The sequence below is a fragment of the Myodes glareolus genome, chromosome 3 (genome assembly GCF_982192425.1).
Source record: "Myodes glareolus chromosome 3, mMyoGla1.1, whole genome shotgun sequence".
NCBI lineage: Eukaryota > Metazoa > Chordata > Mammalia > Rodentia > Cricetidae > Myodes > Myodes glareolus.
Window position 1 is genome coordinate 65,751,298 of NC_142028.1, and position 140,714 is coordinate 65,892,011.

A 140,714-nucleotide genomic window follows, 5' to 3' on the forward strand; every position below is an offset into this window, starting at 1 on the left:
ACAGTCCTCCCCTATCTCTTCTGATTGGTTTTGGTTTGAAGCCTATTTTATCTGGTATTAAAATGGCTATACTGGCTTGCTTCTTAGGTCCCTTTGCTTGGAATATCTTTTTATATCCTTTTACCCCGAGGTGATGTCTCTCTTTGATGTTAAGGCGTACTTCTTGGATGCAGCCGAAGGATGGATCCTGTTTTTGAATCCAGTTCGTCATTTTGTGTCCTTTTCTTGGGGGATTGGGGCCACTGACATTGGGAGTAACCAGTGAGCAGCATTTCTTGATTCCTCTTCCTTTCATTGTGGTGGTGTGGGTCCCACCCCCATTTCTCAGTTCGCTGGTCTGATATTATTTATTCCTTGTCTTTCGTGAGTGTGGTTAGCTCCTTCGGGTTGAAGTTTTCTTTCTAGCACCTTCTGTAGTACTGAATTTGTTGAAAGTTACCGCTCCTGTTTGGTTTTATTATGGAATGTTTTTCTTCTTCCTTCTATTGCAATTGAAAGTTTTTGCTGAATATAGTAGTCTGGACTGGCATCTGTGGTCTCTTAGGGGTTCCAGTACATCTGTCCAGGTCCTTCTCACTTTTAGAGCCTCCATTGAGAGATCAAGTGTAATTCTAATAGGTTTTCCTATACCTGTTATCTGGTCTTTTTCTCTTGCAGCTTTTGATATCTTTCATTGTTCTGTAATTTAGTGTTTAGGTTTATTATGTGACATGGGAGATTCCTTTTCTGGTCCAGTCTGTTTGGTGTTCTGTATGTTCTTCACCTTGATAAGCATCTCCTTATTTAGGTTGAGGATTTCCCTCCCCCACCCTCTGTGACTTCAACGTAAGATATTTTCTGTGTCTCTGACCTGGGTTTCTTCTCCTTCCTCTATTCCTGTTATTTGTAGATTTGCTCTTTTTATAGTGCCCTAGATTTCCTAGATGTTTTGTGCCTGGATTCTTTAGATTTAACATTTTCTTTGGCCAAGATATCTATTTCTTTTATTTTGTCTTCAGTTACTGAGATTCTCTTCCATCTTTTGTATTTGGTTGGTAAGGTTTGCCTCTGAGGTTCCTGTTCAAACCTTTCCTTTTCAGTTGTCCCTCAGTCTGGGTTTTCGTTATTGATTCTGTTTCTATTTGCAAGTCTTGAACGATTCCATTCATTACCCTCCACCGTTTGTTTGTGTTTTCATGTATTTCTTTAATAGATTTCTCCATTTTATCTTTCAGGACCTCTAACATATTCATAAAGACCATTTTGAGGTATTTGACTTGTATTTCAGCCAAATTGCACTTCTCAGGACCTGCTGTGGCGAGTTCTCTGGGCTCTAGTGGAGACATATTGTCCTGGGTGTTTTTAGTTGTGTTTTTACACTGGTGTCTTGGCGTCTGGTGTAGCATGAGGGCCAGTTTGTTGGGGTTTCTGTCCCACCCAGTACCCCAACAAGCCAGCAAATCCCAAGGAAAATCACATGGAGATTTCTATAAGTTATAAAGCTGATTGGCCCATTAGGTCAGGCTTCTTGTTAACTCTTATAACTTATGTTACCCCATTATCTTTATCTACGTTAGCACATGGCTCCGTACCTTTCTCAGCTGGGCAAGTTACATGCTGCCTCTTCGGTGGTCTGCACAGGAGTGGCTGAGGGAGCTTTCTTCTCCCTAACCTTATCCTATTCTCATTGCCCCACCTCTACTTCCTGTCTGGTTGACCCGCCTATACTTCCTGCCTGGCCAATCAGCGTTTTATTAAAATATGATTGACAGAATATAGACAATTCTCTCGCATCAGTTTGGGTTTGGGATGATTCTGGTTGCTGCTGTCTTGTCTTGTCTTTGTTGGGTGGGTGTCCTTCCTTGGTTTTTGTGGCATTCTCTGGTTCTTAGGAGAATGTGGTGGCTATGAGTTGCTTGTTAGGTGTTTTATCTAGGGTTTTATTGCTGCGAAGAGACACCATGACCTCAGCAACTCTTATAAAGGAAAGCATTTAATTGGGTTGGCTTACAGTTCAGAGGGTTCGTCCATTATCGTCACGGTGGGAAGCATGGCAGCAAGCGGGTGGACATGGTGCTGGAGAGGTAGCTGAGAGTTCTACAGCCAGATCCTGTCAGATGTGGTCGCTGGGGGTTCCAGTTAGAATGTATTTCCTGGTATTGGGAGATGACGCTTAGGGTAGGGTTGGAGATGTGCTAGAGGTTGGGGTTGTGCTGAGGGGATCCACAGGAGAGACAAAAGGGTGTACCACCAGGATCTGCTTCCCTGACTTCTCTGCTTCCCTGGCTGGTGGGTTCCCATAGAGCGGCTGCAGAAGTTGGCAGCTGAGACAAAGGGATGGGGTGGTGAGGGGAGCTGCAGAAGGAAACTGCGTGGTCTGCGGGAGGTGGGGGTGGAGAGGATGGGCAGGCTGCAGCAGGGAGGCTGCAGGAGGAGAAATGCATGGTCTGCAGGAGACAGGGGAGGGGTGCAGAGAGGATGGGGAGGCTGCAGCCAGTGGCCTGCTAAGAACTGGGAATGAGACTGGGTGACTGAATTTGGAGAAGAGGAGGAGGGAGAGTTAAGGTCTGAAGACAGCCTACCTGCTTCCCTAGCTTTATAAAGTCCCATAACTGGGTAATTTATAACGACCATAAAGTGAATGGCTCACAGTTCTAGAGCATGGGAAGTCTAATATTTGTAGTCGGGTTTTTCTTTCGGTCACCAGCTCACAAATTATGACATGCCAGCTTATTATTAATTATGAAAGCTTGGCCGTTAGCTTAGGCTTGTCCCACTAGCTCTTATTACTTAAATTAACCCATATTTTATTAATCAGTACTCTACCACATGGCTCTTACCTCACTCCCATTCTGTGTGTCCATTTGTCCTGCGTCTCCATGGCATCTCCTCCATCTCTCTCTGCCAGGAAGTCCCACTGATCCCTCTGTCTAGCTATTGGCCATCCAGCTCTTTATTACGCCAATCACAGCAGCACATTTTCACACAGTGTGCAAGGATTCTGCAGTATTTTTCCCCTTATAAAAATGAAAGGTTTTTAACTCTAGCATAGCAAAAACTGTTTACAATATGAACAATTATTAAGTTAGGATTGCATTCACAATGTCCAGTCGAATTGTATTTGGCAAATTTGGAGAAATTACTCCATTATCTATTTTATCTTGATGAATCCAGTGTTTCATGCCTAAACCACTTTTGTGTTATAACTCGTATTATCATCCTAAAAAATATTCTTTTAGACCTTAAAAAGCATTTTCATAGATAAGCAACTTCAATGTAAAAGCTGTCTCTCAACCTTTATAAACTTTACATTTCTTATGTAAATGTTTTTTGGCATCCACGAGAGCATTCTTGAAGCATGATAATATGGTGAATGGCAAGAGTGTTGGGAGGGGAACTGAACTGCCTCATTTATAAAAGTCTCCCCATCACCCTCCAAGGCCCTGGCCTCATCACATCCCTAAGGTCTCACCTCTTCACACTGGTTACAGTGGCAGTTAAATTCCAACCTGAATTTTAGGGGGGACATTTGGATTATAGACCCTGATCTATGCCAGAGACATTTATTATCCACAGTTTTTAAACTATGATTCCTATTTTAACAAAGAAATAAAATCCTTTCACTAAATATACAAAACAAAACTGAATTCACCTTGAAACTGGACTTGCAGTCTCAAGGTCTGTGAAAAGTCAGCTTGAGGCTAGTGCCCGTAGCTAGACCTATTACAGTAGCCAAAGAAAAGCAAAGCACAGTGATTGGCCAGCCTTGGCTCAGGAGAACTGGATCACATAGCCAGAGCAAAAGGAGATGCTACGGACTTTCCTCCCGTAACCCATATATTGAAGTCATAAGCCCAGGTAATTATAGATAAATGAGGTCACAAGGATGGGGTCCTAATCCAAAGGACTGATGTGAGTTGGGGTGCCTCTGACTCTCTGGCCTGTTCTTGGGACCCTTTACTTCTGTCTTAGGGTTTCTATTGCCGTGAAGAGACACGATGGCCACAGCAACTCTTATCAAGAGAACCATTTAATTGGGGGGCTACATTTTCAGAGGTTCAGTCCATTGTCTTCATGGTGCAACATGATGGCGTCCAGGCAGGCATGGTCCTGGAGAGGTAGCCAAGTGTCCTACACCTTTACGTGCAGGGAACAGGAAATGGTCTGAGACACTGAGCATGGCTTGAGCATATATGAGACCTCAAAGCCCACCTCCACAGTGACACACTTCCTTCAACAAGGCCACACCTCCTAAGAGTGCCATTCCGTTTGGCCACCATTTTCTTTCAAACTACTACGTCCTCCTACTGGGTTGCCTCATCCAGCTTTGATGTGGTGGTTTGTGCCTATTCTACTGCATCTTCTTATGCCATGTTTGGTTGATATCCCTGGGATGTCTGCTCTTTTCTGAAGGGGAAAGGAGGAGCTGTGGATCTGGGGGAGAGAGCAGGTGTGTGTGTGTGGTGGGGGGGGGTGGGAACTGTGGTTGGAATGGACTGTACGAGGGATGGCTGAATAAAAAGATAAAAGGAAAAGAGAGAATGTGTATTACCCACCCCCACCCCATCTCTTGTGCACAGAGAGAATAGGAAAATGAGGAGACAATGAGACGACTCCCCCCCTAGGCTGCAGAGAGGCCTCTGTGGCCTTGATATTGGTTTCCAGCCTCCAGACCTGTGGCATGGGACACCTGCTGTCTAAGCTGCTTGGTCTATAGGGGGTTTTTTTGTTAGTAACAGCCTGAACAAATGGATATAAAAGTGGTTTTCCGAAGTGCAGGGGTCACGAGGGCAGGGTGGGGTGGAGGTGGTATAGGCATGATGGCTGGGAGAAACACTGTGAGCCAGGCAGCACTCCCCGTTTGTGACTACAGTACTATTACCAGATGCTACTAAATGCTACCAAAAGGAGATACATACAGGAATATGGGTAGGGGGAGGCAGCACCACACTCTAATGGGGGTTTGTAGGCAAAGCAGCTCTCACTTGCTTTCTCCTGCCCTGGTGCTCTACACATGGGCTCCCACAGTGACTCCACACACTTCCTCTAGGGTCCCTTAGGTCATTTGCTCACGACATCAGTGCATATACATGTACTATGTTCAGACACATACAGGGTCACATGGGAAAGCAAGGAAAGTGCTCAAAAGATTGTTGGGAGTGTGTCAAAGGGCAGAGGCGTTAACTCGAGGGGGTTTTACTGGCCAAATTAAGGACAGCTTGAAATCAAAATTAATAATGATGGGGCTTGGGAGATGGCCCAGTCAGTAAAGAAAGTCTTTGCCTCACAAGCACGAGGACCGAAGTTTGACACTCAGAATTCCCCATAAACCTGACACACAGAAAGACTGACTGTGGGGGTACGCACTTGTGATCCTAGCACCGGGAGGCCTAGACTGGCAAACCCTCGGGGTCTGATGGTCAGCCACCCTAGTGAGAGACCCTTCTCAAAAAAAGAAAGAAAGGAAGGAAGAAAGGAAACAAAAAGAGAGAGAAAGAAAGGAAGAAAGGAAATCGGAAAAGAAATAAAATAAAGAATAATATAAAAACAAAAGAAAGAAAGAAAAAAAAGGAGGCCTGAGAGATGGCTCATCAGGCAAAGGTACCTGCTGCCACCCCTGATGCCCTGCATCCCATCTTCAGAACCCGCCTGGTGGAAAGAAAGAATGATCCCTGCACACAATCCTCTAACCTCCACATGTGTACAGTGACATGCACAACCCCCAACAAAAAAAAGTGCATTTAATTTTAAACATGAACAGCATCTCAGGAAGGACACTGTGGCTGTCCTCTGATCGCCCGCCACACACACGCACATGGACACACATGCCTGAACAGACACATTCACACACACACAAATACATAATGATAGCCGTGAATTAGAAGCTACTGTAAAAAATAACCAAGGATCTATAGGGCCACACTGACAGAAAAAAGTAAATGAATGGAGGGGAAGAATCCTCTGTGGGACATTTACGAGGCTGCTGGACGGGGTGACAAGGGTGACATTAGCCTGGACTCCGTATGGAGACCCCATCTCAAAACCAATTAATTAGCAGTCAAGGTCTCAAAGCCAACCAAGGAGCAAGAAATGTTTTTCCCTTTCAAGAAAATTCCAACTGCTACATATGAAAAGCCCGAGCCAGAATGTCTCCAAAGGAGAGTAGAACTCACACAGCCTAGCATGGAACACGATGTCAGAGTGGCTCAGGCTCACTCTGTGTTACTAGCTATAGAGGGCGGCAAGGTAGCTTTAGAGAGGACTCTGCCCTCGCCAAGGGACCAAAGGAAATATGACCTATATTAGCTCAAACTCACACTATGCGCTCCCAGATAGGTGCATAGCACCATGGCTGTACCAAAGGGGGGCTGCGCTTCAGAGTCCTCTGACATCCATGTAGCCATACTGGTTCCATGGTGCTTTCTAAGATTTTAGAAAATGGTTTTATTTTGGTGAGTGTGTGTCTGTGTGTGTCTGTGTGTGTGTGTGTGTGTGTGTGTGTGTGTATGTGAGAGAGAGAGAGTATGCATGTGCTTGTGTGTGAGAGAGAAAGTGTGTGTGTGTTCTTGTATGTGTGCTTGTGTGTGTGTGTGTGTGTGTGTGATGTTTGTGAATGCTTGCACAGGTTGCCAGAGGATGTCTCGTGTCCTGCTCTACCTCTCTCCACCGTATTCCGTTGGAACAGGGTCTCCTACTAAACTTGTTGGGTTTTTAGCAATCCCAAGGTCTCCATCCTCCACAGCCCAGGGGTTACAGCCATGGGTGGCCAGGCTCAGCTTTTTATGTGGGTGCTGAGGATTCAAACTTAGGTCCCAACGTGTACACAGCAGGAGCTTTTACCCGCCGAGCCATCTCCTCACGCCTCAGATTGAAAATATGATAAAATGGACTAAAATTCATCTGCTTCCTATTGCGGGCATGCGCTGAGAATTTGGTGATGTGGCAGCCATCCTTGTAAACACTGAAGCAATTGCTTTAAACAAGCGTGCACCCAGATGTGTGGGAGCACTCGGAGCCCATCCGGTTTAGCAAGTGTTTTGGTTGTTGTTGTTTTCCTTTTGCAGTGTGGGCTGTAGGGATTGAGCCCAACACCTAGCACAAGCTAAGAAGCGCTATACTACTGAGCTATCCCCCAAGCACCACTGATAAAATTTAATTACTTATTTAGTAAATGCTGTGCTCAAAGCACAGGTGGGAGTTTAGCTTGCTATCTTTGGGCATCCCCGTAGTCCCAGCAGCTGGGGCTGATGCAAGAGTACTACAAAGTTGAGGCCAGTGTATGCTTCTTTTCATATTGAGACTCTAGTGATTTGGGATTCCCCTCTGTATGCTATGAATGTGTTTTATTACCATTGGTTAATAAAGAAGCTGCTTTAGGCCTATAACAGGGCAGAATATAGCCAGGCTGGTAGAGATACAGAGAGAAAGGTTGAGGAATCAGGGAGATACCATGTAGACACGCCCCAGAACCTTCTCGGCAAACCATGAGCCTCATTGTAAAATGTAAGATAATGGAAATGGGTTAATTTAAGATATGAGCTAGCTAGCAATACGCTTAAGTGATTTCCAAGCAGTGTTGTAATTAATACAGTTTCTGTGTGGCTATTTAGGGTCTGGGCGGCCGGGAAGCTAACGAGCAGCCTCCACCAACACTCTAGCACAAAAAAAAGTCAGGCCTTTAATCTCAGCACTTGGGAGGTAGAGGCAGATGTATCTCTGAGTTTGAAGCCAGCCTGGTCTAAAGAGTGAGTTCCTGGGTAGCCAGGGCTATATAGAGAAACCCTGTCTCAAAAAAACAAACGAAACCAAAATCAAGCAAACAAAAAAGCTTGAGGTTATGACAAGTCCCAGATTTATAGTCGACTGTGGTGACATATGCGGATTCTGAAAAGGGGCCTGTGTGGTTTTCATCTGCGTTCTAATAAACTTCAGTTGTCTTCTTCCCGCGTAAGCCAACTTGGGTGCAGTCTGTCCCCAACCCCTGTTGTATTATGTATCCCTGTGTGTAAAGAGGACGCTTGAAAATAGGCGAGGCTAGCAGAATGACGACCAGAAACTGAAAGATTCTAGTATCTGTGTGACCTGGAGCTTTTTCTCCCTCAGGTGACACTGTGGGGCTCTTGGCGGAAGCTCACTCATTCTTTTCAGTCCCGCTTCACCGATGGGAAACGCTGCAGAATACCATTGGAAGAGTGAAGAGCCTTCCGCAGACAAAAAAAGCGACAGCTCTGCATGGAACTGAGCCTGCAGCAGAGACCGGGTGTGGAAAGTTAACCTTGCCTTTGAAGTGCCGCGTCATCTGAACAGAGAGCCTTCGGCGTTTGCGGAGTTTGCTCTCTGCCAAACCAAATGGCTTTTTTTCCACCCGCCGAGCCGTCTTTTTTTTTTTTTTTTTTTCAAGTGGGAAGTTTCAGGGGAGGTCAATCAGACACAAAAATATTCGGGGTACGCTGCAATCAGCTGTGTTCACAGTTCAATAAAATGGCAAGCTTTGACGGAATTGCTCCTCGTAGGTTGGTTCCAGCAGTCTGCTGGCTCTGCACTCGATGGCAACGTGAAGGAAGTGAGCATTTGCACAGTAAGAACAATCAACCAGCAAAGAAGAGCGCTGCAGCGAAAGAAAAGGGCTAGTCTTCGGCTGTCAGAAGAAACACAGGGGAAGTCCTGATAGGCGCTGCCATCTTCATCAAGAACTGATTCTTCTTAGAGACCAGGGAGCAGTCAATACCAGCGTGCAGCCATTTTTAATGTTCTTGCAAAAGAGAAACAAAACAGATTTCTTAAATTTTTATTTACGTGTGTGTTTGTGCTCGCATGCACACGTGTACGCTGAGTTTTGAGGTCTGAGGACAACTTACAGGAGCAGGTTCTCTCCTGCAGTCCGGTGGATCCTTGAGATTGAATTCAAGGTTTTGGTGGCAAGTGCCTTTGCCCACTGAGCCATCTGGCTAGGGTTTGTGTGGGGGTGGGCAGATCAGCAGGCCTACATTCCCTTGCTTAAACTATACCAACAAAATTAAGAATCATAAATCTGAATTGGGGAAATGGCTTAGTGGGTAAACCACCTGCTGTGCAAGTGTGAGGACCTGAGTTCGAATCCCCAGAGCCCAGGTAAAGTTGTATGGAGTGGCATGTGTCTATAGACTCAGTACACTCTATGGGAGATGGGAAGGGGAGATAGGAAAATCCCCAGGAGCTTGTGGGCTGGTTCTCCTGGCAAATGCATGCGTGAATAGCAAGAAACACTGTTTCTCACAAGATCCCCAAGGCTGTCCTCCGACCTCCATGCTGTGGCTCCACGCTGTGGCTCAGCTGTGACCACACTCACACCACACTCACGCAGACAACATGCACCCATCAGAAAATTGTAAAAAAAAAAAAATCACAAATTTATTAATTTTGGGGTGTCTGTTAAAATATTTTACTTTCTGGTATTGTTACTGGAACCTCTGTGTTTCTTTTGTCTCCATTATCATTCATGTAACTTCATGAATATTTCTGAAAATGTTGGAGTTGTATAGAAGAGAGAATATATTAATATGTCCTCCGACCTGGTATTGAAGGCCCTAGAACAATCATCAAGGATGCAGCTTTCATTCAATACCCATAAAAAGTGTACAGTCTGCTCCGCTTCTGGACGCAAGGACACATCAGACAAAACAAACTGAAGGACGTTTATGAAGTAACTGGCCTGGAGAACCTTTGAAATGTCAAGTTCAAGAAAGACAGAAAAATGTCAAGCTCAAGGAAGGTGGGAGAGGCCATTACTGCTTCAGATGAAAGGGAGGGAGAGAGAGGGCTCGGGAGCAAAGGCAGACACACCATCCTGGGTTATATACGCAACAGAAAGCAAATCCCTGTCAAGGGCTTTGTTGGTGAGACTGACTGGGTCTGAATGTGGGCTGTGGCTTAAACAGCAGCCTGCAGCCTGGCTCTGCTCCCCATTTTCTGTGACTGGACTTTTGTTTCTGCTGGGAACTTTGTTCTTAGGGGACACAGTCTGAAACAGTTAGTGGAAAGTAGGCCTGATGCTTTTCTATGCATAATTTTATATGAAAAATATGTGTTTAGAGAAAACTGGAGTGAATGAGGCCAAACCTGGGGAAAAAAAAAACACTCGGGGCTTCTTATGCTAGCTTGCAACTTTTCTATAAAATCAAAATGGCCTAAATGTGAATGTTTAACTATTCCACAAGCGAAAGAAAACAAAGCAATATGAACCCTAAACAGACTGTCCTCGGTGGTGTGTGCCGCTGAGCCGCTGAGGGTTGTTATGGTTACAAGTGGGGGACAGGCTGGCTACAGAGAGTTCTGTGGTTATTCCCCAAAGATATGTTCACATCCTGCTCTCAGGACTGGGAAAAATAAGCCAACTTATTTGGTAAAAGGATCTTTGCAGATGGAATGAAGGTGATCTTCTAAAACATGTTTTATTTATTGTTAGCGTGAGTCTATATGAGCACTTGATATATAGGTGCCGGCATGTCCATGGCAGACCATGTGAGGTCAAAGGTCAGCTCTCAGGTGTTGATTCTCCTCTTCTAGCCAGAGCCTTGAACTCAGATCACCGGGCTATCAGTAAATGTTTCTACTCACTGAGTGGCCTTTCTGGCAGGGGTTCAGGAATCTTAAGACGAATTCATTTGGGTTGATATGCAGAATGGTGGTAGAGCATTTGCCTAGCTTATGCAAAGCCCTGGGTTCAATCTCTAGTACCAGAAGAAAGAAAAACAAAACAGAGCAAAAATGGTTCTAAGTTTCGCATTTGGATCCTACCCCGCTGGCCAGAGTCCCTAAGAGTGAAAAGATGGAGTAACTTCACGGGAAGACAAAGAACGTAGAGCACACGTCAGGGTTAAGGGCCGTCTTCTGGAGCCAGAGGCTGGAGATGGGCTTGTAGGTACCCGTGTTGGCCTCCTGGCCTCCTGAAGAAAGAGAATAAGTCTCCATTGTTTGAAGCCATGGCGGCTATGGTAACTTACCATTACAGCCTTCAGACGCTTAACACAGCCACCCAAAGGGAAATTTGACTGTAGCCAAAACAAGGGAGGAGGGGAAGGCCTGTGGGGTGGCTGCACCCTGGGGCAGCTGTGGCCAGGCAGGGGGAGCCTGCCTCTCCATTTGTTGTTTTAGATGGGCCCCGTGGTGTTGGGCAGCTTCAAAGGAAAAGCCAGGAAGATGGTGATGGTGACTGGGCTGGATCATGTCATGGAACCCGCTAGTCCCCACTAGAGTCATTCTGAAAGATGGAGGGTGCCATTGAGCCTCGCCCCCAAGAACGGGCCCTGTGGGTGGGCCATAAAAAAAACTTGGAAAAAGTGTTTCTCTCCACAGTGGGTGCCCAGCTAGGAGGCCTGGCCTCTCTTGGAAGTTTCAACTCCCCTTCCTGCTCCCGGGTAAGCCTCTAGTATTTCTGCATTCCTGGAAGTTTCTGTGTCACTTGGGTTTAATTGGTCAGGCCAGAGGCAGATCATCTATTTCAGCAGCAAAGCTACGCGTCCTTTGGGCCCCGACCCTTCTCTTCCCACAGCCCCAAAGTGACCATAGGGCACTCCAAATGCTGCCCTACTGGCTGCAGGTGACTAGTCCAAAGGTCGTCCATCCCCTGACTCAGGTCAGGCCAATGACAGTAGATGCCCGTCGGTGGCTGTGGCTCTGAGTTGCAGTTTTCAGGTAGCGAGAAAGAGAGAGAGAAGTTTATCTGAGTCACTGCGGTCCCGGGGAGATCAGTTCGCAGTCCGATGGGCCCATTGCTTTTGGACCACATCATGGCAGGAACTCTCAGCAGGGAAACACTTCTCACTTCATGGGCAGGTTGTGAAAAGAGAGATGGTGGGACTAAGGTCTCACTCTCCCCCCAAGAGCCCACGTCAGCCACAGAAGACCCTTTACTAGGCCCTCACCTCCCTAAGAATGCTGGATGGGACCAAGCCTCCACACATGACCGCGGGGAGGGGGGGGCATTCCGCATCTGAAACGTAACACTGAGACCCTTGCTTTCTTCACAGCCAGGCTGTTCACCTTCCTCCTCCTTCTCAGATTTCGCTTATTTCTCAGCCTAAGAGATTTCTGTCTTTTGCACCATGGAAGATGCAAAAAGATTGTGTGGGGGCAGAATAAAGCCTAGAACTGTGGCTAGTGAAGGTGGCAGCTGAAGCCTCAGTGTTGACCTCAGCTCATTCTGCAGGTCGGGGAGCTGAGGCCTAGAGCGAGGAGTGACCCACCCAGGCCACAGACATTTGCACAGGGGACCTCCAACACAGGTCCTCACTTGCCTGCTGCTCCCAATCTCTTGTTAAGAACTTTCTCTAACTCGGGGGTTTTATGTGTAACTTAGGGTGACTGGCTTTAATTTTTCTCTGCCTCAGTTTCCCTATCCTGTCCCTGTGGGCTTTCCATTCCCGGCAGAAGGGAGCCAGATGTTACCATGCAGGCTGTTTTTTAGTTCTCTGGGGGGACAAAGGCCATTATTATTTAATTACTGTGAGTGGCAATTAGACGGGAAAGTAATTGCCTGCCCTTTCATTATGGCACTTGTGCCCTTCTCCCCTCACAGCCCCAGGCCAGCAATAAAGGGAGCCAGGGAAGCTCTGCTAGGAGGGTCCCTCCAGAGGACACAGCCCAGCCCTGGAGAAAGGCTAGGAAGGCTGCTGCCAAGGGTCTCCCCTTCCGAAGGTGGTTTGTGGGTGACTCAACCTTCCTCAACCTCCCTATGTCCAGGAGTTCCTCCAATCCCCTAGGAATAGGGGGCTCTGAACATATCCAGGGCATAGGCCTAGGTACCCCCTTCTCTGGGCAAGATCCTTCTACCAAAGCCCAATAGATACCTTGCTCACAGCCGATGCTTGGCATATGGTGGCGGTTCTAATCACAACACACTGCCCTGTTGAGGAAAGATTACTGCTCCCATTTACAGACTAGAAAACTAGTGTCTCGGGGCGGGAGGGAGAGTTCTCTGGGTAGAGGCCAACATAGCGTGTCTCGACTTGCTCAGGGATTTAGCAGTGTCGGACGCGGTGCCGTGTCCTGCTCTGTCTGGATGGACTCTGGCCTGTTGCTGGCTCTGCTCTGTTGGTCTGCCTTCTCCCCTGCCATTCTTCTCAATCCCCAATCCCAGTCCTGCTGATCTCAGAGACAGGAGGATGGCTGAAATGAGGGCTTTACCTCTGCCCAAGTGAGAACTGAGCTGAACTACCGAGCTGGAGTTATGGACTCCTGGTGGCTTCTGGGCTCTCACTACAGGCTCGGGTGACAAACATCACCAACCAGTGAGAGCATTCCTCTGTTCAAGCCCAGACTCCTCGGCCTTCCAGAATTTCTCACCCGTGCCTTGGTGGAAATCCAGTAGTGGGTTCAAGATGTCTTCAGTGTTCAGTGATTCACCAAGTCCTGATCACTTCCGCACCAGCTCATCTCCCCCTGTCTTTAATCTCAGCTCAGCCTTCCCACCCCACTACCCAGTGCCAAGCCAGGCCACCGCGTGTCACCCAAACACAGTGCATGGTTCATTTTACTATTTGAGGAGACAGATGATGCTTGTAGCCCAGCAAGGCAAAGAGCAACAAGCCAAATAATGATAATAACAATACTCTCTCTTAGAGGCCATTGAGGCACAGCCACCAGGCCATCTCTTCCTCAGGGTCTCCGCTGTGCCTGGTCACCCCACCCATCAAGTCAGTGTTGGCTCACAGACTCCAGCGTATCCCTTCTGAGCCCCTTTCACCTTCACCGTTTTGATCCCTATCACAGTCTTAGGAAATGGATGCGCACAGAAGTATCGAGTCTGTGATCTGCGGGGAGGTCCAAGTGTTGGTGTTCTGAAGACAGAATTACGGCTGGAACAGTTGTGCAAGAAGAGAAGAGGCCTGTGAAGCTATGAGAGCAACCTGAAAATAAGGCCACCCCAAGGATGGTGCTATGGACCAAGTTACGGTGGGTGAGCAAGGGTTCTCTAGGTCAAGAAATTGTGGGTGTGGTCAGATGGAGCATCCATTCTGAGTGGAAGAGGGGCTGCTCGTGTAAAGCCTTGTGGTTAAAGAAAATAATAGGCTTTTCTCGGATTGGGGTGGCTGGAGGCAGAAGCCACGGCAGGAGCCAATTGTGGATGAAGACAAAGAGATCAGTATGGGCCAAAGTATGAGATTTTGGGAGGCCCATTATAAAAATCAGTGTAGATCTCTTCTTGTTCAGCTCACAGGCAACTGTGGTTTATCCCAAGTTCTGAAGGTATGTCAGATTAATAATGGGACAGAGGGGGTGGGAGATGGCTCAGTGAAGTGCCTGACACAGGCAAAGGCCAGTCTGAATTGCCAACTCAACGAGCTAGAATCACAGGAAAGAGGTTCTCAGTGAGGGAGTGGTCCCCTTGAGTTGACCCATGGACATGCCTGTGTGGGGGGGTGTCTTGATTGGCTTAAATGATGGAGGAAGGGTCCACCCTAAATGTGGGTGGCACTTTCAGTTACCCTGTTTCTGTATAAGCTGATTCCTTTGCTGACCTTAGAACCCACTTCTTCAGGCTTCCAAAGTGGACCGAAGATCAGCAGACCTCCAGGAATCTCCTAGGCCTTCGGTGCCGGGTTGAGATTGTTGAAGCAGCCAGTCTTATTGACTAAGCAACTACTGAGCTGTCTACCTCTCCCGTGTGGGACAGCTATCATTGGACCATTCAACCATACCATGGAAGCCATTGTAATAAATTCCTTCTCAATATTTACTCTGTATGTTTCTTTCCTCTAGAGAATTCCAACTAATGCACCATGATGTGTGAGGAGCTGAATTTGAATCCTCAGAATTCACATAATAAAGCCTCACATCTGATGTCTGTAATCCCAGTGTTCCTACAAGACAGGAGGTGGAGATAGGAGGATTCCTGTAGGCTTGCAGACTGGCTAGCCTGTCATATGCAGGTGGAAGTTGGGGATCTATATTTGAAATTAACCTCTGACCTCCACATGCGTCCTGTGGTACCCATACCCACTTTCACACATACCCCACATAAGATTGTTTTTAAAATAGTGAGCTAAATACTCAGTCCCCCCTTGAGAATGTGGGCTCCCTCGACAACCTCATGCTCCCCACATCTGTCAAGAACTAAATCTGAGTCTCCCCACTTCAGCCAGTGCCATCATGGTCCAAGTCATATTCTTCCTTCATGAAAAAGGCTTTGAAAGTCTGCCCACTTGGCACCCAGACCTCCCCACTTTGTCCTATTCCAGTCTGCTTGCTTCTGAGGGACCGCATGAGCCTTTTGAGAGAACTCGGACCAGAGATCATGCTTTGTGATTTCTGCTAGGGAGCTGTCCACAAATGTCTGTCCACTCCAGGTAGGGCACCAACAGCTGACTAAGGAAACAACCCCACCCAAATGACTCTAGCTTGTCAAACCAATGAGTTTATCAGGCTTACTGACAGGGTGTGGGTGAGGGGCCCACAGGTGAGCCCCAAACAGCCACATCATGGAAAAGCCCTTCTCTACCATAGGTGATGCTCTTATTTAAAGAAAAAAAAAATGCTTTATTGGAGTGCCCGCTCAGGCAGGAGTACGTGTATCTTGGAGAGGTCAGGAGGAAGTGGGTCTCCTTTATCTCAGATGGGGCTCTGGTGACTTTCCCTCACTCCTACCGATTAAGAGACGTGATCACATGTGTGTGACTACAGCTTCTGTGATTTCGAGTCCGCAACACCATGCCATGGGTTCGTGATAGACAACGTCTTTCACTGAATTGTTATGTTGCCACAAAACCTTATTTCTACAAAACTTAAACCCTAAACCCTCACCTCTCTGGGCCCACATGAAGCATCCGTCCCTCAGTATCATGTCACAGTAGCCTCATTCAGTGGCAGGTCCGCGGTCTCTTCCCTGTGACAAGCGCTTCTTTACTCTGGGCCTCCACGTGCTGTTCCCTCTCCTAGAGTCACTATTCTCTTCCTGCTTTAGCTGAAACCTCTTTTCCTCTGGAAAGTTCTCCATGATCTCTTACTCTGTTCCCAAGCACTTGGGGTCTCTCCTCTGTAGTGTGCATGGGCCCTACATATAATCAGTATGGGAATCCTTTGCTAAGCCCTGTGCCTGGGAACAGACTTTTGGAGAGTTCACTCACAGCACAAACACCTACCTCTCTTTCTCACCGGGAACTCTATCTCCCAGCCTCCATTGTGGTTAGGCAGGGCATGTGACTAGTCTTGGCCAATGGATGCTGAGCAGTGGTATGAGCCACTTCCAGGCAAGAGCAGTAGAAAACCCATGTGCACAGTCATTGAGACAGTCTTAAGTACCAGTGGGTGCTGCTCAAGGATGTCAGTGATGGGCCAGTCTAAGGTCCGAGGTGCTTAGGACAGAGGGTCCATGCGGGTATGTGCTACAAGCCAGCAGCAAACTGCTGTTGCGTTCCACACTTGAGGGTTGGAGTTCTTTGTTACTGCCACACATCCTGGCTAGTACTGTGTTCTGTCTGACTATGGATCAGGGTTTGTCCTCTGCTGCCTCTGCAGAACCTCGGTTCTGGAATGCGACACCTGAGTAGGCCCTTCGTGAAGCTGTGCACAACTATTGAAAATGTAAAGCATATTTCCTTCTTCAAACAATTTACCCTGGCCTGGTGTGAGGGTCCATACTTCGAATCCTAGCGCCCAGGAGACAGAAGCAGGCAGGTTTATATTATTTATTTATTTATTTTTCTTAAACTCACATTCAAGGAACAAATACACCTACACAGCAGGTAGAATGTAATTAGACACTACATTGTCCCAATTAGGGAAATGGGGGCCAGCCTCAGTCACAGAAGCCGTCCTAAGGGAGAGTAGGGAGACTTGCAGAATGGGAGAGGATGCGCATAGGTTTGCTGCCCCCCTCATCATCCATCCACTTGTTGAGAGAGGGTGGAGGGGACCACACATGCAAAGGTACTGGCCAGGGCGGGATGGCAGCTTATGTCGGCTGAAATAGCTTTCGAGGTGGTCAGAAAGAAGGCTGGCAGGGCAGGGAGAAGCCAGGCGGCATTACCTGCCAGACTATCCTCCACAGATCTCTTCTCGAGGACCCAGTTCAGCTGCCAGTGCCTTTAGTGTCTTGTATCCCTGATCTTTGGCCCGAATGCTGTGTGCCTTTTCTAGCGTTATTCTGTAGGTCAGTGTGATGACACCGTCACTTCTGAAGAGCCCTTGAGTGCCCAGTGCAGCGGAGAGCTGAACCTTTCAACAGTGCCATATTTAATACACTCGGGATTTAGTTTTCTTGTTAGGCTTAATATTCATTCATTCATTCATTTGAGAGAGGGTCTCACTGTGTAGCTCCGATTGGCCTGGAACTGCTATGTGGACCAGGCTGGCTTCAAACTCACAGAGATCCTCCTGTCTCTGACTCTGGAATACTGGGATTGAAGTCACGCAACACCACACCCAGTGAGACTTGACTTTTCAAGGATATTTTTATGTTTACCAGGACGTTGAGTATATAGTAGAGGATCTCCTCAACATACTCTCACGTTCTCCCCGTTAGTACCACAGTATGACTATGCGATACAACGTCCCACTATTAGTGATAGATACTCCTAGTGCCATAGTTAATAAGACTCTGCAGTCTATATGGAGATCCTCGCCTTTGTTTTAGCGCCCGTTTTTCTGCTCCAGTGCCTTACCTAGGGCAACCACATTACATTTAGGTGTCATGTCTCTTCAGGCTCTGCCAGGCTGTGACTTTCAGACTGTCCTTGGTTTTTACAGAGGATTTATTTATTTATGCACATGAGTACTCTACATGTATGCCTGCATGGCAGACGAGGGCACTGGCTCTCACTGTAGATGGTTGTGGTCATGTGGGTGCTGGGAATTGTACTCAGGTCCTCTGAAAGAGCAGCCTTAACCTCTTAACCTCTGAGCCATCTCTCCAGCCCCCCTCTTGTTTTTTCTTTGTTTTTTGTTTGTTTTTGCTTGTTTGTTTGTTTTAATGATCTTGACAGGTCTGAGAAGTAAACTGGTGTTTTGGTTCACCACTAGTGGAGTGTGTCTGACATTTTTTTCTTCATAGATAGGAATAACACAGAGGTAATGTACTCTTTTTAAAAAGATCTGTGTGTGTCTGTGTGTGCGTGTGTCTGCGTGCTAGCGCAAATGCATGTACAGGCACCCGTGGAGTAGTGCCAGAGAGGCCAGGAGAGAGTGTCAGATTCCCCCACCCCCACCCCCACCCCCGGGACTGGAGTTACAGGCAGTGGTGAGCTGCTGAACATGGGTGCCAGCATCTGAATGTTAGTCCTCCGAGAAAGCAGAAAGCCCTCTTAACCAGGAAGTCACCTCTCCAGCCCCTAGACTGTTGCTTTTAAAAAAGAATGTTTACTATTTTTAATTATGCTTACAGGCAGGGGTGGTGGTGGTTATGTGCACATATGAGTGCAGGATCTGGAGGGGTCCAGAAGAGGGCGCCAGATCCCCTGGAGCTGAAGTTACAGGCAGTTTTGAGCTACTCGATGTGGGTGGTAGAAACCAACCTGGGGTCCTTGGTGCGAGAGCAGTGTGCACTCTCAACTGCTGAGTGACCTCTCCAGCCCCAGATGGTGTTGTTTTTATCACAGGTCAAGTATCCTCACTACCAGGGTGATTCATGACTGCTGATGTGGCCTCTGTGGCTCGGCTGAGGTAGCAGTTGGCAGATTTTTCCACTCTGACGTCACGTTTTCCCTTCTCTTTCTCATACTATGCTCCTTGAAAGAAAGTCACTGTGAGACCCACACCTGTGTACCCCCCCATTACCCCCTGAGCACCCATTCTCCTGCATGGGTGATTTGTCTCATCTTTCTGGTTACTTGATAGTGTGTTTCCTCATAGAACATCTCAACCACCAGCCAGTAATTTTTTTACCCTTGTTCTGGAAGCCAGAGGCCTTCCTCTCTCCTCCACCAGGCTCACCCCATGGTCCCCATCTCTCTAGAAGAGGGGTCTTCTCTGTGTTTTAAATATCATATTTCAGCTAATTCATGTTGCATGCTTCTTGTGTCTCTGCCCAATGCCAGGAACTGTGTGTTTGAAAAAGAACATGACTTCTGTGGGTCCCACCCTCCAGCCACCTCCGAATGGTGACATCGTGGGCTAGACTGGACTCTCCAGGAGGACAGGGACTTTGCCCAGTCTTCAGAACTGTGCTCCCAGCCGACTAGCGGTGTCTAAATATTTACTTCCTAGAAGACAGGATGGTTTGTGTCCATCCTTCCCTGGGCTGCTTCCTGAGGGCAAAGGCAGCCTTGATCTTTAGGCCTGCAGGTGGATGGCAGAGAGTATTCAGAAATCTAAGCCGGTTTGGAGTCAGCAATGTCCGCCTCTTCAGGTAGAAGTGAAGTTTAGAAGTTGACACAGCCCGCGAGGCCTAATCAAGAGGACTTGGTGACTGATTGGCTGGGGAGGGTGAGGCGGGAGGAGGAGTCACGCAGATGGCTCTGAGGTCTGGAGCTGGGGGACAGCCGGTGCCACCTCTGATAGACTTTGAGAACTGCTGTCAGTCCCAGGTCGCCCCACCACTGGGGCTCAGGCCTAGAGCTAGGAAGCGGTGTCCTAGGTTGTGCAAACTTCTGCACAACCCGGCCCCCGGCCCTATGTCCTTGTTCTTCAAAAATAAATAACATTAATCTTAGTCTGGATTTTGAGCACGGCCGTTTGTCACCAGGTGTGGGGGTCAGCCTGGGGGGCCGCACCAGCCTGCGGTTTCCCAGGGAGGGACACCCCCCCCAGCCCCGGGAACAGCCTGACTCGCCAGTCCGGGTCCCCAGGCCACCGCCACCCGGGAGTGGAGTCTGGGCGGGACAATGGCCGCGGCCGCCCGGGCCCCGGGAGCCCCCGTGTTGGGGAAGGGGCTGTCCTAGGGCCGGGCGCCGGTGCCCTCCCCGCGCGGCTCGGGCGGGCGGAGGGGGGCGCGGAGTTCCTTTGTGGCTCAGCCTCCGGCGCGGCGCGGCGCGGGCAGGGGGCGCCGCGCAACTTTGCTTGGCGGCGGCGGCGGCGGAGAGAGCGAGACGAGGCCCCGGGGCCGAGCGGGGGCCCCCAGCGCGCGGCCCGTCCCCGCCCCGCCGGCCCCCTCCCCTCGCCGTCGCCAGCGCCGGGCGCTGCCCACTCGCCAGAGCCCCGGGGCCGGGCGGGCTGCGCAGCCGAGAGGCGGGGGGCCGGACGCGGCTCGCTCGCGGGGCCCAGCGCACCGGGGCCGCGCGGCTGCACACCCGGCCTCCGCCGCCGCCGCGGCGCCTGCAGAACCCAGAAGTGAACAGCAGGCGACCCGGAAGGTTTGCGCGCCGCTCCGCACCGAGCTATAGCCGCGCGCCGCTGCCGGAGCCGGGAGCCCCCAGCCCGGCCCTGCTCGGGCCGCCGGGCTCGGGGCTGCGGCCACATCCCGGAGCTCCGCCAGTACTGCCAGGTCCGTGCGGGCCCGGGGCGCGCGGGGGAGCGGGCCCGCCCGCGGGAAAGTTGCGCCGAGTTGCGGGGCGGGGGCCGGGCCGGTGCGAGCGCTGTCAGCGCGGGGCGACCGCGCTGCTAGGGCCCGGGGGTCGCCGGTGCCTCGGGCCCGGCCCGGGGCGACCGCGGTGGCGGCTGCGCGCGCGGGGTAGGCAGAGTCTCCTGCGGCGTGTCTGGGGCTAGTCTCCGAGTGTGTGCGTGTGTGTTTTCCTAAGCCGGGCTATTCAAACCTGCTGCAATTCTCCGGTAAACAATGATTCATGGGGCTTAATGCAAATAAACGGATTGCAAACGGCGCGGTTCGCGCACTTTGCAGCCGGCCCGGTGGAGCGGCCAGTGCCGGATTTCTCCGTTTTTTTGCAGATCTGCAGAATATGGCGTCCCTGTCCTGTTTTAAAAATAAGCCAGGCTGCCATTTTTGTTTTTCTTTTGTCTGAAGATTTTAATAAAACTGTCTGAGAATGTGGGAGAGGCGGCTGGAAGCAGAGGGGGCACCCGAAGGGTTGGCTTTTTTCCTTTTCTTTGGAGAGAGCCGGGAGCCTTTCGGGGAGGTGAGACACAATACAATTACACTTTAAAGGAAAATAAGGGGGAGAGAAGCTGCCGGGTGATTTTGGGGGAGGGGGCTGGGAATTTAAAGTTAACTCTGAAAGTTTTCTTTTCTTTTTTTTTTTCTTGCTTTTTTTTTAAGATTTTTTTTTCTTCCCCCGGGGGCTATGAGATACCACGAAAAGCGATGGAGGCCTATTTCTGTTTCTTTCTCCAGCTAGCCACCTATGCAGGGTTTTTGGGGAAAGTTAACTGCCGATTTCCCCAGAGCTGCGTGCGTGGGGGTGGGGAGTGTGTGGGGTGTGTGTGTGTGTGTGTGTGTGTGTGTGTGTGTGTGTGTGTGTAGGGCTGAGGTGAGAGTTTTTGGGAGGAGTCCTCTGGACTAGGCTCTCTATCAGAGTGGCATTGTAAGGAACTATACTACAACCCTAGATTTGGGGGAGGTGGCTGACACTAGGGCTTAGAGTGGGCCCAGGGTTTTTAGCTAAGGTCCTTGTCATGATGACATGGACCTTCTCTCTCACCACTCTGCCCTCCAGCAGTGTGGATCCTTTAGGAGTTATGTGTGTTGGGGGTGGAGGGAGGCTTGCCCCTTCATGGGTGGCCAGAGCCCCTTGGTGGACAGGAAGTTTTGGTAGCCCCCTCTTGGGGCAAGTCTGCTTGGTTGCAGTTGAAGACCCCCTCTCCAGGTATGGGTGGCCTTCTTGGCCTCCACAGATGACTTCTGAGGATGAATGTCCTTGGTGGTGGGTTTTTGGCCAGGTCCAGGCCTGCAGCTCCTACGGTACCAATACGCACAGGAGTAGCTGGTTGCCTGGCCTCTGTAACATGGGCCTGTCCTCTACTGTGTTCTTAGACCCCTTCTGTCACCCCGCCTGCCACTTTGAAGTCTGCTGTTTGGACATCAGTTGCGTTTCTGAAGTGTCCGACTGGACAGGTCAGAACCTGCTGGCTCTGCCGGCAGCAGAGTGATCTGAGACCAGGCCTATATAATCTGAGCCGGGTCTTTTCCCCTTTTGGGGGAATCTGTCCTAGGAGGATTCTGTGCTATGCTCGGAGTCTTTGTGCTTATCTGGCTGCCCCCCCTCCCATTTCCTGGAGGGAAAGCACTCAAGTCTCCCTTTAGGTCTGCGTCTTGGCTCCACTAGGCTGTGTGAACTCTCTCCCTAAGGACAGAGTCAGGGGTACAAGGTCTAGGAATGTCAGGCTGCAGAGTGAGGCTTGCCTGGGTCCCAGGGTTTGGAACCAATGAAGTTTCAGATGGAGAAACTGAGGCCGAGAGTCACAGTACACTGCTCAGGAAGAAGAGGGCTGCGGCTGGGATCCACTGCTGGGCTCCCGCTACTCTTCTCTGTTTTGGAGCTCTGACACCTGGATGTTTTGTTTCAGAGGGAACTGAGCAGGAATAGGACAGTGTGACCTCCTACATTTTCCCCAGACCCTGTCGTCATAATCTTTCAGGAAACTGCACTTTACAGTTTGTACGATGTCACATGTGGTTGTTGTCATGTCAGACTCTCCCCAAACCTGAGTTGAGGTTAGATGCTCAGGTGGGGACAGTTGATCCCCATTCTAAAATCTAAGAAACTGAGGCACGCAGAGGCGGGGCAGTTGCAGAGGAGGACTTTAAGTCAGGCCTGCCGACTCCCTGTGTGGGCCTTTCCTAAGTGGGCGGTGCTGTGGGCAGGACCTTTCCCAGCTTCTAGTTTGTAGTCTGAAATTCTTCTGCTGACCCCAGAGGCTGTGTAAAGATCCAGAGGCTCACCCCCACCCCAAAGAATGTCAGGGATGGAAAGGCCCTTGGAGGTCATCTGGACTCAAGAGAGAGGAAGCCACTGACTGAAAGTCTGGCCTCTGCTGGGACTGGAGCCTTGGTCTCCCGTTTCCTTTCTTCTGTGAACTGCTCTGAGGGATGGTGAAACCACTGGGCCCCGTGGAGTGGTGCACGCTGATTCAGGAGCTGCAGAATAATGGCCACACTAGATGAAGACATAGGGTTGGTCTTAGGGTTGATCCTGGGCAATGGAGGCCAGCTGATCTGAGGTGGGAAACTGGTGCATGAGTGCGCTATGGCCTGGGTCTGCAGCTAGCCGAGCTCCGACCCGTCCCAGGGCGAACATGTCTTTGCATCCCTCTCCAGTTGGTGTTCATTATCCTTTCCGTTCGTATATTCGTTCATTTGATGTTAGGCCATTCGTTTATTCTTCTGCTCTTCACTCCTTGGCTTATTGGTTAGTCATTCCAGTAGTCTCCCTGTCAGTCTGTCCGTCCGTCCGTCCATCCATCCATCCATCCATCCACCCACCCATTCATCCATCCTCCTCCCCCAGCCCAGGTTGGACAGATATGAGATGCCCTTTAGATACTCTAAAGCCAGCAAGGGAGAAAATTCGAGGCTTCAGGTGAGTCCCCAGGGATTGTGTCCTCCAAGCATAAGAGTTTCAGCGACCCTTTTCACCATGGGTCAGGGTGCTAAGAAGATGCCCCATTTGTGTCTCGGGGCTCTGAGCATGTTCTTTTCATCTGTGAGCTTCAGTCTGAGCCCCTGTAAACTGGGATGCTCCGCTTGGTCTCGCAGATAGGAGTGGAGATAATAACAGCGTCTTAGAAGTCTCCCAATCCTGGCCAGGCATGTGCTGGGTCTCTGCGTGTGTGCATTGACCGATAAGGGTTGTTACTTAACTTTTCTAGGCCCTGCCTTGACTTGTAAACCAGAGTGAGGGTTTTCAGAACACCAAGTGTCCTGGGGACCCTGACTGGTCGATCATTCCGTCTCTTTATTCCCCTGATGGGAGTTACACTGTTTCCTGAATATTGAGAAGAAAAATAAACAAGGAATCAAGACTCCTCTCTGTCTACAGAGCCTGCAGGGGCTTTCATGGTCCCAGCTTTGCCCGCTTTTCAACCTCTGCTTCCCCACTCTTGCCCTGTCCTGTCCTGCTCACCCCTTATCTTGGCACCTCTGGCCGTGCCAGCTGCTTCGTGCACCTTCCCTGGCCTGGAGTCCTTGCCTAGTGGTGGCACCACTGAACATCACCTCCTTGAGGGGGCCTTTACTGCCCGTTTGCTGTGACTAGCTTCCGCCCTGTCACACGAGCCCCTTTTTACTTTCTTTCGGGGTTCCGGGCATCTGAAACCTTCTCATCTGCGTGTTTATTTGTGTTTCTCGCTGTTTAAAGTTCTACGCAGCTTAAGCTCAACTCAAGCTTCCAGTGAGGTGTGGCTGGGGCCTCAGCCGAGGTGCGGAACAGCTGAGGGGCCAGGTGTGGTGGCAGCCCCCGGTGTCCCGGCAGTGCCTAGGAGATGAAGTTACACTGTGGTCTGTCATCTTCTCCTGGGAGTCTCGGGGGGCTGTTGTTAGGAAATAATGAGATGATTTCATTGTGGAATCTCAGAATCTTAGCCTCTCCCATCTGAGCAGCTTTCTCACTCAGAACCTTCGACGCTCTGACTGGGACCCCATCTTAGACTACTGCTGGGCACAGAGTGCTTGCTTTGTGTCTGCCTGCTTTGTCTCCAAGGCTTTGTGCGTATGAAAATATACAGTCATCCTTATTGTCCTCTTCTGCTACCTAGGAAGTGTAGGCATGGAGAAGTCAGGGAACTTATCCCTGGGGAGGTAGGTAGGGGGTGGGTGGAGGTGGGGACACCCCTGGGTCCGGAAGTCAGCACGCTGTGTGGCTGTGTGGCTGTTTCAGATTCCACAGCTTTGTGGAGAAGCCCAGCCTTACCGGACTCCTGCCCACATCCTGACTGGAGAGCCTCTGCCCTCCCCTAGGACCCCCTTCCACTGAGCTCTTTCCTCCCCAGGGCCCTTGTCACCCATGGTCAGACTTCTGTCTCTTCTAGGACACTTCTTCTTTACAAACTTAGAGTTCCCAAACCTTCCAGTGAATGACCCTGGGAAGCCACGCTTTGGTGGCTTCTTTCTCTCCACTGGGCCAGGCTTGTGGCCTTGGTGCATGGGTTAAACATATGGATGGATGGATGGATGGATGGATGGATGGATGGGTCCACTGAGACTGTTGAGAATTACCAGAGCCTCTCTTGCCTCTGTAGCATCATGCTGAGACTTGTTTGGGGGTCTCTGGACAGGTTTGATGCCCTCGGGGACAGGGGACCCACTCTCCACTCCTGTAGTGGGCATCTGATGAATGTTTTGTAGCCAGACCTCTTCTTACCCACCAGGAAAATTGCAGGGTTGGGGCGAGAAGTAGGCTGTGTCTGAGATGTGTCTCCTGAGGCTTTACCTGGTGGGCTTTCTGCTCATCACGTTCCAACAAGCCGGGGTTGGAGTAGCTGCATCCCGTCCAGTACCATCCTCTTCTCCGCCATGGGGCAACATTCCTGGTACACAGGACTTTCTGCCTGGCACCAGCTGTTGTGGGAGTTGTGGCTGTGGTTGACAGAGAGCTTTATGGACCCCAAGACTCTGACCTGGTCTGGGCAGGTGGCTGAGTAGTGTCCTTAGTCGAGCAGGCACGAGGGACAGGCTGAGGGACTTGACTCTGGGGCCTGAGGAGCCCTCAAACTGTTGGTTCCTGCCTCACCCATGTGGCCAACAAGGATGCTCCATTTTGAGCTTTGGGCAAAGGCCTTAGTCTCCTGAGACTGCAGTGGTTCTCACCCTGTGGGTCGTGACCCCTTTGGGGGGTTGAACAACACTTCCACAGGGGTTGCATATCAGATAGCCTTCATAGCAGATAGTTACATTATGATTCATAACAATAGCAAGATTTCAGTTATGAAGTAGCAATGAAAATAACTTTATAGTCGGGGGTCACCACAACATGAGGAACTGTATTAAAGGGTCGTGGCATTAGGAAGGTTGAGAACCATTGCTTTAGGGGACAGTCTAGTCAACCACGTACTGGGGTTCTGATGGGGGGACACCTGGCTGCTATAGGGAGACTCCCCATCACCCTCCAACATACGTATTCATACAAAAACGTATTTATCTATTCTACCCCCATTTCTGAGCCCTCACGTTCCCCCTTGCATTCCCGTGGCTAGATGTCCACTCCTTGCCTGGATCTGACTGAAGAAGTGGAACCACTCATCAACACGAGACGACAGTAGCCCTGAGAACCTGGGGGAGGGTGAGCAGCCAGGTGGGGTTGGGGATAGCGTGGTCCAGTCTGTAGGAAATCTTCCCTGGACTCTCCCCCGCCCACTTGGCCACTCAGTCCTTCTGCTTGGGGTCTATACTATTTGCTGGCCCTGAGCCTTGCCTACCCTGACCACAGACTGCCTGCATGGAAGGGGGAAGGAAGTACTTCATGGAGGAGCTATGGTCGCACATTGGGGTTCCCAGTTGGGGACCTGTCTGGTGTGGGGAGAAGTCAGAAGAGCCGCGGGAAGCTCCTGCAGCCCAGACACTGGAACACTAGTGAAGGCTCCCTGGACCTCAGGAGCTACCACAGGCAGGTTAGCATGGGTCGTAACTGCACATCACAGAGCCAGGCACTGTCCTGAAACCTTAAGCGTGTTAACCTGTGCCTTCCTAGCAGCCCTGTGGTAGTACCGTCAGACACCCCGCTCTCACCTGTCAGGTGACAAATGGCAGCTTTTCTCTGGGCTTTGCGGCTCTCCCAAGGCCCAAGCCTGGGCTCTCAGGCTGTCAAACCCATCCTTTCCGCCCTCCCAGGAAGGCCTAGGCCTACCCCTTCCCAACTGTGATTGACTGAGCCCCTTCACTTTTTAGTGAAATACCCGCAAACCCAGAAAGGTTTACCAGAAGTTTCTGCTCCTCCAGCCCTTATCAACTCATGAGCTTAAGTGGCTTAGTACCTACAGAGTCTCGTTCCTGACCCCAAATCAGAGAGCACCCTGAGAACCAGGAGGGCAGGGTCTGGTTAGGCAGAGCTGTAGTGAGAGGACAGCTCAGCTGTCCTGGCAGGATATGCTCTCACACATTAGCGTGATGCCCAGGTCTCTTTCAGGCATCTCTCCGTGAGTGAGCCACATTCCAACGTGTTCATAGCATCTTTCTTGTGAGGTTGAGAGGAGTTTGAATGGGAATTGCCCTGGGAAGCATCTAAAGGGACCCAGGTGGAGGAAGTGTGAGCTACTGGCATCCTTATCCACCTGGCATCCCTGGGGGAGCTGGCAGTAGAGAAAGGCCCATGCTCTGTGTCTTTAAGATGGTGATATCTCCGCCTGGAGAAGGTTCGTGGTCCTGGACATCTCTGGGTGTCTGGAGGTGGGAGTGGAGTTGTTGAGGATAAAGGGATGGAAGATCAGAGAGGGCACTGAGTGTAGACGTCAGCCCCTTTTGCCAGGATCAGCTCTCTCTACCATCACAATGGAAACAGCCCTTCCCTGGGCCTGTGGGGCTGCAAAAACCCACCCTAATTGGATCCAGGATCCTCAGCCTTGCTCCTAACTAGAAGTTCGCAGAAGCCGGTTTCTCAGGCTGGTCTGGCTGGAGTCTTAGGGGTAGGATTGGAGCAGCAGTAAGGGCTTTGGCTTCGTTGGGGAATGCAGAAGGCAGAGGGACTGTGGGAGGGACACTTTGAGCATAGGTGGGTGGGTGGGTCTCAAAGAGCCAGGTGGAAGATGACCTCAGCTCAGCCTCTGTCTTGCAAAGCCTTTCTCAGCCATCCCCCATGGCCACAAAAGGATTGGTCTGCTGGAAACCGTGCCCTTGATTGCTCAGGGCCCTCCCTCCTTGCATGAACTACTCTGGCCATTAGCCTGTGCCTTCCCTACATCCAACATGCTGCCATGGGCCCTCCTGCCTTCTGGCCTGTGCTCTTCTGGGGAGCTGTACTGGGAATGTTCCTGCACCCCCCTGCTCTTCTGGCATGGAGAGACCCCGCCTTACTGAGTTTCTCAGGGCCTTATGGAGTACTAATGTGGACTGGGCCCTGCCCAACTCTAATTGGTGGGCTCATGACTCTGCCGTGGTCCTAACCCTGAGGGTAACTCTTGGCTGCTGGGGATGCCAGTGTATTTAGCGGTATTGAGAAAGGACAGGTAGAAGATGCAAGGGTTGTAGAAGTGTGGAACTGGGTCCTGGTTCCTCTTAGGTAGGAAAAAGGTCAGGAAGAATGGCCTTGAACCTAAGACCTGTCAGTTGAGCCATGAGGCCTGACTGGGAAACAGGAAATGTTAGCATGAACCTTCAAATAAGCTGCCCTTAGCCAGCTCATAGCATACGTGGGCAACTGGATAGACAAATGACCAGACCATCCACCCATGGCAGTGTGACCTGAGCTGAGGCTTGATGCCAGGGTTCTAGTTCCAGATGTCACCTTCAGCTGGCACCAGCTGGCACAGAAGGCAGCTTGTTTGGGGCGAGAGCTGCAGGGGCTATAGGGGCGGAAAGTTGAGTGCATGGTTGGGTGATAGGGGTGCCTGTGGCCAGCAGGGCCTTGCAGAGGCCTTGGCTGACCAGCTGTGGGCTAGGACTTTCCCAAGCAATGGACTTCCAGTGGGAGAATGAGTGACAGACAGCCTGGAAACCCCGGATGTGATGGCACTTGAGTCCCTTCCTAACTGCCCTCGCACCTAGGGCACGATGGTGCTGGAGATTGCTGTGGGACCCTTGGCTTCTCTTCTGGGGAAATCTGAGCATGTGGCTCTTTGAATAGGAGGCAAGGGTGCCTTACTTTGCCAAACAAGGCTTAGTAAAGCTTTACTTTCATTTTAAAAAATATGTCCCTCAAGACAGCCACATAGCCATACTGTGGAAAAGTCATAAAAGACAGATATGAAGTACATCAACCCACAGCCCCATCTCTGCCCTGTTCCAAACCCCAAACATCCCCACTGTTAGCGTTTGGCTCCTCCTTTCTCTCAACATCTAGTCTTGGGTGCGAGTCTATCATTCGTTGTCCTCCTGGCTATGTATCATAAATATCTCCTGAGTGCCCATGGAATGTTATCAACCATGCTTTTTAGTGGGTGTGGTAGCCTGGGCCCCAGATCCCTTATAGTCTGGATCAGAACCCCACATTCGCTGCTTGGCTTTGGGCAGCTCCTTAGTCCCTCTGTGCCCCTGGTTCCTCTTAGGCCCTTGCACATGCTGAACAAGTCACAACAGTGTCACTGTGGACTGTCCCCGGGGAGATCATTTCAGAGCTGTCTCCCTATTGCTTGCAAGTTTGACCCTTTAGGTTTTTATCCTAAAAACCCATGGACACAAGCAGTGTTGTGCATGGATCTTTGGGTTATTTTCTAGGGATAGATGATCAAGCCTGGGCACACTAGGCGGAAGGACTGACTGATTTTAGAGCTCTTGACACATGGGTAGATTCTTTTCACAAATTCCCCTGGTGTGCACTCCCACTGACTGTGCCAACCTCATCACATCCTCACCCGCGTCGGGCGTTAGCATTCCCGTCGTCCCTTTCTGCTCCTTTGGCGGGAGAAGCTTATTGACTTTTCATGGCTGGCGAGGCAGAACCGTTGACTGTGTTCACTTGCTGTTTACATCTTTAGGGTTGGCGCACCTGCAGCCCCTCCTCATGTCAATCAGTGAGATCAGGTAGATATGGGCCACAGGACCGCGTGTGATACAGGGGCCACTCAGAGGGGAGGACACTTTCTTCTGTCCAGGTTGTAACGTTTTCAGTTCCTTCACTGGTCATGCATACACACTGTCCGTCCATCTGTCTGTCCATCCTCCCTCCCTCCTTCCCTCCCTCCCTCCCTTCCTTCCTCCCTCCCTCCCTCCCTCCCTCCCTCCTTCCCTCCCTCCTTCTTTCCTTCCTTCCTTCAGGCACCAGATGGCTGCTGGCTTAAAAGGCCTCCGATCCTTTCTCTTGGAGCGCCATGTCTACAGATGGCTAAGAAAACACAGGTGTGGGAAATGCCCTGTTGATGAACATGCAGAACACATAGGGAACAGAGCCCACAGGGGGTAGCAGACCCCGTATGTTAGGAAGAAGAGCCTGTGTACTGGACCCATAGGAGGAGTTGGGATCATTTCTCCCCTTCAAGGATGCCAGGAGTGGCTCTGGCATCCTTGACAGAGAGGAAGCAAGAGGGGAAGTGGACCTCTGGGCCTGTCATTCTGGCCGGTCCGTGTACAGTGGGACAAGCAGTAAGGCCAGAGGGTAGTAGGAGCTGGTCCCATATGACCTAAGTCAGTCTCGCTGTGTCTGCAGTAAGGAACCATGGAAGTTTCTGGGCAGGGCAGGACAGAGTGGAGCTTAGGGTAGGCTGAGGGTGGAGATGGAGAACCTGCTGGAGGTGGGGGTGGGGCTCCTCCAATAGCTGAGGCCAGGGCTTATGGCCTGGACCAGAGTTCTAGGTGAGGGGCAGAGACTTACTGTGCCCTGTCCCGACCTGTGGAATCTTACTCAGGGTCAAAGAGCAGATTGTGTCGCCTCTTTCCGAAAGCCCTCCTGACATTCCACTGCAGCTGGGTTTAGGATGGGGTCAAAGGCCCCCTTATGTGGTGGCTCTGCCGTGCCCCCATCAGCTGAGCTGATTTTCCCATGAGCCTCCTCGCTTTTCCCCCTTTAGGCTCCCAAGCACTTTCTTTCTTTAAATAATAAATTTATTGTTTTTATTTTAAAAGAAATTGAATGCCATGGCTGAGAATTTGGAAATCAGAGAAACAAAGACAAATCCCAAGCAGCGGAGGCTAGCACCTCCCCCTGGGCTCCCGGCCCTTGTGGGCGTGGTTCCCTGAAGCCTCCTTATAATCACAGAGTCTCCGCTGTTAGGGTCCTGCTACCCCCACTTCCCCAACCCTACCATCCCTCCGCACCCCCCCCAACCCCGTTTGCTTTGTTGGGAGCCTGCTCCCATGTGTCCATGGGGACAGGGCAGATCTCAGTTTTAATGTCTGTGGCTTTGGGGGGCGGGGCCTAAATTGTTGAACCGACAACACCCACTTCCTCCACCCTGGCAGCAGTGTCTCCCCCCACCCCCCATCCCGCTCTTTACAACCCACCTCGGGCTGTGTGTCCTCTGTGTCTCCCGGTCTGAGTCTGTGCTGTACCCATGGGGCAGAGCCTGTCACCCAGCGTGCCCTTCCCTTAGTTATCCATTCCTTCTGGAGTTTGGTAGACTAGCCTCAGAGGCTTTCTGGAAATAAAGTGACAGAAGGGATCGGCTTTGAGATCTGTACTTAGCTCCATAACCTCAGCCAGGTTGCTTAACCTCTCCGGACCTCGGTTTCTTCGTCTGTCCCATGGGTCTGTTGTTGCAGTAAGTAGTGGCTGTGAATATCCTGCTCGGTTCCCAGCCAGGTGAGATACTGGGTAGCATCCTGCCTGGGAAGAGCTCAAGGATTTTCCAACCACCGAGTTAATGGCCACCCCAGAGTGCATGTGACCCTGTAGGGCTGGGCCGGGGCTGGGTGGGCAGCCTTCCTCCCTCACTCACTTGCTGTGTGGCTGAGCAGGTTGCCTGCCGTCTCTGAGCTGTATTTTCTGTTACCTGCTCATTTCACAAAGTCGTTGGGAAGACTCAATAACTCGAATCATCATATGCTCAGCACATCGGTGTTTCAATCAACGGTAGCTGTCATTTTATTATTATTGTTATTGTTATTCCCATATACAAGGTGCTGTTGGGAACACAGAGGAAGTGACTGACTGGGGTTCAGGGAAAGCTCCGTAGAAGAGGGAACACTTGAGCTGGGTCTTGAAGGATGAGTAGAAGTTCACCAAGTGGGAAAGGACCCTCTAGGTAAGGAACCTGTGATTCTAGGCTGTGGGTCTGTGAATAAGGGGCTTGTTCTTTGGGGACCGAGGCATTGTGTTCATAAACGACCTGCGTGCCCCACACTGCTGTCCTCTGGGGGTGTTGTGGGGGGGTATGCTTGCCCTTTTAGTGTTGGTGGCTTTGGCTTCCTGTGTCCGTGGATCCATGCTGTGGCCACAAGTCTATGTCTGTTCCCTGTCTGGGTTTGGTGCTGTCTGCATGTTGTGTTGACTGTGTTTGTCTCTTGTCGGTGTCCAGAGATCTGGGTCACATTGTGGGGACAACCTATATAGTACCCTGGCTACCAGCTCCCCCAAGTAGCCAGGCCCCTTTGGTCACCCCCCTGTGGGCCAGGTGCAGCCTTAGCCTCACACCTCTAATTGGGAATTCCCCTACCACCAACTCCTGGCCTCTCTAAAACCTGCTATATCTGGTAGTCTCTTACAAATTGCCCATTCTACCCCCTCACCTGCTGCTGCTAATGTACAGACGCTGGGCCTAGGAGCTAAGGATCAACTCTGAGCAAGGCCCTGGCTGACAGTCCAGGCTCATCTCTGTGTGCCAGTCTTTAGGGGAGGCCGCACACCCCCACACCAGGGCACCTCTGCCTATGGGCATTAGCTGACACTGGCACTTCTACCCGAATGCCTGTCACATCTGTTGGCTGGCTCCCACTCACTCTAGGAAACTCAAGGCAGGCCTCATCTCCCCCTGAGTCCTCCTTGGCTCACTCCAGCCTCTAGGCAGCTTATCCCTTACCTAGAAGCCGGGCAAATGACTTGTCCAAGGACAACACGTCCAGTGAAGTGGGATCAGGATAGCCAGAGCCTGCTGTCCCCTGGGGGGAGGGAGGCTCTCATAGCCAGGACTGCTGGGGCAGCAAAGGTGGATTGGAGCGTGTCCGGACTGAAGGCCTCCCAACCCATCTCAGCTGCAGCTGGTCTGAGGCGGGAGGGTCACTGTGTGCCTGTGACCTGCTCAGAGGTGGGTAACTGGAGACGGGGCTTGCCACTGGAGAAAGTCAGGGCCAGCACTGGCTAACTGATTCAGAGCAGCTTCTGAGAGACAGCCTGAGGGAAGGACAGGGGCAGCGAGGTGGGGGGAGAGCTGGGCCTAAACTCTAGGTGAAGGCTCAGGCTTCTCGGATGGGCTAAGCTGCTGGGAATAGGGGTCCTGTTCCTCCACTAGGTGGGGGGGAGGGAGTTGTGAAAGAGATCTAAAAGGCAAGAAACCCCAAACACACAGGGACCGCCTTTGGGCCCAGGTTGCTCTGAAGGGAGTGGTCTGGTGATGTGTAGAAGGCCTCATAGGTGGAACTCTTACCTGTGAGTCTCCATCCACTGTTTTGGAAGACGAGGTACGTCGGCCTGGCCCTGGGTTCCCCAGTGCTGGTCCCTGGTTGGCCCAGTGTCTGTGAAGCAGCTCCGGGAGACATGCCATTTACCCACAGTTAACTACCTGTACCTTTTAGAACAAGAAAAACAAATGGCAGTTGTGGGTGGATTGCAAGGGCCAGGGTCAAGGTGGGCGGCTCCTGGCTCCCAGTCTAGGCTTTTGTCCAGTGCTGAAGGCCCCAGCTGACTACCAGTGTCTCTCCTCTGCCTGCCCAGCGTGGACACGCAGCCCTGGCAGGCTTGGTCCCTGCTTCCACCCCTTGACCTTAGCACCCCCTTGACCACATGGGCCCCTTGGCCCAGCAAGCTCCTTGTTGCCTTCCCACTGCTGGTGTCCCATTTCCTATCTCATTTTGGCATTCAGGGCCCAAGAGCTAGTCTGTGTCCCGTACCACTGCGGCACTGGGAAGAAGGTTCATCCTTTTCCACATTGCTGCACCCCCATCCTTCTCCATCTGTTCTGAATGCTTACCTGTTATTGCCGCTCTCCTTCCTTGGGGCAGGGCTTACCCATAAGCAACAGTGAGAGCTCCATAGACACTCAGGCCCTGTCCTGCCTCCTGCATCTGGCGTACAGTGGGTGGATACCAGGGCCAGGGTCATTGAGACTCATAACTGGAGAAGGTAGAGAAGAGAGGGTGAGAGGGCTGTGCGGAACAGACCTGGTGCCCTGGGCAAAGCTTCACTTTGATGTACCAGACTCTGCAGCTAAGGCAAGGGCTATCCCTGGCTACTCGGTGGCTTGATAAATGGTACTGTCTACTGTATCCCTGGGCAGGCCTTCAGCTCCCTAACTGGGTGGGATCTGGGAAGGTTAAACTCGGCCTTGAATCAGAGAGGAGGGAAAGGAGGAGGAGCAGCCTAGTACAGTGGACAGAGTCCTGGGACAGGACAGCATGTGTCACCCCATCTTACTGAGGAGGAAAACAGCTCATGGGGCTGCATCCAGGCCTGCCCCTACCTGCCCCTGCAGTCTGAACAGGTCTCCCTTCTAATGGCTGATGAGTCCTTCTATGGATTGGGGACAGAAGGTCTTCCCAGCTTGCCCTCCTGCTGGGCTTCTGAAGAGCACCCCAAGGGGCTATGTCACAAAGGCGCTAGCAAGCAGGTCGGCTTACCTTTCAGAGAATTCGGAATCTCAGTCTCCATTCCTTCACACACTCCACACGTGTACCTGTTCCCAAGCTACCTTTGGTTAGCTCCCCAGTCTTCCCTCCTCCCCTCCCTACCTTGTGTCCACTCATGAAGTCACAGTTATGCCACCCTAAGGCAGGACACCACCACAAGCCTACAGCTAGATGCTCTCTCCTCTCCCTGAACAGTTCAGGGGTCAGTGCATTGGACTCAGAGTCAGACTGAGGTTAATGGAGTCTCAGTGGTGTGTTCCCTTGCTGCGTAATCTTGAGCCATCTCTCTGAATGGCTACTCCTTTCTAAAAGTGGGCATGGTGAGAGTCCCTGCTCTCAGTGCCAGTGTGCCTGGTACAAAGTGGGCACTAACTGGCAGCCTCCTCTCTGGAGTCTTGCTTTGAGGTTTTTCTAGGGGAGTGACCCCAAAGGTGCGGGGGTAGTCAGGGAGCTAGGCAGGCGGAACATGGCTTTTTGTCTGTAAGAGGCTGCCATGGGGTTTGATGGGCAGAGGGAAGGTCTCCTATGCTGTGGGGACTGAAGACTGACAGCATGGGAATTGTCCTGGTTACTGCCACCCCCCAGCCTCTGCTCCTGCCTAGAGGACTGAGACCATGCACTCCCCAGGAAGGGAGTGAGGAGTGAGGCCTTCAGCAGGCTTGCCTCCTTCCGGCTACTTCTGTTCTACTGAGGACTAGAATTTACAAAGCAAATGGCCAGGGGAAGCAGTTTGGGTAATCTGACTCCCCCGTTTAACTATCACCCTGGAGGTGCTGGGCAGCCTCCACCTTCTCCCCAGGCCCTGGTTCCTTCACCTATCCCAAGAGCTAAGGCTGCCCTTTGTGCCTGTTTATCAGGTAGAGGTCACAGAGGTGACCCCTATGGATGTTCTTTCGGGGAAACACTTAAGAGTAGATTGTGTGCCTTGGTGGAGTGGGGGAGGGCTTTCTCCTCAAACTCGGCCACAATTCTAGCAGGGACTTCTCAAGTTTATTGGAGGGAGCAGAAGAGGTTTTAGGCATTTCTTTCCAGTCTAAAGCTGCAGTACCAGGTAGGGAAGAGATTTTGGAAAGATCACTCAGTCAATGTGGCCAGAAAGCAATGAGTAAATACCCCTTGCAGCCAGACCCTGGAAGTCATTTTTTAACTCAATTTAGAGTCACCAAAAGCCGATTCTCCCACACTTCCACCCCAGAGGGCAGAGCCTGTTAGCCTCAAGGGCCTGGCCTTGGTGTTGACCGGCCCTGATTGAAAAGGCTCTCAAGCCCACAGATTGCCATGGAACTTGCCAGCGGTGGAGGCCACCAGTGCCCTTGTCACACTGTGTAGACTCCTGGACTGCCCAGCCTCCTCCCCTTAAGCACAGCACTCTGTCACCCCAACTTTGCAGGTCAGACATACCTGTCCACCTGTCCGTGCCTGGATTTTCCAGAGTATACTTCTTGAGTCAAAGGGGATGCTTATTCTGGTCTGTGTAAATTCTCCTACCACCTGCCCTTCAGAGAGGCTGTATCTTTGCCCCATCTTGTGTATTCTGATAAGGATGTCTTCCCTTAGGGAGGAGACTGAAGGGCAAGGTTCCCAAATGGGTAGTTGCTTCTGCTTTGCGGCTCTTTACAAAGGTGTTCCCAGGGATCTCCAGGTTGTCTCTGGATAGGGGAGAGTTCTATGTAGGGTCCACGGGCTTGACTCTAGAACCTAGGGGAGGGAAACTGGCCTGGAAGCATGGGGGCTCGCAGGTACTGGGAGCACTCTGGTCTGAATGTGACCTTTGCCCTTTCAGGTCCTCCGAGGGAGACACTGAATTCCTGACTTGTCAACCTGGGGATGTGGGTCTCTGGGTCTGATGGGAGGCCCACTTGACTGAGGAATTTGGGTTCCAAGGGATAAGATCTCATAGTTGATAGTGAGAGCTGCTCTGTCTTCCTGCAGGATGGCCGAACCTCGATTTAACAACCCCTACTTCTGGCCCCCTCCTCCCACCATGCCCAGTCAGGTAAGACTTCCACTCCTGCTGCCCTCCGCGGTGGAGCTGCTGTGCTTTGCCTGGAGTTTGGACTATAGCTTGCAGCCCGAGGGCCCTGGAGTGCAGCCCACCCATCCCAACCTGGCTCCTCATCCTTTCTGCAGCTGGACAACCTGGTCCTGATTAACAAGATCAAAGAGCAGCTGATGGCCGAGAAGATCCGGCCACCTCACTTGCCACCCACCTCAGCCTCGTCCCAACAGCCACTGCTAGTGCCCCCCGCGCCCGCCGAGACCAGCCAGGCCGTCATGTCACTGCCCAAGCTGCAGCAGGTGCCGGGGTTGCACCCGCAGTCTGTGCCGCAGCCCGACGTGGCGCTGCATGCAAGGCCAGCCACCAGTACTGTCACAGGTAGGCTGAGTGGGTGGGGCTCTGTGGAGTGGGCGGGGCTGTCAAGATTCGTAGAGAAATGTTGGGGCAGGATCTGGTTCAGGTGGGACTTGGTGAGGGTAGGACCTGACCAGATGAGAACAGAGTGGGCAGGATCCAGGGTTGTAGGGGAAGCTTGGCAGAGGGGCTAGTGGATGCTAACCATAGCCCCCAGGCTTCCTCTGACCTTGGACTTTGAGAATTCCTTCCAATAGCTGAAAGCTCACCCAGAAAGTGAGATCCACAGATACAGGAGACCAGACAACTTGCACGGAGAAGAAAAGGAAAGGCTCAAGGCAGACTAGGGCGGTGGAGCAGGAGGATGGGAGGCCCTAGCAGAGGAGCTGTGTGTAGAAGGCCAGGTTGTTCAGCTGGGGAGGACCAGCGGATTCTGGTGAGGCAGTGACTTCGGTTAGCACCTGTGTGTGCGTAGTAACAGTCCTTCCTCCCAGCAGCCTGGTGATGGGGTTTGCCAGTGCTGGGTGGAAGAACAGTGTTTGGTCCTGAACCAGCATCTTCATGCAGTCCCACTGACTGTCTCCGTTTAGCTGAGGGGAGAACCCAGGCAGTAGGCGCTGTGTTCCACACTCAGCAATTTGGACTTTACCCTGGGGGCCCTGGGGAGCCACGGCTTTCGGAAAGCAAGTCTGGTCAGGAGGTGGAGACGGGTTCTGGGACCAGCATGGATGCAGGGAGAGCTTCTGGAGGAGATAGTGAGGCGGACCACGCGTGGCTGCGGGGATGTGGAGAAGTGGATAGATCTTATGGTGAGAAAGTGGAGAGGTGTCCGTGATGGACAGGATGTAGAGAGTGAGGAGGAGATATGTGAGAGACTGCTGGGGTGGGACTAGCTCGGTGTTACACGTTATATAGATTGAGACTGGGGTGCAGGGGAAACACCTAGGGAGGGTCCCTCTTCAGAGCCCGGGGGCAGACTTGCTCAGGAGTCCACCTAGGCCAGGTCTGTGCCCTCAGTGGCTCACCCCTGCCACCAGCCAAGTGCCCTTCTCCTGCTTCTCTTGGAGATGTCCGACAGTTGTGGGCCCTGTGAGCCTCCCTAGGCCCCAGCTGCACTCTGCACATCTCCCGTTATTATGATTTTATTAAACTTATTTTTTCATTGTAAAAGTAATATTAAAAAAGCAATATAAGCATATTAAGGGAAATTTGGAAAAAGGAGGAACTAAGAAAAAAAATGCTCATCTTGCCCAGTGCCTAACCTAACCTAACCCAGAATCTTAGAGACTCTTTCAGTGATTTTTTTCCTTTTCCATAATTTTTTTAATATGCGTGTGTTTGCTGTTTGTGGCAGGGCTGTGTCAATAATTTAACTTTTTTTTCCTATTTGCCATTCTATCTCAGACATCTTTATTGCACTTTTACTATAAAGGTAATAACATAGTCATTATTGAAAATGTAGACATTTCAGAGAACCAGGAAAGAGAACTAGCCCTAGTTCTGCTATTGTCAGACAATAGTCTGCTTTCTCTGTAATTTACTTTATTATCTTATCCTCTAATCACAGATGTTTAAAATGGGTGACATCACCAAGTAAAAGATTCAAATAATTTCAGAGCAGACAGACAAAGTATGAAAATCCCCGATGACCAAAAATTCCCCTCCCTTGTTAAGGAGAACTGGGTTAGCTGGTGGGAGCATCTGGGGTCCACCTCCATGCTGGCCCTCACGGTGTCGTGTCTGCACGTGTAGGTAGCATGTGCTTTCTGGGGTAGATGGGCTCGTGGGAGCTTGAGCAGTCCGGCACGTCTCCGTGCTCCTGGCCCTGCAGCTCTCCTGTTTCGGTGGCCGTAGAGGCCCCGTGTCCATGTCCACAGCTCCTGTTGAGGTCGAGCACTTTATATCATTGTGTGGAATCACAGTTTTGTGTGGAAAGCCCCTGCATGGAGATCTTAGTGCTCATGCACGATTGTTTCTTTATGGTGTTTTCTAGAAGTAGAATCAATCGCCTGGTTAAGGGTTATGAGCATTTAAATTTTAATATCCATTGCCCAGCTGCCCTCAGTGGAGGCTGCGCAAGTGCACATCCCTGCTGCCAGAGTGCCACAAACGAAGTTCACACCAACCATGAATGTTTTTTTTAATGCGCAGATTTTGACTTGTTTAAAAATATAGAGAGATGGATATAAAAAAAATGAGCCAGATGAGCAATACTGGCATCATATTTTATCTATTAAAGTTGCTATTATAGATGCTGGTAGCCCCTTCCTTCCTTCTCATTGTATAGTCCAGGCTGGCCTGGAACTGGCCGTGACTGTCTCAGCCTCCCAAGGGCATGTATTACGGGCAGCTATTACACCGTCCCTGCCTTCGTTTTCCAAAGCATGACTTCTCTCCTGGGCACAGTAGTTCATGTGGGTAACAGGCAAGCGGTTAGGGACTTCAAGGCCAGGCCAGCCTGGGCTACATGAGACCCTGACTCAAGAAGCAAGAATAATAAATAAAAACGGTCATTGGAGAATTTGCAAGGGTTTCGGCGGGGGTGGGGGGGGTGTTCTTTTTAAAGCCTCAGTGCTGTAGAACCAGAAAACAGTTCAACCATCCCTTTTAAAACTTGCCCTGCACCCACACCACTTTGGTGCACACCGGCTGGGCTATTTGTTTTCCTGGGCATGCATACACAGCCTTTTGAAACAAAGATAATGGGAAGTTCCGACAAGGAGGCTAACCACTGTTTACCCAGCCCTTCCCCAATTTGCATAATTCAGTTGTCTCTGAAATTTTGCTATTATAAATAACATGGAGGTGAACGTCTGTGTGCCTGGGACTTTTTCTGTGGGTGGAATTATCTCTAAAGTGCTTCTTGGTTTCTGTAGTGCTGGGGATCCAACCTAACGGCTTGTGTGGTACCGGACCAGCGCTCTACCTGTGCTAGGCCTTCAGTCCCCAAACTGGCTCCTTAATCTAATTTAACCCAGTCTTCAGCTTATCTAAGGCATCTCACACAGACGCAAGCTCTCATTTAGTTACCCTTGAGTATGAAGATAGCTCAGAAAGGCAAGAACTGGGTGGGCTGTGTTGACTGTTCTCATTCCTGCCCCCATGTGCATGTCTTCCCAGGTCTGGGGCTTTCCTCTCGGACCCCCGCTGTGAGTACGTCTGAGTCAACCCCCGGCACCGGCACAGGCACCAGTACCCCGTCCACACCTACCACCACCAGCCAGAGCCGCCTCATCGCCTCATCCCCCACCCTCATCTCAGGGATCACCAGCCCCCCACTCCTGGACTCCATCAAGACAATCCAGGGCCACGGCCTCCTTGGCCCCCCCAAGTCTGAACGCGGCCGCAAAAAGATCAAGGCAGAGAACCCAGGGGGTCCCCCTGTCCTTGTTGTCCCCTACCCCATCCTGGCCTCCGGTGAGACTGCAAAGGAGGGCAAGACATACAGGTGAGGATTGTTTTGGAGATGTATGCCTAGACCTAGAAAGTGGGACCCCAGGGGATAAGGGTAGGGAGCTAAGATTCAAAGAGCAGGATGGTGTCCCGTCAACATACCTGACCATCAGGGAGGGGGAGGAATAGCGTTAGCCCCATCAGAGGCTGAAGTGCTAAGAGTCCTGGTTCTTGCCTCAAGAGAAGTGTCTGGACCATGTTAAAACATCCAGTGACCTTTTTACTACATGTTATTGCCAGGACTGGGCCTCCAGAAGTTCTGAGGTAATTGAGTGGAGGTAGGGAGCTAGGCACCTGTCCTTGTCAAAAGATTCCAGAAGATTCTAACACACAGCCCAGTCAGAATGACTTAGCCTATGAGGACCACCTCGCTAGGACCACAGGTGTGGCTGCAGGCAAGGCCTTTCCTGGCTTTTCTGTGCTTGTGTGTGGCCCTGGTCCCCAGAAGCTGCAGATGTTCCCAGATGCCAGAGCTCCCTCCAGACTAGAAGGTGCCCACACTGGAACTTGCCTTTGTCCCTCCCGTGTGGGCCCGTGTCCTCTGGTCTCCGCAAGTAGAATCTGCCCTACGCTACGGTCTCTTTGCTAGGGAGGGTCTCCCTGGAGATGGACTGGAGTGAGTGGGGTTCTTCCCAGGCGTGAAGCTGCCTCTTGCCCGCAGGTGTAAGGTATGCCCGCTCACCTTTTTCACCAAGTCTGAGATGCAGATTCACTCCAAGTCGCACACAGAGGCCAAGCCCCACAAGTGCCCACACTGCTCCAAGTCCTTTGCCAACGCCTCCTACCTGGCCCAGCACCTGCGTATCCACCTGGGCGTCAAGCCCTACCACTGCTCCTACTGTGACAAGTCTTTCCGTCAGCTCTCCCACCTCCAGCAGCACACCAGGTAGGTGCCTCCCTCCAGCCCTCACTGCAGCCCCTCCAGCTCAGCACCTGACACCTGGTGCTGGAACTGCTGCCGGGAGGGCCAGGGACTTTCAGGTGTCTGTTGCTCCCAGGGTCAAGCCCAGGTTTCTCTGAGGAGCCCTTTAGCCCATGCCGATGAAACCCTTCCACCCCACTGAGTTCTGCTGTCACTACCACACAGCTCTTCTCAGATCTGGGTCTTTGTGCTTAACTGTGTCCTTTGCTTGAGACATCTGACCGCCTCCTCTGCACCCTTGGATTCTACTTCCTCCATCATGACTGGTTCAGGCATGGCTTCTGTGAGCCATTAGGTCCTGAGCATCCAAGGGCTGTTTGTCTCCATTGGATCAGGAGTGGGCTGTCTCATGCTTGCCTGTGTGTGTTTTTTTTTTTCTACTTCCCTCAATATTTTGGGAGCTGTGGAAAGCAAGGGCTCAGTGTCCTGCATTTCTGTATCTCCCGTGGGTGTCAACACATCTGAGTGTCTAGACATTTGTCAAGTGTTTGTGGACTAGATAGACCTAGTTTGAACAGAGACCATGATTCATCCATTTATCAGACGTTTACTGAGCCCATGTGCTGTGCCACACAGGATTCTAGGGACAAACCAGAGAAAACCTGCCTGGTGGTGCGTGTAGTCTCAGGAGATTAATGCAGTAAAAGTGTGTGCAAGGGAGGGCAGACAGTGGCTGCAGGGAGCAGAGGAGTTGAAAGAAACAACAGTTTGGAAGACTGTAGTCGGTGTGTTCCGACCAGAAGTACAGCTCGCTCATTTGACTAGTGTGTCTGAAGGTGAGCTTGGCTGTTTACTACTGTCAGCTGGACCCACGTCAGCGAAAGGACTGTTTGATTGTGGCGTCTGTGACTACCGACAGCTGAGGGTTTCCTTTCCTGTAAGGAACTAACGCTGGATAGGAAACTCTGCGTTTTATTCTTAGTGCTACTTTAAAAATGTCCTGTGGTGTTAGGAACCAAACCTGCGGCCTCGTGTGCTGGGCCAGAGTTCTACCTCTGAGCCGTATCCTCAGCCCTGGTGAATTTTGTTGTTTTGTTTTTTGTTTTGTTTTGTTGTGTTTTCTGTAGCAGGGATTAAACCCAGAGCCTTGGGCCCAGCAAGTTAGCTACCATGGAGCTACGTCCCAGTCCTTTTAAAATGCCCTTTTTCTTTTGAAATAAGAACTTGTTCTATACTCAGACCAACATTGAACTTCCCAGCTCTGCGTCCCTAGTAGCTAGAAAGTATGTGCTTTCTGGAAGAACCGGAAAAGCAGGAAGAACCGCAAAAACAGGAAGAACCGCAAAAACAGGAAAAGCAGGGGAAAAACTGTTTTCCCGGTTTTTCCTGTTTTTTCTATTTTTCCTGTTTTTCGGCTCTTCCTGTTTTTTCCGGTTTCCCCTGTTTTTCCTGCTCTTCCTGTTTTTCCAGGTTTTCCTGCTTTTCCAGTCCTTCTGGTTTTTCCCTGTTTTTCCGGTTCTTCCAGTTCTTTCGGTTCTTCCAGTTCTTCTGGTTCTACCTCCTTTTCCTCTTTATCTTCTTTCTCCTCCTCCTTCCTCTTCCTCTTCTTCTTCCTCCTCTTTCTCCTCTTCCTCCTTTTTCTTCTATCTTTCTGTTTCTCTTTCCTTACATCATTTGTGTGATTCAAGTTTGAAATGGGCAGGAAACAAAACAAAACATTAGGAGTCTGTCAACATTTCGATGATAATTACAAGTCACAGGGCACTGGCACATACAAGTAAGCCACCGTGTCTTAACCCAGTGGCAAAGAGATGGGCTTCTAATGCTCCTAAGCCCCGGGACCCCCGACAACCACCGAATCGAGGAATCAACCCTATTCCATTTTCAGAGACCATGTCCTGTCTTTCCACCCTTTGACAACCAACCAACCAGGTCGTGTAAACAATCCAGTCTGTCTTCCCAGTGTTACTGTCTGAAGGGAATCAAAGAGGGTGAATCCAAAGCAGAAGCTGTGCCGAGTTAGCAAGGGGCTGTGCCAGTCCCTTGGAGCTAAAGAAGTTGTTCTCCAGATCTCCCATCACTGTTGGGATGGTCTTATTTAATGGCTCTCAGAAGAATGTGTGTTTGAAACGGAGGCACCTGTGAAGAGCAGGTGACTCCCAGACTGTCCCACAAGCTCATATTTGGGACGATTGTCTCACCAGATGATACATACCACACACATGTATGACACATACATATCACACACATGTATCAGCACCGCAATCAGATCTCTACTATGGTCTGTTTATGGTAGACACACAGTGCTCTTATTTGACAAAAAGATACACACGCGCGAGATACCACAAGTCTGCAGGTACCAGGGTGTGAAAGCTGGGTTGGAGCTGCTTCAGGAGGAATTCGGTACAGAAGGGGGCTCCGAGTCTGTCTGTCTGTGGAGGCTAAGGCCAGACAGTGACACTACCTGTGTGTGTTTGCTTATGCCGGGTGCAAACTGTCTCTGGGGGTTGCTTTTCTTTCCCTGGCTACGTGATGTGATGTACGTATGTAATGATAACTGCAGCTGGGAGCAGTGTCATTTGACTTTCTTGAGTCTGATGACAATAATTACAATATTATGAACAGCTATTCGGCATCAAAGGGCTCCTGTATGCCTGACCCAATCCTGTTTTAACACAAGAGGGGCTCTGGGTCTGGGTTGCAGGGGATGTGTGGAGGGGGCGATAGGTAAGAGATCTGATTTTGAAGTCCCCACACGGGACTGGGGGCATTGGGGTGGGGAGCAGGCAGGACACCAGCTTCAGCTGGCTTTCCTTGTCCTGGAAGAGGGGCAGCCTGGGGTCAGTCTGGGCATCCCACCTCACAGATATGGGAGCCAAGGCCGGAAGCTCTGTGCGTGGAGAGAGGCTCGGGACAGGATTCTGGTGACCCTGGTGATGGGTGTGGCCTGAAATTCAGGGCTAGAAACTGAGAACTTTGTGGATGGTGGGAAAAGGCAGCTTTGGTCCTTTGTTCAATGACAAGTGGTCTCCTTGAGTCCCTTTCTGGGGCAACCCTGTGCTGACTTCCTCATACAGAGACAAGTTAGTGGTGAGAGGCAGGCCTTGGCCCGGAGGACCCCATTATGACCCCACTTTGGCAAAGCCTGTGTGTGTGAACCTGCCTATGAAAGAGACATGGTGAGGCAGAATATCCAGGACGAGCATTGCAAGGCTATGTGTGCTGGGGAGGGAGCAAGATACAGAAGGCAGAGACAGAGAGGAGATCTTGAAAACACCAGGCAGAATGTCAAGGAAAGCTGGGGCAAGGGCTGGGGATTCTATCCCAGACAAACAGGGAGGTAGAAGCTAGCTGAGCAGGGACACCACAAGGGCGGGCCCCAGGGATGATAACAGAGCCGAAGGCAGGAGGCTGAGAACCCAGAAGGAAGCGGGACAGTTGGCGTAGCTGGGTGGATGGAGGCCAGAGGGTAGTTTGCTGGCCAAGAGGTTTGGTGTGTCTCTCCGGAAGAACCGAAGTCCCTAGAGGACTGTATGTCAGTCAGTCGACAAACACCTTGGGCAGGAGGCTGGTTGTATGAACCTTATTTCTGATGTCTGGGGCTAACTTTAGAGATGAGGAGCCCTCTCTGTTTGCAGACTCCAGCTGTTTAGTGAGGCCTCCCTGAGCAGAGCTTGTGCCAGGCACCGGGGAGGTGGCAGTGGCTAAGACCAAGGAGGTTGTGCTTTCATGGAGAGAGCCAAGAAAGCAGAGACCCAGCCATGACAAGTAGGGTGCCAGGGATTTGAGGGCATGAGAAACTAAGCAGACTAGCTCTTGTAGGGGGCCTACACTGGACCACCAGGAAAGAGAGTGGGAGTTGGGGACATGGTGGAAGGCAGTGAAAGTCTAGTGCTGGCCACAGGAGGGCTTGGGGACTGGACCGGCTCTGGGGTGTGACTGAGCTACTGCCTCACTGGGCCTGCCCTTGCAGAATCCACACAGGCGACAGACCCTACAAGTGCCCACATCCTGGCTGTGAGAAGGCTTTCACTCAGCTCTCCAACCTCCAGGTGAGTGTCGACCTGCCTCCGGTCGCGCCCCCCCCCCCCCCCAGGTGCACAACTGTGTCCCTCACTTCCAGGGGGCCCAAGAAGGGGGCGGGGTGGGAGAGTGTCGCTGCCTCATGACCCCCTACTCTGCTCTTCGCAGTCTCATCAACGCCAGCACAACAAGGACAAGCCCTACAAATGTCCCAACTGCTACAGGGCCTACTCAGACTCCGCCTCCCTCCAGATCCACCTCTCCGCCCACGCCATCAAGCACGCTAAGGCCTACTGCTGCAGCATGTGTGGGCGGGCCTACACCTCGGTGAGTCCTGCTCTGCCCCAACTCTGCCCCAAGTTCCAGAGCCTAGAGGCAGGGCTTGTGGGCCCGGGATTCTGCTCTTCTGAGTCTGGGAATGCGGAGTACCTGCCCACTTGGGGAAGAAGCTGCTATCCCTGCCAAAGCCACCAGAGGGCACAGTGCCATAGCCAGAGCCACCCATCCTTCCTGGAAAGGTGACCAGAGATGGTTCCTGGGTGGGAAAAAGTCCTGCCTAGGAGGGCGTTGGGTAATAATTGTGTGCCAGTTTGCAGTTCTTTACCTGTCTGGCACCAGGCCCCCATAGCCAAGAGTGCTCACGGGTATCAGTCTCCTACTCTATCGAGTAGCTGACCGGAGGACCAGATAAACGTCAGGGAGCCCCTGACCACTGAGCCAGGCACAGAGGAAGCAGGGAATACCATTCAGATAGGGAAGTTAGGGACCACTGATGGAGACGGGATTAAATACATGATCACACCCAGAAGCTGTAGTTACTGCTTCAAAGCCAAACTGCTCAGTCTTTAAGGGCAATGACTCCTTTAAAAAAAAAAAATCATACCCATAATCCCTTATTCAGGGACCCTGATGTCTAATACCCAGACAGCATGGATGTATTCATTTGTCTCTTAAGCGCCACATTTTTATTTACAGACTTTGTCTTTTTAAGCGTGAGACCCAAATGAGTTCCTGTATTGCCCTGGTCAGTGTCTTAGGCCATAGCCTCCCTTACCCTTCTTGCCGTGTGCTCACTGGAGACTGACTCCTGGCTTGGCTGTTGCCAGCTGCTTTTTCTGGCTGATGTAGCACCTTGCCATCAGAGGCTCTCTCTGCCTGACTGCCCATGTTGAGGTGGGAGGCCTGGAGTGGCAGCCAGGGCCAGGGTATGTTACCTTGTTCCCGGTCAAAGCCCAGGCCACCTCACCCATCTCGTCATGATGCCTCAGGCAAGCTCAGTAGAGCCAGTGGGGAGTGGAGGTGACTCTGGTGTGGCTTCACCCCCAGAGAGGGTCAACTAGATTCCTGTTTCCAATTGGAATAAGATGTTGAGGCTGGGGCAGGAGTGGCCTCCTTGTCCCTCACTGCGTGCCGAGGCCTCTAGGTAATGCCCCTGCTTATAGAGGAGGAAACGGAGGTTAGGGAGCAGGTTGAGGGCGGTGACTTGTCCTAGTGGTAACAAATGGCAGAACTCCACTCCATCCGGGTCCTTGCCTCATCCCCACAGGAAACCCTGACCAGATACAGATGTGTCTGTATCTACAGATGTAGGATGTGTCGTTAGGCGGGGTTGGGTTCATATCTCCCTACAGCTGTTGACAAAGAGTTGCAGGGTTTGGGATGGGCGATGTTGAGGGTGATCCAGCCGAGCCCCCCCACAGTCTGCCCTCCAGTGTCCGCTTTGGGAACTTCAGCCTCTGTTGTGACACCTTCTGCATCTCCCATCTGCCCGCAGGAGACCTACCTGATGAAGCACATGTCCAAACACACAGTGGTGGAACACCTGGTGAGCCATCACTCACCCCAGAGGACCGAGTCCCCCGGCATCCCAGTGCGAATCTCTCTGATCTGAGCCCACCTGTGGCGCCGCCCCGCCCACTTGGCAGACATAGACCTAGGCAGCACCCAGCCTAACTCCCGCTGGGGCCTCCAGGAACCACCAAGCTCTCTCACGACCTTCTCACCCTGCCAGAAAGCTTGGTCCACAGAAGCCCTGCCTGGTCCGGCTCCTGGGCAGCCAGGCCAACTGCAAGATTCTGGACTGTTCTGGTGGCATCCAAAGACGATCTCAGAGCACTTTGAACCTGTCTGTTGGGTTTTCTTTTTGTTCCCCCTTCCCTCACTTGCTTCACTGTTTCTTGTTTTTAAGTTTGTCTTGGAAATAACAAAAAGGATATTTATTGGCCAGAATGTTGGTGCTGCTAAGAACGAGAAACTAAAAGGACTGGACAGATGGATACAGAGAACCAGAGGGCAGCGTGGGACCTTCTCTGGCCATTGCCTCAGGTCTTGAGGGGAGGCTCAGGCCTGGGGTTCTGGACTTCAAAGGGGACCCTCCCCCAGGTGGGAGGAAGACAGGAGACAGCTGGAGTGAGCCCTTCAGCCCCATCGCCCCACTCAAATTGCCTGAGCCTTGCCCTAGCCTTTACTGGGCAAAGGGTACAGAAGCTGCCAGGGCTGCCTGGCTTCAGGGCATGGAAACAAGAGGGGTCTGGGGAGCCGCGGGACCAAAGGGTGCAGTGATGGCTGGGTGGCATGCCCAGGGAAATAGGTTGAGGGGAGTGCCGGGTGAAACCTGGCTCTTCTCCTGCTGCCCTGAAGACCATCCCAGTCTACCTCGGTGCTGGCCAGGAAACCTATTGGCTACCTCTCCCACCACTCCAGACTGTGGGCAGGGGGATGGGGATGGAGTGGGCCTGGAGCTAAGACCTCCTTCAGAATTCCCTACAGAAGGGGACAGTGCCCAGGGAGGAGTTGTCTTTCTCGCTACAGAAGGGGACTCCCCAACCCAGACCCCAAGCCCTGCAGCAGGGATAGGATCCTCCAAAGGAGGTCCCAGGAGCAGACCCTGCCCCCAGCCCCCCTAGACATCCCAATCCGAAAGCCATGCGTGTCCGTGTATATAGGAACTATGTACAGAGCCCAGAGAAGCCCTTCCACATCCCCCCCAGAGAGGAAGAAAACTAGACAAAACTCATCTATATATTCTGTATCTGGAGTCCGTTTGAATATTAACTGTGTTATTTTTATACACTTTTTAAGCCTTAACTCGACATTGATTTACCAGTTTAACGTTTCCTGGGGTTTCTTTTCCACTGGGGGGTTCTCTGCCCCCCACCCCGACCCCTTTGTTTGACCTGTGTCGTCTGATACTCAGTATTGTAGCTTTCCGTCCGCATGTACTACCCTGTAAATACGCTGTTCCATGCTGTTAACACCCTTGGCTTTTTTTCTATGGGACCTCCAGGCCACCATATTTAGAAATAGTTACCTTATTAAAAAAGAGAAAACGGTCTGTTGGCTTCTCAGTCTGCATCTTGGTGGCAGGGAGGCAAGGGCAGGTGGCCCTCGGAGCTTCAGGAGAGAAACTTATGTTCTATTAAAGAAGGGGACGAAGCTAAACAAATCAACCATGGGGGAAGAACCCTGAAGGGGGCGAGAGTGAAAGGGAGGCCACCCTCTGCTCTTTGTATCTCTGACGTGAAGAATAAACTGCACCTACACCTGGGTGGTGGAGGCGTCCAGAGTGCTTGGTGCTGTGTTGGCGCTGGGTGGGAGAGGGGGCTGGGCCACCTTTGCGCCACTCTGCCCCGGGGTTGGGAAGGGGAGGCCAATGGCCACTTGCTGTTGGCTTCCATGCTTTGTGCTGGAATGCTCCAGGATGCCCAGCGGAAGGGGCTGCAACCCAAGAGAAGCATTTTGCCCAGTTGAGTGGCAGGGGTGTTGCCACTGTCCCCAGTGGTTCTGTTCCCCCTCCCAGTTCTGGCCATTAATGTAGGAAGCAGTTCTAGTGTTAGAAGGGGGCTTATAAAAATCCATTCACATGTTTTCCTCCATGAAGTCAGGGTGCTACTGTCTAGGAAGAACCGAAGGGAGATATCGGAATGAATCTCCCCAGGCTTATCAAGGTTGATCCTGCGAAGGTATCCTTGTCATCAGTGACTCAGCTCTGGGTCATCCCAGGAAGGAAGACATGTGTGTTAGACTCTTCATCACCAAGACACAGACCTGGGGCAGCTGCTAGGAGGACTCATTGCTTTTGACTTACAGTTTTAATCCATTGACTCTTGGCTTGAGCACTGAGGAGGGAGGGCTGTAGAGTGGGAGACGCTCACTCCGTGGCAGCCAGGAAGCAGAGACAGAGGGAGGAGTGGGACAAGGCCTGTCTTCTATTGTTTCTGGGCCTGTGTGGAGCCAAACATCCACGTGAAAGGTGTGGATGTGGGGTGGGGAGGGATGGGCAAACCCAGGAGGGATGGGCAAACCCTCTGCCTGATGTAGCGTGAGCGAGCTCCAGCTTAGCATCCAGCAGTGTGCCCGGAGAGTACAGGGTTCTGTTTTCACAGTCCTGCGCTCATGCTGATCCTCCACGCTCCCCGCAGACGCTTCCATGAGCTCTGTCCACAGCCTTCCAGGCTTCGCTGAAGCTTCCGCTAATATTTCCAAACTCTTCCACCAACCTGTTCCAAAGGTTTCAGATAGTCACGCAGAAACGACCTAGTTCTCGGACAGAAATGGTTTTGTGTTGCAGACTCTTCATCCCGTGACCCATGCCAGATGGCTTAAAGGATGCGAGACGGGCTTGGACCGACGGTTTCTGTCTGTGGCACAGCCCATGGCTGGCTGGTTCCATTGTTTCTGGGTCTGTTGTGGGTAGAACATCCCCGTGGAAGGGTGTGGAAGAGCACAGTTGCTCACCTCAGAGTGAGAAAGACAGAGAGGTGTGAGAGCTACCATGCCCTTCAAAGACCTGTTTTCTCCAACCAGGCTCCCCCTAAATATGATCACATTATGAGTCTGAATGGGTGAATCCATTGCCTGTGTCAGTGCCTTCAAGATACAGTCCAGTGTGTCTCAGGAGTTGGCTCCACCCTGAGAACCAAGCCTTTTGGGGCGCACTTTATATTGATATGATGTCAGTGTTTTACCGTTGAACCAAGAATGGATGTGGGCTCACACAGAGCCACCAGGTGTTTGGTAACCTTTCAGGCCTCTGGTCTTTCTCTAATGTTTACCTTCGTGTTCTGCTATGCTAGAAAGAGCTGGGCTCTGGCAGCCATATCGGTGCCCGGCTCTGCAGCTGCATCTGTGCCACGTTCCCCCATTATCCACGTTATCCACACCTGATTGGCCAGAGGTGACCACCTGACTTAGTGACTCTGAGTGTTCACACACACACACACACACACACACACACACACACACACACACACACAGGCAGTCAGTGGTGCGGTGGCTGCCCTGACTCATAAGAGCAGGTGTTCAGATGGTGCACACCTCTTCTGTTTACACATTCAGGGGTGTTGGTAGCCTGTAATCAACCACGACACGTTCCTGTGTCCACCGGTGTGGAGCTTGAAGGCTAACCCTGAGTGCATTCTTCAGGCTCTGTCTGCTTTCATGGTCTTGTCTTTATGAATCAGACTCTCTCCCTTCCCTGAGGCTCATTGGCGAGACTGGCTGGCCAGAAGCACAGGAATCTGCCAGTCTTTGCCTCCACAGCTCTGGAATTACTGCAGTCCACCACACTCGAATTTTTTATATGTATCCTAAGGATCAAACTCGGGTCCTCATGCTTGCACGGGAAACCCCTGACTGGCTGAGCCATCTCCTGTCTGTTTGAAGAGCCAGCTACTAAGTATTTAGCAGGAAGTCATTGCTTGGTGCTGCCTCTCTGGTCAGCATCTCCACTATAGCAGGAAGAAGTTAGGAAATGACAGTCAACTGAACTGGAAGACCCTGGAGACTGGGGTGGCTGTTTGCGGCCAGACTCACGCGGAAGACAAAGGAGGCAGAGAAGGTAGAGATGGCCAGAGACTAGAGTAGTGGTCGTCGCAGGAACTGAGACTGCCGTATTTCATTTCCCATTTGTTCTGGCCTTCAGGAATTAAAGACGCTGGCAGTGAGACACTGAGTTATGTACTTGTGACTGACTGCATCTGTGTCAAATGAGATCGGTAATAGCAGCCACTTAGTCAGTTGGATGTAAGGTGAAGTCAACTAGCATGTGTGAAATGCTTGACCCTGTACCTGGCATGTAGCATCAGTAGCCCTACATGTCAGTCTGGACCTTGCTAGCATCTGGCTTGGCCATCCTGGTCCCTAGATAGCTGGAGCTGTCTGGGAGTTTCCGGGCAGCATCTGTACAGCTGTGTGGGGTACCTGAGCCACACCTAGATTTTGTCTGTAGTGCAGATGCGCAAAGAACCGAGATTCTGATTTTCGTCTCCTCCCCTGGAAATGTGTGGGCAAGTCCTGTAGACCCAAGGACAGTGGGGGCAACCATGGAAATCTCTGTAGAAGTGAGGTTTCCTTCCTTCCTGTTCCCAAGAAGGTATCATCCTATTCCACCCTGCATCTTCTTGAATCTTCTCCCTGCTCCTCAGAGGGTCTCCCTCAGCAGCACATGGCTTCCCAGAGTATGGGTCTTGGAAATCCTCTCTTATGTCCCTTCCTCCACATATAACCTGGAATCCTCAGTTTTTGGGAGAACCCGTCACACTCCATGACCTTACTTGCAATGGGGACAGGCAGAGAGAAGGCAGGATGTCTTCTGAAGTATCATGGCACCCCACACACACTGCAAGGAAGACTCCTGGCTTCCTCACGTTTCCTGTAAACAAACTAATATCCAGCACAGGTAGGCAACTTGCACACAGCGTTCATATAAGGGAAGGTTCACAAGACATCCCTGACTCATGGCTCTCCAGTGGGGCTGAGCTTGTTAGAACTGGTGGGTGTCGCAGGGCAAGGTGGAGGGCGACTGTTGTCCCACGAGAGGAAGGACTCTGCCTGCTCATAGCCAGCACCCAGCTGCCTTTAGCTGCCTTTAGCCACACTCGGCCCATTCAGTCCCTCTTTCGGAGTCCAAGGGGCTTGGTGTGTTTATTCACCTGGTGCAGGTGGAGGACCCTGGGAAACAGAAAGGATGGATTGCTCGATACTGGAATCAATGCTAGAACTGGCTTGTAAACAGTATTAGATTGTAAAACACCATCAGGGTTGGGCAGACAAACAGTTAGAATGACTGTCCTACGTGAGAGCAATGAAGGCTGTTAAATGCAAAGCCAGGAGGTTGGGCAAATAGCTCAGTCAGTAAATTACCTTTCACATGAGTGTGTGTGCATGCATGTGCATGTGCGTGTGTGTGTGTGTGTACGCACATAAGGAGACCAGAGATTGTGTTGGGTGTCTTTCTCCATTGCTTCTCAGTTTTTGAGAAAGGGTCTCTCATTGATTCAACCAGGGTCATCCTGTCTCTGTTCTCCCCATGACAAGCATGTGCCTGCTGTGACACGTGTCCCTAGGATCCAAACTCAGATGTTCATGTTTGCGTAGCAGACATTGAATTGACTGAGCTATCTCCCAGCACCCTGTGTCCTTCTACAGAGAACGAAGCAGTAGTGCAGGCATGGATGGGAAAAGTCAGCCACCTTCTCCTCCTCCTCTCCCTTTTCTTTCTTTCTTTCTTTCTTTCTTTCTTTCTTTCTTTCTTTCTTTTTTTCTTTTCACCCTACAGTAGAAAATACTATCAGGGCCACTTTGAAATTGCTTGTTTATTATAGCATTCTTCAAATACGCACAAACTATGGTGCAGACGGGGAGACACCATGGCAGAGCCCCTGACGGGAACGCCTGCTGTGCTTTCTCAGTGGCTCATTCCTGAAGGGAGATGGACTAACCTCACGCTCCTGCTGCCGACATCCCAAGAACTCGAACACATCCTGTGTCTGGACAGTCTTAGTTTCTCCGTGTGCCCTGGTCTCTTAATCACTTCAAAAGATGCCCTCAGTAAGGTCAGAGGTGAAAGGGGCAGGGGGAAGGGGACACATCCCATCCTGGGGCCCAGGGCAGGGTTAAACAATGTCAAAAATCTCTTGAAATTACTGTCGGTGTTAATGATAAGATCTTTGAGCCCTTATCGTAAGCATTCCCTCTGATGTCCACTGCCCTGTAAATATGCAAAGTCATAGGAGAGGGGGCAACTTGACTCCCCCCTTAGCAGATGTTGGAGCCTCTCTTACCGCCCAAGCAAAGGGCTGTCGGACAAACAGCCATCCAGAGTGCCCTCATGCCCGCAGCAGCCATCTCGCACAGCCCACGGGCACCTTGAGGAGGCCACGCAACAGTCACAGCTGGTGACTGGCTCCTGAAGGCACAGCCTTTACCATGGTTATCTGAAACGGACTTTTTGCTGTCAAAGCCTTTGTGAACTCTAGAAGACTCCATAACCACGCAGAGAGGAGGTCTAGCAGAAGGGGCTGTGAGTATCGTGGAGAGGTAAGACTGGGCTTTATGGCTATAGAACTAGATGTTCAGCGGCTCTTAGTGAGCCAGGAGGGGTGGGGGTAGGGAAGACGGATCAGGCTCTCCCCTGCTACTTCCCTGATTGCACTGTGAGGTCTATAAAAGGCTTCTCTTGAACGGTCTTGCCAAGGTTTAAGGGTGAGGGCTGGTCTCGTAACATGAGGAACACGGTAGCATAGGGACAGCTTAGCAGAGGCGATAGAAGAGGCAGCAGGAGTTAGCCGAGTGGGTCAGCAGGCCAAGTGACACCAGTGACAAAGGCAGCCAACTATTCGGGAGTTGAAGGGAAGTGCTCACTGGGTCAGCCAGGCCAGCTGCAGAAGCGGAAGCCAGCAGCCTGCTTTACGGTGAAGGAAGAGGCAGTTGAACAAGAAGGACAGCAGAGGCCGAGAGGATGAAGAGCCGAGGACCAAGAGAGGAGACATGGAGGCTCTGGTCACAGGAATGGCTCTAGACAGCGGTCAAGCCTCAGATAGTGACGGCTCAGTGGCTGTCACACAAGTCACTGGCAAGGTCTGGGGAACCCTGATACCTAAGCCCACTCAGAGGCTGCAACTAAGACAGGCCTTGACCCCAAGGCCTAGGAAAAAGGTGTTTTTGTGTGTTTGTTCGTTTGCTTGCTTGCTTTTTTGAGGCAGGTTTCTCTGTGTAGCAGTCCTGGCACTGCTTTGTAGACCAGGCTGGCCTTGAACTCAGAGATCCACCTGCCTCTGCCTTCCACCTGCTGGGATGTAAATGGAGATTGCACTTTCGTGTCCCGGCCACCCATACCTGAATAATCACACAAAAACTATGTTAATTTCAACACCGTTTGACCAAGGGCTCAGGTGTATTCCTAGCTAGCTCTTATATCTCAAATCCGCCCATTTCTATTATCTCATGGCTCACCACCAGACTCCTGGTTTGTTACTTTACATCTTGCTTCTTGGGTGTCTACTGCACGGCATCTGCCTGACTCCTCCTTTCTCCCTGCATTTGGCTTAGTTTTCCCGCCTAGCTACAGTCTACCCTGCCCTAGGCCAAAGCAGCTTCTTTATTAACCAACGATAATAAAACATATTCATAGCATACAGAGGGGAATCCCACACCACTGGAATTGAAAGCAAGCACCGCCTCTTCCCTGTCCTAGGCAAAAGTTTTAACACTAGGAAGCGCCCCTTGTGATTCCCACTTCCTTATTGCCGGTGTATTGCTGCCGCCAAACACCTGGGATCCAAGAGCTACCAAAGTAGGTTCTGGGGGAAGAGCTTCCTCTCGCTTTTCCGTAACTTGTATCTGGTTAGAGCAAAGGGAGTAGCCAGCCGGCCAGCTGTTGGTACCAGGGTCTCTAGGCCCCAGGAACAGGAACCTCTTTTCAAGACCTCTGAGCTCCAAAATTCCCCTTCCAGAGGCACTATAACCGGGGAAGGCGCTATAACCGGGCTCGGCTTCATGATCTTGAAAGATGCTGCCGCACCTGGCCTGTCAGGGGAACGGGTTAGTTTCGCACCAATGCATACTCCTTGGGCTCCCAGAGCAGGCGAGGGCTGTGGATCTCTGTCCTCCAGCCAATTAGCAGGTCCCAGCAGAACTCAGGCGACAGCACCTTGGTGGGCTTGTACAGCCAGAAGAACTTGTTGAGGTGGCTCTCATCGTGCCAGATTGCCTCGACGCCACGCTCACGGTCCAGCTGCTGGCCAAGCGCACAGTGAGCCGTCAGCTTGCGCAGTGCCGCCACACTGCCCCCGAACAAGGCCGCATGGTAGTAGAAGTCGCCCTCGCCAAACGACAGGGCAGCAGCTGATCGCTTGTCCCGCTCATAGGGCAGCAGCCACCGCGGCCAGTGGTAGTGCCAGGCGTGCAGCTGCGCCACCAGATCGGCCAGTGTCTCGGGCCCGAAGTTACTGGTGAAGTGCTGGTCAACGTCCAGGCAGAATACATAGTCAGCCTCTTGTCCTAGCTGACCTCCCAGCGCCTCGTGTAGCGTGTGCATGCGCGCCATCGACACATCCTGCCAGCGGTTCTCTTGCTGCACACTTTCCACCCGCAGCAGGCGACCCTGGCCCAGCGCCATGTAGGGCACTGCTTCCGGGCGATCAGTGAACACGTAGTACGTCACGCTCTGACCCACCATGAAGTACTGCTCTGCAGAGTCCAGGAAGTGTTCCAGGTACTTCTCCAGGTACCTGCCAGGCAGTCAGGCCAGAGTCAGTCCCGCCGCCCTCCATCCGTGCCCACACCAGTGCAATCCCAAATCTCCAGCCTTGGGATGGTGAACTAAAGGGTACTGAAAGCTGTCTACCACTTCTGCCTGGAAGAGATGAGTCGCCCTTCCCTGTTCCCTTAACTATGGCCTTGCTCTGACTCCTCTGAGCCAAGAGGATACTGGCCCACCCTTGGAGAACAGGAGGTGTCTGCAGTACTCTGAGCCGGGACCAGAAGCAGGAGCGGCTATGATGCAAGGAAGCCTGTGCTGCTTAGGTTTATTTTTGTCAACTTGTCACAAGTCGGGGGCATCTGGGAAGGGGAAACTTCAATTGAGAAAAGGTCACCATCAGATTGGTCTGTAGGCAATGCTGTGGGAGGGCCTAGACGACTATGAGTGGGTCCACTCCTGGGAGGATGGGCCTGGGGTGTATAAGAAAGCAGGCTGAGCAAGTCCATGGGGAGCAAGCAAATAAGCAGTACTCCTCCATGGTTTCTGCTTCAGTTCCTGCCTCTAGTTCCCCTGAGTTTTTTCTTGGTGGACTACCGGACTGAAGTAAGATGAAATAAACCTTTTCCTCCCCAAATTGTTTTTAACCTTGATGTCTATCATAGCAATAGGAAGGTGAATTAATATAAAGCCCAAGCCAGCCATGGAGGGAGCTTATTTGGAGTGAGAGGCATTGCTGTGTCTCTAGCTTTTGGTCTCCCTGTTGAGACTCGGACATCTGACAGTGAAGAGCCCTTCCTGGGAGGTCCTGAATTCCTGACTATAGCAGTTTAGTTTAAGCCACAATGTTTGCTTACATGGACAAGCAGAATGCTCAGAAATACTGACAGTTTGCATCCCTGGTAACCTGAGACACCAACCAGAAGTCTGAAGGAACAGTGGTTAAGGCTAATAGTCTGAGCATTTGCCACGTGGCACACACTGCTAAGCCCACGTGCTGTCTTTTAAAGAGCTGTAGTCACTTGAACAAAGATACAAAGTTGCTAGGTGGTGGAGACAGGAGTTGAGCCCCGCTTGGAGTTGGGGCCAGACCCTTGACTTGCATTTCCGGTGGACCTGTGGCAATCTGGACTCACAGGTCAGCACCTCAGAGTGCAGGATTTAGGAAGGGGTCCTGAAATCTCGCTTTCAGTTTCTGGAGCCCCTGGCTCCTAAAGCATCCTGCATGGCCCCCTAATGACCACAGGCACAGAGCCTGGAGGATGGCTACAGCCTAAGTGAGCAGCTCTGTTCCCTTTGCACATGCGCACCAGCCCTTTGGCTCCACCAATCACTGTGTTGTAGTGATTCCGTTGACTTTCTCCCCTTTATGTTGGGTTTGGGACACAATTGGAGAAACCTTGAACAGTTTTCTGGGGTACCCAGTGGCCCAGAATTCTTTGCCCAGGTTTTTAGGTTTTCCTTCCTGGTTATTCTCATCTTATTTTACGGGAGGCTCACCACTGCCCAGCCTGTCCTGCACTCCACTGCTTTGTGACTTGGGGTTGTAGGTCTGACCCCATATCCAGCCAGGAATCCCCTTTGCACCCCTTTGGACGGGAGGGCAGGGCCCTGCCTTTTGTCTCTTTCGCCTGCCTAGCTTCTCTTCACCTGAGGCTCAGCCTTTGTCAGCCTCACCTGTGAAGCCCTTGTCCTCCTCAGTTGCCTGCTTCTGGGGCTACTCCCGTGACAAGGTCGCCACCGTTGTCTTGCCTCCAGAACGTCCCTGTGTCACTGTGTGAGACCCTTCTTCATTCAGCTCGCTTGCCCTGCTCTTCCACCCACCAAAGGGCCCACCTCACTCAGCTCTGTGATCCGGCAAATAACCGTCTGCCACTCTCCAGCTCCATCCACCCTCGTGGCTTTCTTTACATAGCCTGGAGTCATTCCATTGTAAATTCCTGAGCTCCCCACCCTTCTCCCTTCCTCACACGCCCCTGGCAAAGCCCCAGTACTCCCATGCTATGTCCTACACTGAGAACCTTCCTTTAGCCAGGTGCTAGCTCCCCTTCTCCTCGTTAGCCTATAAAGGTCTTTTATGCCCTCGCTACAAAGCCTGTGTCTCCATCTGTGCCAGACCTACCCTCCCCCCAGACTGGTTCCTTTTTAGAAGTAGTTCTGAGCCCCTGAGAATCCGAAACATTGGGTAAAGGCTGTAGTTGCACTAGGCGTTTCTATGGCATGAAAGAAGGCTCCATGAAACCCTCCCTGTCCGTGGACACATCCTCCTTTTCACCACCTAGAAGGGCGGTTCCCTTCCCTGCATCTTACCTGCCTACAGCAAAGACAGTCAGTCCAATGGTGAGGTTCTGCCGTCTCGCCTCTTGCTCAGCTACATGTGGGTCGAAGGTACCATCCCAAATAATTGGTGCTGCCCAAGAGGTACAGGTCAGGACTTCAGGCCGGGCCCTGGTCACGAGCAGGAGGAGTTAGGAAAGACAGTTCTGCTCACTGCTTGATCTCTGCTCATTGCCACTTGCCCATTGCTGGGCACTAGGGACCCACAGACCTGTCCCTGTGAAACCCTAGTTTAGAACCAACCAAACACAGACTGGGTGATGTCTGACCTGACAGCACCACCCCTGGCTCCCCAAAGACGGAATGCCTGGGTGTGGGTGAGAAGAGAGTGGAGACCTGGGGCAGACCTGTGCAGCTTGTGGACATTCTGGGCGGGAGAATAGTGACCGCTTACCAGTGTCGCAGGGCACCTGTGAAGTTGTCCCTCAGCAGAGGCATTGTGGCCCATGGGCAGATGCCCATGGGGAGGAAGACTTCTAACGACCTGTAGGCGCGGCAAACAGGAAGGGACATTTGGCGTGTTCCTTGTTTGGTGGGGAGAGCCCATAGGAAACTTGCGTAGGCTAAGCCAGCTACCACCTTCCTTCCCTCCAGGAGACCCTTGGAAAGATCATTTTAACCCTGGCCTTGGGGAGTACCTGAGACTACCGAGCCTGCATAGGTACAGGCCTAAGAAGCCAAGTGCTGTCAGGAGGAGATACCACAGGAGTCTCTTCTTGGCCCTGGGGTGAGAGGAGTGGGGGGGGACTTCAGTGACATCCTCCCACAGGAGAAACCATTGCCTGATTTCCCTGCTTCATTTGGCTTCTGAGTAGGAACCTATTATTCTAGTCACACAGCACAGACATTCAGGAAGGATTCAGGAGTTCGCCTGGCACAAACCCTTCTGCAGTTCTGCGTGGAGGTGATCAACGGTATCAGTGTCTCCCGCATCCTTCCAGAGATGGTCTGTTCAGAGAAGGCCCATACAGGGATTGCAGCAGGCACCCCTTCTTCCTCTGATGTCCCCACAGATGGCAGCACAGTGGACAATCTGTCCTACACCTTGCAGGTTTTGCTGACTATGGTACTTTTCTGATAATATATAACACATATTATACCTTGGAGTTTAAAGACTTACCATGCTGGGGATCAAACACAAGGCCTCACACATTAGGCAACTTACAATCACTGAGCTGCACGCCCCCGCCCACCATCTCAGTACTTAAAGAAGCTCTTTAAAGTTCACCTCCTTCCCCAGTTGCCCCAGGATCTAAGGAGTAATGAGTCTGGACCGTTGCTTTGAACAGCAGTGTGGCAGGGTATGAGTCGGACGGGCTTGGAGGACAGAACATTCAGGTTTGCTGTGCTTCCTGAGCTGGGGTGAGGCTGATCTCGTGCAGGGGCAGGGGGAGTCCAAGAGGAGAAAGGAATTTGTGGTTTGGTGGCTGCGAGTGGGGAGCACGGCCGCGGTGGCCTGTTCTCCCAGGACTGCTAGTCCTTCCACTGAGCTCTACTCCTGGCTTGGAGGGAGTGGGCCTTGGTTAGTTGTCTGCTGTAAGAGCCCCATAGTGAGAACAGATATGGAGAGCACTCTGGGAACACCATTTATTAGCACGCTGGCCCTCTGGACATCAGTCTTCATCAGTGAGACGGAATAACAGGAATAGCACCTTCAGAGACCCAACCTGAATTTGGAGTCAATATCAGCTAGATGACCGGAACTCACAGAACTTCAGCTGCTAAGGGCACTCCAGTGATAACGCTTCCTGCTAGGGCCTCTTCCTTCTGCCAGTCTCTCCTCTCCCTCTCCGCCTGTGCCTGTTACTCCCCCACTGCTTTCCAAGTTCTCTTTCAGGAAGGCCACTTCCATATCAGATTCCCTTAACTCTTGGAATGGCTCTACACCTTCTGAGCCTAGGGTTTACTCAAAGAGCCCACCTTATGCAGATGTGGGTACTAGGGTGACTTAAGCCAGAGACCTGCATGCAGCCTCACCCCTTCCTCCCCCACGCTCACCTACCTTGGGAGCGCCCAGGTTGGCGTCCCTTGGCCTCTTTGTCTCTGTCCTTCCTGTTTTCTGTAGCCTCCATGTGACCTTTGCCAGCTCAATCCCCATTCCGCCCCTAGAGCCATCTCCTAAAAGACCAACTCCCCTCAACAGTGTTTGTCAAACCAGCAGCTAAATCCTCAAAGGGAGAAAAACACATTTAGTAGGCAAATACATGGAAAAACATTCACCTTTACTAGTAGGCAAAGGCATACAAATTAGAACCCAGGACAGGTTTTAGGTTTTGTTTATAAAATGATCACAAAAAAAAACCCAAACCAAAACAAAACAAAAAGCAGGCAAGCTCAAGGAAAGCTATGATGCCAGGCTGCCAGCATACAGCGTGAGGAAGGGGCTCCTGGTTTGCTGGTGGAGTCTTGGCCTTTTGGGGAGCTACTTAGCTTTCTGTCCTTGCCCTCTGTGGGTTGCCAGCCCCAGGTCAAGTTGTTCCTTAGTGTCTGCCTGGCTATTATCTTGGCATCATACATTGGTCACAGTATGGCCAAGCTTTCTGCTAAGTTCAAGATGTCAAGGTAAGTGAGCCGGTAGGAAAGGCCTGTCTTCAGCATGGGGAGTGGGGATGATGTGGTCACAGTGAGGAATGTGGAGAGAGGACCGAGCCCTGCACAGAGAACCCTGGGAAGGACTGTGCAGGACAGCAGCCTGGAAGGGGAAGCAGGAAGCCAGGAGGCTTTCCGGGACTTCCTGGAGGAGTGGACCTAGATTTGTCAACCTGGCTTCAGAGAACTACAAGCTATTTAGACAGGGATGTGGGGAAAGGGCAGCCTCCTGGGAAACACCAGTGCATCCAGGGGACTCCCATTAAAGAAAGGTTTAATGAGAGTCCAACTTCTAAGTATGAAGTTGACGGAACTTCATACTTAGATTGAACTTTGGTCCTCGACGTGGTGACTGGGTGGCAGGGCATGACTACAGACAAGAAACCCAGTTAGGGCCCAGGAGTTATTGGGGTGTGAGGCAGAGCATTAGAGGCTGAGTGGGGAAGAGTAAGTAGTGAGGGGCTGGAAAAGGATGGGCAGAGACATCTGGATCTGGATCCAAGGGTCAAACTGTGTCTGGTTGGGGGGTAAGGCCTGGAACTCACCAGAGGGCTCTGGGGTTCACCAAAAGAGCAGGCATGCCATGGGAGAGAGCGCGGAGGTGGTGGAGGCCAGGCCAGGTGCTGGGTATGTCTGTGTTCGGTGAAGGGTGGCGGCCAATGTTAAGTGAGAGCTTGTATAAATAAAAGGGCGTGGAGGGGTATGGGCGGTTTTCCTAAAGCTGGGCTATAGACAGATGGACACTGAAGATACAAAGATTCACAGTTGACAGACACACAGTTCCCTTTGACAGCTGCCACCACACCAGACTAACACCTGGCTTTTTTTTTGTTGTTTTTTTAAAGTGGGTTCTGAGATCAAATTCAGGTCTTCATAAACTGCATTGATTTTTTAACAAAGGAATAGAGAACAGCTCCCGCTAACTGCAAGATAAAGTCCACATCTCCTCGCAGGGCTGAAGGAGCCTTCGAATCATGGCCTGTGCACTGTGGTGCACATCAGTGTCACTTCACTGCCTTCCTGTCACGGGATCTCCAGTCTACACAGCAGACAGCCCAAGAATGTTCTAGCAGGACTTGAAAAAGCACATGCTGGCTGGTGGAATGGTGGCGGTGCTTGCTGCCGTGTCGAAGGGGATGAGAGGGGACTGACTCCTCCTACGGGTGGTTCTGACCTCCACATATGCATTGTAGCACACTCATGTGCTCATACACCAAGCACACACACAATAAAAAAGAAAAAGAAAAAGGAAATATGTCTTTGTAGGGAGGAGGGGACTAAGAAGAGGAAAGATGACGAAAATTAGTGATTTTTGATGACAGGCCTGTCTGAGAGCGCCAGAGTGGAACCTGATGTTTTGTGTACTTGCTAAAAAAAACCTAAAAAACTAATAGGAAGCGGTAGGAAAAAGATATGGACATACGCTAGCCCAGCAGGGTCTGAGTGTCTGCACTGTGCGTGTCCAACAGCGGAGGTCAGTGTGGCCAGTAAGAAGTGTAAATGGGTGCACACACACTGAAACAGAGATGGAGAGGCAGGTCTCACGTCTGTGGGCGGAGCCGCTCCCCTAGTGTGTCCCCTTAAGAGCTGCATTCCTGTCTACTGGGGACTGCTGAAGAGCACAACCCCAGGATCAAACGTGATGCACGCAGGAGACTCTTATGTTTTCTCGTGGCCACATTAAAAAGGTGAAGATAAAATTTTTACCAATTACTTTGATTTATGCCAACCTATCCAAAATGTTCTTTTAATATGTAACCAGTATGAAAACTGACATATTTCCTTGCCTGTTTTGTCAAAGTCTAAGCACTCAATCAAGAGAGGTGGGGCCTTTTAAGGTTGTTTTCGACTCAGTGCCCTTCAATTGGGTCCATCCCTGAACAATAAGGCCCCAGCACTGTTGATTAGTGTATGACTTCCGTGATTGACCACACTGTATTGCCAGCCCTCTGGCTGAGCAATGGTCACAGTTATCTGGTATCCCCTAGACTGCTGTCTGCCCAGACGTCCACCACACAGTACAAACTCGCAGTATCTCAATCTGCAGTTTGCGGGTTCAGGCCCACCCCATCCCTTCTTTCCTGCTTGCTCTGTCTCCCTTTACAATGGCTCTCCTGTTTCCACGCAGAAGCTCCCCTCCCACCCACCTGCTCCATCCTCTCCATTTACATCTGGATTTGTGGAGCAACTTCCCAGTCAGGCTGCTGGGTGCCAGCCTTCAGCCCCCACCATGAAGCTTCCTGGTTTTCCCATGACTTACTGGGATTGTCACCCCAGTCTTGCCATAATACCTTCCTCACCCATCCCTCACTCGTTTTCCAGCTCCTTGACATCTGGTCCCCCCTCCTACAGCTCTACCTTCACCAAACTTCCCCTCTAGCCCTTGCCTAACCCTCATCTGCCCTAGGAACTCTTTTTTTTTTTTTTTTTTTTTTTTTGAGGTGAAACAGCAGCTTGTTTATTGTTCTGCTGGGGCTAGCTTTTATACCATGGCACCAAATGGGGAGGGGCCCTAGGAACTCTTTATTGCCCCAGTAGGCTTTAGAGTCCTGGCACCAAGACCCAGAACCTGCTTCACACTTGGCGACATTAGCAAACATTTGCCAGAAGAGAATGAAGCGATGAATCAGGGCTTTAACTCCATTTGCTCCAGAAGTTAAGTCTGTGCTTATTCATCATCCTGGGCACTGACGGGGCCGGACACTCTGCAGAGAACACCCCAGGTCTCGGTGAAGTCTGACCACAGTGCCTGGAGAGGAATCTGGATGGTTCTCATTCCATCAGTGAGGAGACACCTGGGTCTCGGGTGAAAACTATCGGCTCAGGAAGTGGCTGTAAGTGCTGGGGCTGAGCCCGCTTGATCTACCCAGTGTGACCCCAGCTCCTGTCACAAAGGTCCTTGGATCCTGAGAGCCATGTCTCCAGCTAGTGTAGTTCCTGAGAAGCCTGCTCCTTCCCACCTTGTCTGCAGCCTGCAAGGCTGGCCTTGCAGCAGGAGCAAGGAAAGGCTGGCATGGGCTTCACCGTCCCCAGTGAACGCCAGTCACCTGGTCTTACACAACGGAGTGGGAGAGCCAATGACTATGGCTCCAGGGTACCAGGCCTCAGTGTGGGCATCCAGGCAGAGCTGGCCCTGAGTGGCCCAAGTTGGACCAAAGGACTAGGTGAGGGAGGGTGCTGGGACCCAGGTTGGGGTGGGATGCCTGTAGCGATCTACCATCCTTCTCTTGGGCACCAATTTTGAGCTTTACTCTAGAAGTGCCTGCGTGACCTGACATCTCTCGGTCAGATTTTGCTGAAGGACCTGTGGGCTCCAGCTCATTGAAGAAGACAGCTCAGTAGCTCATTAAGCCCCATTCCTCTGTCCCTTTCTCTGCTTTCTGATGGGGGGGGTATAGCCTTAGGCCCTGGATTTCTGCCTCACCCAGGGGACAAAGGAAGAAGCACTCTCCTTAGCTTCCCTCTCCTTCCTCCCTCACTTTTTTCTTTTCTTTTCTACTTCCAGACAGGATTTCTCTGTGTAGAACTGGCTATCCTATAACTTGCTATGTAGACCAAGCTGGCCTTGAACTCACCGAGATCCACTTGCCTCTACCTTCCGAGTGCTGGGATTAAAGGCATGCGCCACTGTCTCTGCCACCACCAGGTCACCTACCGACTGAGCTCCTCTGGGATGAATCAGCCTGGAGCTTATACTTGTACCGATACCCGGCAGGCACTGAACCTACTCACTTGAGTCCCTTGAGAGCCATTGGGAGGAACCAGTTGTCATGAAATCTTTTCATCCCAGAGAGGTTGAAGAAATGACATACGCAGTAGAAATGACTGACAAGGTATGGGGACAAAGCAGTTCCTTCTGCCTCCTAAGTCACGTGCCAGAAGCAATCTGGGTTGTAACACCAATAAATCCAATAAACTGGAGGTATCCATGGGTAGGGTGGGGCTGGCAAGTCCCTTGGGGCCAATCATTTAGAAGGAGTGGAAGCCAGACTAACTCACAGAAGACTCAAGACCTAAGGTGTGGGTTTCTCTTTTCTCCCTTGGGTCTTGTTTCTGGGAGGGGCTAGAGTCAGGGCTCCCTGACACAGGATATTGTATTCCCACCCAGGGAAAGCTGCACCTGGCACTGTGACTTTGGGCAACTTCACTCCTTGTGGAGCCCTTTGCTCCTCCAGTAACAAGGGGTGCTCATGCCTGGCCCCAGATTAAGAGTCACATAAAATCATGGCCATGTAGCTTACACGGGCAGTATTAATTTTTCAAGTCAGGGTTTCTCTGAGTAGTCCTGGCTGTCTGGGAACTTGCTCTGTAGACCAGACTGGCATTTTACTCAGAGATCCTGCCACTGAGTGCTGGGATTAAAGACAAGCACCCTCACACCTGGCAGAAAAAGCTTTTTAAACTGTGAGTCATGAGCAAACAGTTGTGAAAGTCGATGTAGTGTCCATACCAGGAACAAATAAAAATTTAAGAATGTGGCCTTCAAATTTACAGTAGCGGCCAGGAGTGCTGCTCACCCCTCTAGCACTCAGGAGGCTGAGACTATATGAAACCTTGTCTCAAAATACAAAAGTCAGCCATGAGATGTACTAGGTCCTTTCATCTGAAGTGATGGACAACTCAGCCGACTTAGACTCACCAATTTCTCTGAGCAGCCTTGGCTTCCTATCCATCACACACTTAAAAGCAAACTTGAGTAGGACTTGGTACTTTTTTTCCCAACAAGGAAAACAGAGGTCCAAGTGGTAAGACCGGTCATCCAGGCTTTTGTACACGGCCTGCAGTACAAGGCTCTCTTGACTAGGGGACTTCCCTGTGCTCACACCACTCACGCTACTTCTCCCACAAGTTTCCCTAGCTTTCCCACTTCGGGGACACCAGGCTTTCCAGGTCTTGGTCTCCCTGGAGGACTAATCAGTGTCTCTTCCAGAGGGTAATCACATTTTAACAGGTACCCCCAGAGGCACAGAGCCAACCCCAGCTACCACCTGGCTGCCTTCCCTCAGTCTGGCCAGCTTCCATCTCATCTGTCCTTGCACGTATTACCACTGTACTATTATTTTATTATCAGACATCATCTGCTCTCTTTCCTCTTGAGAAGGCTTGCACGTCCCTTCCCCTACCTACTCCTCTACTGTATGATTAGCATGCGAGGCTTGGCGAGTGCTGAGTGAGCTAAAGCTGTCCCCAAGTCGCTGTATCTTATGTCCGTAGAGCAGCTCCATCAGACCTGCTGGAGGGAGGGGAGTCTGGGTTCTGGCTCAAGCGTTACTGATAATGTTGGCCTTCCATTTGTCTTTGGTGGGAAAAGCAGGTAGGAGGGCTCAGAGATGAAGGGGCCCTGCATTTTCACTTTGAGGGGTGTTGATTTGGGGTGAAGGCAATGAAATGATCCAGTTCTAGTCAGGCGGCTACACTGCTCAGTTCAGGCAGCCATCCCTTCCTCCCCAGGAACAAGTCAGGCATACAGGAAACTCAGGGGCACAGGCGTCCCTGGAGAGAGCCACAGAGGATGCACATTTTACACATTTATTTTTTAAAAACAAAACAAAAGGTTAAAAAAGTCCTTCATTTCCAACCCTGCCTGGGGGATGGGGAAGGGGGCAGGGCAAGCTGAGAAAGTGCCTGTCCCTCCCAGGAAGGGTCTGACTCCCCAGAGGTGGTAAGGACAGGTGAGTCAGAGGTGCCTGGTCCTTTCTTAGGCAGCTGTTACTGCTATACAAGTTTTACAAGCAAGTGTGGGAGTGGAAAGCCAAAGGCTGATTCCACAGAGCCTCCAGCCAGTCTTTAGTTACACACTCCCCCCATGTGGGGGTGGAAGGGTAGGCAGGCAGGTAGCAGGTAAAGTCACAGGAGGCTGGGCTTTGGCCCACGTAGTCTAGACCCTGCAGCTTCCTTATGTTGCTTGCCAGCCAGCAGGACACACTGCCAGTTTGGTATGAGGAGAGCTTCCCAGAAACCTCTTGCCACCTGGAGGGGACCGCTAATCTCCAACTCTTGGGGTCTGCCCTTTCTTTCTCTTCCCCAGCCTCAGGCTGAGTGGAGTCCAGGACAAAGCACTAAGTGGCTGTTTGCTACAAAACACCTGGAGATGCCAGAGGGCAGCTCATGGCCTGTCAGTCCAGGCTCCCAGTCACACAGTCATACACACAGCGTTAAGGCGTCTGTGCCAGCAGGCATGGCCAAACTGGGCCCAGCTTCTCTCTCTCCACCTGCAGAGGGTACAGGGGCAGAAGCCCTGGATGCTGTGGAAACAGGCTGAAGGGGGAGAAGCTGACAACGGAAGGTTAAACAGGCCTGGATAAGAAGGGGAAGGGGAGAGAAGGCAAAGGCTTAAAGACCTCTGTCCAGGCCTGCTGGCTGCCCTTGGAAGTCACCCAACTCAGGTTGGGGAGCCCTGACCATAAGCCCCCTGGAAAATGGGGGACAGAGAAAGGATTAGAGGGGGGCTAGAACATTGGGACTTTGGAGGAAGCCAGTGCTATCAGTATTTACAAGCGCAAAGCCCCATCTTCTGTGCCACCTACCTCTCTACCCCTCCCACAGAAATGGCCCCTGAGAGCCACTGAGAGGCACTCAGACCTCCTCACAGCTGCACTCCTAGGGAGAGCCCCTTCCCTCCAACTGGCCCTATCTTGGGCTCCTCAGGAATGTCTGTGTGGCTCTGCTCATGAGGAGGCTGTGCCCACTTGGGGCTGGAACCCTGGCTGCCCCAGGGCAGCGGGCAGGCGGCAGAGCCTCTAGGAGTCCTTGAGCATGTTGATGCGTGCATAGATCTTCAAGGCAGGCCCCAGCTTGATGTTCATGGCGCTCATCAGGTGATCCTCCTTGAGCAGCAGCAGGGCTTGCCCATCAATCTCCTGGGCACGGAACTCCTCAGCGATCTCCTGACAACCTGAGGAAAACCACAGACAACAGCAGCAGTTAGAGACAAGCCGTGGCTCAGGAAAGCCTCAGATGGTAGGTACCTCAAGGGCAGTACTGCTCTTCTTGTCTTGAAGCCTGAGAGGCTAAATGACTGAAGCAGGAAGTCAAGACGTGGCCCTCATTAGGCACACCCTCGGGCACACCTCCCCCTCCCTAACTGCTGTCCTAGGTGTTGAGCTGGTACAGACGGCAAGCTAGTGGGCACCGAGGCTTCACAGAAAGGACAGCAGCTGTTCCCTTACCCCTGCAGGTAACTTATCGAAGCAAACTGACCACCATGTCAGAATGCTCCATCAGCCCCCTCTGAAGAGATGCTGGCTCACAATAGAGGCCCGTTGTCATGTGACTGAGATCCTTGGATGAGGATGCCTCAACTGAACCACAGCTGAGCCATGGCAAATGCCTCACCCTCACAATCTGACACAATGAATGGGTCATTACTGTTTAAGACTAAGCTTTAGAGTGATTTGTCTCATAGCAATGTATCGATAACACAGACTTTGATGCCTTAGAGAGGTGAGACATTAAAAAACTTTGAACACATAGGGATGGCTAGTAATGGGGCCAGTAGCAGAAAGGACAAACAGAGTAACAGTGACTGCCTAATGTGATCTAGGATCCTGAGCAGGAGTCCCATAACCCAGGGGAAACTGCTGGAAACTTAATGGAGAGAGAGGAACTGCTACAGGGGGCTGGAGGGGTTGGGACTTAACTACATTCTGCAAGGAAGCAACAAGTTTTGCAGCACTGAACTGGGGACATGAAGTGTAACATTCCGAGTGAGCTGAGTGGCCTAAGATATTTCCAGGTGGAAGGCCGAGGGTGCTGCATGCCTTCTTGTTGGAAGGAAGAGAAAGGAAAAGGAAAGAAAAATCGGTTCTGTGTACTATGGTCAGTATCTGCTAGCTCAGGAAGCCCTTAGCCTTTCAGGTGGCCAACAGTGCCAGGATTAGAAAACAGTTTCCAGTGTGATGGTGCAGGCCTTTAAGCCCAGCACTCGGGAGGCAGAGGTAGGCAAATCTCTGAGTTCAAGGCCAGCCTGGTCTACAGAGCAAATTCTTAGGACAGTTAGGGTTACACAGAGAAACCCTCAAAAACAAACAAACAAATAAAGTAAAAATAAAAGACCCCCCCCCAAATCCAAAGAAAACCCCGGCTCCTGAGACCTGACATGACACTCTGGAGGAGACGGGCTCTCCTGGTAGTTGCAGGCTGGCTACAGAGAGTCTGGTCAGTTGAAGGACTCCCAAGAACCCTAAGGGCTCCAGAAGTCCAACTTTACAGAAAGGCTTATCGGAAAGAGGATTTGGGGTATGTTTTTTGTATGATGGAATGAACCCCAACAAGACTCAGAGACTATAAAGATTTTAAGAAAATTATATTGTCAGAAATATTGCTAGCTGAGGCTGAAAAGCTCAGAGGTAATAGAAAATAAAAAGCAGGAATTACAGTAAGCACTGCAATTTAAGTTGTTCTTAACACCTGGCTGCCTGTCACAGCAGGTGGGTGACTCTGAGGGTGGGTAAGAGTCACTTGAGGCTTGGAATGCTGGTGTGGGAGAATTATCTGTATTCTGTCAATCATATTTCAATAAAACGCTGATTGGCCAGGCAGGCAGTATAGGCAGGAAAGCCAGACAGGAAGTAGAGGTGGAAAAAAGAGACTGGGAGTATTCTGGAAAGCAGGAAGCTCCCTCCGCAGTTCTGCCCAGACCACCGGAGAGAAAAGATGTAAGCTGCCCCACTGGAAAAAGTACTGAGCCATGTGGCTGACGTAGATAAGGATAATGGGCTAACATAAGTTATAAGAGATAATAAGTCGCCTGACCTAATGGGCCAATCAGTTTATAATCTTATGGAGTCCTGTGTGTGATTTTTCCTTGGGACTTGCCAGCTTGTTGGGGTACTGGGCGGGACAGAAACCCCAATAAGCTGGCCTTCATGTTACATATGGCGCCCATGTGGATAACTGCATCCACAGAAAGCCTGAGAAAGCTTGAGAATGAATAGAGTAAAGCATGTTTTCTTGGTAGCAGCAATTTCTCGGGTCTGATCTGCTTGCTGGAGGCAAACAAGCCCTCTCATCTAAGAGAGGCTTCCTGACTCAGCTTTAGCTGCAAAACTTTGTAGCTCATTAAGAGGTCCTGCCACGAAACACTTACACGGTGTTGGTGAAAAGCTGAATGCATGCTTTTTGGGTTTTCAGCTGTAGCAGGAAAAAAGCTGTACTGTTTTAAAATGCTGGCTTTCTGGACTGTCCTGCCAGGGCAATCTCTGACTCTTTCAGGCAGGCAGTCCGACTGAGTGTGGTCTGTGAGCAGAATGCTGCAGCTTGCTTGCTGGCAAGGACCTTGAAACGCCATAGAGTTGTGGCAGTGAACATAGCTCTGGCTGGTATCTCAGCCATGAGGCTGGAAAGCTAAGGAATGGGCTGGATCTAGCCATCAAAGCCACGGCTTTCCATGTTGCTTAGTAAATTAAAGGCTCATGTGGTCAGAAAAAGAGAGATATACAGTAAAGAGAGATTCAAAGAGGAAGAAAACCTCTAAATGGCTTACAGTGTGTTAAAAATGTATGCAGGCTAAAAGGTTAAAGTCATTAAAAATAAAAAAGAAGAAAAGGGAGTAGTTGGGTGTGGTAGTACACATCTTTAATCCCAATGCCTGGGAGGCAGAGGCATATTGACCTCTGTGACTTCAAGGGGCAGAGGTACATTGACCTCTGTGACTTTAAGGTGTGGTAGCACACACCTTTAAATCCAATGCCTGGGAGGCAGAGACAGAAGGATCTCTGTGAGTTCAAGGTGTGGTAGCATACACCTTTAATCCTAGCACTGGGGAGGCAGAGACAGACAGATCTCTGTGAGTTCAAGGACAGCCTGGTCTACAGAGTTATTCCAGGACAACGATATACAAAGAACCTGTCTCAAAAAGTAAAAATAAAAGACATAGAGGTAAAAAAAAAGCCACATAAAGATGGAAAATACACAGAGAATCTTGATACTGTATGCTATTATACTCTCTTTGAATTGTTTGAATGCTGAGGAAGGAGCAACAGCTGCTAAAAGACTTTTGTTTATAAATGCTGCTGAACTAACCCAAGATAGGAATTTTGAAAATACCTTTGCTTCAAAACTGAAATCAAAAGGTATGTTACTTTGGAGAAGAGATTTTGCTTTTATTTCCACAGAAAATGAGAGGCTGTGGATTCATTCTGACTTAAGAAAAATCAGGTTCGAAAAAGGAAGACTACCTGAGAAATCTCCGATAGGAACAGATGGCCCAGATGACAGAGTTCTACATCCAGAACAGATTCACGACTGCTGCCTGAGGTGATCAAGACTCACAGGATACTCCAGTCAGGACTTGATAATAAATTTTCTTTAGGTCCCCATGAGATTATCAGTGCCCCCAACCAGCAGGAAGTAGCCTGAAATACTACGCCCACATTCCCAACAAATGGACTATGGGTATTTTCCTTTGTTTAAAAAAAAAAAAAGAGGGAAATGGTGCGGGAGAATTATCTGTATTCTGTCAATCATATTTTAATAAAACGCTGATTGGCCAGGCAGGCAGTATAGGCAGGAAAGCCAGACAGGAAGTAGAGGTGGAAAAAAGAGACTGGGAGTATTCTGGAAAGCAGGAAGCTCCCTCTGCAGTTCTGTCCAGACCACCGGAGAGGAAAGATGTAAGCTGCCCCACTGGAAAAGGTACTGAGCCATGTGGCTAACGTAGATAAGGATAATGGGGTAACATAAGTTATAAGAGCTAATAAGTAGCTTGACCTAATGGGCCAATCAGTTTATAATCTTATGGAGTCCTGTGTGTGATTTTTTTATTGGGGCTTGCTGGCTGTGGGGTACCGGGCGGGACAGAAACCCCATCAAGCCGGTCCCTCGTGTTACAGAATGCTCAAAAGGAAATGGCATCAAGGGCTGCCCAGGGCTGGTGTGGGTCAGAGCTGCCTGCCTGTTTCCGTTCTTCCCCCAGTTACCTACAAGATCCTGGGGTGTGGTGGGCAGGAAACAGCCTATCTTAGTTCTCAGATCTCTAGAGTAGGGAACCACACCTACGCAGCAGGGACAGAGCTCTCCATGCCCAGGCCTGACTCTAAGAAAATGCCTCCAGATCATGCTGTAGGCAAGTGCGTGGAATATTCCTTTACACTGTGTGAATATATGTCGCTGTGATTGGTATAATAAAGAAGCTGCTGGCTAAAGTGATATTTTATATGTGTTTTAATAAATAAAGCTTGCCTGAAGATCAGAGTGTAGAGCCAAGTCTCTAGAGGTCAGGGAGTGGTGGCACACACCTCTAATCCCATGCCAGGGCTACAGGGAGTTCAGTGAGTCTGAGGACAGAACCGCCCCTTTGGTCTGAGCTATGTATGGTAGAGGCAAGAACTCTGTAGTGGTTGGTCGCTTTGATTCTCTGATCTTCAGCTTTAACCCCAATATCTGCCTCTGGGATTATATCTTTTATTATTCATGTTACAACCGGTCAATAGCTGAACAGATGAAGTTAGGCAAGAGAACCAGACTAAGGACACTGGGAAGAAGCAGGCACCATTTGTAAGTGGAGTTTTTCATTAGGACCGTAATTAGCTCTGTTACGCCAACTCTTTCCAAAATAATCAGTCAGAGACTAAATATTAATTATAAATGAGGGCTGATAGCTGGACAGGATGAAGTCTGGCGGGAGAACCAGACTGAGGACACTGGGAAGAAGAAGGGTGGAGAGAAAGGAGTTGCCAGCCAAACACAAAGAGGAAACAGGGGTACAAGATGAAAGAGAGGTAACACCTCGTTGGCAGAATGTAGACTAATGTAAAAGGGTTACTTTAAGTTGTAAGAGTTAGCTATAACAAGCATTAGCTGTTGGTGGAGCATTTATAATTAGTAACAAGTTTCTGTGTGGTTATTTGGGGGTGACTGCCGAGACACAGAGAAACTGCTTACAAATGGCGCCCAAATGCCTGGCAATGCAGATTCACATAAAATCCGAAAACAACAACAACAACAACAACAAAAAGAGTCAAATGCAGCTTCCTAGTAACTGCCTTTTCTTGAGTAGGCTCTGTCTGCTACTAGCATACAGAGGCATGGCTCCTTTAAGAGACCCTGTTATTAAACACTTAAACGGGGTTAATGAGCAGTGGGCAGCATGCTACTTTGTGGCATGGCATGGACCCAACAACTTCTCAGAGCTGGGGTGGTAAATGCAACTCCTGCTGGTACTTCCGCCATGAAGCTAAGCTCTTAGGGAGCCAAGGTGGGGGAAGAGCCAACCACCAATGCCATGTGCTAAGGTGAGCCAGGCAGGCAACAACTATAGCAGTTTAAGATTTGTCTCATGAGATCAAAAACAATACAGATGCTCAATAAAGACAGATTCAGATGGAAAAGGCCTCCAAATGGGTTACAGTGTGTTTAGAAATGTACAAAGACGTGGGAGAGAAAAGAAAAAGGGTATAGAGTCACAAAAATGTATAGTTTTAAAACAATAAAATACTTAAAAAGAGAACAAAGTAATATAAAATAAAAAAATCCATGTAAAAATGGGAAATCATGGGATCTAGATCCAGTATATATTACACTGTCCTTAAATTTTGTGACTGCTGATCAATGAGCACTAACTGCTAAGAAACACTGCATTATGGAAACTGCTACATTAAATCAACCTATATATTTTAAAAATATCCTGACTTCAAAATGGAATTCAAAAGGTGTGTTACTTTGGGAGAGATGTTATGCTTTTATTTTCACAGGAAATGAGAGGCTGTAGATTCACTACAGATTTATATGGGTCAGATTTGTTTTGAGGAAGACTCCCTGAAAATCCTGACTATAAACATAAAGAAATAAACCTAAAAGAGAGAGAGCAAGAGCGAGAGCGAGCGAGAAAGAGAGAGAGAGCGTGCACACTTTTCCGGTCTCTTTGACATTGGTGGCAGAAGCAAGGTAACAAAAGAAATGTCATTCTTTGGAAAGCATCACAATAAGACACACATGTTATGCTGCTGGTGTGGCTCCAAGGCCTACCACCTTCAAAAGTCTACCTGTGGCAAATGTGGCTACCCTGCCAAGCACAAGAGTACTAAGGCTAAGAGGCAAAACACTACCAGGACTGGGTAGATGAGACACCTAAAAAATGTCTATCAAAGATTCAGACATGGATTCTGTGAAGGGACAACCCCTAAACCCAAGAAGCATCCAGTTCATCTTGAGGATTTCAATCTGTCATAAAATAAACGTTCTGGTTTCAAAAATGAAAAAAAGAGAAAGAGGGGGGCTGGAGAGATGGCTCAGAGATTAAGAGCATTGCCTGCTCTTCCAAAGGTCCTGAGTTCAATTCCCAGCAACCATCTGTAATGGGGTCTGGTGCCCTCTTCTGGCCTGCAGACATGCACGCAGACAGAATATTGTATACACTATAAATAAATAAATATTTTTTAAAAAGAGAGAGAAAAAGCCCTACAAAAGATGTAACATGTATTTTACCTACTCAAATACAAAACAGAATCATCTTTGATTAACTTGTGTACAACATATAATATGTATTTGTATTAATACATATATGCACGCTACCTTTGAAAGTTTATGTATTTTTGAGCAAGGGAACCAGACACCAAAGAAAACAAATGGTTCAGGTGATCCAGCCTCTCAAAATACCTGTTGCAGTTTCCTTGAAGTTCTGCATCAAGAATAGCTTCAAGTGCTGGCTGCGATGGTCCAGCCTCACAAAGCTACTCCAGCCAAGACTTTAAAAAAAAAAAAAATCATCATCCTAAATTTTCTCAGGGCTCCTCAAAGATGCCAGAGCCCCCAGATAACAGGAAACAGTCTAGAAAACAACACTCACATTCTCAAAAGATACCAGAGCCCCCAAATGATAGGAAACAGTCAGAAAAACAATATGGGTGACAGATGTTAACCATCATCGTTTGTTTGTTTATTGAGGCAGGATTCCTTTGTGTAGCCCTGGTTGTCCTGGTACTCTCTGTAGACCAGGCCGGCCTCGAACTCACAGAGATCCACCTGCCTCTGATCCTGAGTGCTGGGATTAAAGGCATGTGCCGCCACCACCACCCAGCGTTTCCTATCATAGTTACATGTTGTTATTGATCATAGTCAGGAAAAAAAGCTAAACAAAAGAGCTAAATTCAAGATTTTCTTTCTAAAGGAAAAAAGAGGGATATGACACAGGACAGGAAAAGGATAGATGATTGAATCTACTTTAACACAAAATCAACCATTAATCTTAAAATATTTTACATTGGTATGAATTTTGGTTTATTGATAGAAATTTAAAGCTAATTTTTTATACTGTATGTATGCTTCTACTCTTGTTTAGGGTATTGTGTTTATTTAAAGTGTATAATTAAGAAATAGAGATTAACAGTCATCTATAATAGTCAAACTTACAGTCATATTAGGTATGTTTTCAAGGTCATACATGGAGATATATATATATATATATATATATATATATCTCTATATATATATCTCTATATATCTCAAACACTTCAAAAACCTACAGAATATGGCATTTGATATGTTCAATAACCTAAGGCAGTTCATGACAGTGAGACATGTGTCTGCTCCTGACAGCACTAATTTACTACAAAAGATGATGGACATCAAAGAACCTTTGTATGGAGTTTGCTTTTTTATGATAAAAACTAGCTATTTGGGTAAAGAAAATGCTCTCACCTCAATCGCTGACAGCATACTGTCCAAAAAAAGGTGACTGCCAAACTTTGCCAAGACAAGGTAGGATACTCCTTCAGAATTCCCTGCTTCTCAGAAATGTCTGTCAGATATAACATTGGATGCCCCAATGTTACAAATGAACTTTGGATGACTGTTCAGACAGCCAGATGTCCCTGTTGTTAGGTAACATTTCACCCTTCTGGGGGGCTTCAATGGAGTTGAAGACTAGATAATCATAGCTAAAGTTTTCCTTAGTTATTATAAAAGGTAAATTGGGTATAAAACTTCAGACTTGCAAAGATAAGATAAATAATTGAGTATTTTCTCTAAATTTTCCAAATACAAAGGAACTGGATATTGTAACTGTAATTCTTACTTAGTAACTGGTTTTGTTGTATATAATTTTTTAAGTTAAATCCTTCCTTTTTAATTAGACAAAAAGGGGGAAATGTGTAATATTCCTTTACACTGTGTGAATATATGCTGCTGTGATTGGTTTAATAAAGAAGCTGACTGGCCAATAGCTGTTCAGGATGAGGTCTAACAGGGGGAACCAGACTAAAGACACTAGGAAGAAGTCGCCAGCCAGACATGGAGAGGAAACAGGAGGTGCAAGATGAAAGAGAGGTAATACCACATGGCAGAATGTAGATTAATATAAATGGGTTAAATTTAAGTTGTAAGAGTTAGCTAGTAACAAGCCTGAGCTATTGGCTAAGTATTTATAATTAATAAGAATTTTCCATGTGGTTATTTGGGAGCAACTGCAGAGACACAGAGAAATTCTGCCTCTACAAGTAGGTAGGGCGTTTTCTTAGAGACTGGAGGGGTGGGCCCAGTCCCCAGTCCCCAGCTGCCAGCCACCAGCCTCCAGCTCCCAGTCCATTTTGGGTGAGGCCATCCCTGGGCTGGTGGTCCTGGGTTTTATAAGAAAGTGGGCTGAGTAAGACATGGGGAATAAGCTAGTATGCAGCACTCCTCCATGGTCTCAACACCAGCTGTGGCCTCCAGATTCCTGCCCTGTTTGAGTTCCTATTTTGACTTCCTCAAATGATAAACAGTGATATGGAAGTATAAGCCAAATAAATCCTTTCCTTCCCAACTTGCTTTTGGTCATGGTATTTCATCACAATAGAAACCCTGACTAAGCCAGCCTGTGGGTTCCCCCAAAGGACAGAGCTTATCTGTGTGACCAGTGAGATACTGTAGGAATGGCAGAGTATGATTTCTGAGGCTAGATTCAAAAGGGCATGATTTCTTTTGAAGCTCTCTAGGATTTACTAGCTATGGAGAAAACTTGCTGTCATGCTTGCCATAAGAGGCCCATATAGGGGCCTCCTGCCAACAGCCAGCCCCTTCCTGCAAACCATGGGAGAGAGGATTCCATTTCCCCAGAGCAGCCTGCAGTAGCCTTGGTCTTGGCTGACACAAAGCTGCATCTTCATAAGGGACGAGACAGGGCTACAGGACAAAAGTAACCATCCTATGACAAACCTAAGGGCACATGATAGACAACAAATACACTAGGTTACATTAGAATGATAGAACTGGATGCAGTTCTGTCTCACCTATAATTTTATGGTCTCAATTTCCATACCACACTCTCCCCTGCACAGGCTGTGGCCACCATCACTACTGACTGGGCAGAAAGGTAAGAAGTTCCAGGGAAGGCTCTGGAATGCTAGAAAATTTGCCTTTCCAAGTGCAAGTCTTGATGCCAACTTCATATCCACTGCCCTCCACGCCAAGGGCCATACACAGTGCCCACCATACCATACATTTTTGTCCTTGCTCAAGCTGCTCTCTCATGGGCAGTATCTCGGCCTGAAAAAGCTCACTTCAGCTCTGTTTGTTTTTATGACACTACACTCCCTCCTGACTTCCTTCCCACCTTGCGCAGGAAGAGACAGAGCTACTTCCATGCTTGTGTACTTCACAAACTACATCCTAAACTGCAGCTGTTTCAAACGGTGGTCATGAAGTATTCCACAGTCTGCTGTGTTAGAACATAAGCTTTTACAAGCAGGAGCCTTGTGTTCCTGTCTCTGCACCCTGGGTCCTGCTGGAGGGAGGTGAGGTCTCCATCTCCCCTCACTCCCATTATTCCAGCAGGTGAAGTTTCCAAGGAACTTACCTGGCAGAGAGCGGATGAATTCATAGACATCTTCTACATTCCACTTTGTGGGCTCACTTGGTAGGAAGTGGTGTCCCATGCCTACCAGGTCCCGCATGTGCATGTCAGGGAGCTCCAGATCCCTCTGGCCTTGTCGCCGTCGGGAGGTGGATGAGCTGGCTGAGATGGGTGACAAGGGTTCCTCATAGCTTGAGTTGTCTGAGCACCGACTAGAGTCTTCCTGGCTGTGTGTCAGCTGCAGGGCAGCAGTAACTGAAAGGGGTACAGTGCCTGAGGGCTGGGAGCAGAGAGAAACAGCGTTCTTCAGGATTGGGGGAACTGACCATTCCCACGTCAAGCAGGGGTGGAGGCAGGTGTTGCTCCCTTTTCTGCTTGGTTCCTATTCCCAGGGTCACACCCCGTCTTCCTGCTCTTCCACCTGGGACAGTCAGTCCCCCAGCACTGTCTCTGCTGCAGCACACTGTAACAACCTGCTCTCAGTCTGTCCTGTGGTGGTGTCTTACGTGATCTGGATGACCAAGAGGGACTTCCCACATATGGACATCCTGGACTGCAGCTTTTAGCAGATTCTTAAGGTACAAGATAAAAGTCACCACCACCCCTGCCACCGCCACCACCACTTAAGGACGAAGACTGCCACGCTAGGCTGTGAGTTCCTTTAAGGCTATGCCCTTGGATCTTTAGTGTCCAACAGAATCACTGGCATGGAACTGTTGTGAAAAATATTTAATGGATGAATATCCAATTCCTGATGGGGAGACCTTCACCAACACAGTGCTCCAGTTTTCAAAGTGGCAAAAAGGTAGCAGGGGAAAAAGTGGAAGCTGCCATCTCTCCCAGCCTAACGTGGAGGTAACCTGGATAGTCTGTCTTCACAGGGCCAGCAGGGTGAGACTCAAGAAATCAAGAATGGATGGCAATCCCAAGATGGGGTCATTGTCGGCTAAGACTACTGGGTAAGGGTCCCTAGGTCTAAGAAAAGGGTCCTACTAGGGGACCCAGAGAAGGCTGGATGTGAGACCTGTAAGAGGTGAGAGCAGCATGCTGGAGGAGACAGCATACCATGGAAGCTCAACAGGACTCTTACCTGTTTCTTGGTGTCCTTGGTAAGCGTGGGAAGGCTAGCCTTGCTGGCCCGTCGGCGGTTGTGGGTTGTGGTCCCTGCCTTCTGCAACTTGCTCCTGTCTGAGTGAAAAAGTCCCACTCGTTTGGTGCATCCCACGTTATACCTGCAGGGAGGAGCAATAAGTCAGAGCAGGGCCCTAGATGGCACAAACAGCCAACCCGAGTCTATGGGTACAAACTGACTCCAGGACATTGCTGATCACTGAGACTCTGGGAAGGCACTTGAGTTCAGAGCCCTTCTTGAGACCAGTCACCTTCTAAAACCAGTCTCAGGATGACAAGAGGGAGTGCCATGATGTTTTTAATTCAACTGCTCAGAGCACAGCTGCCTATGGCTGTAACACTGCCGTGCTAGGAAACTACTCTGTCCACTGTCCTGCTGGAGTGTGGCCTGGCAACGCTTGACCAAAGGCCTTGGCTCCTTCATCACAGCCTGGTCAGCATGGCTGAGGACAGGAACTCTGGGGCATTACTTACAACACCTCTGCCTGGAACCTAGAGAACTCTTTTTGGGTTCCGAGCTGTCAAGGTTTAACTGCTCCTACAGAGCAGGGGGCAAATAGAGCCGAATCCCCATGACTCAGCTGTGTCACTTTGGGCACAGCCACTCTTTCATGCCTTAGTTTCCCACCCATAAAAAGGGCACAACAGGAAATACAATGGTGACAGTGGGACAGCTGCCAAGCAGAAAGGTTCTGAAAACAGACAACTGACTAGCAGGACCCCTGGCACCAAGTTTCTCTGTCTCTGTTGCTACCTCTCTGTCTGTCTGTCTCCTTTTGTTTTGGGTTGAAACAAGGTCTCCTCAGGCAGCCCCTACTATATACTCTACTACTATATAGTGGAGGCTGACCTCATTCTTAATCAATCCTGTCTCAGTCATTACAGATCTGTAGCACCGGCCCACTTTGAAGCAGCTTCTCAATAAAGGATAGAGACTTTTATCATCATCAGTTCTTTCCAGGCTGAATAAAAGCTTGCCATGGTCCTGGGCTAAATTTTATTTCTGTGGAGAGCTTTCCTCTATGGGCATGGCAGCTGCCCGTAGGGCCCAGCTAATGGGCTGCTTTGTGTGCCTGGATAGTGATACTTCCTCTGACACCCAAGGCAGGGGAGTTCTTCTGGTTTCCCAGGCCTAGTGCACTCACCTGCTATGCTTGGGATATAGTGCCTTAACTAGGCAGGTCAAGGAGCTTGGAGGACTGATGAGCCTCACCTACAGCATCCACGGTAGATGATTACTAGGAGGACCCTGGAGACAGGAAGGGGCTGGGCATGGCAGTGGGGAAGGCCACTCACCTCTTTGCACAAGCCATGGAGCAGAAGCGCTTGGAACGCTTGAACTTGTAGGCAAAGTCCACCCGTCCACAGAGCTCACACTTGAGTTTGAGGGGGGTACCCTCCTCTTTGGATTCTGTAAAGTATGGAAATGGCTGAGTTTAGTGATATTTCATTTGTATTTTAATAAATAAACTTTCCTAAAGTTCAGAGAGCAAAACAGCTGCCCTGGTCAGTCTTCCAGACCAGGCAGTGGTAACATACACCTTTGATTCCAGTAGTCACACTACTTAGTCATAGAAACCAGGCGGTAGGGGTACATGCCTTTAATCCCAGCACTAGAAAGGAATATAAAATGGGAGGAGACAGCTCTCAGACACAGTCTCATTCTGAGGTTCCTGGAGGCAAAACTGCCATTTTAGACTTTATAGATAAGAGCCAGTGGCTGGCTGTTTTGCTTTTCTGACTTTCAGGTTGAACCCCGATATCCGTCTCTGGGTTATTAATCGTGCTACAGCTGAGTGTGGGGAGAGACTGTGACATGCTGTAGACACACCAACCGCAGGAGCTCCTAGCCTGCCTCTGCAATGTCTCTGTGGATACGACATCCAGTGGCATCCACTTAGAAAACAACAGACTCTCCCACTCGTTTTGCATGGGTTAGGCCTCCCACTGGAGAGTTTCCCGAGAGTGTCTGGTGATGCCTCTTTCAAACTGCGGGCCAGGGGCACAGCAGGGGTGGGCAAAGTCAGCTTCCTTCTCCATGACCTCCAAAGAAACAGAAGGTTCGCACAAGCTAAATAGAGTCTTTGCCTGGCCGTGGCTGTGCCTCAGACCTTCCCAACTCAAATTCAGGCTCTTGAGAAAGCAAAAGGGGGGAATACCTGCATGGTACTGTCCTGACCCTCACTTCTAGAACTTGGTAATAGTTCCTGCAATAAGTGAAATTCTGAAACTGTGTGGTTGCTGGAGAGGCAGAAGGCTCTTACTTCTGTTTCTATTCTACAGGGAGAGAGGCAGAGGAGGTGCTGGGGAAATGTTCTGTGGGAGGGAACATTACTTGGTCCCTGCTCAGGGTTCCTCCACAGACACCGAGAAAAGGGAAGCGTGAGGCCTGCCCTTCTGCCTACACCAGAAGACCTGAGCCCCACAACTGTGTGCGTACCTTGCAGGTAGGGTTCCTCCATCTCTGAGTCAGTGGTGGTGGTGTGATCCTGCTGTGGGAGCTTCTCAGGCAAGAACCCCTGTGCATACTTCTTCTTGAGATTCCCCACCAGCAGGGACGAGCGTCCCACCTAGAGGACAGGTGACATAGAGGCCACAAGGTTTAGATCCTAGACTCCTTGCCACTCAGCCTTATTATAATTACAGGTACACAGTAGCCAGGCAAATATCAGCCCTCCCCAATCCTCCCACATGCCATCATTCAAGGGTGCCCCACTCAAGGGGCACTGTTCTGCTGTCCGGCTCCCAAAGCAAGCAACAGTGGGCACCACAGTACAGGGACAACTCAGGAAGTCGGGGGTATTCTATCCTGCCAGGTGTGTCCAAGGGCAGAGATCACATTTCCCTCACCACTCACTGATCAGGTGCCTGGTCGTATGTTCAGAAAGCACCAGAGGGGCAAGGCTAAGTGTGAGAGTGTATTTACAAGACACAGTGTCCCTGTTTAGACTTCATACTGTTCCCTACCTGACCACAGCCAAGTCAGAGGAACAGGCAGCCCCAGGGGAGAGCAGGACACAAGTGACCCCAGCCACAGAGGAATGCCCTGTGACTGGCAGCACTAAGGCTGGCTTTACCTCTTCAGGCCTTTGTTTTGTTTGGGAAAGCTGGTGGCCAGTTCACATGGCCTGTGGTCTAGGATAATGTGAGCTGCTGTTCTATCTGCCTTCATTCGGCAGGCTCATGGTTTCTCCAGAGGCAGGGGGAGGACCAGACTGGGGTGGAGGGACAGGCATGGAGCAGAGCTAGGTCCTTATAAGGTAAGCGGCCCCTGAGAGATCTGCCACTGGCTGCGGCCAGCCTCCAGAGGGAGAGGGCACAAATGAGTTTGCCTGTTGACGGTTCAGAAAGTAGTTCACCCACTGCGGGAATCCTCTGTCAGAGGATTCTGACACTGCTCAGTCCTCTGGTGACTTATAAGACTTCCCACAGATCCAAAGCATGAGCACCGTCCTATGGAGCCATACATGCCCTTGCTGAGGTCCCCTGATCTCACTCACTCCCTTTCAAGGTTCTGTTCCCAGAGGCACATCTCAGGTTGTATTTCCATGCCACCACCTTGGTTTCCACCACAGCTCAGGAACTGAACTAACAGGTTCCTTTTCCTAACTGGTTGTTTGGTTTTGGCATTGAAAACTCAATGAAGAATAATTTTCCAAAGTCCATTGTTTTTCATTAAATATCCCAAGGTGAACTAAGTTCCTCTACTTCAGGGGTCACAGGACACAAGTCAGCGATACTGCTTATCCCATGAGCATAAACTTCTAAGGGAATTTTTGTCAATTATTCTTGATCACCAAATCATTTTGGACTCTGGAGAAACTTGATCCTAGAGAGAAATTATTCTGACATTGTGAAGGTTGGGGAAACCAGCAAGGTAAGAGTAAACTGTTCACATTTTCAGAAATTTTACATGGAACTGTAAAAATATTCTAGCACACATCTAAAATATATTTAAAGAAAAAAAAAGAGGGGAAAAGAAGTAGTCCGTACCGGGAAAGGCTCCGCCCCCTCCTGGATCACAAACCCTTCGATAACATGCGTCAGGATTTGGGGTTTCACAATGGCCTGTGGTGGTTTATTCTCACCATTCTGGGGGGCAGTGCCGGCGATGCTGGAGGCAGAGTTTCCGTTCCCTGAGGTCATGCCGGGGCTGCTGAGGTCGGTCAGTGCATGAACAATGCCCTGCCCTGTCTCTGCATGAGAGAGGGGGGGAGAGAGAGAGAGAGAAAGAAAGAGAGAGAGAGAGAGAGAGAGTAAAGAGAAAGAGAGAGAGAAAGGAGACAAAGTGGCAGGGATGAGAATGGAGGCCAGCTTGGACATGAACCACCAGCACCCACAGCGCCAACCAGGTGGTCTCTACCCTCCAAAGGCCCACTTAGAAGTGGCAGCGCTTTAGTGGTCCCACCACCAGGGTAAGCGCTATCAGTTTTGTAACAGTCGGGCTCTGCAGCTAGCCAGATTTCTTAAACAGCTATTCAAGACCTATCTAAGCAGGCTGAAACAGCCAGAATTCTGCCCTGAGGAGTAAGGCCTCGGGCAGTACTGGAAAGACAAAGCAACACTGCTTACAGAGAATTCCAAACAGTGATAAGGATATTTAAAGCCAGACCAAGAAGCTCCACTAAACACAGGCTCACGTGGTAATAGAGCAACCAGGTGGATGGATGTTAAAGGACGCTTCTAGGAGTCTCCTTGGAGGGTCAGATTCACAGCACCCTGAAACTGCTGCCCAGGAAACACCAGTACACACTACCCTTTGGTGGCTGCTGCACTAAGTTATGGGGCCATTTTCTTTCTCCACAGCCGCCATTTTTCTCTACTGACCCCACTCTAAACCCAATCTCTGGCTCAGTGTGCAGTGTACCCTGCATCCAGCCCTTAGCAAGCACAGACCCCTCTGCTCTCGGTGGACAACCTTAACTTCTCCTCAGGAGAACTCAACACAATGTACCAGAAAAGGATGGGTGAACCCCACAACCTGTCAGGGTGGCCCGTCATCTCCCGAGTGAGGTGCCTCACTACTGCAGGGTGCAAGGCTCCCCCATCTCATTTTAAGAGCCCTCTCCCCAGTCCCCTGCCCAAGGCTGTTCTGTGTCACCAAGTACTCAGTGAGCTGAGGTGCTTTTAACCTGGAATCATCTAAAAGAGAAAAGTGCAAAACCCATTTCTTAATTGCAACAAGTCTATTAATATCAAGCATAAGCCAGTGGTATATGATAAACAGAAACAGCATTAAAACAATAAAATAAAAATAACTACAGTACATTGTTACTTAGGTAACTTCTGTATAGCACTTTCTATGAAGACATTATTTCATGTTGTGGAAATGGGAACTCACAGAGTCTGATCAGGCATAAGGCACTAAAAACAGAAACATTTAGTGACAATTTTTGACAGGGCTCCAGCATACCTCCAACGTCAGGGTCATTTTTTTTTTTATCAGAAGTTCTGGTTCAGAAAACCAGGAGCAACCTTTGAGAATAAGAAAGTACAGGTGGTAACATGCCTTCAGTTCTCATTCCTACAGAACCAACTAGGAGCAGACTCCAGAGCTGAGCAAAAGCTGCCCAGGAGACACAACACCACTGATAAGGGTTTTAATTCTAATTTCTGGGGCTGGTGAGATGGCTCAGAGAGTGTCGCACAAGCCAACGGCCCCAGCTTGATGCCCAGCACCTATGGTTGAAAGAGAAAGTCAACTCTGAAAGCTGTCCTCCGACACCACAGGTGCAACGTGTGGCAAGTGCACACCCGCACGTTAGTATGTGTGTATGCTTGCACAGACACACACACACACACACACACACTAACGTTAAAAATCTTAAAATTAATTTGTATTTGACCCAAAGCCATACCAGCAAGTTTAAAAAATACCCTTTAAATGTTTGTGCTAGTGTGGAATAGTTTAATAGCTTTGGCTTTTCTGTAGAAAATTAGAGACAGTCCCAATTTTTTCTTTCTTCTTCTTCTTCTTTTTTTTTCTGTTTTGTTTTTCGAGAGAAGATTTCTCTGTGTAACAGCCCTGGCTGCCCTGGAACTCACTTTGTAGACCAGGCTGGCCTCAAATTCAGAGAACAGCTTGCCTCTGCCTCCTGAGTGCTGGGATTAAAGGTCTGTGCCATCACGGCCCGGCTTCTCTTTTAAATTTTAAAGTCTGTGTTTATTCCATTTTCCCTTGCTTTTACTTTCTAATATTTTAGGTTTACATCGATATAAATACAAATTTTATTAAAATGATGGATAACTATTGTTCACATCTAAAGCTTACAATGAGAGCTGAATGCTAACATCTAGACTCCAGCAAGACAGACCCTGAGGATCTGAGCGTGCTGTGGCTAGCAGAGAGCAAGGTCAGCTCCTGTCCACCGCTCAAGCAGTCTACAGCAGCCCCCACCCAGTGACTTCTAGCATCTGTCCGAACGTTTCCAGCAATAGAGGAACTAGTTTGCTACCTTGGGGAGTACGATCACAGAGTTCTTCCTTACAATGAGCCCCAAATCTGTCTTCCTGCTGGTTTCTGCCATTAATCCTAGCTATGTTCCTTAAGACTGGAGAAAGGGTCTAATCAGATATGTACACAGCAAACACAGGCTTAGCAAGGCCTAGGGACTGTCTCCACCAGTGAGTGAACTGTGCCCACTCCTGACCCTCTCAGCCAGCCCCACGGGCTAGCAAATAAAGATGTCACCAACCACGTGTGCATCTCAGAGACATTTTTGATTCATATCTGTCTCTCCATCTAGAGACAAGGGTCTCACCAAGTTGCTATGATCAGCCTTGCACTTGAGATGCTCCTGTCTTGGCCCTACTTGGCTCTCTCCCAGCCTCCTAATATTGAGTTCACAGCTGTGCACCACATCTAGCTACTGTTTGTTTCTCAACAGTCACAGGCCTGCCTGGGCATGGGCTGAAGAAGTGTGGCTCCTTACTAGGGAGTTAAACTGGAAGACAGCCACTTCCCTTTCCACTATGGCTCACTGCCGCCTCCCACCGGTCACTGACCGAACTGTTCCTGACACCTTGTCTCCTTTTGTGGGTTCTTTCTAGCCCTGCTCCACTGCAATGTCCCCAGCTCCAACCTCTTCCTTACTGTCCCTGTCAGGCAGAGGAGGAGTTCTTCCGGAAATTCATCAGCAGAGGTTACAAACCCAGGGCTCACCGATGGGAAGCAAGGACTCTGGTATCTTCAGTCTTGTTTTTTTTTTTTTTTTTTTTTTTAAGATGCAGAGACAAACAAATGAACTCCTTCATGCTGACACCAGAAATTCTAGCTGCCATCACAATCCTGGGGCAGATTACAGGAGACAGAACCCCAGGGGCAGAGGGGGGTATTCACAGCTGTCTGGCTTTGCTACCGTCATGATGCCCTATAGTTCATCACCTGCTTTAGTAACAAAGAGTTTGGGCTATTTCTGGAAGGTCCGAACAGTCTCACCCCCCTGCCATGCTCAGCACACTGAGATTAATTTAATCTGCTTTCCAGTCTCCCAGACTGCTTTGCAGCCTGTTTGGGGGGGAAAAGCCTTTTTGACAGTGAAACTTGCAGGGACCCGCCCTGCTGGCCTGAGGCAAAGAAAAGAGACAAAGAAACTCTGTCTTTGGAATTCAGTTCCTCAGTGCTCTCCAGCCAGGGGGATTCCCACAGGTCTCAGATGCCTTCCTACAGTGAGCTCCTCAGCAGAACAGTAGGTGCTCACCTTGCTCCAGGGGCCGGAAGGGGAAATGGGCCAGCTCTGCTGGGAAGAGGCAGGCTGGAACTTCTTTAAATTGACCACAAATGGACCACTAGTATGTGCCAGAGTCTTACTAAGCATATGATCAGCCACTAGGCTGTTTCTCACTGCTGATCTCATTCACAGGCTCTGGCAGAAACAGCTCTTTTGCAAGAAAAGAAAAAAAAGAAAGAAAAAAGAAAGGTCTACTCAGTGGCCCCTGTTTATGCTACTGTTTTAAAATCATCTTTGGAACTGGTCACTTCTACTAACCAAGGAAAGAGCTGTGACCCACAGGAGCTAACCTTATATCCAAAATATGACACATGCCTGTTAAAACTGCAAAGAATCATAAATATAAAATAATAAATAGTAATTCAAAATACAGGTCTCCTTGGTACTACAAAGAGTCCTGCCACAGGTGAGATCCAAAAACTCCTTGCTGGAGTTTTACAGTGAGTGGCATTTTGGTGTCTACTGTGGAAGTGGCAATTTCCGTGGACCTGCCCATAAATGACAGCTGCTCTTCTTAGCCCAATGTCACGGTCACTATGGAGAATTTCCTCAGTGGAGGAGAGTTAGGGCACCAAGCCTGATACAGAAACTTGGTAAGGCAGGGAAGCTCCCAGAAAGACACTTTCAGTCAGCTGGAGAGAGAGAAGACTGGCCAGTTCAGACCCAGGTTCTTCCTTATGTCAGATGACACACAAACCATCGGCTCTTTGGGAATGTGGAAGGTTTGTGTGTGCATGCAGCGTGTAAGCCAGAGGTTGATACTGGCTGTCCTGGCTGGTGACAGTATGAGAATAAACTAATGAAATTAACAAAGACTTTAAGGAGCCAGCAATTGACAACAACCTAGCTCACCACACATCAGAACAAGAACCTGTACCAGCACTTGCTCTAGGCTCAGCACTGCTGCCGCTGTTGTGCTTCAGCTCAGCCTGTTCTCCCTACTAGAGTGAAGCACCTGTCTCCAGGAGACAGCAGGAGGTCACACCTGCTCCAAGCAGCAGAGGTCACCTTACAGAGAGGAGAGCCAGAGTGGCTAGCTAGGTCTGTGGAAAGGTCTAGGGCCACCCTTCCTAATCTCTTTAGATATATCTGGACCCCCAAAGAAATTGGTGGCACTGTGAACCGGAGGGAGGTGTCCCCTCCCAGGAAGAAGGGCACGGCGGAGGGGGTGGGCTGGAGCTCAATGCAGGCACTCTTCACAAAGAGATTCCTGGGGAGAATCTTCAAAGTGCAAGTTTGGCTATACCTGTTCAGAATTTGCTATGAGTCAGCTCAGGTAAGCAGACCCTTTCCAACACTGCTTAGGGACCCAGATACGGTGGGAAGGAATGGGACCAGATCCAGGTGGAGGGGCCCTGAGTCTAGGGCATGAGGCAACTTGTCTTCAGGATTGAAATACTTATTCTATGTGATATTCTATTGAGAAAATGTAGAGTCACCTATGAAGCAAACTTTGGACTTGTCTGTGAGCATGTTTCCAGAGAGGTTTGATGGCGGTGGGAAGACCCACCCTAAATGTGGGTTAGCACCATTCCGTGGAGCTGGGGGCCCAAACTGAACTAAAAAGGAGAAACTGAGTTTAATACCAGATTCAGTTCTCTGCTTCCTGACTGTGGACACATGTGACCAGCAGCTTCAAGGTCCTACCATTACGCCTACTCCACTACAGTGGACAGCACTCTTAAACTTCCAGTCAAAATGCATCCTTCTTTTCTTAGGTTGCCTCTGTCATGTATTTTGCCACCGCAACATAATGAGTAGCAAATACATCCCAGGTCATGAAAGAAAGTTGGGCAGAATACAGTGGTTCCAGTTTCCCTAGGTGGGCTGCTAAGTGGAACGGGCTGGGTGGGGAGCACTAGGCTTTGACTGGCTGGGAACAGCATGAGGGCACTTGAGGGAGGTGGCAGGAAATGGATCCTCCATTCTGGGACACCGAAGCAGAGGCATCATGTGTGGTCTGGGACATTAGGTTTGGGAACTGGCAATTATCTAGGTGAGTGATGCCCAGATGGAGTCTTGAAGTAATAAGAAAAGGAATGTGGTTAATCAGGACCCAGGGGCTACAGTCAATATTCCAAGATGCCAGAAGGGAAGTAGTGTATGCTCTTTCAATAGGCCTAGCACACCATTTCCCACACTTACAATTTAGGATGAGTCATTTCTCCCACAAACTTCAACACTAAATTTAGATGAGGACCACATGTGCATCTCCCATGCAGACTGCACACATTACAGGTGTGCTTTTTAGAACTCAAGCAAGAGTGAATGCCATCTGGAAGATGGTATCTCCTAGAACACGCAGCAAAGGAGCTCTTAGTGGGGAGAAAATTGCAGGCTCCTTCCCAGAGTCCTGGAGGAGTCACTGCCTGCAAGCATTTCGGTTCTTGTAAGGACAGAGCCGTGAGACAGAGGCCTGTAGCCTGGAGGCTACAAGCCATATGGCTTTGTCACCAGCTTGCCCCTCAGAGCACCGTCCTCGGTCAGGCCAACTGCAGTTGCTCTGAAGACCCTGGCACAGCAGGGAGATTTACCGGCACAGAGGCAAGACTGGATCCAGGCTCTCTGTGGAGAAGAGAGCTGGCCAGCAGACTGGGAAAGCAGCTGAGCCAGGGAACCTCAAGCCAGCCTGAGTGCCACTTCAGCATGACCTCACTGAGGCTAGGTTAGCAGGCCAGGAGGGCAGACGAGCTCTCAGTATTCTGGGTAAGAGCTAAATATCTGTCTACGGTCTTCGCTGGAGGGTCAAACCCTTCCTCCTGGCAGCCACTGCTATACAACTGACTTTCGGGCTGTTGTCTCTCAAGACAGGCAGAGAGGCAGAGCCACAGAGAGGGCCGGTCCGACTCACCCCAAATCACAGGCTAGAGTGCGCAGAAGTGGGCTGTAAACAGCTGGATATCTTCCAAGCTGTCACCCAGAGCTAGGAGGGAAGCGATCAGTGCAGGCGACAGCCACCCTCCCCCATGCAGCTGAGGACAAGGGAGCAGTGGGAGATTTCCACCCAGGGCCCTCAACTGCTTCCTAGGCCTCAGGCTGGGAGCCATAATGGGCTGAGGTCAAATGTAAGAGGCTGCTGTGGTGGTCACTCAGCTTCTGCGGAACTGCAAAGTGATGTCCAACAGGCCAGCACAGCAGGAGTGCACATCAGTCCTGGCCGCAACGGTCAAGGCAAAGCTGTCCCAGGAGGGTGTCCAATGCCCAATCAAAGACTCCCATCACAGTGCTCTGGCAGATACTAAGACACCAAGGGAGAGCCTCTACAGAGATATCACAAGTGCCAGGAGAAAGAGATCAAGGGTGGTAGGGGAGAGGGATGCTGGTTCTGGGCCAGGCCTGAGCTCATTCTGGCTCTACCTGTGATACCCTGTGTACAAGGTATTCACTGAGTCTGTTTTCTCTATCTGAAGAACCATAAACTGCAGGAAGTTTAAGTATATGGTAAGTGCTGGCTTTGAGTAAATGGAGAAGCAGAAAACCACTGGGCTTAAACCCTAGCCTGTGGTGCCAGCAGACAACTTCAGGCCTCAGCTTCCTCAACTGTGACATGTGTGCTCCTGCCTGCTGCTCCTGCAGAGAGAAAATTAACATCAGGAAGCACCACTCAGAAGTGGCTCTGACCTCACTCTCACTAACCCTGACCTCACCCGGTCCCTGAGGTTAGGCTGAGGTCTTGTTCCTGCTGCCCTGTGCTGTGTGTACTGGGGTATACCCTGTGCCTTGTCTGTGCACCTCGAGGTCAGGCTCCAGAAAGAGTCGTTATTCATGTGTGCTCTGACAGGGCTGAGCAGAACAGAAGTGCTCTGCTCCTCAGGACAAGCCAAGTCATGCACCATCTCCAAGACTATCAACTCAACAGTCAAGGAGACAAATACCAGAGTCTGTCTCCGTGGCATCTTTCCTAAAGAGGCTAAGAGTCATCAGCAGACAGTGCAGAAAAACCCCAGAAACAAAGGGGAGATAACCTTTCTGAGTCGTCAAAGGGAGAACCCCCACATACAGATACAAGGACTATACATACAAAGTCAGGAAGTGGTTTTGTCTGTGAAATAAAATCAGTTTAAAATGCTAAAAATAAACTCACGGAAGATAGATTTTTAAAATTCCATTTACAGGGGCCGGAGAGATGGCTCAGTGACTTAGAGCATTGCCTGCTCTTCCAAAGGTCCTGAGTTCAATTCCCGGCAACCACATGGTGGCTCACAACCATGTGTAATGAGGTCTGGTGCCCTCTTCTGGCCTGCAGACATATACACAGACAGAATATTGTATACATAATAAATAAATAAATATTTTAAAAAAATTCCATTTACAAAAAACTTGAAATATTTAGTAAATGTTCTAATTATCTTCAGGCTGATAATAAGGAAAGATAATCATGCCCCCTAATATGCTAACCCCATTACTTTTGACTACTAACTGTAAGATCATCTAAGGTGACAAATGGCAGCCAAGGTGGGAACGCAGGAGACGGTACCAGCCTCAGCTGTCCGGCCCACGTAATGGCCCAGGTGGATCCCTGTACAAGTCAGTTTTGCTGACTTCTCTCAGAAAGCACCGCTCTCTGCAGTGTTTAGCTGGATGACAGAAGGCTGTGCACAGGGACATGGGAGGTGGGCCTCTCTTCCTGTCATCTGGATCCTGGGACAGAATTCTGGTGGTCAGGCTTGGCAGAGCATCTCACATTCTAAATGTATTTACCTACTACCTACTTATTTATTTATTTTGCTGCTGCCTGAGCTCTCAGTCACCGTACTTGCTATCAGCCAATTAATAGCTGAGCACTGTAACTGCATGCCTGGAAAAATGGAGCAAATTCACTTTTAAAAACTATACCTGCTTCACATACATTTTAGACTGTCACTCGTTTTGGGTGTTCCAAATGTTAATACAGTTGTGTAGCTCTGGGCCACAGACAGATGGGTTCAAATATGCGGAAGACATCAGTAGCTAGGAATAACATGCAGAGTTCGCAGCCTGAGAGCTGGGCAGTGAGCGCCCTGGAAACAATCCTCAGTAGTCATGAGCCGTGGTTCTCTTGCTGAGGGCTCCGGCTCCGGCATGGCAGCAGGACTAGTCCCCTAATCTACTGAGGAGGGCTTTATTACAATACGGCACCGAAGTAATCTTTCCCTAACATCTGACCACTAAGTATGCTTTAAAGAACGTTGAAATGGGAAACCCAGTCTAACATCTGGATTCACCTCAGAACACTGGCAAGCTGTAGTTAGCATCAACTTCTTTAGCAGATGCAGAAACAGTGTTGTCTTTGGATTCATTTTAACTAAAATACTTGGAAATTGAAAGACAGGGAAACCACAGCCCCTTTCACTAACATGGTCTGGGAAGGGGGTTACAAAGTTTATGAAGGGACCTATGTAGTGTTATAATGTTATAATCCCAGAGTGAGAATAATCTAAATTATGTTGCTTCTGACTATACTACTATTTTCTAAAACTAACAATTCTGGGAGATGGCTCAGTCTGTAAAACGTTTGTTCCATGAATTTAGATTCCCAGCACCCATGTAAAAAGCCAGGCATGGGGGTACATGCCTATAACTCCAGTGCTAATGGGTAGGGACAGGAGGAGATCTTTAGGGCTTCCTAGCCAACCAATCCAGCCAATCTTCAGTTCAGTGAGACCAATGTATCAAAGAATAAGGAGGGGCGTGATAAAGGCAGACAAATACACACATGCACACACATTAACACATATACATACATACCTCCCCTAGTAATTTTATATTGCATGACTCTTGGTTAACTGTAAAAAGAGCACATTTAAGGGGCCGGAAAGATGGCTCATTGATTAAGAGCACTTGTTCCTGTAGAGGACCTAGGTTTGGCTCTCAGAATCTATATGGCAACTCACAACCATCTGTAACTCCAGTTCCAGGGGATCTGATGCCCTTCTCTGGCCCCCTATAAGCACCAGGCATGTATGTGGTGACTATATAAACATGTAGGCAAAACACACATTCACAGAAAATTAAATCTAAAAAATTTCAAAAATAGCTCATTTCTTGATCATGTTAGTTATATTCTATTTTGTTACTAATAAGAGGAAAAAGTCTAAAATTAATTAAGAATATTAGGCAAATGGCTATTTGCCTAGTAATTCCTCAAGTATCTATGATATGAAGTAGAATTAAAGACAGTTTACCTCTGAATATCTTTACATATATCAAACCAAGATTCTGATGTAGCTAGGAACTCAAAATGAAGGATTTAAATGTCAATTCTTAAAATGAAAGCTACATCTATTTAATGTGCAGATTAAATTTATCCTAAGTGCCACTTTTTTTTTAACAGAAAGCATGCTACCAGCTTTTTCCAACAGTGACTCATGTAGTTTGCACCACGCCACACTGGCAGTTAAATCACAAATCTGTGCGCTTTCAGGCCTCTCTACCTTGAGGGGAGGCCAGCTCTGCATCACTGAATCATGGGGGAGAGGCTTCTTTCGCTAATACAAAGGCCCTATCAGAGTGCTCAGAGCACCTGGCTATCCCAGACAGTGGAAGGCTACGCTGATCCTCGCTTCAAGACAGTCTCCTAAGTAGTAAGTACCAAGAACACTGCTTTTGAGATTTTCCCCAACTAATGCGAACTATCACCTTCATTATCCCACTGCCAAGAGGCACAAGACAAAGGAAGAAACCGCCGTTTAAGATGACTCTCTCCCTTCACTCATGAAATTTTCTCTGTGTGTGGGACCAAACGCCCAGAGATTAAACATTGGACAGCTGGACGAACTTCAGTACAGACTGGGTTCACTCAAGCACGACTACCTTCACATCAACATGTAATAGGTCCAGAATCACCACCCCGTTCCCTAGTTTTCAACTTTGCTTTGGCTTGCTAGAAGGACTGACTCGGGAGACAGGTGAGCTTTTCTGGGGACGGAAGCAGACCTAAAAGGTATGGTGCAGTCAGGTCACCTCTTTATACGTAGTCACAACAGGAAGAGAGATAGAAAAGTGGCTCCCCTGTGATATTCCTTAGCACAGATAAAAACTCCTAATTCTTAGTGATTGTTTTCCCTGTGTGTCTCCCTAAAAAAGACAACCTCGGGGAGGCAGACGAGCAAGAAAGAACATGTGAGGCTAGAGACAAGAACATTTCAATTTTTAAATTCTTCTCTCCCCTCTATCCTTCTCCAATTTATTCCCTCTGCCTCCAAAAAAATCAGTACTAAAAGATCCAAAGCATGTGAGACAGGAAATGAGTAAGGCAGGAAAGAGGATGTGGGCTGAAAAGGAGTGGATTCTGGGGCCGAGCCAGAGCAAATAGGCAGCCCAGGTCGGGGGGGGGGGGGAGGAAGAAGGGGTCTCTCATCAGAAAAGACAATCTCAGGGTCAGTCAGCTTAGACTCAAGTCAATGGCAGACTTAGAACAAAACACCTTCCTGAGAGGTTGTAGTCGCCACAGGAGCGTGCAGAGCACAGAGACCTGTCTGGCGACTTGCAGCCAGAACACTGTTCCTGCCACAGAAGGAAGGGGCTGGCATTTTCCTCTTCACTGCTAGGAAAGGAAACCGTATGTAGGAAGCCCACTTGGCAGAGGTAAATTAAAAACTCAATCAGGGCAAAGGGGAAAGTGGAAAGGGCCTAAGGCCATGGGTTCCATTACCAGCGCCAGAAACAAACACCCAGAAAAGTGCAAAGGGCTAGAAGGCAGCTACAGGATAAAATGCCAACATTCACTGATGCCCACAGCCACGCTACAGGGACGGGAGGATGGGCTGTAAAGAGGTGTTCCTGAGTCCCTTCAAGAATCGCAGCATAGTGGACTAAGAAACTACCCGTTTTCTCTAGTTTAAGGCTTCAGGGGAAAAAAGACATCTGTTCTCTGTGGTATAGAAAGGCAAGCCTGGAAACATCTTGGGTGAGCAGGGAAGCAGAACTCACGTAACAGTGCCAGGAGACAGCAGGTGCCAAAAGAGCACCACTCCCCATCTGCTGGACCCTCGGTGTAACAAGCCACCCTGTGAGGAAGCCAAGCATCCCCACCTCGCTGGGGCTGGCACTTAGGAGCAGAAATGAGCCAGCGAGCAGTGGGTAAAAGTGTGAAGATTCCCAAACAATCTGGATGCCATCTTTTATTGAACTGTCTGTGGGGCCCAGCACCGTGTTTTACATAAAGCAGGGGCCTGGTAAAATGTGCTAAACTGAACTGAAGGAGACCAGAGCTGCTCAGCTGCAGGGCTATCAGAAGATTCAAGATGAAATCTCTTGCCTTGAAGGCTATGATGTTAATAAACTACTTCCTATTTTCCAGGCAAAATGATGGAACTCACTACACCCCTTGGTGACCCAAATCTAAACACTAGCCAACTGGCGGTGGGACAGGTCTGCAGTTCTCATTGGGAATAAAAGCTGGGGAAAAGAGGGGTGGGGAAGAGAGAGGGAGAGAGGGAGGAGAGAGAAATACAAGAACAAGGAACAATTCCCTGGCTTCATTAGCCTGTAATGTTCACACTGACCTAGAAATCCTAGCAGTTCTAACATTTGGGTTGACTCAGGAGGGGTTAGGAAAATCCCAGGTGAATGATAATTGGATTAACCAGTAAAGCCCCAGGGCCAAATGGCTGGAAGAGGCCAGGACAGTGGGGTCTGTCCGGTACAGTGAAAGTGACATTACTTTCTAAACCCGAAATTGAGAGCTCAGGCTGGCAATGAGACGGACTAGTTTAAACTGGGGCCGTCCTCGGGAAAACTGAGGACACACGGAGGATTTAGGTCGGTACTTCACTTCAAGAGACCCTCTGGGCTTAATATGCTAATGGAGGGATTAAGGATCAAGGATGGGAAAAGTCTTAGGAGGAAGCTGTCATTGATTTGTAAAGCAGGAATAAGAAGAGTGAGCTCAGGGGACAGCGCTGGAAACTAGGCCGACTAGGTTTGGCGTGGGAAGGAAAGTTGATGGGGAACTGTTAGTTTTAAGCTAGCGAAACCTGCGGCAGCTAAGGAACGGGAGGGTCTCACTGTCACAAACTGGCACCCGACGAGGGAGTCGGGGCTTAGGCGTTTTGGAGGCAACTTCAAGGGTTCGCATTCTCCCTTTTTCTGGACGTCAATTTAAACAGACGCTCACAGATTCCGGATTTAACGTTAAGGAGCCCGCAGATGCAGCATACCTTCGTTTGGCACGAGAGGGCGAGAAAACGCTCTTCTAAACATGGAAGAGGACAATCACAAAACAGCTTGTCCTTTCCCATCAACACAAGTCCCCGCGGGACACGGGAGGCCCGGAGCGGGAGCAGAGGCCGGCGGGGCTGGGAGCGGAGGCGGCTCGGGCCCTCCCCGGAGGCCAAGCGCGGCGGCGCGGCCCAGAGGCCTCCGCGAGGCCCAGGGCGACGCCCGTTCCTGGCACGGCGCGATCCCTCCCCGCGGCAGCACTGACCTGTCCGGGGCCCGGCCGGGCCTGACCGGGCGGGGCCTACGCAGCCCCTCGGCCCGGCGCCGCCTGGAGCGGGGGCCCGGGCGGGCCGCGTCCTCTGCGCCGGGAGCCTCCGAGCCGGGGCCCGGGGCTGCCGCGGCGCATCCGACCGCAGGGCCCGGTGACCTGGACAAAGGGCGCGGGGCGCGGGGCGCGGGGCCGGGCGGCGGGCAGGCGGGTGGCGACCGAGCTACAGCGAGCGCTCGAGGGCTGCGGCGCCGCGAAGACAATGCGGCGCGTCCGGGCCGGCTCCCGGGCCGCCTCCGCCGGGGCGGGGCGAGGGCGGGGCGAGGCGGCGCGGGGCGGGGCGGCGGCCGACGCGGCCCGCGCGCTTCCTTTGTGCGCTCGAGCCCCGCCCCGCGTCCTCCGGAAGGCTCAGAGGCGTCTGTCGCGGAGCCCCTGGGGACCCGTGGCCTGTGACCCCCGCCCCGGTGGCTCACTGTGGGGTCTCGGAGGCGAGTCTTAATGATTGAGGGTTAGTGCGTGTCAGGGCGAAGTGCACGCACCCTCTCCCTTATTGTCCACAATAACCCTCCAAGTGGTCATTATCCTCCCCACTGGGAGCGAGGATCAGAGGTGAAGTAATGACCAAAGGGACCCAGTCCTACCTCCATAAAAGGCGTAATCCCTACCGCCAGGTTTAATGTGAGGGTTAACTGATTTACAAATTGCCTGCAGTGCCTGGTGCACAGTGGGAGCCCAATAAATGTTAGTTTTCTTTCCCAAACACAGTTTTAACTTGAACTGTCCCGGTGACCTACCTTCAAGCAAATAGGCGGGCTAGGAGCGCTGGGGCCCACTTCTGACTTCTCTCTAGTCTCAGTATTTTCCCATCCACTGATTTTCTTCATTCCTACCTTCACCACACTCTGTCCTTCCTTCTGCTCCAGCTTCACTTTGTCTATGGTTTCTATTTCCTGCATGCTTCTCTCCTGCTCCCCACTCTTCGTCTTTCTCTTTTACTTTCCAAACTTTCAAACCTCCTTTGTAGTAGAATTCACATTCCTCTTGCTCTCACACATTTGATTTTAAAAAAGAATATGACAAGGGACTGGACACTCAACTTCTGTCCGGCACTTGGCCACACTTCTGCCCTCCGCCTTAACTGTCCTGCCAGAAAGGCCCTGTCCCTGACACTAAGCCCAAGTCCCACCCATACTTCAAGGTCGAAAGGTCAGCAGTTGGCAAACTTCTGAAAGGGGCCACAGAGGAAATACCTTAGACCCTGTAGGCCATATGGTCCCTGCCCGAGCTGCTCCAGCCTACTGTTGCTGAAGCTGAGAGCTGCTGTCATGGGTAAGTGAGCGTGGCTGTGTTCCCAGAGCTTCAGTGTGAACACGGACATCTGAATCTCATGTATTTCCTCACATTGTGAGATAGTATTGTTCATTACATTTGCTGTTAACTTGGGAGGCTGTACGAACACTGACAATGTAATGGATGTAGCCTGGGAGCTATAGTTTGCCAACCCCTGCTTTATAGCAATGCCGTTTCCACTCTGAAATCGAGCCTGATAATCTCCACTTGGCACCAACAGTTCCCTCTGTAACTTGGAAAGCATTACCTAGAAGCCTCTTGTGGCGCTTATAAAGTTGTAGCTTTCATTGTAGTTTCCTGTGTGTTCATCTTCCCCGACAGATGCTGAGTTCCTTAAGGGTAGGGAGCAGTCCTTATTTCTCTGGGCCTTACCATACAACCTACAGGGCTTTGTCCCCGAGTGGACATTCAGACCTACGCAGCACACGCAACTGTCTAAGGCTCGGGTGGCCGGCAGTTAACTCCACTAAACAAAGCTGATTTCTTTTGGAAGATGAGAACCTCAAGAACAGGATGCTTGTCTTATACTTATGGCCTTGCTTGGGTTTCAGGAACTGTTGCGAGCCTTATGGACCAAGTAGAAAAAGGAAGGCAAACGCCAGCTGATTTAGGAGTCGTTGGATAACTGTCCCTCAGCAAAGAGTGTTGGGTACCAGCATTCTGGAAACGCTGCATGGCTCCTCAGGCAGATCCTACATGGCACTTCCATCAGCACACTGGTAAAAGAACGCATATTTTGGAAAGACCTGGACTTCTTCTTCCTGAGTTCGTTTGACCCTTCTAGAATAGAGAGCAGGGTAATGCTTACTCCTGCAACTCACCTGTAGCCAAGTGGTACAGAGGCGTTAACATAATGAATAACAGAATTCAGATGTAAGAGACCCCTGCTCCTCCACTGACTCTGCACCTTAGTGTCCTGGCCTCATCTTTAAAATGAAGATAATGAGGTTCTGACCCCCAAGAGCAATGACCAGAATCGAGGGAGGAAATCTCCATAAAGGCTGGCGGGAAAAGCTCAAGGAGAGCTTAGTGAGCGAATGACAGCCTCTGGAACCGTGAGCTGAATTCACACAAGATCAGTGAATGGACATAAGTAATAGTACTTTGGTTCAAAATATGAATAGTACAAGTTGGAGACCAAGGAGACCTAGGCAGACAATGACGCCTGTCAAAGAAACCTCAAAAGTAAAAGCAAAACAAGTCACCTTCCTGGAGTCTAGTTGGCACAACACTCTGACCCATCAGAGCTGTTCTGCTGGATGGAGGAATGAAGGTGTGGCCTCGTGTGTATGGCCTCATGGGGGGGGGGGGGATGAGGGAGTTGCTACACTTAGGGCTAGAACCAGAGTGCCGTCCTTCCACAGCCCAGTAACCTGGGACTGCTCCTTCTTGGTTTCTGTCCCCACTTCTAGAATGAAGAGGATGATGATGCTTATCTCTCAGGGCTACCATGATGAGTGAGTAAAGGATTGTGTGTGTGTAGGTTTTCTGAGACAGGGTTTCGTTGTGTAACAGTCCTGGCTGTCCTGGAACTCACTCTGTAGACCAGGTTGACCTTGAATTCACAGAGATCCACCTGCCTCTGCCTCCCGAGTGCTGGGATTAAAGATGTGGCTCACCACTACCCCTCTGAGATGGTAGCTTTGATATTTGGAATTAATGTTTTTTTTTTTTAATTTGGGGAGTTCCACTTTAAGAGAATCAATGAAAAGGTAGAACACACAGAGAGAAGCATGATTAGAAACATGAAAGTGGGGATCTGACATGTCGTGGGGGGAAATCAAAGAACTCAGGTCTTTAGATGTTCCCCCACCCCCAGAGTCGGGACAAACTTCTACAAACACTATGAGGTGGACTCTCAAATTTGCAAGACAGGATCACAGCCAGCGATGCTAAGTTCCAGAATAGCAGGTTCTGACTTAATTAGAAGAGGGGTTTTCTGGTAATTAGAGTGCGTTCTATAAGGGAATGGGCTGTTTCTCTCCTCCCACCTCCTTTCCTGCAGAGTTGGGATGGAATGCAGGGTCTCAGACACACTGGGCAAGTGCTCCATCACAGAGCCACACCGCAGACCCAGGACTACTTTGCAGGAATCTCTCATCCTTGCGAGCCCACGAAAAGGAAGTCAATGACCTCCTTCTGTCTTCCATTTTCTAGTGTCCATTATCCATATTCTTTGGCTTTCCTTTTCCTTGCTCGAACCCTCACTCCTTATAAGACTATTTAACTTCTCCTACCTTGTATATTTTTGTATTCCCAAATATTTCTCCTTTCAAATCTCCTCCAGTTTCTGAGTTTTTTCCTCTTGCTTCTCCCATCCCTACTCTCAGCACACACTTAGCATTGTGGTTGGAGCTGCCTCCCTGAGCTGTCAACAGTTCTTGGCTCAGAATGGCTCTGAGATCTGGGCCAAGATCACTGTGCAGCCTGGCAGAGAAGAAGGCCAGCAAATGGATCACTACAGAGGGCGGAGGTGCCACTGTGGCTCTCCCACCAGGGCAGAGTGTCCTGAAGCCCAGGTCATGGGAAGTCTACTTGTCACTCAGATAGACAGATGGAGACCCCAGGGATGAGCACAGCTCTCTCAAAAGATGCTCTCAGTAAGCTGAGCTCATTCCGAGTCTCTTTCTGGCTCTCCTCGAAGAAATGTCTCTTCTCTTGGAGACACTGCAGTCCTCTGGCCATGATTAATCTCAAGAACTCCCTCAGACACCTTTCTCTGTCAGCAGCTTGGCCCACATATATGCAGCATTCAAAACCAATGGCAAAAGAGCTTCAGAACCTGACTCTTTCCCCGCTCTGATCCTCTTGCTTTTCTATCTTCTGGGCTATCTTTCTTTGTCCCTGACCTATGCCCTCACTTCCCCTGTCTCCAGCTACAAAGATGCTGTGTTGCTTTGTTATGTTTCTGGTAGTTTACCTCCCCTCCTAGATGCCAAGGGAAAGGAACCAGGAAGTGGCAGGGCAAGCTGCCGTCCCCCCTCCCCGCAACACTTCATACCGTGAGCTGGGCACTGCTGGATGTTGGGACTCTTGGGTACAGGCAGACCACCAGGCATGGCAGCGATGATGGCTTGCTGGTGTGGGGATGGGCCTGGCTGAGTCACGGGCACAGTCTTCTCCCCTGGCACCACTTCCTTCCAATCATCAGGAGCACACTGCTGGGGCTGTTGGGGGCAGGGCAGAGATGAGTTTCCTGAATCGCTTCTGCAATCTTGGACACTACCCTGGTTCCTGTGGAGCTCGGGCAACAGGCAAAGATGTAAAGAATCAGTTATCCTAAGTCGGGGAGAGCCCTTTCATCTCGGGATGTGCAGAGACAATCTCAGCAGTCAGCCTAGTCTGAATTACCCCTGTGTCAGAACTACAGGACTGCTTGAGTTATGGTCTCCCCACTGTTCCCTGATATCAGCCTACTTACCACTGGAGAAGCAGGCTGTAACTGTAAGATCACAGCTGAGGTGTGCTGGAACCTTCGCTGAGGGACATGGGCCACACTCTCAGGATGTCCGTTCTGAGACCCAGTGTCTGGTGTGGGAAGGTGGCATTGCTGACTGCTTCCTGACTTGTGCAGATGGGCAGCAGGGCACTGGAGTGGCAGGGCAGGCGGAACTGGGCCCAGAGGCATGGCATTGTCTTCTGGGCTGGACTGTAAGGCCAGGCTTGGGGAGACTGGTGCAAGCTGGGGTTGGGGCTGGACTTGGGGCGCAGGCCGTGGTGGCTGTAGCTGCTGCGGCTGCGGCTGCTGCTGGATCACAAACTGAGGCTGCGGGTGTTTTGATGATGGCTGCGGGAGGAGCTGGTGGGGCTGTAGTTGAGCATAAGCTGCAGGAGGAAAAGCCAGGTTAGACAGCGCAGCCATCCTCACCTGCCGTGGCCCTTGCACACACAGATAGTTTCCCAAGCCCAGGGCTTCCTGCTTTCTTCTCTGTTTTCCTTCGCATGGAGACTGGCTTGGTCAGTGCCAGAGCCTGGAAGCCTGGACACCTCTCTCTTCTTGCTTTTGACCTTTTCAAGGTGAGGACCCTCACCTTACTACCATGGCGCTTTTACACAGAACTCAGCCTAGTACCTAACTGTACATATCATAAACAAATCAGTTTATTGTCCTGACCTGGAGTTCCCATACGCTGCCAGTTTTCTTCCTCCCATTTTTAACCAGGCTGGCTCTTTGAGGTAGGCATCTGGTAAGTGTTGGTGTGGGTGTGTGCTGATGTGAGTATGTGCACATGTAGGTACATGTGCATGTGTGTATGTCTGTGTGGTGAGGCAGAATTGATGCCAGGTGTCTTCCTTGATCGTTGGAGAGCTTACTATTTTTTGAGACAGGGTCTCCAAGCCCCAGAACTTGCCTTTTTTTTTTTAATGGGTGCTGGGAATCCAGAATCGGGTCCTCATGTTTGCATGGCATTTAACTGACTGAGTTGTCTACCCTACCCCAAGGGTTTGTTTTTTTTTGTTTGTTTGTTTTTTTGTTTTTTGTTTTTTTTTGGAGTCTCTGTTGTGTTTTTAGCTTCTGCCTTATAGATAGCAATGACCCAGGAAATCCAATTCAGAGTGTAAATCCTCTGCCTGGCAAGCATCCAGGCCAGCTCAGAATAGGAGCAGGTCAGCTGAATCTGTCCTACGAAGACGCCACCTTCCACAACGAGTCCCGCAGCCAGAGAGCTGAGTGAGTAGGTATGCCAGGCAGACATAGAGGGCCACAGCTGGACACTCACAGCCAAATTTATACAAACGCATAAGGATAAACAGATTTCAGGTTCAAGTTATCATTTACAAAGAACCCTGAGACTCAGAAACCGCCAAGGGTTTCAAACTGAGTTAGGGGAGGTATGCTTTTTCTTTAATTTTCTCTCTTCATGCAAGTTTTTAACTGTCATCACAGCCCCACATGGAATTCCAAGCAGACTGCCAACAGGAATAAAGAAAGAACAGAAATGAGAGACACCAGGAGCAAGCAGAAAGGGCCTCAGGGACCGGATGCTGTGGCCAGGGACAGAGTTAACAAGGCTGACGCAGCAGGATCTTGTGGATGACGATGAGTGATGAACCAAGAAACTTGGAGATCAGTGTGGATTTAAGGGGGATGTACTGGATTTAAGGGGCTTGAGGGGCTGGAGGAACCTGCACAGACACTGCCAGCAAGCATTTGGGGGATTATAAACTGTCTGTGACTCCAGGCTAAGCCCAGCCTCCCGTTCTCTCATTGGATAGACCAGAGTCTAACAACCAGAAAGGACTGCTCATCAGGCATAAAGAATATTCTTGAATACTCTCGGTAAGAAGCCTGAGAGGTGCGGAGGGGCCATCAGGCTCCAGTGGCTAGAATGACCTGTGGATAAGATGCTGGCCAGAGTCACTCCAGAGGCTGCTGTCTGGGGGAGAGCTGGAGACGGGCCAGGTCTGGGAAGCTAAGGGTATCAGTGGATGATGATCTGCCATCTGTTGCTGTGAGACCCGAGACAAGGGCTTTTCCTCCCAGTGTTTCTGTGCAGCAGAGGTCTGGTCTAGGAGAGCAGGCCTTCCAGCTCTACATCGTGGTGGAAACCGTTAGGAAAGTGGTTTTAAAATTCAGGATTTATTGTGGCTGGGAAGATGGCTCAGTGGGGGAATTGCCTGCTGTGCAAGTATGAGAATCAGAGTTCAGACCCCTTGTGCTCACATAAACGTCAGGGGAGGGGTGGGTGTGGCGGCTCCCAGCACTTGGGAGGTGGAGTCAAGAGATTCCAAGAGCAAGCTGCCTAGATAGTTAGTCAAACTGGCAAACTTGGGGTTCAAATGAAAAATCGGTCTCAGTATATAATGTGAAGAGTGACGAGAAAGACAGCTGATATCAAACTCTGGTTCACACCCACACCCACACCCACACAGGAATAGTCACATGAATCAAAATAAAAAAAAATCAGGATTTATGAGGTTGGAAAACCAAGGATGAAGTGGGGAAAAGGTTCTGATGCTAAAAGACATACAGAATGCAGTTGGGAGAGAAAGAGCACAGTGAGTTCCTGGGCAGGAGAGATGTGGATGTGATTTTGCCCGAGCTCCCATCATGATTTATTGCCTCACCACAGACCTGAGGCAATAAGTTCAACCAGCCATGGACTAGAACCTGCAGAGATGGGAGCCAAGGAGAACCCTTTCTCTTGGAGAGCTGATGGATGCAGCCGTGTGTCACAGGGCTAGCACACCAAGAAACCTGGTGGCCTCCTGGCCCCTGTCCTGTGATCCTCCTCTGGCCTACCCTTCCTCCAAACTGTGCCCCCCCACCCCCGTGAAACTGTGACTGTCACAGGACAAAGGATGCCATATCTGCCCAGGCTGGGATGGAAGCTCAGAGGGGAGAGTGAGCACCCAGATCAAAGGAGGCAAGGTATTTGGGGGGAGTGTGCATCATTAATCTTTCGGGGTTAAGAAGATGCAAAGACCATGGTTTAACTGCAGCGTTATCCTGGGTCAGAAATCCTTTTGTTCAGCATATTGCAGGAACTTTCTACTTAATCTTTCTGATTCGGGTCTCTTCCTGCTGCGATCCATCTTACAGACAGAGTTCTAATGAATCTCTTCAGTGCACGGATACAACCCCTGACTCCAAAGCCGCAAGGGCTCCCCTTTGTCCAGTTGTCCAAATCTCTGGCATTCGATATCTCTTTGTAGCCTAAACCAACTTTTCATTTGGGATTATTTATCCGACCAAGCAGCCTCTGCTGTTTCCTGTGCGGCACTGGTACCTTTTGATCTGGGTACCGACTGAACCCTAGCCATCCTCCTCTGAGCTGTACAGACTTCTTCCTAGCTCTGGACCGCCACTGAGGCTGCTCTGCAGTGTACCAGAGGAGCAGCCTGCCGAATGGTCGCTGGGAGATCTAGCACCCAGATACTTGGATTTCGGTGCCAGCTCTGCCATGTATGAGATGTGTGACACTGGTTAGCTCCGAATCTCTGTGCCATCATCTTTAAAATAGGGTTCAACATAATGCCCATGTCATAGTTATTTTAGTAAATCACTCATCTCTGTGGTGGGCAGAGTTTATGCAACCCACTTGTTTCCTCTAAGATAACTTGAATGTAGCAGATGCTCAGTCAGTAATGTGACTGACTGAACGACAACCAAGTACAGGACGCCATTTGTAGGGCCTGTTTCTCCCACAACACTGGGTCTCTCCAGGCCCAAACTGTGAGTGACAGGTGTAATCTGTCAGACCAGTGTGCTCTCCCTGGGAGCCCTGCACCTGTCCCGTCCTTGCTCATTAACTTCTTGGACTAACCTTCAGTAACCCTAAATGACCCACTTGTCCATAAATGGCATGCCGCTATGTGCCTTTGGGGCTCCAGCTGCAATGCTTTCTTTTGCTGGCATGTGCTCCTTCTGCTTCAGTGACCTCTGGTTTTGGGGCTTTGGATCAGGCTCGGCTCCCATTTTCTCTCTTTGCCAGAATCCTTAGCTACTGGTGCTTTCTCAGACGCTTCTTCTGTTAGATCCATTGTGAGGTAACACAGCCTTGTTTAAATATGCATTTCATTGATTCTTCAACATTGATCACCTTCCCCCACTTTAGTATCTTCAAATAAGGATGCAGAGTAAAGTGAGGTCAACTGGATGACAGTGTTTCCTTCTAAGAGTCAACAAAGGTGCGACTTTCAATCACATGGCTCTTTGGTGACACGGAATTTTGGGAAATACTTTTATATACATCTGTCTTATCTTTCTTGCCAGACTGAATGCTTTTTGAGTTGAAGACATACTTTACTGTTAGCTGAAAAGACAAGTTTTCATTTAATTTAAAAAATGAGTTTCTTTTACCTTCTGCATAGTCCAATAGGATATTCTACACCTTTATAGATACTCAGAGACTATCTGCTGCCAATCATAGTAAGATCAGTTCCTCCCTACCCTCTTTAAGGCCATCCCAATTCATTATGGGGCCACTGAAGTCATGATACCAGAAAAAACCATGCCCTGCTTCCTGCAGCCAGGATGCTGCACATTTGTGAGAGGCAGAAATCTCCAAACCTGTTTAATTTCTTTCTAAGGACCTTCTGTGAAGTCCATTGCTTCTGAGAAACCCAACTGCTTGGTTCCATGAGACACCAACCACAGCTCTGGAAAGTCTCGCTAGACCTTTCTATCATGGCACAGGGGCGTGGTGATGCTGGTGGCGGGTACAGGGACATACAAGACCAAATAGCAAGCCTTGGTAGGGCCTCTGATGATCGGGTGCCAGGTCAGAGGAGAGACCCCTGGCAATGTTCCGCTTCCTGGCTTCTCTCCTGTCCTTGCATCGCCTCCTTGCAACCCAACCAGGTCAGTCCACAGCTTTCAAACCAGTTTGTTGGTACTGACAAGAGAGGTAAGGTCTCCTGGGCAGAAGGGAGCCTATGAGGAGTCACTGGCATGTCCCCTCACCCCAGGCTGCATCCACTGCCACGATCTGTCAATGACAGGTTTCTGTTGATCTCAAGGCTCCAAGCATGCAGGAAACTATTCACTACCCAGGAAGTTTCCCACTCCCGTCTGCAGACTGGCACCTGCGCCTCGCTTTTCTGTATGTCCAGAACTTAAGATTGTGAAATCACGTGATGAAGGTAAGATGCTCACGGGCGAAAGATGATGTATCTTTTTCTTAACCACCGCATTTCAAGATTTAGAAACTTAACAGAAACTTCCGACATCTGTTCACTGAACAAGCAAGTGCTATAGACCAAGCACATAGTCCCTAAACTGGAAGTTCAGTAAAGAGCAGTTGGTAGTCTTGTGAGGTGGTTGCCAGGCAATCCTCAAAACACTGTGCCTCATGGGGCTCACCAAAAAGTATCCCTTAGGTGGAAAGCCTGTTTTCATACCTGGGTGTCTCATACAGGCAATTTCCTTCTCTTCCCCTCCCTTCTCAAACTGCTGCAGACCGAGGCCTAGAGGGAACACATGAATAGAAACTGAGGTTGTACTGCTTGAGGTATATCTGGAAGCCGACTGTCTCTACCTACTTGCGGAGTGGCACTCTCTGAACCAGATAAGGTGGCAGGCAGAAGCTCTCTGCAGCTTGGCAAACGCCGTGACAGAAGAGAAGTTCGGAACATGAAGGACAGGAGCGTGAAGATTCAGCTTTGGAAGGTCATAGGCACCTTCCCAGAAGATGGATTAGCACAATCCAGCCTTTGGAAGAGGATCAGTTCTGGGGAGGCCTAGCCAGGCAACACCCAGGCACTCTGGGAGTGGGGGAGGGGAGACAGACCGGCAAGCAGCTCTGTATAGTCAAAATCCAGGGGATCTGTGGGAAGGGCCCCCCCCCCAAGACAGGCACTCTCAGCATGGGGCTCACTGTGGCGGCATGACTGCTCATCTCCTGAGAGGCCTGTGTGACCCAGCTTTCAGGGAACAAGTAAGACTAAAGCACAGAACAGCTCCTCTCTGCAGGAGCAGACAAGGACATCTTTTTAGATGGACCTTAAGGAATGTGTGAATCCCCAGCAGTGTGTTCTGTTCCCTCCAGGCTTGGGTCAGCAGCAGTTTGCAGAGAGAGAAGAGGGAAGGTAAATCCACCCCCACCCCACCCCCCTCCCACAAGAGGGAATCAGGTGAAAAACAGGTTTGCCACCAAGGGACACTTTTGGCGGACCCCATGTCCTCAGGCCTCTTTGGCAGCTATATGGTGAAACCACCAAATGCCCTGGGTACAAGTCGCCTGGCTAAACAGCTCGGAGCATTAGAAGAAAACCTGGTATTTTTACCTCACCTAACCTTGGCAGAAGATGCACTGCAGGGTGGCTCTCGGCATGAGTTTTAGAGTCAGATTCGGGATGAAAGTTTGGCTCTGTTACCTATAAGCTATGAAATCATAGACAAATTGTTTAACCTCTTTGGATCTTGACTTTCTATTCTGCCAGTTTTGAGACATATCATATAGGGTAGGTATTAGTATCAAATAGAGTATTATATTTAAACCACACCAAAAAATAACCTTCCTTCTTTCTTTCTTTCTTTCTTTCTTTCTTTCTTTCTTTCTTTCTTTCTTTCTCTCTTTCTTTCTTTCTTCTTCTCGATGCCAGGTGCATAGTAGATGCTAGGAAATGGAAGCTGTCCTTAAATATTCTCTGTTGTCTGTCTACCGCTTTGAATGTCTCAAATGCTTTTTATAGTTTTAATTTCATTTATTCCTAACAATGAGCCTATGAGCAGGGTTCTCATCTTATAAGCAAGAGCTGAGAGGAGTCGCCAATGACATTCCCCATGCAGAAGGCTGAGGCTTCTGAAACTGACAGATGAGGCACGGTTTTTGCATATAAAGGGTGCCCCAAGAAGCCAAGGCTGAGCAAATGACATGTCAGCAGGCATAAGTGAGCACAAGAAGTCTATGAGTGCTCAGCATGGACTGTTGAGAACTTTGAAAGTGACGCTACAGGGACGATGCAAAGAGTGTGCTATAGAGAGGGCAGGTGGCAAAGGTCCATTACAGATATACAGGTCAAGTCAGTCACAGAGGAGCTGTGTGGGGGATAACAGACAAGAGGGTATTTGCTTGGCTGTAGCAGTCAGTCAGTATAAGAAGCATTGTAAGCACGGCAGTTGGTATGCGGGTCGTGTGGCAGGGTCTCAAAGGTCCCATGGTTACAGTTATCCCATTAGCATGCCACATAGTAGGTCCTACTGTGGAATAGTAAGTCCTTCTATGGAATGGGGCTTCTACATGGCCAGGTAGGAAAGAAAAGACAATGTGAAGATATCTGAGGAGAAAGGAGACAACGGCATATAGGCAAAGACTGTGAGCAGCATGCCATCCGTCAGCTGGCTTTGAGCAAAACAGAAAGTCAGTCCAGAAAATGAGGGTATCAACCTGGGTAGTACAGAGGCTGAGACAACAGATGTCCCTGGTGAGCTGTCTCCGTGTGGGTCACTCTGGCCTGGGGTAACCCTCAGTACTGGCTGAAGCAACTCTTCTGTTCCATGCCTGAAAATTTCACTTTCAAAACAGCTCAGACTGTCACAACATCTCATAGAATTTCAGTTCTTGTTCAGCTCCGTGACTCCTATGGTTTAGCATGGAGGTGAATGCAAAAAGTGTCAAATGAACATTTCTCGAGCTGAACCGAACAGTTGAAGAGACAGAGAAGAATGATTTGGGGGTGGCTGTTGATTATTCAGCAGGATCCACGTCCTCTTCGTTTGTGGAATGGGATCCTCATCATTGGGGTGAAAGGAGACACGTACGTGTGCGATTGGTTCTCTCTCTCAGCACACAGACACCCAGATGTACACACATATGCAGGCACTTGTGTATGTACACATTCACGCCCACCCATGCAGTGAAGGGTGTTAAGCAAAGTGAACCCCACACACACTGCTAACAGATGTGTTCTGGATTTTCCCTTGAGCCCAAGGAAAGAGTTCACAATCTAAATTTGGTCCTATAGTGGGCAGCTGAAAGAACTTCCAAGGCCAGTTCTAAGATTTTAACATCCAAATCACCGGCATTTGGGTCTGCAGCGGCACAGAAGGTCCACCTACTCCCTTAGCTGGCTACTGTGTTCTTTCAGTGACAATGTGACCATGTAATTCGGCGGCTGCTTTGGGAGGGAAATACAGGACCCAAGAATCCTTGAACTCACAAGCGTCACTATGTCCAGCCTACCACAGATGGAAATCTCCCTCTGCGATAAAACAGTTCTGTGGCAGGCCTGCCCATCAGAAGACTCCTTCTCTGAGCCAAGGCCTGAGGTGGGCTGAGGGGACTGAACAAAGGCCTGGCATCTGGAGCTACGACCAACCAATCGAAAGGGATGCAGGATCCGCAGAGACCAACAATTCCCTTTTATAACCGCACACCTCTCTTTGCCTGCAGCGTCCTCCTCACATCTGGGCCTGAGAGTTACCTAGAGCCCCGAGTTTGTTATCTAGAATGAGGACTCAAGGGACCAAGCCTCCTAGCTAGAGCGGTGGCCAGGCTGCTTTAGGTATTGGCTGCCCCAGGGTCTGGGCCCCTGGGACCCTTCTGCCCTCCATGCTCCGGTCCTCCCAGCCCTAAGAAGGGCAAGGCCAGACCCTTTGCCTTCCCTTCCAAGGCCCAACATCTTAGGCTCTGCTCTCCTGCCCTGCCTCCCCTCCCCCATCCACCCTCTTTCAGGGCATAAGGGACCTTTTCTATTTGCACAGCCTAAAGAAGCTGGTTGCCAAGGTGACAGGAGCAGGAACAGCAGGGAGCTTGCCATGGGGGAGGGGCTTTGCCCCCAAACAGCTGTCAGTGGGAGCAGTCCCAGCTGGGGCAGGAGGGCTTGCCTCTCTGGAGGAAACACCCCCAGGGAAGATACATTCCTCTTTGCTATTCTGCCCCCCCCCCCAAGTCTCCACTGCCTACCTTCCTCCTGGGGCAGCTAGCCAGCCAGCTATAAAAAAGTGCTCCGGTGTAACAAAACAGACTGCTTGCAGCGCTCTCCCCCCTCCAGTGTACAGGGCTCCCTCACAAGCACAAGCATGCCTGCTCGGCTCTCCCTCATTTGCCCCTTCCTCATGGCTGCACAGTGGGTTGGCTGGGCAGAAGGCCAGCAGTCACCTCTGCCTGAGGAACTGTGTAGTCTGACAGGTGCCGCTCTGCTCTGTCCCCCACCCCCCATCAGGTTGAAAGAATTATTTCAGTCTTTTTGTTCCACAGGCCCAGAGAGGCCCAGTGGCTCCTAAGCCTCCCCCAGCTGCCTTCCTTTTGGGAGGTGGGAGTCGAGGGTGGAGAGGCTTGTGGAGGGGAGGGGGCGGGAGAGAAAGGAAGAATGAGCCAGACAGTGGGAGGCAGGAACAATGCCAAGCCCACTGATCTGTGTCTCTGGGGACAGGGTCTTTGTGTCCCTCAGCGCACAGCTGCTCCACGGAAAGTTCTGTGGGGCCACTGGTCTCTGCTCGGCACCACAGCCCACACTGTCAGGCTCCATCACACCCAGGCCTCTGACCCACAAAGCCTGTCATTCCCTGTCCTTTACCTGTCCAGGTCTCAAGAACAGAGAGCTGGCCACTTTGGCTCTACGGACCCCAGTCTTAGAACCCACGGGCTCTGAGCTTAGCACTGGGTAGAGAAAGGCAAGGAGGCACCAAATCATGGGAAGAACCCAGGGTGGCACTTGATGACTTGCGTGGAGCTGAGGACAGTGGCTGTGGAGTGGGAGCCAACCCACGCTGAACCCCTGAGTGACTTCGAGGGCTATACAGAGTAAGCTTTTGGGGAAACCTCCCTGGGCCTCAGCTTTCCCACCTCCAGTACTGAGAAAGGGCTCTCTTAAAGGTAGAGAGAAGTGGCATGCCCAAACTGCCTGTCATGTTCTCCACCACAGGACAGATGGCCCGGAGGATCTGTCCTCTCTCTCTGTCCAACTTCCTAGAGATCCCAGAGATGCCAGCAGCCTCCAGAGATGCTCAAGAACTTCCTTGTTTCGAACAACCCTTAGAATTTGGGGCTGGTTTCAATTTAAGGAGAAGCTACACTTGGCCTGGGCAGGAATGGGATTCCCAAGGTCCTGGGTTCGGACATCGCTCCAGCTCTGGAACTTAGAAGGGGGGCTTTGACTCTTCCTCCCCTCAAGGCTCAGGGATCCTTTTGGGAAAGGAGGCAGAAAGATTGTTAGAGCCAGAGGTGATGGGTAGCTCCAAGGAAACAGTGTCTTCTAGACACAACAGAGCTGCTGTGGATGAACTCACAGAGACTGTGGTAACATGCAGAGGCCTGCACATGTGGTAACATGCAAAGGTTCAAGCCAGGCAGGCTCCTAGTGAGCAGAGGGGAAAATGACCTGGGTTCCCACCCCTAACCAAGAAGCAACTAGACCTGAGAGCAAAGGAAGCACCAGTTTTTCCCAGTGGAGTTTCACTGGGTATAGTAACCACTCTTTAGGATAGGTCCCATGCCCCAGAGTTGTTGGCCAACACAAAACAAAGTCAATGGTATTTTTGTAGAATTTTTATCTCATTTTGCTTTGATTGGGCATTGATTTTTGTCTTATTGGTCTTTAGCGTATATATTTTGATTTCCGTTTTTGACATGTGTTTCTTGTTTTGCTTTTGGTTTTGTTTGCTTGGATTTTCTTGTTTGTTTTTTTTGAGAGGGAGAGAGAAGTTGGGTGGGTTGGAGGTGGGTGGGGAGGATCTGGGAGCAATTTGGGGAGGGGGAGAGATGATCAATATATTGTATGAAAAAACTTTTCAGTAAGAATTATTTTAAAATGTAGTTGAAATTCAAAAGAGGAGGGAGGAGGTGTTCGTTCCCGCCGCAGAAGTAGCCTGCCTCAGCTGCCGAGGCGGGCACGTCATCACCTGTCAGCTGCTCTGCACCTTGTGCGCCCCTTCAAAGTGTCTGCCAGGCACAGCCCGCTCTCTCGCTGCTCTCCTTTCTCTTGCCTTTCTGTCTGTCCGTCTGCCTGCCTCGCTCATGTCCCTGCTCTGACACTGCCTTTCGCTCCAGCCCTCCCCCAAAACGCCTCTTGCCCTAACTCTGTTGTGTGTGGTGTGTTTGCTTAGTGGCATACCTTGGCAGGGCCCGCCAAAAGGTATCCACTTGGCTTTCTTTTAAAAAAAAAATACTTTTAGGAGGAGCTTTGGGGCCCTAGTTCCACCCTAATGTTCTCAACATATGTGGCTCCCCCTAGTCTGGCCCCATCAGAATCTCAGTTTCTTTTTCTATCAAATAACAAGACTGGGGCGGTGTGGGAAAAGGCAGTACCAGCCGGGAGGAAGACTGGGAACCTCGGACCCCTGCAGGGGTGGCCTCCTCAGCTCAGCCAGGACCTAAGCAAGGTCCTTTGTCCCGGGTGACTTCTCAAGTCTCCAAAGGTGAAGAAATGACTGGTGCTGCTGTGGTTGGCCCGAGCTTCCTTCTGCCCGCCTAGGATGCCCATTCCTACTTGATCCGCTGGGCTACTGTGACTCACGCTTCAAGACCCAGGTGCCAGTGGGGCGTGCTGGCGCAGACCTGTAACCCAGTACTCGTGGGTTACAGTAAGATCAAATGTTCCAGGCTGGCCTGGGCTTACATAAAAAGACTCAGGTGCTGCTTTGCCTGAGCGACAGCACCTCAGCCCCATCCAGGTGGCATCCGCACCTACAGTGGATTAAAAACCTGAATGGATTTGCTTGTGGATCTGCCTCCCTCCTTTTAACTGTGTTCTCTTATGTAAGAAATCATACTTTGACCTATTTTTTTTTCTTCCCTTTTTGGTGACAGTGGGGATCAAAGCCAGGGTCTCACATATTCTAGATAAGTGTTGTACCACCAAGTGACACCCCGGTCCTTCCCACCTTGGTTTTAATCTAGTGACACATTCTCATGAAAAACTCAAAGGCCAAGTGGATTCTATTGAAGTCTAAGTGGTGTGGGTGAGGACGAGGGACAGTGGCTTTCTCAAGGAGCTGACCACAAGGACTGTCTTTAATCCAAGTGGTGTGGTCCCTGCTATATTTGTTCCTGTGGTCGGATAGTTTGCTCCTGTTCCTTAGACTGGAAAGTCTGCTCAGGTTCTGGGTGGATTTTCTCATAAAGACTGACTATAACAGTCAGTGCCGGGAGGTTCAGTGGGCAGGGAAGGAGGCTAGCCTGAGCCCACGGATTCCTTCCCACTTGCAGAGTGCTACACAAACAATCAGCTCATCTGTTTTTCAGTCTTCTAGATTTACTCTCAAGTGAGAGGCAAGCTTTTCCCAGTCCTTTCCTCCAGGCAAGGTATCCCCAACACTCCCACAGGGCTCAGAGCTTAGACCCAGAACCGGCCACGGTGCCACCCTCCCTGACCTCTGTGGCCTCGGCACACTCAGAAGAGGGGGCATGCCTGCCACACGTTAGTTAGCTGAGGTCTGCTGAAGGATGAGAAAGTCAGCTTCCTGTGTCCCCTCTGCCCATGGGGCTCTCACAAGTTCTGGCCAACCATGTCCCTTTCACTAATTTTGGGGATCTTAAAATAGTCCAACTCCCAATCCCCACCCAGTCAGGGCTAAGACTGCTACTGGCTCCCAGAGCTGGGGCTGGGTCACCAAGAAGAAGGGCTGGCTTCTCCTTAATGATGTGGTTTCATTCCTTAAAGTCAGACTCAGCACAAATGGAGCCTGGAGTTGGCAAACGCCCCAGGATTGGGAGAGGACAGGGGAGAGGCTGGTGTCCTAATGCACACATGGGAAGGAAGGTTTAGAAGGTCCTCTTGATCCACAACCCAGATTTCATCTTCCTGGGGCCTTACCTGGTGCAATGAGGGGGTGAGAAGCCACAGCAGGAACTGTCCGGCCGAGCCCAGGCCGGCCGTCTATGTTCCCGGGCACGCTGCTGCCACTGGGCACGCTGCTGCCATCTCCTTTCCTGAGTGGCTCCGTCACATTGTCAGCTATACCAGGCTTGGCACCTGCAGGGGAACCCTGAGCCGTGCTCCTGCCCTGTGGTGGGGCAGGTAGAGACTGGCTACTGCTGGCTGTGGGTTTCAGGGCCAAGCTGGGCAGAACAGGCTGGGTGGGGGTAGGGCCGGAGGCTGCTGCCGCTGGTGTCTGCTGTGTTCGTAGGGTCAGGTTCTGTACCTGAAAAAAGAGGGGCCTGTGAGAGTCCAGAGAATACAGGCAGGAGCAATACCAACACACAAGCAAGAGGAAGTTAGGGTGGATCCAGGACTAGTCAAACACCAAAGGGAGTTGTAAAATGAGAGACCAAGAGAGAGACAGAGACAGAAAAACACAGCAGACAGGGAAGCACACAGGGGTCTGGGGGTAGTGAGGGGTTGAAGGAGGAACCAGGAGCAGGTGGAGTTTATAAAGAATACAGGAAGTATGGCTAGTGATCAGAACTGAATTCTGCCCTGCTGCGGCGGGGGTGGGGGGGTAGGGGTGGGGACAGGGGCTCGGAGGCCAACATCACTCCTGCTGGTACTGTCCCTCCTCCCGATTCTGTCAGAATTGACTGCACACTACTAAGGTGAGGCATGATACGGAAAAAGCCAGGACAAAAACGGCAGGCAAGCAAAGGACCAGCTTGTCCTCACAACCAGGTTAATGCCAGGCGTTTCCAAGACAGCTGAATATTTATTCAGTCCAGTCCTTGGTGCCCTCTGCTGGACATAGGGAGGCAGTGCAGGACTCATAACCTAGCTTCTCCAACCCTTGAGCTCGAGTCCCCATTCTGAAGATGGGGTGGAGAGACAGAGTAAGAGCCGTGTTCTCAGCTCCCACAGGCTTCTACACACAATAGCAGCCATGTGCTGCAGCAGAAGGCAGGAGGTCAGGACCCATCCCGTTCCTCTCAGCGTGCCCCTGCTCCCAATCCCCACCTGACCGCCTCAGCACAGTGCCCTCTGCTGTCTAACTGTATTTATTCAGAGTGGCCAAGGCCAAGTCAAGAGGCGCTGAGGCCAGCTGAAAGGGAACTGAAGAGTGAGTCCAAGTTTCGTTTTGTTTTTAAATCTACTTCCTAGAAGAGTCCCACCACTCCCAGCCAACCTCCTACCCCCCTAAGATCTGCCCACCCGCCTTCCCTTCCGCAAGTCCGGGATCCTCACCTGGGCAGGGGTAGGGGGCCGAGCGGGGGAGCCAGTGCCGAGCTCAGGCTGTACAGTAGCGACGGTGGCCGTGGGCGTGAAGATGAGCTGAGGGGACAAAGGAACAGTGCGGCCTAGGCTCCTAGCTACCTGCACCAAGTTACCTGGCTGGGCCTGGAATCACAGGAAGCGAGGCGCCGTTTACCTGCCCAGCGTGGGCTCAGCCACAGGGCAGGGTAGCTTAGCCAGGGAACAGATGTGAAGGCAGCTAGGCAAGCAGGGCACGAAGCCAGGAAAAGGCAGGAAGCCCAGGGAAACTGGACATCTTTAAAGCCTTGGGATGTGACGAACCAAGTCAGACAGTGAGGGGATAGGGTGCAAGAGCCCTCTGTGAGGACCCTCAAGTCACCGTCTCCTCAACATCCTGGTGAGTAGGAACGTGGGCAGCTGCCACAGGCCCATTTCGCAGGTCTAAGCTACCTCTGACTCTGGGGTCAGAACAAGAATCAAATCAGGTATGTGTAGTGGTCACTTTCTAGTCAAATTTTTTTGATTCAGCGGGGGTGGGGAGGGGAGTCTAGAAGCCACAACGGCAGGGGAGGGAGGAGGCCTGGAGCTATGGTGACTGCACCTCTTCTGGAGGGGTGCAGGTGATGAGCCATCACTGGCTGGCACCTTGACCTTGGTGTGGCTGCCTCTGCATGCATGTGGATAAGCTGGTGTCTGGGCAGGGAACCTTCCCTTCAGCTCAATGGGGGACATCTCCTGGCTCACTCCCTGTGTGTGTATTCTGTGCTTAGGGGACAGCAGATGGGCATCAGGACCCCAGTGGGGCACTGAGTAAAGTCAAGTGTGGCTGCCAGTTGGCTGGGGACACGGAAGTCCATCGGCTGCTGTTGGAGGCGTTGCCTGGCGAGGGGAAAGTGCCTGCAGCGCCAGGCTCGAGACCAGGAAGAAATGCGTGGCAACAAGACCGGAATAGCTCCAAGCGTGATGCTCAGGCCAGAACAGCAAAGGCAGGGTGGGGCCGCACTGTCTTCAGAATGATGAGTCCAGAACTCACTCTTTGGCATGGGGAGCCTGAGCTAGGACTTGTCAATCAGAGCCCACCCTGGTTATGTGGTTGCTTCTCAGTCTGCCGTTGTCAGACCTAAGGACTCCTTAGGAGCAGGTACGAAGGCGATTCCAGGCATGCCCGTGCCAGCCCTGGTATGTTCTGCACAAATAAGCTCACTTGGCCCTAACTAGAATGGGGCAAGCTGAGAGGCCCCAAGTTAGAGGACTGTCATGGGAGACAGCCCACCTCTGTGGAGCAGCTCAGCTAGCACCTGTGTCTCCTCATCCTTGCGTTCCAGGCACGCATCTGGGCACGCATCCTGCACCGTCTACCTAATTAGTTCTGAGAAGAGGAGGGAAGCGAGGCACCATGGGTTACTTTTTCTGGCTCCATCTTGGATCTGACCCTTCCTGAGCCCTATGGCTTCCCACTTAGCCTTTGGGCTTCTTCCGTCCCCTTCCTCGTGCTCCTGGTTCCCAGAGTTCTCTGCTCCCGTCTCTAATCTCCCAGCTCCCCGCTTTCCCGACCGTGTCCCGCCGCCCGGGAGCACACCCAGGCTGCGCATGCTCACCATCTGAGCTCTGAGGTACATCTGTGCTTGGCTGGCAGTCAGGGCAGGAGCGGATGTGTTGCCTAGGAGCACGGCCTGCTGGGCGAGGCCCGAGGCTGTGGCTGAATTGACACTCTGCGCCCGGTTGATGAGCTGGGCCGTGGCAGGCGATGCCGCCAGGTTGAGCTGATGAGAAAGACGTGTACATTAGGAAATAGGAGGCCTGGGGCAATGGTGTCCCCTCTATTTCTTGCCTCCCTCTTCTGTTCTATGACCTATGCTGCACCCTTCAGGACCAGCTCTGACTTCTGGCTCTGTTCCTCTGACTCTGCCCACAGTTGGCTGAGATGCACAGCTACAGGGAGGACCCTATGGTGCAAGCACAGAGTTAGCAACAGAGCCTGGACATCAGGAAGATCATGGGGTGCTAATATCAGAGCCACAAAAAGCGCGTGATTTTTTTTTTCCTGACAAGAACAACAGATTCCAGCTGTGACCCTGCATGGCTAAGGATTCCCCTCAACTAGATCCAGGAGCAGGGAGCATCTTAGGCAGGAGCCAGGCTATGGGTGTGGACTCTGCCTGCCATTCTCATGCCCTACTCACTGAAGGAGATTGGGTGGGAGCCTGTGAGGACACACTGCTGCCGGAAGTGCTTCCTTGTCTGCTGGCCACCAGGCTTGCCTGGAAAAGAACAAATTCTGGTCACTAGTGTCTTCTACCTCAGTCGTTCATGGGCCCTTATTTTCCAGGAAATGCTGTGGATAGTGGTCAAGGGAGCAGCCCCTAGGGCCTAACCCCTTTTTACTTATCCACATGGGCTTGGGCATGGTCCCAACTCCTTTTTTCTCATCCACATGGCCTTAGGCATGGTCCTAACCCCTTTTTACTTATCCACATGGCCTTGGGCATGGTCCTAACCCCTCATCCACATAGCCTTAGGCATGGTCCTAACCCCTTTTTCCTCATCCACATGGTTTTAGGCATGATCCAAACTCCTTTTTCATCATCCACATGGCCTTAGGCATGGTCTTGACCCCTTTCCCCTCATTTACATGGCCTTAGGCATGGTCCTAACCCCTCATCCACATGGCCTTAGGCATGGTCTTAACTCCCTTTTCCTCATCCACATGGCCTTGGGCATGGTCCTAACCCCTTTTCCCTCATTTACATGGCCTTCAGCATGGTCCTGACCTCTTCTCTCATAAACGAACAGTTACAACCAAATATACCGGGAGGAGCCATTGAGAGCTCTGGCACCCTGATAGTTGGCTATCACCAGTGCCCAGCAACCAACTCCAGCTCTCTCTCTCTCTCCATCCCACACACTCCATCTCATGAGGTCCATGGCACCAAGTGAGAGTTTTGCACACTCGTGCACACAACCTGTCCCTCTCCTCTGGCCAACTGCTTCCAGGACAGAAGTGTCACCTGCAGTGTTACTTCAGCAGAGAGAGCTTCCCTCCCCGTCTGATGGAGGGGCAGCCTCCCGTCCTGCTGCAGGCCACTCTCTTTGCAGCACAGACAAAGGGCTTGCTTTCTTACACAAGGGTTCACGGCACCCTTGCCTGACATTAACGTTGCACACAAAAGGTGCAGAAAACCCACTGTGTCAGGTGAAGGAATGAATGCACGCATGTCTCCCTCGGTGGAAGGAGAGCATCAGCAGCTAGGCAGGCTTGCTGGATAAGTCACTGAATGGGCTCACCCAGCACTTCCTGGTGAGAAGTCCCTGTTCCACTCGCCAGCAATAGGCCTCGGTGTCTGTTTCTCACCTGCTAAAGGACACATGGGGACAATACCTGCTTCCTGGGGGCTTTGTGAGGACCCTGAGAGGAACGGGGGAGGCAGGGAGATATGAAGTGCTTTCTCTCATATAACTCCCATCTAGTTTCCAAAGCAGCCTGGGCACCAGGGTTGCCCCGTCACTCACCTGCTGCACTGCTGCCAGGCTCTGGAGCTGCGCACTGCTGAGGTGGTGCTGCTGCTGCAAGGCCGCCGTCTGCAGCATGAGGTGCTGCTGTTGTGCAGCGTACATCTGCTGCAGGTACTGTGCAGCCGTACTGGGCTGCCTGTGCAGGGCCTGCTGGATCACCTGAGAAGTGTGGGATGGGGAGGGGCACGACAGGCGTGTCAAATGGCCACACAATGCATTCATCCTCTCTGTAGTCACACCTCCTCAACCCCAGCTGCCCAGAGAAGGACCCCACATCACTCCCCAGGCGGGACAGAACCATTCTCAGAGTTTTACATCTCCCTGTCTCATCTGTTGGACACCTGTCTCCAGCTCCTGCCTGCCGGGGTGCTTTGCCCAGCTGCCAGTACCCCACTGCTTAGCCTGCTTGGCAGGAAACACAGCCTCCCATGCCATCCCCAGGACTAAAAATACTCAGAGATATTTTTCTCCCTTCTTGGCCATCTCTTTCATGGGAGGCCTGCATGGGTCCTATCTCCGCTCCCCCAATCTCTGGTCCTAGGGTTGCCCCTGACCAGCAGAGACTGGTAGAGGGTTTCTGGTGAGGATCTCTCTGACGTGGCTCCAGGGCTCTTGGCTTGGATTTGAGGGTTCTGCTCTAGCAGGCGGATGTCACAGATCCCCAGAACCCTGTGCTCTGATGTGCACATTTCCCCACTCCCCTCTGCTTCGGTGCACCCTGCTCCGAGACCCTGCTATATGCACTCCGTCCTTTTGAACCCGTTGTCCTCAGATTCACTCTGTTCTTACTCCTCACTAGGCCTGCTTCCCACTGCAGTAGGTGAGACTCTGGCTCCTCCTCACCAAGGGTGACTTTAATTGAGGTCAGGAGGAACCCCAGTGGTTCTGCATGGGTGCTGAATGCAGAGACCCATCAGAGCAGAAACCCCAACAGCCTTTTGCCAGAGTTCTGGTGAGTGACAGGAGGGGGACACATTTGATCCAAATGTTAAAAATTAGAGCTAAAGACTCAGGTTTGGAGGGCAGGGGAAGAGGCTGGGATGGGGACAGGGGTGGGGACAGGAAATGCAGCTTGATTAAGTGTGAAGCAGAGACAATTGGGAGAGGGGACAGTCTGGAGTGTGGCCTGGTGAATAACAGAAGCCCCAGACTCCCGCTTTCTGCTGTGGCTTCTCCCACACTCACCCTTCTGGACCTAAGACCAACGCAATGTAAGGTCGCTTGTCTAGTTTATTCAAACTGTAACAGCAGAATTACTTAAAGTAAATATTTCTCAGTAGTGGTTTCTCTACTCTGCCCTAGCTGCAAGGATGCCCGAATAGAAATTGTCGTGACTAACACCGAAGGGCAAAGGCTACCTGCGCTAGGTTTCTGGAGAGTTAGGTTCTTCCCCCATCACGGTGGTCTCTACATCCTCTGAGACTTCGTTTTGTCAAGTGTGACCCTGTGCCTAACTACAGCCATTCTTATATGAAGATATATGTGGTCAGCCGTGGTGGTTCGTGCCTGTAATCCCAGCTTTGAGAGGCTCAGGCAGTAGGAATTCTAGGCCAGCCTGGGCTGAACAGTGAGTTCCAGGACAGTCCGGGATACAGAGTGAGAACCTCTCTCAAAATAACAACAAAGATTGATATGTATGCTAGTGCCAGGCACGTGACTAACAGGTGGCATACATGATCACATTCGCATTTTGGGACTGTGTCTAGTTTCCTGGTGGGTCTCACAAACAGCACTTGGAAAACTTCAGGAAAGAGGTGATAGAGCCTCAAAGACTAAAGATTGTCTGGGACCACCTGTCTTTGAAAATCTCAAGTGTGTGTGTGTGTGTGTGCATATGTATATGTGTGTATGAGTATTGTGTGTGTGCTGTGTATGTGTGTGCTGTGCATGTGTTGTGTATATGCGAGTGTGTGTGTATTGTGTATAGGTGCATGTGTATTGTGTGTGTGTGCAGGTGCATGTGTGTGTATGTGCATGCGTTGTTTATGTGTATTGTGTATGGGTGTGTGCATGTGTTCTGTAGTGTGTGTGTGCAGGTGCACGTGTGTGTGCAGGTGCACATGTGTGTATGTATGAGTGTGTGTTTGTGTCTGTGTAAGTGTGTGTATTGTGTACATGTGGTGTCTGTGTGTGTGTGTGTGTGTGTGTATGTGGAGACTTGAGGTCAATGTCAGGTGGCATCCTGGATCACTCCCAACTCCCTGACTCCCCTTCTGAGTCAGGGTCCCTCACTTCTGGAGCTCACTGGTTAGGCTAGGTAGCTGATCAATGAGCTCCAAGGATCCACCTGTCTCCATCCCCCCAGAAACACTGGCGCTACAGAGTTTCCTTAAAGTGGGTGCTGGGGACCCAAGCTCAGGCCTCCGTGTTTGAGTCAACGTAGCAGCCCCTCACATTTGTCCTTTAGGGAGCAATGGCCACTTAGACGGCCAGCCTAGCTTTTGGCTGAGTGGCTCGCAGTCACTTGTCTTCCCTTAATGCCTTTACACTCCTGTTCTCCACAGACAACACCCTCAGCACCCCTCGGGGAGACAGGCTCTTCTAAGTTCTCTCTCGGCTTCCTGTGTTAGACCCATCTAACATCACATCCCCCCTTTTCATCATGCACAAGTCTGCATCTACTTTCTGCCCATTCTGGAACTATCCTGGCTATCCCACCAGACCATGCCAGCACTCCTTCTGGGCAGCCTTGTCGACGAAGGGACATAATCCCAGGCTAATTAGGATTTTACCTGCACAGTCTGCCGATCAGGAATACCACTGTACACAGAAATCTGGGGTGCAGGGGGGCGGCCACTGCCACCGCTGCTGCTGCTGCTGCAGCCACTGCTACTACTGGTCCCGCCGGCGTTGCTGTTGACACCGGCACGACTGGATGTGTGGGGGACTGACAGCTCATTCTCCATGGTCTATGAGGGGCAGAGTCAGGGTGCTCAGGTGGCAGAAGAGCAGGTGGACGCTAGGGAGGAAGGGAAGGGAAGGGAATGGGAAGTTAGCAAATGCTGGTCACACATGCACAAGCTTCTGGCCCGCCGTGCCCCAGGCTTCTGAATCTGTGACTTCAGTCACCTTGGATGGAAAACACTTGGGAAAAAAACTGTCTGAATGAAACACATGAGCCCTTTTCTTGTTAGTCTCCAAATAAAGCAGTGAGCCTACTTAGAATTTCTATCTTGTTAGGTTGTAGAAGACATCTAGAGCTTATTTAAAACACATGGGATGGGGCTGGAGAGTTGGCTCAGTGTTTAAGAGCATTGCCTGCTCTTTCAAAGGTCCTGAGTTCAATTCCCAGCAACCACATGGTGGTCCACAACCATCTGTAATGAGGCATACACACAGACAGATTATTGTATACATAATAAATAAATAAATATTAAAAAATCAAACACATGGGAGGATTATGTAAGTACATGCATTTGTGTAAGGGACTCAGACATCTGGTGGGCAGCCTGAGGATAAGGAAGCGAGTCTGGCCAGACACACACCAGCTTTCCAAGTGACTACCATGGCCACTAATGAACTCAGGGTTTTGTTTTATTTTGGTTTGACTTTTAGAGATAGACTCTCTACAGGCAGCCTCCTGCTGGTCTCAAACTTGCAATCCTCCTGTCTCCACCTTCTCAGTGCTGGGTTTCTGTGCATGCAGCCCTTGTCTGGCTCTGAACTGAGGCTTCGAGTCACACTGGCACCCAGAAGAAGAGGGCCAGGCTGGGTCCTTTAGGGGATTTTGAATTTGGGTGTGTCTGGTCTAAAGCCTAGGACATGTGCCATCTGCCAAAAAAGATAAAACTAGGAGTCGGGGAGGATTTCTGGTGTGTTCTCTGTGGTAGGGTCCACCCCACACCCACCAACCTCTTTGTCTTTGGGATTGATAAACTGAACACCAGAACTGACACCAGATACACACAGCCCAGGCAGTGAAAAGTGGGATGAAAACCCTCTAGAGAACAGACTGAGAGAAGGGACAAATCGGAGGTGAGAAGATGACAGAAGTAGTGACTTTGTTTTGTTTTTTTCAAAGGCCAAGTGCCTGTCTGCAAACTGTGCCTGTGACCTGGGTCACCGAGCAGATTCTTCTGTTTTTACTGCCGAGGGGCCCTTGTTCATGAATTCCTCTGCCCTGACCTAAACTGGAGCCAGGCTTCACCATGGCTACTCATTCATTAAGCACGCTTGTGGGTGATGATGAGGGAGACGCAAGGGTCGAAGCTAAATCTGTGCGTGCAGAGCTCCAGGGCCTGGCTCTGCCTAGATCTGTCCTATCTGTGTCCCAGGAACAAGAAACCAGGCTGACGAGAAGCGGCACGAAGCACTGTTCCCGCCTCGCAGAGACCGAAAAACCAGCTGTCAATTGTAACTTAAAATTTTGTTTAAAAAAAAAAAACCAATTAATTTGGGGATGCATATGTGTGGTGGACCTACATGCATGGATGTGCAGGTCCAAGGGCGATGTTGGGTATCTTCCTCATTTCTCTTCACCATACATATGGAGGCAAAGGCTCTCACTGTTTTGGCTAGTTTGACGAGCCGGATTGCTCCAGGAATTCCCTGTCTCCCAGTCCCACAACATGCCAAGTTACAGGCAGGCTTTTGTACAGGTCCTAGGGATCTGAGTTCGAGTTATGATGCTTCCCCCGCTGAGCTGTCTTGTCTCCTCATCTCCCTTATCTCTCCAGCCCGCTACTGTGATCTCAAATAAAGCAGTGAATGACAGCTCTCTCCAAACACGGGCTGCCCAGCAGGGTCCTCGTCTCCCTTTCCCAAAACGTTGACCAAAACTTGGATTCAGCTCACACTATAACACATCTTAGCTGCAGCATTTGCAAGAAGACAAATGAGAAACAGGCAGTCACTGGGGAGGAGAGGATGCCCAGGTCCAGGGTTTAGCCTCTTGTCTCTGCTTTTGGCTGAACAGGTGCTGTAGAGTGTGTTCTCAGGCCTTGTGGACAAATGCTAGCTCCGTTCCTCTGTGGAAGTGGGGCCAGTGAGAACAGCATGGCTCCCAAGCCCTTAGCCACCAGGGGACACAGCTGTCTCCTTCCACTGCTGGCAGTGCCCACACCTTCTCTGTTTGTCTTATTTGTAGGTTCTTACGCCCAGCTCCTCTGTCTCACTAGGCTTTGCTCACAGCCCTGTTACATCTGTGCTCATGCTCACCCTCCTTACCCACCCATCTACAGCTGCGTCCTGTCCCTCGTGCCCTCCGCCTGCACACGCTCCTCTCGCTGTGCTCTCTGGGATAAAGCATGCTCCCGAGTCCTGCTTTTCCCTTTTGGATGGATCCTGCCCAGCTCTCAGCCCACTGATGAGCCCTTCCCCACTAATCTTGATCTCTCCACTTTCTCCAGCCCCGTTGCCCCTGACTGACCTCTCTGGGTTCCCTGGGACCCTTTATTGCTCAGCCTCCTCTTTTCTCAGGAGCTCTGACACAGGCTGGATCCAGCACGCTTCTCCCATTCACGCACACTTGCCCGCTCCCTAGACAGCGCATGCTCCCTGTGCTGCAGTCTCTCTGGCTCCCTCTGCCCTAGCTCCTGCTTTTAGTGGCCACAGCTGTCTTCCCGGGATGCCCTCTCTACTTGGTCTCTGTTGACCACTCATGCACAGGACAGGGAAAGGAAAGCCAGACGCTTTGAGCACCAGCCTTCCAAAGTGTGCAGTAACACTGAATGTCCTCACAACGTGGAGCCGCCACCACCACCTATTTCTGTAACCATTAAGCAATAACTTATTCCCCACTGTCCCGCGGCGTAGACCCTGGTGGCCTCAGATCTGCTTCTATGAATCTGCTTATTCTAATACCTTAGATGAGTGGAACCACACACTGTCCTTTTCACGCGTGTGTGTGCGTGTGTGTCTGTCTGTGTACCTCATTTTGCCACTCTGTTCACCTGCTAATGGACACTTGGGTTGTTCCCGTCATTGACAATCGTCACTGTGAGACATGTTCTAACTCTCTCGTATGTAACAGTGAATCACAGGGCAACTCTGTGGAGGAACGTGGGTATCCAGCTGCTCAGGTGCCATTTGCTGAATTATCACCGTGTTTCTGGGGCTTTCAGAGTGCTCCCCCACAGCTCCTGGTGTGTGCCAAGCCCCTGTGGCTAATCCTAACCTCTTTCCACCTTACTTCCCACCAAGCTGCAGCCGCTGGGCTCAGGATGATCAGGACCTGAAAAGTCTTGGACACCTTGCAGCTTTGCGGCCCTGGGCTCACTGCTGAGGTTGCTTCTCTGTCCCTGTCCCCCAGATGTCTTCCTCCTTCCCGTTGTCTTAACCAACTCTTCAGATCAGCAGCCCAGCGTGAATCCCGGGGAACAGCATGGGATATGGCTTCCTCTGAGTCCTCCTGCCCCCTTTGTATTCAACCCAAATTTCTCTCAGGCCACCCAGCTGGAGGGCCGGTCACACAGGTGCTGCTCGCCTCTGTCGCACACTCGCAATGGACGACTGCCAGGAAGTCACTTGCTTGGGGGTCTGCCTCCTGCACCCCATCATGTCACACGTACACACACATGCCTGAGGGTCCTTCTGCTCACTGCGAGTTTAGTTTCTGCTTTGCCTGCAGAATTCTCCCAACTCGTTTCAAATATCAGCCATTTGTGAGTTAGTCACACCTTACAGTATCTACAGTAGCCACAGAGATGACTGAGCACCGCTGCCCATTAAACTCTACAGGAGATGCTTCAGGGCTACTCAAGACCCCCACTTCGGCAGTTATTAACATCCCAGCTTAGTCAGTAAGAAAGGGACTTAAGCCAGGTTTGGTGACACACACTTGGAATCCCCATACTCAGGAGGGGAAGGCAGGAGGATTGCTATGAGTCTAAGGTCAGTCAGGGTTAAATGGTGAGTTTCGGGTTAGTTTGGACTGCAGAGGAAGACTCTGTCTCAAAATATAAACTCAGACACACACAAATGGGAAGGCAATGTCTCATTTATCTAAGGTCATCACAAAACTGACATTCTACAAACAGGTATGACTTCAAAGCAGGTTCCTGCAACTTCAGGTGAATCTGACCCGGACACTGTTTCGGTGACACCAGGACCAGTTCATGTCAGAACATTCCAGAGCAAAGTAGCCGAGATGTCTAGACTGAATCCCTAATTACTAACGTTCATCAGATATTTACATAAACAACCTCTTTATATCCATATATGAATATAATACATACATGATATTATACATGTGTACCCATCAACCAGTTCAAGAACTCAGACTGTACTACAATTTCCCTTGCTTTCCTAAGCAAGGTCGAGGCCTAGTTTCTGAGGACAGAATGACTTTCTCGAAGGCACATGGCTTGGATTCTCCTCCAGGATCCTGAGCGGCATCCATGGTAATGGAACCAGGGGCCTGGAGCTCACCCAGAGGTGAAACCAGCAGTGAGCTGGTCTACTCATGAACCTCGGGTCGTGAATTTGGGAAAGAATTCAAGTGTGGAGCACGGCAGCAGCGTCCTGCCTCCTGTTTCTGCGGTTTGTGTGGCAAAGCCGTCATATCTCCACACTCACACCTCCTTCCTGCCTCAGAGCTCTGGGCAGGTGGGAAGAACAGGAGGCTTCCTGGAGTGTTAGCCAGAGCTACTGACATGTCTGTCTGAGAACTCTCATTAAGGCCTGCTGCCACAGGAGAAATCGGAGTCCGTAAATTTCACAGCACCCAGGCTTTAAACATTTATCCACTCCTACTCAATTTCCTTTTACTTCCTACTCTCATTCCCCCGTTTCTTCCTCCTAATGACTGCCTTATTTCTTTTCAAGGCCACCCACCCCTGTGGACTCCCACTGTGAACCACAGCCAGTCTCACTGATGGCTGACAGCCAGAACAAGAAATCTGTTTTTCTCTAGTTCCAACTCACTGTGTGGTTCTGTGTGAGCCCGAGCTCCAAAGGCTGCCATTCCTGTCTCAGTCAGTCCTCCCTCCCAACCGCAAGGGACTGCTTTGAATGATGTGCTGACTGGAACTGGCTTCGATAGCGATCTTATTACAGGTCTTGGCCGCCCACAGGGCCCGAGACCCTGGCAGCTGGAGAAACGCTGATAGTTCTGTCCTTTCAGGAGCCGCCAAGTCTAGGAAACACTAGGCCTTTGTCCCCAGGGTCGGGGAAATCCATTTGCCGTGGATTATGGCTGTGATAGCATCCCAGAGAAGCAGAGGGGAAAGATACTGAAAACAGAGCTCCTCAAAGCCTAAGAGCCCATGGGTCCAGTGGAGTGAGGCTTGCTAATGGAATTAGGGCTCGACAGGAAAGGAGAGGTCTAGTGAGCCCATCATGGCTGCTCCCAGGGTCAGCGTACGGGCTTGTATGCTGAGTCTGAAAGGGCAGCATGGAGGGTTTGTCTCGGGTGCCTCCCTGAGGGAGAGGACATTAAGAAAGAATTCAGCTCTCTAGACTGAGGAAGCTGGGGAAGACCTCCTGCCTCCAAGTTGCAGCATGAATGTCTGCACCCCCACCCTTCACAGCGCTCTGACAGCAGTGTGAAGTCACAGAGACATGGGAGTGGGGGGGAGCTCAGACCTCACTGCTCCCTCCTGACCCCCCATCCTCAGCTACCTTCCCTGTCTCTTAGAAACTGGGGTAAAGAGGACTGGGGAGATGGCGCAGTGGGTTAGCATGAAGATCAGAAGTTGAACCCCAGAACCTAAATGGCTGAATGTGTCTGTGCGAACTGGACACCCCAGCAATGGGTGATGGGGTATAGAGGCGGGAGGATCCCAGGGCTTACTGGCCAGCTGGCTAGTCAAACCAGCAAGTTTTAGGTTCAGTGAGAGACCCTGTCTTAAAGAATAAAGTGGAAAAGCAATCAAGGAAGACACCTGGTATGGACATCTGGACTCTACACACATGCATTTACTCATACACACACACCCAAACACAAATGAGCACATACACACATGGCGGGGGCAGGTAATCAATGAAAATAAAGCAAGAAAATTGGTGAAAGGCAACAAAGACAGATGTGAAGGAAGACCCCGTATTCTAGAAACACAAACAATGGTTTCATAGGAGAGCACAACAGCGTACGTTCTTACAGTCTTCCTGACGGGCCGATTCTGTCAAGCATTTATACTCCAGCCCAGTGCTGATTTGTTGAAGAACACAGAGAAGAAAGAGAAAGATTTGATCTCATGTGTAGACACATTAGGCAGAGGTCCCGCTGGGTCAGGCTGGAGACTGAGGTGTGAGGGTGGGTTTGTCTTGGCTCAGACAGCTGTAGTCTCACTGCTCTGAGGCAGGGAAGTCTCCCTCAGGCCTTCAGTTGACAGAAGTGGTGAGAAGAGGCAAAGACTGGAGTGCATTACTGTAAGCCACACAGGAAACCAGAGGGAGGTCAGCAGGCCTCAGAGGAGCGCAGCTCACAAGCACTCCATCTCAGAACTCCATTCCCCTGGGAGGCGAGAGCGCAGCTCTCTGCTGTCTGACCGCCTTGCTGGTCATGGTGGTCCTAGGGAGTACTGAAGTATTCTGCCTACTTTAACCCTGATGACTGAACAAGGTCAAATGGAGCCTGCAGAAAAGTTAGAGATACACAACACAGCTTTGTCAGCGCGGGGGCTCTGTGTGCTTCACCTTCGGGCCCCCCAAAATGTGGCCTTGAGCAAGCTCTCCAAAAATGTCAGCCTCCAGGCCCCACTTCAGACCCACAGAAGCAGAAATTACAAGACTAGGATTCAGCAACCTGTTTCCTGGTCATCCATGCAGGGTTCCTGATGCCCAGAAATCTGAAAGAAACTGTAAGAAGACCACTCTAAGACTCTAAGAGAGGAAAAAGGAACGGCCACGTGCATATGAAGTTCCTTAAAGAGGGGGCCCAAAGTTAGAGAGTGAGAAGAGAGGGGAAGACTTAACAGAGAATCTCCCCTGATAAAAATCAAAAAGCACCTGCATAAAAATGGGGGCTGTGCTGGCCGCTCTCAGAGATCTTTCTGAAAGGTGGCGGGTGCAGCTTTCAGCATTCAGTTTTCACCATGCCCCCTACACTCCACCTCCCTGGTCCGAATCTGCTTATCCCGTGCCAGTCGGTCACAGTGTCTGTGCTTCCTAGAGCACAGCCTTGGCTTGATGTGTCTTCAACCGACCTTTGTCACATTTAGTTAGTGTGTGTGTGCTCACAGGCACACTGTGGGGTCAGAGGACAACTTGTGGGTCTCAAGGACTGCACTCAGGTCGTCAGGCTTGGTGACAAGTGCCCTTACCTGCTGAGCCATCTCACTGGTGTCTTCGCTCTCTTTGATTTGCCCAGCAGGCACTGACTGGTATTTTCATTTATACTGAAATTACCATTTACACTATGGCTGGCCAGCAACAGCAGATGCTTGCTGAGTGAAGAAGAAACAGGCCGGAAGCCCTGCCTGCTGGTACATTTCACTTGTGATGAGAGCGCTCATCTGGGTGAGACTCCAAAGCACCCTCATCACTATTCTGTGATCTCGACACTTTTGAAACTCTGACTCAGCACAGATACACTTACTCAAAATTGTTCGGTCTCAATGAACAGGACTCATATAAACTCATATAAACTTGGGAAAGGAGTAAGAAGGCAGGAAAGAGGTGTTGAAGTGACGGCTGTGGAGACCCAGGTCCTGTGAAAGGCATGCACAGGAGATCCTGGGCAGACAGCCTGGGGTCAAGCCCCAGCCACACTATCTCTTAGCTGAGCTTGAAGCATCGGCACAGGCAGAGACAACATCCTACTTCACACAGACTCTGCCAAAAAGAACCAAAATGCATAGACCCAGGAAACATTTTAGACAAAACCTATAGGAATTCAGCATGTTATGAGTTCAAAGATGGGGAGAGTCGTAAACGGGGAAAATGAACGCTAACGGGACACAGGGCGTATGAATGCACCCTGGCCAAGTCACCCTTTTTCTGCCTCATTTCCCGATTTTGCAAAATGAACAGGGTAGCAAGCAGCATAGACTTCACGCTTGTTTTAAAGAGTGCATATATTTTTGAGACAGGGTTTCACTACGCAGCCCAGGTTGGCCTGGGACTTGCTATCTAGATCAGGATGGCCTTGAACTCAGAGCCACCAGCCTCAGCTCAAAGGCTGAGCACCACCACACCCACAAGAGTATAATATCTGGAGGGCAGTAGAGTATCCAGCGCAACTGGGCATTGGGTTCCGAGCCTTGCTCATGCCAGGCTGGTGCTAGACCACTGAGCTCCACCCCCAGCTTGCTTTGTGAGAGGCTCCCCAAACTGGCATTGTGCTCACACTGTAGCTCAGGTAGGCTCTGAGCTTACAACTGTCCTGCCCAGTCTCTGGAGTGGCAACCATTACAGATCTGTGCACCACCATGTCTGGCTAGAGTCAAGCTTGCCATTCATTCATTCATTCACTCATTCACTCATTCATTCACTTATGTGTATAGGTGTCTTGCCTACATGTCCGTATGTACAATTTGTGTGTCTGATGCCCACAGAGGCCAGAAGAGGGCATCAGGTTCCCTAGAATTGGACTGTTGTGAGCCACCATGTGGATGCTGGGAATCTTTCTCTGGAAGAGCAGCCAGTGCTCTTACCTGCTGAGCCATCTCTCCAGCCCCCCCCCCCCCATAGAGAACATTCATTATGCTATGATATCAGTTATTTCTTTCTTAAGAAGTCCTAGTAGACCTCTACATTTTTGGGACTCGAACACAGAAATCTTAGCAGCTGAAGCTATAGAAGACTACTATGAGAATCTCTTCATATTGAATCTCCATATGATGTATATGTACACATGTGTGCACATACACACATGCACATATGTACATAGAACACACACATGCACACGCACATGTGAATACACACACACATACACACACTCCTAGCATTTCTAGAACTTGCAGGATCTGTGATTCCAACTTGGCTTTGAACTGGCTTGGTGCAGGGCAGCCCAGGGTGGGGTTAATCTGCCTCTGCTGTTCCTACAAGCCTGACTAGGGCAAGGATTGTGGGAAGCAGCCCGTTTTCAGACTTCCACAGCAACTGCCCCAGGACCCACACAGCAGCGCAGATGTTTTTGAGAAACCTTCCTTTCTTTTCCTGTCATACCCACCCCCTGACCACGGCTAGGTCTCATAGACACCTGACGTTTTGTAGCCTCGGGGGCTGACAAGTTTGCTGACTCTAGTCAGGCATTCATCAAGAACTATGCCGGAGTACCTGATCTCCTGCGGCCGCCGGGGTGCTACGTCAGATCTCATAGGAATAAAGCTTTGAGTTTCCTTTTCCATCTTCTCGGAGATGAATGGGTCAGGACTGCAAATAGATACTCTGAACGAAGCTGGCTGCTGAGATAAATGGGCACCGTTGAAGACATGCACGCAACATGCAAGGTATTTCTCCTGGGTGGAAGGCCCGAGTTCTGGCTGGTATAGTGAGGGGAACAGCTCTTGCCACTTGCTTAGAGACAGCAGCTTTAACATGCGTGATTCCACTTAGTCCTCATGATGCCCTCGGTGGAGGGGTCATTTCTTCACTTTGCCCACAAGAAAGGACTTCCCAGAGGCCAAAGAGCAGCAAACAGCAGGTATTGGATTTGAACCATGTTCACATACAGACTCCTGAGCTCCTGTGCTCATTCCAGGCTAGGTTACTCAGTGGCTATCAACTTGGCTCCTGCGGCCTTCTGCCCAGTAGCAACAATCTCAGGAGAGTCATCCCAGCAAGGTCAGTCCAGGGCAAATCTGGTCAATGCCATCTCTCCCAGGTGCTGCCCCCCCAACACTTCACTAGGAGAAACAATGGGGTAGTGTGGAGTGTCTGTGGGCTCTTTCTGTTCCTAAGCACACATAATACATGTAAAGCTGTTCACATGATCATTCACACGACCCTTGCAGTAACTGAATTCAAAAGCAATATAAAACGAATGACTGTCCAGCAGGACTTTAACGAGAAGGGACAGAAGCAGCCTTTGTCTCCCGAATGTCCACACACACTGGGCACCGTGTCAGAGAGGCAGTGAGCCATACAAGGAAGGGGAGGCGTTGACTAGTTAGAGGAGGCTATTGGAATTCCTGCCCCTGTCCCAGCAGGAACACTCTGGATAGGTCACCTAATTTCTCTCTACAGCCTGTTTCTTTGTAAAGTGATGTTACTAACTTTGACTACGAAGAGCTCCTGGGAAAATCAGAAGAGAGGCGAGGCAAACACAGAGTGAGCCCAGTGCAGGGCACCGTGGGCATTTGCTGTCCTTTGCCCACTTCAGCGGCTCTGCATTGCTGCAGAGCAGTGGGGAGGGGGGGAGAGAGAAAGAGAGAGAGAGAGAGAGGAGAGAGAGAGAGAGAGAGAGAATGGCACTAGCCTAAGATCACCAGCTACAAAGTGGCACATTCCAGAACAGCCCCAGGGAGCTCACATGCAGATCTGGGCAACAGAGCCTTGAATGTGGTGAGGAAAGGAACCAGACAAGGTGCCTGGTCCTCAGGAGTGACTGGACACCTGCAGGGCCAGCTTGAACATCAGATTCCCACCAGACTCTCAAAGGCTCCATCCTCAAAGACTAGGTATTTTCTTTCTTTCTTTCTTTCTTTCTTTCTTTCTTTCTTTCTTTCTTTCTTTCTTTCTTTCTTCCTTCCTTCCTTCTCTCTCTCTCTCTCTTCCTTCCTTCCTTTCTCTCTCTCTCTCTCTCTCTCTCTCTCTCTCTCTTTCCGCTGTCTGTTTTCCTTCCTTTTTTTTTTTTTTTTTCCAAGACAGGGTTTCTTTGTATAACAATCTTTTGACTGCCCTGGAACTCACAGAGATCCACCTGTCTCTGCCTCCAAGAGTGCTTGGATTAAAGGTGCTCCACCATAGTTGGCTTTGGACATTTTTTTTATATAAAGGAGATAAGGGAAGTCACCATCTGGGACACGAGGCTTTGCGGGACACAAGGCTTTGAGTCCTGCAGCTAAGGAAGGCTGTTTCTCTCAGGAGGCTTTGAGTCTGCTTGGGCAAGGCTTGGTGTGTGTGTGTGGGGGGGGTGAGTCTGGGAGGATCTCCCCTTCAGCATCTGGGATGTTGGCACTCATCCTGTCTGGTTTCTGAAATATTTGCATATTTTTAAACCACGCCTACAAAACAGCCCCTACGTGATATGCCTAGGATTGTGTCCTTTTATCAGTTAGATAACGGAACAGCAATGCCTCTAATTTAGCATTTACATTAAAAATACTCCTTAAACAAACAAACAAACAAACACAAGAACAAAACCCAGATGTGGTGCTCAGAGAGGAGGTCAGGGGGAGAAAGGAAAGAAGCCAGAGTGAGAGCACAGAGGCAGCTCAGAGGGCGCTGTGGACATCCATACAGCAAGAAGTCATTAATCTGGTAGACAATGAATGACCAAAAGCAATTAGCTCGTCTAGGGTCGTAGCAAGCCAATGAGGTATGCAGCACGGCTTTGGAGGGTCTTGTGGATGGCCAGGGTCATTGCTGGGGAATGGAAAAGGAGGGCAACGCAAGGGAAATGGGAAGGCCACCTGGGGCTACCATTAACGGAAAGGAAGGGGCTCTGTGTTAGCATCAGACCTTGGACGCATCCAGGAACGGCTATACCCTTGCCAGGCTCTACTCACGGTTATGCTTGGACACAATCTTGAAAATGAACTAGGTGCTTCAGTTGTGTGCGTACACACACACACACACACACACACACACACACACACATCTCATCCACCTGCAAAGTCTAACCCGGCAGAGGGACAGGCCGAGGACTGCCTGGCTGCGCAGGACACTGGTGCAGTTACACAGACAGTTCCAAACTTCAGCCTGAAGACCTTCCCTCCACATTCCACAGCATGCTCTCTTCTCTGTCACATGCCTCGTCCACATGCGCGTTCCCGCATCGGGCTCTTCGCAGACACTCAAAAGCCAGGCGAATGGATTCTCCCTTTCTAGACACGCTTTCCAGACACCTTCCCTCGTTCACCCTCTGTCACCCACACATGAGACATGCCTGCTGCATCTGTAAACCACTTCAAACGTCAAAGTTGCTTCCACAGCTTCTGCTCGGGCTGTCTGCAGAGCCCTGCCAGCTTCACTGTTCTTACAGAAATTCTTTTTAAAAAAATTAAAGGAGAGAGGAAGAAAAAAAAGGGAAATGGACCAATATTGGCATGACTGCATAAAGAGCCCAGCCCAAAGCTGATTGTCCTACCGTGGGGTGCAGGCTTGTGGCTGTGCTGTCCCCGCCTTCAAGACCATCCCATTTATCTCTCTTTGTTCCACTCCCTCTCTCTTCCTGCACAACGCTGCAATCACACACATACTCTGGGTTGGGGGGGAGGACAGCCTAATTTCCTGATGATTATGTTGTTACCTAGCAACAGCCAATCAGGGGCCTTGCTTTTTGTCTGCAGTATTTCATGCAAATAGTTTGGAGAAATTGCAGGGTTACACAGGCTGCTTAGTCTGTCTTCTCAGGGGACACATTACAGAACACAACCAACCCAAAGGGGGACTGCTGGAACTAGGCACATGCGTGAGAGTGCAGGCTGTCCGATCTCAACACTTACCCTCCTGCCTGGTACAGAAGGCGTAGTTCTGCAGGGAATCATGGGGCCACAAACTTGGGAGAGTGGCTGAGCAGCAGCCATCCTGACCCCGGATCTCAAAGCCGATGATCTGGCCCAGAGCACACTGACCTCAGAGACCCCTTGCTTGCTTCCCTGCAGAGGGGTTGTCTGTGGAGGGATGTATGTTTGCACATTCACAAGCCAAGAAACTGCTGTACTCCAAAAAGGTGGTGACAACCTCCCAATGTCTGCATGGCCATGGCCTCACCATCCACAGCCAGATTTTGAGACCAAAGAATCCACCTTTGTTTGTTGGTGAAAAACTCTTTTCTTACCCTAGTCCTCAAATCCCAGAAGATTCTGAGTCAGGAATTTTTAGCCTCACACCCTGGAACCTATGGTAGTAAGGGACTCAATGAGTAACTCGCCCAAAGTGACACAGGGCGAGTGTCAATTGGGGGACAGAGCTTTTGATGCAAAGTCGGAGCTGTGATCCTCAGGAATTTTAGAATACTCCCAAGACCTTATAAAAATAAAAGAGAAAAAAAGGGAAACAGTCACAGAAGACTATTTTTCAAAGTGGAAAAAAAAACATTAAAAACAAAACTTTTTTGTGAAGATCTTTTGCTTGAGTCAGACGCGGAACCTTTGGTGACTCTCAGCACCAGCACGTTAGGACCCTCAGGGGAACACAGCAGAAACGCCCGGGCCTGGACACCCCTCCACCAATCCACTCATTAACTCATTCATTCATGGCTCCCCAGCTAAGAGCACTAGCTGCTCTTGCAGAAGACCCAGGTCTGATTCCCAGTACCCACGTGGCAGCTCACAATCACCTTTAATTCTAGTTGCACGGAATCTGGCGCCCTCTTCTGGTAGCACCAGGCACATATGTAGTACACTTAACATACGTTCAGGTAGAATACTCATAAAACAAAAACGAAAAAAGCCTTTTAAAAAATCATTTTTCAGGGAGGGGCAGAAGTTCCCCCATGTATGCGCATGTTTGTGTGTATATATGTGTGGTATATGAACATGTGGGTGTCCAAATGTGTGTGGGGGCATGCACGTGGAGGCCAGCGGTTGAGCTGAATGTCTTTCTCCATTGCTCCCCATTCTGTTTTCTCAGGCAGGGTTTCTCGCAGAACGCTGAACTCATCCATTTGACTAGGCTGGCTAGTCAATGGACAATCTCTGCCACCTGCCACCCCAACACTGGCTTAGAGACACATACCACAGCAGGGATTCTTATGTGGGTGTGGGCACTTTGCCCACTGAGCCATCCCTCCAGCCCCGAGGGGCATTCGTTCTTAAAAACCCGCTTAGGAATAGCACAACTCACTTTGAAAAACAGGTTGGCAATTTCTTTAAATTTTAAAAAGTTTGTAGTTGACATGTAATAATCACACATATTTATGGGGTACAGTATGAGCTCTGAAACACATCAAATCAAGGTGATTAGTAGAACTGCCACCTCGAATATTCACCGTTTCTTACATCCAAATTTCTCTCTCTGAGGTATTTTGGAACCCAGAATAAACTACTACTAGCTGTGGTCATGCTACCATGCTGTGGGGCATGAGAACTTAATCTTTCCCTCTGCCCACACTTTTGTACTCCATAAACCACAACTTCAACTCCCTTCTCCCCCTGTCCTTTCCAGCCTACATAATCATGGGTCTACTCTCCATGAAATGCTCAATTTCCTGCAAAAATTTCCATAAGTCAGAAATTCCATTCTGCAAATTTATGTAAGCGAATGTTCTAGAAATTTATGTAAGCGAATGAAAACAGATTTTCATAAGAACTCTTGGAAAGTATGTCCATGGTAGCTTTACTGACAGCAACTACAATCTTGTGCAAGGGAGTACTGCTCGTCAATGAACAGACCACTGATCTCCACAGCATGGGAGAAGAGCAAGAACATTAGAGTGGGGGCCGGACAGATGGCTGAGAGGTTAAGAGCATGTTCTGCTCTTCCAGAGGACCGGAGTCCAGTTCCCACAACTCCTGTTAGGTGGCTCATAACCAACCGTAATTGTAACTTCAGGTGATCTGACATCTTTTGTCCTCCTTGGACACCCACACACTGGTGACTCCCATGCATGAGCACACAGTGATAATAAAGTAATTATCTAAGACTACTATCACAAACCAAAGGACACACACATGTATGTTAAGGGTTTCGTAAGAATCATTGGGCACAACAATGCAGTTCCCTGGGAGGAACGAGGATGACTATAGGAAATTTTCGGGTTTTTTTTTTTTCTTCAAGACAGGGTTTCTCTGTAGCTTTAGAGCCTGTCCTGGAACTCGCTCTGTAGACCAGGCTGGCCTCGAACTCACAGAGATCCGCCTGCCTCTGCCTCCCACGTGCCACCACTGCCTGACCAGGAAACTTTTATTTTAAACATGTCAACATGAAGAAGAGAAGAACTGTTCAATTTGCATGAGTTTCTATGGCAGAAAAAAAAAAAAAACCAAACAGACAGCGGTGGCTCCTGCAAATAGTAAGGTGCAGGGAGAATCTCGGGGACACTGGCCGGGTTTGTGTCACTCAGTGGAGGCGCCTGTCAGGCTTAGAGAAAGAAGCTCTTCAGATTGGTGTGTTCCATCATATGTGAATTTTATATTAAAAGGAAAGAACCCACAAAAATTGAACTCTGCTGAACTGTTCAGGTATGATGGGCATAGAGTTCTGTAACTTAGTTTGAAATATGTTCTTTTTTTTCCTTAAAGGAACCACTTCATTAAAAATGACTTCTTTTTTATTTTCTTTCTTTGTCTCTTTCATTTTTTATTTTCTTTTATTTGAGATAGGCTTTCTCTGTGTAGCCTTGGCTGTTCTGGAACTCACCCTGTAGACCCGACTGACCTGAAACTCAGAGATCCACCAGCCTCTGCCTCCTGAGTACTGGGATTAAAGGCGTGCACCACCACCGACTGACTGAAATCCATTCTTAAAAGGGCTATTGATGAATGGCTAGAAGGATGGATAACTTGATAGCTATGTAATGATGCTTACTGGCATCATGTTAGCCGTAGAACTTAACATGATAGGACACACCTAATAACATGTATAATATCCATTGCCCAAGCTCTGTGACTTTCTGAGACAGCTAAACATTTTCATAGAGAGATTTTGGGGAACTCTCCAAGGTGATTTCAGTGCGCATGCACAAGGGTAAACGACATTTCAGGCGGTCTCAGCTGATGAGTGTGAACTGAGAGACAGTAAGTTTGTCTATCTCCAGCGGTGACAACAGTCACCCCCTCAGCTCCCAGGACCTACACAAAGCCCTGCAGCTGATGCTCAGGCTGAAATAAGACTTCTGGAGTAAGGCTATGCCATGTGGAAACTATGCTCTGCTTTACTCTGGACTTCCGCAGGCCATACCCTTTAACGTGTGGCCTTGTGAGGTGACACATTTGAAATCGAGACAATCTTTTGAGTGTCTGAGCAATGTGATTGACACACTTCTCTCTGTGGATCTGTGCCAACCTCAGCAGCTGTGACAGCCCTGACTGTACGGCTTAGGGAGCTCCATCCAGCCCCATTCCCCTGCCTCTGGTCTTCTCAGACACTGTCATTTTCTGCAGCTGTCTTCCCTTGTTCTCTGCCAACCCAGCCATGGGACAGCGCAGGATCCAGCTCTTAGAGGGGAAGAAGCCCATACATGGCTCCAGGCAGGACCTGAATGGATGGTGATTCTCATGGGGCGGGAGAGTCGGGGAGGTGGAAGGGGGGGGACTAACACAGTCAAGAGCAATATGGAGCCCCTGCTCCCTGAGCTGCCCCTTTTATTCGGTGTAATTGCTTCATTTCCACTAGCCGCGCATCCCCAAATGAGTTTCATTACTGGTGCCTGGAATATCATATTGATTACCAGTTTCATCGATCCCTATCTCGCTAATTAGCATATAAATTAGCCATTTGGGGGGAGGCATTAGGCAAAATTGAATTTTCTCCTTAATCTTCTCTCAGAAGGTAAATGAAAATAGATGTGGCCTGTTAAGGCCGGTGGCCTCTCTCTGACACCAAGTGCTCTTCACAGTCAGGAAGCCTCCTGTGGAGGGAGGGAGGAGGATCCTGGAAGCCTTCCACCCCATCCATGCAGCCGCAGTGGGAAATCCTTTACAGCCATCAAGCTTTGGAATGGGGGCAGTTTCCCTCCTGCGGAGCCCCAGATGAGGCGTCCTCATGGACCCGGCCTCCAGGGCTGGAGTGGAGGGCATCACTCTGCTTTAGTGTGCGCAGAAGTGCAGAGTCAGGAGGTCAGACCTGGACCATCTGCCTGGCCTCTTACCAGCCGGGTACTCTTGAGCACTTAAATTCTAGGAGCTTTAGCTTCTTCATCTGGAGAACAGGGGCACAAGCACCTAGCTCACTGGGCCACTGCAAAGATTGAGAGGGTGTGTATTTGGAGCACTTGGCATGGGGCCTGCCACTCAGCAGAGCTTACCAACACATGGCTTCCAGCAGTAAACGACACCAGGGACCTCGAGGCCACATAGGAATCCAGGGACACTCAGTGCTGGGTGCAGAGATACACCCCGGCATGGCTCAGTGTGGAAGCAGGAGTAGGTGGCTTCCTCACTGGGGGTGTGCGATGCTTGGCAAAGTGTACAGTGACGTAAAGTGTAAGCATTACTTATGTCCTGCCTCAGCTCTGTAAGGTCACACTGAAAGGGAGAAGTGGATTTACACCAATGGGCTTTACAGAGTTGTGACAGTCAAGGGCTGGGGAGATCACTCAGTGGGTGCTCTCTGTGCAAGGATGAGGAACCGAGTTCAATCCCCAGCACCCTCACGAAAACGTAGGGTACGTTGGTGTAACAACGGGGAGAGACAATACTAGTGTGACGGAGGTGGAAATGGGTGGGTCCCTTGGAGCTCGGCCAGCTGGTCTTGCCTCATTGGTGAGCATCAGGTCCAGGTGATCGACCCTGCCTCAAAAAACAAAATGGGGGACTGGAGAGATGGTTCAGTGGTTAGGACTATTGCCTGCTCTTCCTGGTTCAATTCCCAGCACCCACACAGCAGCTCACATCTGTCTGTAACTCCAGTTCAGGGGACCCAACACCCATGGCAAAACACTAATGACCATAAAAACAAACAAAGAAATCCAAAAAAAAAAAGAAAAAACACCCAAGGTGGCTGGTATCTGAGGAATGACACCTGAGGCTGACCTCTGGTCACCGAAAGCATGTACACCCAGTACACTTACCCTCACACACGTGCACACCCCACCCCATAGGGAAACACATACACACACATACACACACACACACACACACACACGCACAAACGTATCCACGCATGGCTCCCCTTCCTTGCCTCCCTCCCATTAAAGAGTTGAAATAACCAGTAAAAACAGAACAGCATCAAGGTTGCTACAAGCAGTATATATAATACAACCCCACTTTGCTAAGCATGCGCTACTTCATGCCCAGCTCAGCCAAGGGGATCCATTCTAAATGTTAGGAAAAGCTGCTTTGGGCAACAGTTACTTCAGAATTTTTACTTTCTTGTGATTTTCTTTATTTTCCAAGTTTCCTATGTTTCAAGAAAGTATTTGGGCTTACATACCACAGTATCCTCTGCCTTGAACACAAGTAACATAAAATTCTTCTTCTGGGCAATGGTTCACTTAGACAATAGTATCACAGATCTGTCTGCACGGCCCACAGTGTCTGGACACCGGCTGCCCCAGAGGCTAGTGGCATTCTCAGTCTCCTCGGAGTCCATTTTCAGAGAGAAAGCAATGAAAAGATGATTTAGCAGGAAAATAGGCAAGGGGTAGGAGCAGGAGCTAATTGCTGTTTGTGAAGAAAGATAAATCCATCTCTATGGAAGCAGCAGCTTTCCTCATACTTAAAGAGAGGCAAATCAAGAGAAGCAAGAATGGAAACCTTTCAGGAACATGTTAGTAGCCAGGGTTGAAGTGATGTGGGCACTGTGCTCCCTAAACTGCTGGTTAGAAGTGTAATTTGGTGTGGCCACTTGGTGGTGGCACAGTCGGGCGGTGGTGGCGCACACCTTTAATCCTAGTACTTGAGAGGCAGAGGAAGGTGGATCTTTGTGGGTTCAAAGCTAGCCTGGTCTACAAAGTGAGTTCCAGCACAGCCAGAACTGTTACATAGAGAAAGCTTGTCTTGGAAAAAAAAAGTGTAATTTGGAATACCAGGTCTTTAAAAAAAGATTTATTGATTTATGTATGTATGTATGTATGTATGTATGTATGTATGTATACAGTGTTCTGTCTGTCTGTATGCTTGCTGGCCAGAAGAGGGCACCAGATCTCATTAGAGATGGCTGTGAGCCATGTGGTTGCTGGGAATTGAACTCAAGACCTCTGGAAGAGCAGTCAGTGCTCTTAACCTCTGAGCCATCTCTCCAGCACTGGAATATCAGTTTTAAAGAGAAATTTGGTAGTAAATTTGGTTCCTTTGACCTAAGAACCTCTCTTTAGGAATTTACATTAAAGGATACAGAGCACATGAAACTCTGTGTGTGTACACACACTAACACATTCACATACACATGCACATATGTGTCTTGTACGATATGTATGTGTGTATATATATGATAGGCATGTGTGTCTGTATTGGGGGGCATGGATATGTTGTGACCCGCGTGTGGAGGTCAGAGAACACCTTGGGGGCCATTTATTGGCTTCCACCTTATTTGAAACAAGGTGTTTGTGTTGTTCACGCTGTGCACACCAGACTAGCTGACCGTGAACCTCAGGGGAGTCCCGGTCTCTGCCTCCTGCCTCGCTGTAGGAGCTGGGATCACAGAGGAAAGCTACTGCTCACAGATCCACATAGGGTGTGGGTGGGTGGAGCCAATGCTCGGGCAGTGAGGGCTTCCCTATGGAGCCATTCCCTAGCCCCACAAACGGACGGGGATGCTCATCACAACACTGTCACAGCAGAAGCTTGGAAGCAAGCCAAACACTAACGGTGATGTGTGAGGGAGAGGAATAGCAGTACCATTACTGAGCACTTATTAAGTAGCAGGGAGGTGCCAAGGCTTCCACAGATCATCTCATCTTCAAGTAGATTCTGTTGCTTTGTCAATTTTGTAAATGAAGAAAATGGTACTCAGTGAGATGAAGAAACTTGCCTAAAGTCTCCTACCAGCCGGTGAAGCAATATCCCAAGATGCGCAGAGCTCATGCTGCTGTTATGTCATGCACACACGTGGATGTACACATCTGCACATACATATCCATATATATCCGCATACACACATACATGTACACACATGCACATATACATACCTGCACACACACGCGCAACACATATTTTCATGCACACACTTGCAATACCCATTGTCATACACACATCTGCAGACACACCTGCACAATATGTTCACATGTCTGCACATTACCTGCATACACATATACACATCTGCACACACACATATACATACCGGCACACACACACACACACACACCTGCACACACATATACCTATATACACACAACTGCACACACACATGCAATACCTATCTGCATACACACATCTGCACATACATATCTGCATACACAATACACATATACACACC

General features: G+C 50.2%; 3 protein-coding genes and 2 long non-coding RNA genes across 14 annotated transcripts; 3 read left to right on the top strand and 2 right to left on the bottom strand.

Moving 5' to 3' along the window:
* The first annotated feature begins 19,281 nt into the window (after positions 1–19,281).
* On the top strand, positions 19,282–48,169 carry Znf362 (zinc finger protein 362). 4 transcript variants are annotated; one of them, XM_087904584.1, is made up of 9 exons: positions 19,282–19,300; positions 31,484–31,608; positions 36,077–36,140; positions 36,275–36,521; positions 39,618–39,945; positions 40,612–40,836; positions 44,786–44,864; positions 45,004–45,162; positions 46,610–48,169. In XM_087904584.1, exons 2-9 carry the CDS (start codon positions 31,571–31,573, stop codon positions 46,724–46,726), a joined length of 1,257 nt encoding a protein of 418 aa, XP_087760710.1. In that variant the 5' UTR covers positions 19,282–19,300; positions 31,484–31,570; the 3' UTR covers positions 46,727–48,169. The 4 variants fall into 4 exon arrangements, with proteins under 4 accessions (XP_087760710.1, XP_085542745.1, XP_085542747.1 ...); XM_085686619.2 differs by lacking the exon at positions 19,282–19,300 and adding an exon at positions 20,237–20,374; XM_085686620.2 differs by lacking the exon at positions 19,282–19,300 and adding an exon at positions 20,944–20,963.
* Positions 48,170–53,976: 5,807 nt separating this feature from the next.
* Positions 53,977–64,125, bottom strand: A3galt2 (alpha 1,3-galactosyltransferase 2). 4 transcript variants are annotated; one of them, XM_048434351.3, is made up of 5 exons: positions 63,974–64,125; positions 58,291–58,374; positions 58,047–58,136; positions 57,626–57,763; positions 53,977–55,346 (listed from the first exon to the last, which is right to left on the bottom strand). In XM_048434351.3, exons 1-5 carry the CDS (start codon positions 64,024–64,026, stop codon positions 54,659–54,661), a joined length of 1,053 nt encoding a protein of 350 aa, XP_048290308.3. In that variant the 5' UTR covers positions 64,027–64,125; the 3' UTR covers positions 53,977–54,658. The 4 variants fall into 4 exon arrangements, with proteins under 4 accessions (XP_048290308.3, XP_085542743.2, XP_048290307.2 ...); XM_085686617.2 differs by lacking the exon at positions 63,974–64,125 and adding an exon at positions 60,787–62,669; XM_048434350.3 differs by lacking the exon at positions 63,974–64,125 and adding an exon at positions 59,655–60,780.
* LOC148122678 (uncharacterized) lies at positions 62,788–70,979 on the top strand. Its single transcript, XR_015737490.1, has 2 exons — positions 62,788–63,075; positions 63,888–70,979. It is a non-coding gene; the product is annotated as an uncharacterized LOC148122678 (long non-coding RNA).
* Phc2 (polyhomeotic homolog 2) lies at positions 65,757–120,599 on the bottom strand. Of its 4 annotated transcripts, XM_085686614.2 has the most exons (14): positions 120,383–120,599; positions 117,648–117,809; positions 116,321–116,398; positions 115,736–115,900; positions 114,129–114,215; positions 112,830–113,157; positions 100,051–100,454; positions 99,631–99,796; positions 82,134–82,336; positions 80,581–80,710; positions 79,437–79,551; positions 78,100–78,241; positions 77,013–77,289; positions 65,757–67,136 (listed from the first exon to the last, which is right to left on the bottom strand). In XM_085686614.2, the coding sequence occupies exons 1-14, from the start codon at positions 120,554–120,556 to the stop codon at positions 66,982–66,984; spliced, it is 2,586 nt and encodes an 861-aa protein (XP_085542740.1). In that variant the 5' UTR covers positions 120,557–120,599; the 3' UTR covers positions 65,757–66,981. The 4 variants fall into 4 exon arrangements, with proteins under 4 accessions (XP_085542740.1, XP_085542741.1, XP_085542742.1 ...); XM_085686615.2 differs by lacking the exon at positions 114,129–114,215 and having other exon boundaries at positions 120,383–120,596; XM_085686616.2 differs by lacking the exons at positions 99,631–99,796; positions 100,051–100,454; positions 112,830–113,157; ... (3 more) ...; positions 117,648–117,809; positions 120,383–120,599 and adding an exon at positions 95,277–95,476.
* On the top strand, positions 95,841–97,834 carry LOC146895180 (uncharacterized). Its single transcript, XR_015000928.2, has 2 exons — positions 95,841–96,608; positions 97,181–97,834. It is a non-coding gene; the product is annotated as an uncharacterized LOC146895180 (long non-coding RNA).
* Positions 120,600–140,714: the final 20,115 nt, after the last annotated feature.

Excerpts from the sequence above, each read along its gene's own strand:
- Znf362 (XM_087904584.1), top strand. The coding sequence starts at position 31,571 with ATGAGTAGAAGTTCACCAAGTGGGAAAGGACCCTCTAG. Across the intron at positions 44,865-45,003 it reads CTCAGCTCTCCAACCTCCAG|TCTCATCAACGCCAGCACAA; the intron begins GTGAGTGTCGAC and ends TGCTCTTCGCAG. Across the intron at positions 45,163-46,609 it reads GTGGGCGGGCCTACACCTCG|GAGACCTACCTGATGAAGCA; the intron begins GTGAGTCCTGCT and ends ATCTGCCCGCAG.
- A3galt2 (XM_048434350.3), bottom strand. The coding sequence starts at position 59,767 with ATGGCTCTAGGGGCGGAATGGGGATTGAGCTGGCAAAGGTCACATGGA. Across the intron at positions 58,137-58,290 it reads TGCAGGCTCGGTAGTCTCAG|GTCGTTAGAAGTCTTCCTCC; the intron begins GTACTCCCCAAG and ends CCGCGCCTACAG. Across the intron at positions 55,347-57,625 it reads ACTGTCTTTGCTGTAGGCAG|GTACCTGGAGAAGTACCTGG; the intron begins GTAAGATGCAGG and ends ACTGCCTGGCAG.
- Phc2 (XM_085686614.2), bottom strand. The coding sequence starts at position 120,556 with ATGGAGAATGAGCTGTCAGTCCCCCACACATCCAGTCGTGCCGGTGTC. Across the intron at positions 80,711-82,133 it reads AGGGGGCGGAGCCTTTCCCG|GTGGGACGCTCGTCCCTGCT; the intron begins GTACGGACTACT and ends CCTGTCCTCTAG. Across the intron at positions 79,552-80,580 it reads GGAGGAACCCTACCTGCAAG|AATCCAAAGAGGAGGGTACC; the intron begins GTACGCACACAG and ends CATACTTTACAG.